Source organism: Calonectris borealis, chromosome 6, assembly GCF_964195595.1.
Source record: "Calonectris borealis chromosome 6, bCalBor7.hap1.2, whole genome shotgun sequence".
In the NCBI taxonomy this organism is placed as follows: domain Eukaryota; kingdom Metazoa; phylum Chordata; class Aves; order Procellariiformes; family Procellariidae; genus Calonectris; species Calonectris borealis.
The window spans coordinates 43903301-44025196 of record NC_134317.1 but is presented as its reverse complement, the minus strand read 5'-3'; the positions used below and the strand labels follow the sequence as shown (position 1 = coordinate 44025196).

General features: G+C 57.1%; 3 protein-coding genes across 9 annotated transcripts; 1 reads left to right on the top strand and 2 right to left on the bottom strand.

Annotated features, from left to right (window-relative positions):
• Window positions 1-815: 815 nt before the first annotated feature.
• PCBP3 (poly(rC) binding protein 3) lies at window positions 816-58909 on the bottom strand. Of its 7 annotated transcripts, none has more exons than XM_075153995.1 (17): window positions 58802-58894; window positions 51711-51801; window positions 44445-44526; window positions 43241-43345; window positions 24136-24207; window positions 23822-23845; window positions 22808-22840; window positions 21964-22080; window positions 21408-21539; window positions 20968-21096; window positions 18120-18194; window positions 14815-14856; window positions 10511-10589; window positions 9675-9734; window positions 6686-6738; window positions 3539-3708; window positions 816-1768 (listed from the first exon to the last, which is right to left on the bottom strand). In XM_075153995.1, exons 4-17 carry the CDS (start codon window positions 43304-43306, stop codon window positions 1732-1734), a joined length of 1089 nt encoding a protein of 362 aa, XP_075010096.1. In that variant the 5' UTR covers window positions 43307-43345; window positions 44445-44526; window positions 51711-51801; window positions 58802-58894; the 3' UTR covers window positions 816-1731. The 7 variants fall into 7 exon arrangements, with proteins under 7 accessions (XP_075010096.1, XP_075010101.1, XP_075010097.1 ...); XM_075153996.1 differs by having other exon boundaries at window positions 821-1768; window positions 18051-18194; window positions 43236-43345; window positions 58802-58909; XM_075153997.1 differs by having other exon boundaries at window positions 821-1768; window positions 10511-10586; window positions 18051-18194; window positions 43236-43345; window positions 58802-58899.
• Window positions 58910-61670: 2761 nt separating this feature from the next.
• Window positions 61671-64937, top strand: SLC19A1 (solute carrier family 19 member 1). Its single transcript, XM_075153830.1, has 5 exons — window positions 61671-61981; window positions 62725-63472; window positions 63737-63929; window positions 64013-64154; window positions 64255-64937. Exons 1-5 carry the CDS (start codon window positions 61805-61807, stop codon window positions 64441-64443), a joined length of 1449 nt encoding a protein of 482 aa, XP_075009931.1. The 5' UTR covers window positions 61671-61804; the 3' UTR covers window positions 64444-64937.
• COL18A1 (collagen type XVIII alpha 1 chain) lies at window positions 64732-84220 on the bottom strand. Its single transcript, XM_075153828.1, is given in 42 exon segments — window positions 64732-66106; window positions 66201-66316; window positions 66507-66704; window positions 66788-67060; window positions 67272-67307; window positions 67494-67622; window positions 67705-67778; window positions 67939-68083; window positions 68178-68300; window positions 68408-68451; window positions 68541-68603; window positions 68750-68792; window positions 69004-69075; window positions 69295-69369; window positions 69594-69647; window positions 69771-69806; window positions 69900-69974; window positions 70127-70189; window positions 70392-70418; window positions 70527-70556; window positions 70700-70789; window positions 70861-70896; window positions 71336-71398; window positions 71544-71588; window positions 71718-71744; window positions 71860-71931; window positions 72015-72155; window positions 73069-73113; window positions 73325-73387; window positions 73537-73686; window positions 73761-73814; window positions 73924-74010; window positions 74117-74179; window positions 74271-74297; window positions 74403-74573; window positions 74669-74695; window positions 74784-74887; window positions 74982-75117; window positions 75300-75359; window positions 75452-75535; window positions 78406-78950; window positions 82777-84220. Coding segments are annotated over 42 exon segments (5424 nt in total). The 3' UTR covers window positions 64732-65892.
• Window positions 84221-121896: the final 37676 nt, after the last annotated feature.

Below are 121896 nucleotides of genomic sequence, written 5' to 3'. Positions count from 1 at the left end.
ACCCCCTGTCCATCCCTGGCTCCACTAATGTGGTGGCATCACTCAGGGTCCCCACCGCAGCCCAGGGGAGCTCCGAGTGCCTGCACAAGCGCCTGGCAGTCAGCGCTTAGAGCCAGGAGGAAAAGTGGTCCAGCATCCCGGCAGGAGAAGGGAGGGGAGTTGCCAGCGGTGCCCGCCGGCATTAGGGGAAGAGGAGAGGGAAAGGCCATAAAGTCTTGGGGCTCACCTGGAAAAACAATATATTTCCCATGTGGTACAGTGCAAAAATATACTGTGTGGCTGCTTTAGCTGCCTGGGGACATGGTGTATCATGACCCGCTCATTTGCAATATGGGAAAAACATGTACCATTAACTGATGGAAAATATATTTGTTTCCCCGCTTGAGAGGTAAGAGAGAGATGTAAAGCCTGGAAGCAGAAGGCAGGGCTGCCCTGGGGAAGCGCCTGGGGCACAGACATGGCAGATCTGTCCAGACAAGAGGGCGGTGAGAGATGTTTGTTGTTGTACTGTAACTTGTAAATTAATCTTAGGGAAAAACAGAGCATTGCGCAAGCCAAGCACCCTCCCCTTCAAAAAAAAGAAAGCCTAGAATCACTCAGGAAGTGCATTGCTTATGGGGACCTTCTCTAAATAAAATAACATATGATGATGATGATGATGATGATGATGATGATGATGATGATGATGATGATGAAGGTTTTGTATACAACCCCCACCTTCCCTCCAAGCAGCTAAAAAGGTACGGAAGGATGCAGAGGGAAGGATGGGGCTGGAGATGGCGGGGTGACCCAGGAGAAGAACAGTCGGAGCCCATCGGTAGCAGAGCTGCACAGACATTTATTGAACACAAACAACGACAAACACAGCCGGCTCACAGAGCTTCCTGAGCTATCGTCCAAAGGTTTTGCTTGTGGGGATTGTCAAAAGAGTGCTTTCAAAGGCCCCTGGGGGTGTGAATCACATACAGCTGAATTCTTCCCACTTCCAGTTGCTCGTTAGTTAAAAAAAAGGACCATTTGTGTGTATGCGTGTGTGTATGATTCCCTTCGTTTAGTATGAAAAATGGCTTGTCTGGACCCTGCCATGTTGCAAAGAGAGAAGTCTGTAGGTGAACCCACGTGCGCGCGTTGGCTTGGCTCCCGCGCATTCTGCTTCCCAAATAACACGGGGTGAAAACTACGCCTTACCCTGAGGGCAGGGATGCGAGGTCGCAAAGGTGAGCCAGGACAAGCAAAGCGAATGAAGAGGGAGCATCAAAGGAAGAAGGGTGAGAAAAGTAAGTACTCTGAAGCACGCACAGCTCTGGGTGGCGTCACACGTCCATAGGCTACAGCAAGTACCGCCAACGTCAACTCAAACGTGTAAGTAGCTACGCTAGACTGACACTAGAGACCCCGTCATCTTCTGAAGTCTCGCCAGCGGAAAAAAACCAATCCCCCTCCCCGCCCCCCGAAAAGCAGATGAAGTAATAACACCATACGCTGAAAACAAGGACCATAACCAAAGAGTTCGGGAGCAGCCTCAGGAGCACAGTAAGGAGCTCTTAAAGAAATGTTCCAGTGTGTGCATATGCATGTGTGTTTTATATATATATATATATTCGTTAGTAAAGAAAAGAGTATCTGTGGAGGCAAAGGGAAGACGGTAAATGTACAGGCAGTACAGGCTGGGTGGAGTGCCGGTGGCTGGAGAGGGTCGGGTGGTGCGGAGTGGAGGATGGTGGGTGGAAATTAGAGTGCGCCCATTCCAGTGACCTCAGACGTCAGCCTAGAATAGACAGGGGCAGAGAGAGGGGAGGAGGGGGGAGACAAAAACAAGCGCTTAATATCCGGAGCAGAAAGGAAAATGAAGACCCTGTGGGGCAGCGCTCCTCCTCTTGCCTACGCCCGACTCAGACGGGGGGCAGAGCATCACTGGGTAGCTTGAGCGCATGGGACTTGGGGGTCCCCGTGGAGGGCACAGGGTGCTGGAGCATAGAGCCAGCTCAGGCTGCCTTCCCCTCTCATCGCTGCTGCCAGATAATGGCTGCCCCTGGCACCGCGTCATGGCAGAGGTACCACCCACCAGGGGTGCTGGCAGGAGACATCCCAGCACACGGCTTACTTCTACCAGCATCCCTCTCCACAGGCAGCTGTCCCAGCTCCCCCGGCTTCTCCGTTTTCATCTGGTTTTTGAAACTATGGGAGAGGCTGAGCTATGCCCCATCCTGTCACCCACCAGGTCATCTCTGCCTCCGCCACAGTACAGGCTGCAGCTCAGCCAGCCCTTCCCAGTAACGAAGAGCCACTTGTTTTTCTTTTCTTTCTCTTGTCTCGAGAGGTGGGGAGGATTTGCAAGGAGCTGCGGGGAAAGCCGCTCGGCCATGCCCGTGGGCGCGGGCTGGCTCTGTCCCTCTCTTGAGCGGCTGGAGAGGTGCCATGGGTGTGGGCAGCGGGACAGCGGGGCAGGACGGGATGGTAGAGGTCTATTGCAGGTCGGGGCTGAGGTGGGTTGGGTGCAAGGAGGAGAAAGCACATACAGACCTCACTGGTGCTCCCAGCCCACACCCCAACGAATGTCAGAATCACCGCCAACAGCCCCCTGTCCTCGGGACCCTGCTGGCAGCCTCCTGCAGCCGCACACATCCTGGGCTGGCGGCAGGCTGGCACAGCACCAACTCTGCCCGCGGTGGAGGACATGGACGGGTGGACGGCCTCAGCTTGCACGGCTGTGCCAGGCAGGCGTGAAGCCAGTGAAAGGCCCTGTCTCCCCTTAAGCTCCCCATCCACGAGTATGTAGACGCAGGCAAACAGGTCTGCACGAGCACCCCAGACGTGGCTCATTGCTGGCACAGATCTGGTCCCCAACCCCTCTCCAGCTACGCCTCCCCTAGGCACTCCCCTTGCAGTCCCTTGCCGGACCCCCGGTCCCCCACGGCACAGCATTGCCCCCCGGCTGGAGGCGGCGTTAGGAGCACTCGGCCCCTGCAAAGTCCTGCTGCCCCAAGCTTTTTAGCATGAAAAGGAAGCAATCAGGCCGTTCCCATGTCTTGCGTTTATTGGACTGATTATTTTCATTGGGTGGAGGAAAGCCTTTGGGAGGCCTGGAAGCACGCGGAAGAGGCTCTGAAGCAGCGGTAAGCGATGCTGGGATCCCAGCGAGCAGGTCCCAAGTGATGCCTCCCCACCACTGGCTCAGCTCCGTCCCCGTCCCTGTCCCCTGCCTCGTCCGCAGGGAAAGACGGCAGCGATTTTGCCCACCCACAAGCAAAATCCGTGAGCGAGGGTGGCGGGTGGACAGGCGACCGGCGCAACCCGCAGCCACTCCACCGGCAGCGAAGCAGCTCCCGGTCCCCAGCCAAAGCACCAGCGGGGTGAGAGGTCCTGCTGGTGACGTCTGGTCCCTGCTCAGAGGTCTCAGCAAGCCACCAGCCGTCCCAGCTGGCCTCAGGAAGCCCCTCCTGGCCCACGGTGCTGGGAGCGAGTGCTGTTCCCACCGCACCAGCAGGACAGGTTTGGCCGTGGTGGGAGGAAGTGGAGTTCGGTGGGGGGGTCTCACCTGGCGTTGATGAGGTACTGCGCAAGGCTGATGTTTGCAGGGGTTCCTGTGATGGTAATTTGGCGCTCCGATGACCCTTCCGTGGCGTTGGCAATTTTGATCTGCGCTCCTGACATCTGCCGAATTTCATTGATTTTGGTCCCTTGGCGTCCGATTATGCAGCCTATTAGCTAGAAAAAAAGCACAGAGGGAACGTCTGAGAAGCGGCAGCTCTGGCAGCCAGTGGCGGGACGCGAGCACAACCACATGGCGCCAGCCAGAAGCCCTCCTCCATCTGCCCTGGGGCGCGAGTGACCTTAATGCTCATGAAAACAGGAGAGGGACAGCCCGGGGGTGAATCCCACCTGCACATGAGCATGGTCCTCCCAAGACACATCCAGCAGCCTGCCCTGCTCTGCTCCTTGGGGGGCAAATTTCAATTATCTGCACACGATGTCTGGCATCTCAGAGGGCTTCAGGAAGGGCAAGGCATTATACTGGGCTCATTTCAGTAATAATAATTTTCATGGTCTAATAATTGGTTCTTGTTTTGCAAGGGTCAAACGATGGGAATAAGTCATGTTTTAGGCTGTGCTCCGCACTTATCCCCTCGCTAATCACAGCGAACCTGAAGATGGTTATACAGGCTGCGTTATAGAACAAAACAAGCCTTTTGCCTTCCCCGGGGACAACCCAACCCCAAGTGTCCCCTCATCAGCCAGTGCAGCCACACACCATTGATAGCTTCACCTTGCTCACCCCATCCCACACTTCTACACTGCTGGGACACCCTCGCTGCCTCTGTTACCCCCTTCAGCTCTTTTGGTGCAATGCAAGGGCTTGCCGGCGTTCACACCGTTGACAAGAGAGCACCACGTGGCTGTGGCACCACCAGAAGAGGAGAATCCTACTTAAAAACATGTCTTTCACACTCTTGTGAAAAAATTAGAGCCAGCTGGAGGCTTGAATTTCCTCAATTGCCTGCCCCTTGAATTTTCTCAATGGTCCTCAATGGTCCTCAACGGCTTGAATTTCCTCAATGGTCTTCATCTTTGCTCTTGCTCATTTGTGCATCAAACTATGGTTCCCGCAAGTACCTCTGCACCTTAGTAACACATACCGAGACGACCAGCTTTACCGACACAGGCATGAGGTGTTTCTGTATGCCTTTCTTGGCCATCAGCATTTGAGTTCCTTTCCAAGGTTGCATCTGGGAATTTTATATGTGGGACATTCATCTTGGCAGCTGCCGGATTTCTGTCACTGTACAAGTGGAGACAACTACTCCTCTAAATGGTCACTGGTCCTGTTGTCAGATCATGGGCTACCTTAGTGGTTTGTCCCATATGGACCTGAATATACACCCCACTGCAGTGCTGGAAGGGTATCAACTATCTCAGGGGCTGCAGCGTGATGTTCAGCCCAACAGCTGCCCATCCTGGTCTTCACAGTACAGAAATAACTCAGAGATACTTCAGCAAACGAAAATCCCTTACAGCTGGAACCTGCTGGAGAGACCCGAGGAGCCAAACCTATTTGGAGAGATGTTCAGCAATATCTGCAGTGTTCAAGTTTCTCCTGGCAGTCAGAGGAGTAACAAGACGAATTTCATAATCAGCTTTCCTTTAACTCTCCTCTCTCTGCAGCACAACCACAAGCTGATCTACACCACTAAAACAAGCCTTTGCTTTAAGAAACCCAAACCTGTCCTCTGCTTCCTGAGAAGGTGGCAATGGGAATTTAAGAGCCTTCAAAACCACAGGAGGCAGAACTAAGGAGGCATTTTTCAGCAGGCAGAAAGATGCAGGTGATGACATTTAACGCTGTGCAGGTCTGATGAAAGCGGAGCTTTTAGTGAGCGAATGCTCTGAGCGGTCCTGGGTCCCGTGGAAGGTCCCTTGGCACGTTAAAGGGGAGGAAAGGCCTGTTTGCAAGGGGTCACTTGATATTCCTGAAGATGCTCTCATTGCTGCCAGGGCCATGGTCCCCCAAGCTTGACAGACGTGGCTGTTGCAACCTCGGGAGCACTTGCAGAGCTCTCCACAATCTGCCAGCTCCTCACTGGATGGACAGAAGCAAATCCTGCCTGGATCAGCCCTGCCGCCATCTCCCACGGGCTCCTCCACAGAGCTCTCCATGGCGGTTGGCCCCAGGGTGAAGCATCTCCAAGGATTTCAGCTGTCAGATGCTCAGAAGCTGTTTCACTGCCATATCTCTCGGGGTAAAGGAGGCCTCGCAAGTGTCCCGAAGGAGCAGAGGTGCCCGGCAGCTGCAGCCAGGCTCACTGCCCTTCCCTTGTGCTGCCATGCGTTGGTGAACACCAGGAAGAAGTGGCAACAGCTGCCAGACCTGATCCAGAAACTCCTGATGAGGATGGGCTGAAGGTGCTTGTAGGTGATGGAGATGGGGACAGAGACTGGAAGTCATCCACCCACTTGCCCTGATCCCGATTTGAGCACCTGCTGGTTATCAAGCCATGGAAACCGGCGGGCCAGTCCAGAAGCAAGTGAGACTCTTGGATCCAGGCACCGGGTGTGTTGGGCTCTCCATCCCACCTCCTCCCACCTGAGCATCTCCAAGCACCCTCCTTGCACCGCTTGGTGCCCAGCATGACTCCAGCCTCCTCCCAGCAAATATCCCAGTCCAACATCCATTTTACCACAATGCCTCCAACTATAAGACCCAAAAGCTGCCTGCCACCAGTACTAAGATGAGACACACCGTCTCATGCTTGTGTGGCACTTTGTGGCATCAGAAACACATATACTTACCTCCTCTTCACCCCTCCGCCCCCGCCAGTAACTACTCTTGAGCTGAAACATCATCTCAGATCTGCCAGTGCTAGATTAAGCAATTATACTCTAAGCAGGGCTGGCTTGGGAGCTCTCTCCCCTTCCCAGTGCTGTCAACTGGGCATGTTTCATGGGCACCGAGTTCACTTGGAAAGGGAAAAGGAGCATTAAGGAGGATTGTACCTAGGAAAGCTACCGACGGGGTAAAGGCCAATGGGTGCTTTATGCCGCAGGCTGATCTCCAACAGACTGCACATGGCATGAGTGAACGTGGCGAAGGGGCATCTCTAAACTTATTTAACAAAGTCATATGCCTGCAGCTTACATATATACATACACACGCACACATGCTGAGGAAGCACTTGGATTTACTTACATCATTGGGAATGGTGAGTTCATGAGTACTGGCCGGGGGACTGGCATCCAAACCTGGGCATATGCAAGGGAAAATGGTTATAGCTTGCAGAGGCAGCGCGGTGGAGCTCCGCTGCTTTCCTGCAACAGTCAACACTGCAAAGGCTGCGTCCTGCTCAGGGGCCGGGAGGGGAAGGGGATCACACACTCTGGTACAAGGAGGAGGAAGACGGTTGCTACCTGACTCTTCTGGAGCTGGGTGCCACCTTCTCCTGCATCCCTTGAGCTGCCCTCACTTCCCACCCTCCATGCTCCCACTGGGAATAACTTCAGAGGAGGGTGCGTTACAACGCAAGGTTGCATCATCGCTGGGGAGGGTCTCACAGAGGTGGGGAAAGCACCTTCCCTCCTCCACACAGCAGCAGACAGCCTGCTGGCTGGGAAACCCAACCCCAGAGGCAGACAGCCTGCCAGCGGGAGAGTTGTCCACGCACCCTCCAGCCCTCTCTGGACACAGCAGTACAGAGCTGCTTGGTTACAACAGCAGCTTGGTGCCTCAAAACCAGTTTCCTTGGGGGACCCGGCAATGCTAGCACGGGGCAGCCTACAAAGCACTTTGCAAGTTAAAGTCCCACAGACTTGCACGTTGAATTTAAGCCAGACTGCTAAGACATGCACGCTAGCTGGACCCGGGACTGACGGTCCCCTTTACGCCCAAGGGAAAGCATGGCAAACAGTACGTAGCCAGCAGGCTATCCTGTGTGTGCAGCTCCAGAGGCAAGAGGACAGCAAGCCATAATGCTCCTAGGCCAGGTTGAAGACTGTCTCTCCCACAGGTTTCCATATTAAATCACCTCAATGCTGAAGCAGGGATGTCCTATCGCAAATCTGCAAGAGAGCAGCTGTCTAGTGGCTAACAGGAATTAGCAGTAACTTCAAAAAAAACCCTTGTCTGTATGATATGAACTACCAAGGAAGGCTTTTAAGAGCAGTGTGTGCAAGAGTCCAAGACACTTGTGCAGAATAAGGGGGTGTAGAGAAAAGAAGCACAAGGAGACTGGAAGTGCTGGGCTGCTACAACACAAGACAGCAGCAGCACCGACTTCCTAGTCACCCAATCCAGCAGGGCTTCATCACGCTGCATGGCACTATGCCGCTGCCTTAACCACGCTGAGCAACTCCTCCAAGCAATGGCCAAATTCTGCTGGTCTGCATTTCCATCGAGGCCCTCTGCACTGTGGAAGAGGAGCTCCCGTCTAGTTTTGCCAGCAACAGCCGCACAGGTTTTAAAACCCAGCAGGTCTGAACTGATGTCTGTCTGGGTAGCGGCACTGTCAAAGCAAGATTTCTAAAATACTAAAATGAAGCCTTAGGTTGCAATCCCATTTGAGCATCACCTCTAGAAAGGAGAGTATCAGGTATCCTCAATTCGCTCTTGTATGATTCCTGTGCTTTCTCACATGCACCTCCCTTACAAAGACGCAACGCCTGGGTGCAACGCCCAGGCACCCGCTTACAGGAGGTCTCTCTACCACGTTTTTCATTCAGGAGCACACAGAAAGGCAGGGAATGGGGATGCAAATCCTCCACTCGGCAGCCCTATGCCCTCTTTCACCCCTGCTGGGTGTATAACGCCAAAGCCTGCACAAAACATCTCCTGCCCATGTTTTACACAGCGGGCCATGCTTAATGCTGACTTTACAGCATGCTGCACTGGAAGAGACATTTCACCAGTCCTGGACCATCTTTCATGCCAAGCCTCCGCGCAGTCTAGGGCAAGATGGACTGCACCTAATGCAAAGACATGTTCCCCAGGGTGCAGATGTCCCCACCTCTTGGCCATGTGTTACAAGGCTCAGCTTGGTAGCAGTATAGTTATGACAGAAAATGTCTTCTGAAGGGAGCAGAGCACTGGGGATGGGCTCAGAGCAACGCTGAGGCACCCAGGGGTCTTTGGAAATGCAGGCTGGGTTCCTCAGATTCATAGATAGGGCCCCCCGCCCCACGCTCAGATGCCACGAGTGCTGCTGAAAGCCCTTGGGGCACACAGTGCCGTGGTACTGCATCACCCCCTGCATCACGACGGCCATGAAGGAATGGCCATGTCCTTCTCCATTACCTGGAGATTGTTTATTTTAGCATACCAGATCCTCCCTCTCTGATACGCACATGCAGTCCCCTTGGCTGTAATGTGGGGGAGTCAGGGCAGGATTAGTGCTATGGGTGATTGCAAAGGGCAAAGCAGGGCACGCAGAAAACAAGGCTGTGGAGGTTGGTATCATGAAATCTATTTTTGCTATGGTCTTGTGGAGTCTACTTACTTGGGCTACATTTGCTTTCATAGGTAGGCGATGTCCCCAGACTCTTTTGAGGCATGCATGTGATGCACCTTGGCTGGCCGCAGAGCACGCGTGTGCCCCAGGTACATCCAGGGGAGGTCTGGCTCACATCGCCTATGAGCCTCCAGGTCTCAGGATAACTCCTCTAAGCAATGGTAGGTTATAAAAGATAAGCATGTTCGGCATATATGGATGAATGTGTGGGACATTTGACATCAAAATTTCTCCAAGATTCTCCAGGAGCCATGCTTTGGCTCCTCAGGGTCCTGTCCCACTAAAAATGCAGCTCACCTTGAATGGCTTAGAGATGGCTAAAATTGTGTCTTGTTTCCGTTCCCACAGGCATTTTTCTACTGTTTCTGAGCAAAGTTTATGCAAAATTAAATGAAAGAATAAGGGCGATGACTCTGATGTCTTTCTGTTACACGGATGGCAGTTATACGCAAATATCAAAAACCCAGGCAATAAACTCCAGGCACTTTTCTTTTGACATGCTGTACAAAGGAGAAGGGCAGGCACAGTGCTGCCCGGTCTCTCCCTGCCAACCAAGAAAACCTGCCGTCTTCTCCACAAATACCACAATTTATCTAGGAGCACAACAATGGCACAGTCCTATTTAAGAAATATATTTCAACAGAAGCCTGCTTATTTCCCTGTAGCTTTGTGTTTTACCTGATGATTGGCCCATCAGATTTTGAGCTTCTTCGGAGGAATGTAAGGGCAGCTTTTCTCCTGAAGAGCAAAGAAGAAACAGGTTTAATGCTTTTGCCTTCGAGGAGATAAGCAATGTCACTTCATCTAGGAAGCTCAAAATATGATGAACATACTGTCAGAAAAGGCATTTCCAACTGGCACTTTGACCACCGAGCAAACAAAGGTACTTTAAGTATCTCCATCCCCTGCGCTCTATCTGCTTCCCAGGTCACCTGAAATGCGTTAACTGCAACGCTAGCCTTGGGGATGAGGCTGCTGAGCCACGCCGGGGCTGGCTGTCCTCCCATCATCGCGGCTCCCTATGGCCGCGGCTCCTTCCCATCATTCTCCCCGGCACCGGGGTGGGCTGTCCTGCCCGGCTCGGCACCGCTCCCCGCAGACACCGGGGCAGCATCCCTGGCTGGCACCGAGCCGTTCCCCCCGGGAAAGCGGGGATGTCCCACTGGGGTCCAGATCAGTGCACGGCAGGGGATGCTACCTCCTCTGGGCAGGGAAGGATGGGAGACTGGCGCTCATCGCTTCTGCTGGGAAAGCCAGCAAAGCTGGGAGCAAGGTAAGCGTGGCTTCGCAGGAGCAGTCCAGGCGTGCACGGTTAACGGCTGAGAGCTCGCCTATGAGGACCATAACTCCCAAACATCCATCCTGTCTCCCTGTTAACCTTTTCCCGTGGACATTGCAACTTTGGTTTTACTTGCCCTGCCTGTTTCCATTAAATAGCACGAGTTTAGAAAGAGAGAGAGAAACTCTACAGGTAAGAAGAGAAGGATATCTAGAAAGGGCGTGTGGGTACGTACCAGGGAAAGCGGGGGTGGTCTGTCCAAGGGGAGTAAAGGGGGTTTGCTGCATAGCCAACTGGTGGAGCTTGGTCAACTGCTGAGGGGTAGGAGGGACATTAGAGCTAAGAAGGTTATTGTCATAGAGTACAACAAGTCACACCGAAAATCAAGAACAAAATTATAACGGAAGAAAAAAAAGAAAAGAAAACAAAAATAAAAAAAACAAACCAGGAAGCCATGGTGAGACATGGCAAAAACATTAGCAGAAGGACTTGGCCTGGGTAAAATGCGATAAAGCCCAAATCTTTTCCAGAAGTGCTTGGTCAGGGTCTGAAGTACAATACCAGCAAGAAGCCCATTCTTAGTTTCTGCCCCTTGTCAAACGGTTCAGCTCCTTCACTGCAAGCGAGTGGCCGCCTCGGCTCACAGCCGGCTGCTGCAGCAGCGGCAGCGCTGCTGCCTATGGCGATTCCAGCCGCTGCCTTCCCCTCCCGGCCTTCGCGACCTGCCACCAGAGGCTGCTGCTCCCTTCAGGGTAGCTTTAGAGCAGAGGAGCCATCTCAAAGGCACTGCCAGGCTGGTGGTCATCACGTGCCAGCAGCCAGAAGACCCTCTTTGTGCTGCTGGAGCTGCATCGTGACCGCTTGTCCCCGCAGCAAATGCTCTCGTGCTGCTCCTCGGATGGGAAACGCTTCTGGGAGATGGACAAACTGTGGCTCTTAATGTCAGCTCGTTATGAGCGCAAGCCCCTTAGCAGTACGGGGAAATATGGGCTTGACCAGTAGGTATTTCAGATCCTTGTATCCCTTGTTGTGCCGGCTGGGTTTTTGTGCCCCATCAGGAAGTGGTTGCATAGAGAGGAGTTTGTTTGGAATACATTTTGTGCTCTGTTTTACTGCTCCAAATTAAAAACAAAAACCCAATAAAACAAAAGAAAACAAAGCAAACTGGGCTGAAGTCTAGCAGTAAACAGGAGGGAGGGTCTTTATCACCTCCTGCTCAGCGATTTTACACGTGCTCAGAGGGTTGCCAGGATCGCATCATCCCCCAAACACAAACCACTCGTTGCACCCATCCCCTCCCTGGTGAGGGAGAGGCAGGAGTTATGATTTCCACATTTTGGGGGAAACAATACTCAAAAACATCCTTGCTCCTGCAGCGTGGCTGGGGAGGGAGCGCGGGGAGGTCTGGCCGGCAGCGGTGAGGGGAAGCGCTGGAGAGAGCAGACCCGGGGGGCTGAGCACACCGGGGGAGAGAGTGGAGGGAGGCAGCGGGGAGGGGAAACGCCTGCAAGTCCCCAGAGAGGTACCCGAGGGAGCCCTGCCCGGCAGAGGCATGAGGACTTTCAGCCTCCACTGGCCCTCGCCCCATGAGAAGAGGCATGTGCACATCTCTCCCTGTGATGATGACCCAGCTCGGAAAATAAGCCGAACACGCCCTGTCAAAACAGTCAGCTCCGGATAAGACCGGGCATGCCACTGCTCCTGCAGGTAGTAGGGACATCAGCATCCACCACTTCTTAATTTAAGAACTTTCCTGTTTTCTACCAAATTAAATCCAGGCGTGCCCTGTTTGTGGAATTCCTGCTACAACCAGTCCCACCAGCAGGACTCCAGATGAAACCTCCTGCCTCTTTGCCGGCACTGCCGAGGAGCACCAGGGAGGCAGAGCCCCTCGGGCTCCAACCGTGCCCTGGGGCAGCGGCCCTGCTTTGCCCGACGGGGGGAACACCAAAATCCTTTCTAATACTGATCCAGTATATTTTTAAGACATAGTTTGGATAGTGGTATTTAGCAAACACCCGGAATAACAGCAATGAAAAAAGCCTGCAAGAGGAGAGGGTGGCTACGCCTAGGCATTAAAGTGAAAGTTGCTATGTGAACGCTTGCAGTGCATGAAACACCTCCTCTCCCGTTTCCTGGAAAAAGCTGAAAGCAAAAACCTGAGATCATTTCTTCAAATTCTGTTTTCCCCCACAGACCAGAGGGGAGTTCCCCCACCGGTGCTGCAGGACAGCAGCGCTGGGACCAATGTACAGCCATGCCCAGCATCACTAGGCACCCACAGCAATACCTGGTTGAGATATCTCATCGTCTACCAGCCTGCTACGTACCCAGGAGCAATGCCCTGGGTTGGGGAGCTTTCCCGCGCTTGACGTTTATTTCACTCCCCGAACGCCCCTGACTCTTGGCTGCCACGGCTGTCCTTTCATCTCCCACCGCAAATTTTGTGAAGTCAGGTAGCTACATATCACATCCCGAACGGCTTACGAGTACCTCGGCAATGCTGAAGCCCTTTGTGAGCCAAAACTCCCGTTGACCTGGGGGTTTTTCCCAAGGGAGAAGATCAAGGCAGGAGCTTGCATTTTAGCTTTGGCATTCGAAATTCTGACCACTCTGCAGCCACGGGTCTGCAAAAGGCATCCGCTAAACACAGACACCTGCTAGAGCGAGGGTAATGCCCTAAAATCACGTTCAAGACTGGTTTCTGCACCAAGCAGTGTTTAAAATGACCGATCCTTGTGAGAGAGCTACGAGAGTAAGGATGGAGCGTGTGGCCCCTGCACAAACAACTTTTTCCAGGTCTCAGCAAATCTGCTGGGAGTAGGGCAGAGTGCAGCCAGCAAATGTATTAAATGTATTTTATTCCTGTCAAACAGAGGAGTATAATAACAAGGAAAACACTCTAAGCTGTCGCCACTGCTTGCAAAGGAAAACTGGGACAAATAATATATTGAACTACACTCTTTAAATACTCAAGTGTATTTATTTATATTCCGCTTAGGGAGCAAAAGTGAAGCGCACACAATTATGAATATTTCTGAGCAACCATCACAGCAGGCTGTTCAAAGTACATGCATACTGGTGTCTCATGGAAAGCCAAAGCCTGGCCTCCACTAAATTGGGTGAAATCACTGCTCCTAAGATCAAAATCCAGCCTACAACTCCTAATCGTTCCCACGGGAAGCGTGCATTCGTGGTATCGAACAGCCTTGCTCCGTTCTCAATCATGCAAAAAGTAATCCCATGATTTAATACCCAACACACCCATTAGAAAGAGGAATACTGAGCCACGTCAAACTCTTCCCATGTGTGGGATGGCTGGAGAGGGCTTTCCACCCAGACCACGCCGCTTACAATTAAGCCGCATCCCCAGAGTGGCACGTTGTGCTCAACCCCACTGCGGACCCCTGACTCACAGGTGTGCCAGCAAGAAGGGACCTCTGCAATGGGACTCGTCGGGTGTTTTATCCCCACTGAAACACATTTAGAAAATCCCAGCTTTTTCCAAGAGCTGGCACGTGCCAGTTGTGACGACCCCAGAAGCAGAGCAGCTGTCTGCTGCCAGCAAGGAGCTGCTGGCATTGCAGTGCTTCACTGCTGCTTTTCATAGAGAAATCCTTTAAAATAGACTTGTTTTCTATTTCTATTGGTACTTTTATGCGCAGACATGCCCGTAGATGTTCCCTACATGTCCCCCGCAAACGTGCTGTGGCTCCCTGACTCAAGCCGGGCACGGGAGCCTGGTGCGAGCAGGATGATCCAAGCATAGCAAAACCCATCCAGGCTGCAAGCCTGAGCGGTGCCTGTGTCCAAACCAAGGAGCGCGAGACAAAGCGGGGCCCGTACCCGCGATGCCCCCCTGGGCGACAGAGAGCCAAACCCATCGAGACAGCTGTCAAACCCAGGGTGACCGCTTTGGTCTGGGGACCAGCTCCCACGGGGAGATGCAGAGCCCTCGGCAAGGTGAGACCCAGCAGCGCGGTGGGCGGCCGTCCTCTCCATCCCTCCGGGGGACGTGGGTGCCGTTTTGCCCAGCCTCAGCGCCTGCTTCAAGTCACCTGGAAGAGGACCCCCAAAAAGGCACATCCCCCTGCCCAGGCTTCAAGCAAGAAACTATGCACCGCTGGAGCTCTGGCTTGTCCCCACCTCACCAAGGCACTCAGCACCTAAATAAGCCCTTGGCTTACCGATATTTTAAGGATAAGCGGGGAAATAGAGGGGAAAGTCTCTTTTTTGTTTTCCCTTTCTTTGCATGTTTTGATCATTTTGAGGCACAAAATGCATAGAGTATGGTTTGTCTTAGAACAAAGGGATAGCACTGAACAATGCAAACAATTTAGCATCAGGCCAAGTCCTCAGAATTAATAAAGTTTAGTGGTAACAGGTTAAAAGGCTATTCAAGGTATTACAGATACTACACACGGCCAGTTACTTTGAAAATATGCTATTAATATTATTGTCTAATATTAATATTATGTGAATTAACAGTAGCATGCAGGTGACATAAAAGGGTATAAGAAAAATTAGGGTAAAACTCACATCCGGGTGTGGAATAGCGTATTGTCCCTGAATTGTATAGGCCTGCAAAAGAAAAAACAGATGTTATTAGGGCTGGCAGGAGACGGCAGCAAAGCCCCGTGCCTCTGCAGGGACTGCTGTCCCCAGGCTTAGCTCCTTTCTGCCTGATGTGGGGTAAATGCTGCGAATGCTAAAGAGGAGCTCTGCCCCCACCCTGCTCTGCCCGGGACCCCCAAATAACCAAGCATGGGGAGCTGAGCGCCGTGGCTCCGTCACACCTCTCCCCTCGCTCTGCTGACAGTGAAAGTGGGGTGCGGGCTCTTCAACTTTGACTTAACTGGCTTAATTTTGAGGCTGGAGGGGATGAGGGAAGCACTTTCCGTGCAGTGAGCAGCCACCCTGCGCACCCCCCTGGCTAGCCCAGGGGTAGAGCCCCCCGGTGCTGCATTAAATTTGCTGGGGCAGTGAGTCCTTGGGGCGGGAGGGAGACGTACCCCTCCGCTCAAAGCTGGAGCACTCTGAGCTACCTAACTTGAAGGCCTTGGGCTCAGTTTGGCTTTTCCAAAAGGAAGGAAATGGCTCTTTAAAGGTGCCAGAATTGCATGGAGCAGGAAGACTGGGCTTCGCTGTATAAAAGATATTAATCAAACCAGAGTTATCTGTGTAGTGGATGCACGGTAACACCATCGCTGCCATTCACACCTAAACATGATCCTAGAAAGCAAGCCAGTGCAGTAAGTCTCTCCATATTTTCAGGTGCACAACTCTCAACATGCTTTACATCTACCCAGTATATTCCAGTGCTCTGCTGGGGGGAAAGGCATTGCAGTGCAGAAAGCCAGCTGGTGCTGATGTCTCGCCAAGCGTGGAGAGGGCTCAGGGACAGGCTGCCTGCACTGCAATATCTTTCACCAGCAATAATTGACAAATCCATGCACATGTCTGCCAGGAAAATTGTTTAGTGTTTTTCTCATCGTTTGTAGCAATCCTTTCTCTTTTGTAAATAACCTGAAATTAAGCACCGCTGTGGGTAAAGAGCCAGACACTAGAGAGCCCAATGTTTCGGACTTAACCAGCTAGCAAAACGTATCTCACGGGTTGACACATTATTCAGATGATTCTGAAAGAAATGGCAAAAGAGATGGATAACACTTTAAAAAGGGAGAGTAAAGATAGCCAAGAAAAAGAAGAAAACCACTCTGAACCTCCTGCAAATTTGCAACATCGTTTGCAAACAGCAAAGTGCTTTGTGTGAGGAAAACCCCCAAAATCCTGGGGGAGAAAGGAGGCAAAGCCCCGTGCACAGAAACAGCAGTCCCAGTGCCTGCCGGCATCCCAGCGCGATGGGGACTGGTGTGCCCGTGGGGACGTGGCAGAGGCTGCTCTGAAAAGTTCACTCTTTCCCGGTGGTTTAATTTGCTTGATGTCTTTTGATTAGAACGATTGATTAGAAAAAGCTAATTAAAGGCAGGAAGGTGTCTTGGACAGATGCAACTCAACTTCTGCCTGTGTGACCCCTGGCTTTCTGCAAAGGCTGACATTGCACACGGACGATGGGGCAGTTGCCATCGGCCACCGCGTCCCTCAGCCTGCTGAGTTCCTGCAGCTTCAACCCACCCCAAAGCACCTCACAGCACCACTGACTGTCACCGGCTGTCCTCTGCCCACCCGCCCTGTGCCACCCCTCAGGGGCAGCAGGGAAGAGCTCTCATTTCAGAGACAGTTGCTTCTTCCCACGATGTCACTTCTGTGCAAGACACCAAGCTTTGCCAGCAGGAGAAACGCTACCTCCATCTTACTCTCCCTTTTGAGAAGATAAGTTCACCAAGCAGCTGGACTCAAAGCTCTTTTCCAGGACGGCTGCTCAGACCAAACGGCACACTCCTCCCGACACTGGCAATGACTAAGAGATGCTAATTCAGCACGCTGCCTGAAATAGCCTGTGCTTTGGGCTTTGCTCCCAGCCTTAGTTTGCCCTTCTGCTACTTATTATGGTTGGGGAGAAACGAAACAACTTGTGTGGTGCTGCTCTGGATGGCATTAGCTGTAGCTTCGTGGTGCTGGCTCTACCTGGCTGTTGGACCTCCTGGGAAAGTACCTCTCCTGCTAGATACCGGTGCACCACAACATGGTGGCATCTACAGGAAGGTCCTCGGTCACCCGGTGAGGTGAATAGATGAGATGGAAAAAGCAGTGGTTCAAGTTCCTTCTTTAAAAGCAGCCGCCTGCTCAACGGCTCTTGTTTCATAAATCACATGCTGCGGGAGCTGATTTTGGTTTGCAGAACAACTGCCAGCTCCCGTGGTACGTGTGTGCGACGGTTATCCTGCAAAGCAAAAATCTGCCATTTCATGCTAGAAATACCACATCGTGACTGCAAGCCTGCAGACCGAGCACTGCGCAATGTCACCGAAGGCAATTCAATGCAGGCTCTCCTGCGGGCAGAGCTGAGACCCAGCTTTGCAGCAGAGGTTACGGCATTTTGGGGGGAAGCACCACCCTGAACCAGCCAAGCACCAGTGAAGGGGATGACCCTTTCACAGAGGCTGCCCCGAACAGAAGCTCAGCACGGTCCTGGAGTGGGTGGGATGAGCCCTTCCTATCTCGCATCAATTACAACTATGCAAATTTATTTTTAATTGGACTAGAGATGCCAGAAAATAAACACTTGCAGCCACTGCAAGAGCATGGTCATGGCCTCTTGTTCAACAAGGCTTTGCTCATTTTCTCCTTCACACAGGTAACTGCTGGCAAATACTAAATTTGGGTATAATAAAGGAAACTCAAGCTGGATTTTGAGCCAGGAGCATTTTAGAAGCAGGACTCGCCGAGGCGTGAGTACCTGCAAAAATCAGTATTTTGAGCACGTGAGCCCATCTGAAACACAGCAGGTTTGGCATGGCACTTAGAGACATGGTTTAGTGGTGGACTTGGCGGTGTTAGGTTAATGGTTGGACTCGATGATCTTAAGGGTCTTTTTCAACCTAAATGATTCTATGATTCCCCAGGCCACATGAACACCTCCGTGCTATCTCCAGCCTTTTCTTGGTGCACGAGTGCCCAGCAGAGCTAGCATCTTGTTTCCCCAGGCTGGCCCTTTCCTTATCCTCCAGCAGCCATCACAGGAGCTAAGCCGTCTGCCTGGGTTTGCAAACTGCCAGCGGTTCTGCAAAGAGCTTTCAGTCCACCTGCCGTGGGATGCAACAGATGGGATGACACCATGCAAGTCAGAAGGCAAGAAACCTGAGTGCACTAACGGGCAGCGGCTGGTGCTGCAGTAAAAGGCTGAGGTTGGCAGTGGAGGCTGCAAGCGGGTCGGCTCTTACCTGACCACCTGCAAAAATGACAGGGGTGGAGGCGGGCTTTGGGCGGTAGGGAATGGTGGCACCTTTTGGTGGGGACTAGGAAAAGGGACAAGGAGAGGGAGAGAGAACATTAGAACAGCTTTCCTGAAACGGCGGCAAAAAGAGCGTTAGAAAGCACCCGACGGAGCACGGCCCCCGGGGCCGCTGCCAGCAACACCCGCACCAGGCAAACCGCGTTTCTGGACAGGAGGACATGGGGGAAATCGGTGTTTAATGGACAACGAGGACAACCTGGGGTACAGGAGATCCCCTGCCAAGGCACGGGACCCTTAATTGCTTCCTGGACCTCTGCTGCCTCCCTCGCCTTCGCTCTGCTCTCCACAAACTGCGTCACCTGGTCTAGACTCAAGCCTGATGCTGGAACGCAGCACGGTCCTCAAACACCTCAAGGAGACCCTCAAGGTGCAGCAAGACGGCGAGGTACACCCACAGACCAGGCTTTTCATCCCTGGCTGCCACGAGCCTCCTCGTGCAGTGGCTTTTGTTGCAGCCTGAGAGATCTTGCACGTCGACAGCCCGCTCCAGATTCATACCAGCCCTGCTGAGCACCAGGAGCTGTGGCATGGCATTGTGAGCATGGGCATCAGAAGGAGTGAGCAGCTCGTCTGAGTGACCTGGCACGATGCTTAAGCTCTTTGATCCCTCTCACCTTCCTCAGCGCGGAACAGGGTCACCTTTGGGACTTGGTTTGGTCTATCACCATCCAAGCTGGGATGTGGATGACTGTGCAGCAGATGCTGCAAGGCACCATCGTTGTGGTCAAGACCTCCCATGCCCTGGTGGGACAAGTGGCAGTGATCACTTTGGCCAGAGTGCTGAGCTCTGGAGGAGCCAGAGGCTGGAAATCCCTCTCAGATGGCAACACCAGTGTTTCCAGAGATCTTATCCTAGAGCTGCATGGTGGTAGCAGTCCGTGTGAGCAGCCAGACAGAAGCCAGCAGCAGAGGCACCAACCCATATGCTCTCTCAGCCCTCCTCCTGCGGCAGTGTGACCCGGGGCAGCCCCGCTCCAGGTGGCCAGGACATCTCGCTCCTCCCTGCTGTGGCCTGACTGGTACTCGGGTAAGTCCAAGCAGAAGCTGCAGTGATGCATATCAAGCTGTAGCGATCCATCCCACAGTGCGGTGCATGGGATCTTCTCACCCAAGTTATCTCTGTTGGTTTTCTCTTGAACATAACTAACAGGCCATAGAAGAGATTTTGGAGGTTTCTAGGGATCAGGAGAGATTTCAGATAAAAGCTTCCTGGTTCTACCCGAAGTGAAATGACCCAGTTCCTGCTATGTAAAGGTAGGCAATATAAATTACACTATCTCATGGAAAATTCTTCATTTTTTCTGTACATTCTTCTAGATGTCCACTTGTAGCCAAGTGGCATCTCCAAATCCTCCTGCTAAGCACAGGTCTGCAGGAAAGCTGTATGATCAAAGCACAGCCTCTATAATCACAAGGCTGCTTTTTCTTTTATTGTGTTACAAATCTTGGAGGGGATGAGCGAGGATTTCTGCAGTAAGATAATTTAAGACTGAAAGGTTATAAGGAGCATCTCTGTGAACTGTTAAAGTCAGGGGACTTCCCAGATTTCAGACTACAAGAAAACTCACGGGTTTTTCTCCTTCCCATTGCTGAGCCATACAGAGGAGCAGCAACCCTTGCTTTGGTCAGTGAGAACAGCAGCCACCAAAGACTTTGTGACACGCCTGCAAGCATCACCTGGGGCCCACCTCTGCCGCAGTCCAGAGCATACCCTGCAGTCACCGTGCGGCTAAAATTGCACTCCTCTGGCAGCAGAGTGTACCCGCCTGAGCATCACTACCAGCAGCAGTGGGAACGTGGCTTACGGCAATTCCTCCTTAGCTGTGCTGCTGCCAAACTGAAGTTGCTTATGTTTGGTTTTGCTTCACCACCACTAAGCCTTAGCATCCTCATCTGAAGCTCTTGCAGCGGCAAATGCGCTCCTCCCTGCCGTGAAAGGGCAGTGGTGTGCGGGCTGTGCAGCAAGGAAGAGGGGCCTGACATGGGTCTGTGCCCGTCCACCTCTGGGAGGCACCAGGAGTGGAGGGTCTCACTGTCCCGTGTCCTAAGGGGTTTCCTCCTGGAGCTTCTTCCATCTGAGGTGGCAGGTGTGGACGTGGGGCATGTGGCTGTGGTCATCCCTGGCAATAAGCCATTGGTACAGCAGCATCTCTTCATGGCAGAGATTTTCAAGCTCTGCTCATCAGCGTTTCTCCCAGAAAACGGCACTCTGGACACACGTCCATGCACCCTACGGGCCCTGCTCTCCACCAGCCTTCCTCACTACCTTTCCTGCTGTGCCTTGCTGGAGCCTGGGTTTGCACTCCCAGCCCCAGGCTCCCCCAGCGTAGGGGACGCACTGGCCTCCTCCTCCCAGCTGTGGTCCTTGTGGGGCACCGCGAGCCCCGTGCAGAGGAGGCCAGGTGGAGTGGCTACAGCCCCTGTCCCCTTCCCGCGGCACCCTTGGTGCTGCTGGGACACCAGGCTACGGCTGTCCCAGCCCGCCTGGCCTCCTCTGGCACCCCTCTCTCCTGAAGGCGCCCTGTGCTATGACACGAACCATCTCCTTTGGGGCACCTGACCAGGCAGGTTTCCAGTGTGGGACTTTAGAAACAATGTACGAAGATGGTGGGGAGAACACACTGGGTGGGTTTCAAACGGAGGTACCAGGAAATGAGTGGTCCGACAATGCGTGGTGAAGGGTATGAGAGACACGCTCCACAGCTCCCAGCGCTGTTGTGGTGACAGCTGGGTTTTTTTCCTATGTACTTTACCCCCTTTGTTACAGACTGTACCTCCAGCATCACCACACAGATCTGTTTGACACACTGGATAATTGCGTCGGGTGTCCCCGAGATTGTCACCGCCCGCTCCGTGGAGTTGGGCAGCATGTCCCCCGCCACTTGAACTTGAGCACCTGTTGACTGGAGACAGAAAGAGAGAGGAGGAGAAATCCCACAGCTGAATGCCTGTCCCTGCAGCCAGCTCCAGCTCTCCCGAGAGCTGCACTGCCCCGCGCGAGCTCAGATGCGGCGCCCTGCCTGCATCCGCAGGAGCACGCCGGCAAGGTCCCACGGGATGCTGCTCCTACATCAGCAGGACCATCCTGGGAAGCAACGTGATGCATGACGCTTACAGCATAACGATCCCCCTTTCCAAGGCAGCTCCCCCTTCATGGCGGATCAGCTCCAAGGAGCTGCAATTACATAAAATAACTAAATCAATTCTGCCTTACCTCCCTGATTTCCTTGATCTTAGAGCCTCCTTTGCCGATCAGCGAGCCGCACTGACTAGCCGGCACAACCAGTCTCAGCGTTACCGGAGGTTTGCTGGTAGCAGTGCTGTTGCTCATTGAGTTGGTTATGTCCTTGGGAAGGAAGAGTGCAACGCATCAGTCTTTGGTACCCGACTGGACGCCTGCCGTCCAGGACAACCCAAATGCCCTGGGCCAGAGAAGAGGGGTCATGTCCCCCGGACTGTGGCTGGTTTCTGTGCTCAGCGGTGTCACTGCACATCCCTCCAGTTAATTAACTGCAAGACCTCTGGGAGACTTCACTGAAGCTCAGTTCTTGCCTATTTAGAGATGTCTGGACCAGCTGGAAGGTTTTGTGCTGAGTTAAATTAAGTGAGTCCAGCCAGGCATGCGTGGGTTGGAGGTATCCAGGCCCATCTGCACTGCCGGCCCCAGCAGTGGGCACACCGGAGCTCTGCTTGGCCAGTGGGCCATCCAAGGGGCTGGATGCAGACCCTTTTACTTTGCCCTCCTGGGGCAAAGGGCTCACGTTTCTCACCTCCTCAAATTTGTAGGCGATCATGGCGAAAGCCTTGAAGATGGCATCGGTGGGGCCGGTGATGGTCACAATTCGCTCGGGGCAGTTCCCTTCCGAGATGTTGATCCTTGCCCCACTCTGGAAAGAGAAAAGCAGCCCTGGAATAGCCACAGCCAAGCAACCGGCAGGGATGCGCAGGAGGTGCAGCCCTTCCTCCAGGTCAGATCCTGCCCCAGCCTGGGAAGGTTCAGCACCCAACAGCAGAAGCTCAGAGAGCCCCAGGAAGCCAGGGAGCACATAGCTCGCTTGGTCCCTTGTCATCACCTGTGCCAGCCTCTCGACATCCCATCTAACCTTAAAAACTCCCCCTGCAGTGCTTCCAGCTCTGCCTTATCCCGACCCTCAGAAAGGGTTTCCAAGCATTCACCTTGGGTCTTTTACTGCAGTGCAAACCCATGCGATCAAGGCAAGACCAGCTCGTGGGGTCATTGCTTGTAAAAAGAAGAGTGTTGCTTACTGATCTGATAATTCCTTGGTAGCTGCAGACACAAAGACCTTGGACAAACTCAAGCATCTTATGAGTGACTTAATTTCACTCTTTCATTACGAGCAAATTCTTGGCTCTGGAAAATTCCCATTAAATGTGATAGGAGTTTGTTTGAGTACGGAGTGAGAAAACTGGACCAGAGAGTTGTGGGCACAGCCGGCTTGCGTGTCCTGACCCTGGGAGTTACTGCACATACCGCACAGGGCAATGTGCAGCTCTGGCCGCTGCGCTGCACGCTGCCGGGCAGGAGAGCCCGACAGCCCTTTCCACTCCTCTCCCCACCTCCTACAAATCCTTCTACAGAGCAGCGTTGCTCACCTCCTCACGCATCTTCTTCACGGTCTCTCCTTTCTGAAATAGGAAGCAGAAACACAGGCTATTACTAAAACCTCAAGACTTCCACCTTCAAAACAACCCTTCTGAACATGCATCTCTAATACTTGGCAACACATAGCCAAACCTTTGGGCAGCTCTGTGATGCCTGGCCCTCCATCCCCATGCGATGGGCAGGCTGAAGAGCTGAGGGTGTAAGCCATCGTAGCCCTGCTCCCCTCCCTAGACAAACCAGCTACACAACTGCAGCTTCCTCCTCCATTTCTACCTTTCCCATGAGGAGGAAAACTGCATGGAAAAAGCTCAGAAACTGATCAGATGTTGAGAAAAGGTGGCACTTCAGAGCGATTTCGAAGGGCAGTTATCTAGTACCTATAGAGAGATCTAATATCTTTATATTCAGATATAAAGCAGGTACAACTGTGAATCTTTCCAGGGTTGGACAGGCTGATGGAAAAAATAAGGTGAAAGCATATATGAGAAGGTGTTCATGCTGCAAATCTTCGCTACCACAAACCGCCTTTTAAAAACACTAACAACCCAATCCTGTATAGCCAGGACTTTCCCAACCACCACGGCAAGCACCAGGGAGCAGAGCACCTCATGAAGCTTTTCTGCACAAGCTAAATGGTGTCCTGTGGTCTCAGAGGCAAGTGCCGCAGAATTTAAATGGGCCTGCATAACATTTCTTAATATCTCTTAATGAATCTATTTGATTAAAATGTCAGGGCAACGTGATCATAAACATCTATTCATCACCCCAGTGAAGCAGCTGGAAAGAGCACTAGATAAGTTTGGTGGTTGCTTCTTTTTTAGGGGAATGGTCTTTGATCCTTCTCTGGGTCTCTCATAATTTCTGTCTCACAAATGCAGCAACAAGCTCATGCACACCAAACATTTAAGGACATTACGGGGAAGAGGTGACTGGCATCTACCACACCACAGGCAGCAAATGGTGCTGGCAATAGCATTAAATACACATTTAAAAGACGTCCTTACCTTTCCAATGATGCTTCCAACTTCCTACAAAAAAAAAGCCAAACACAAAGGAATTGACATAACAAAATGTGAAGACAATCCAGCCCAACCCCATAATGAAGCAAAGACCTGGTGCACACTGTCCCCAGCAGAAGGACAGGGCGGGGGCAGACATGAGAGGGGCCAGGAGCACCGTGCCACCATGCCACCCTCCCCATCAGCAGGAGGACACCTGCTCCTGGCAGTGGTGTGTGGGGCTGGCTGGACCCGGGCACAGTCGGAGCGGAGGTGGGACAGGGAGCTGCGAGGAAACGCCCTTGCCGGGAGCCCCTTACCTTGCCATGCATCAGCAGCCGGATGGTGAGGGTGACGTTCAGGCCGCCTTCGGAGACTTTTGACTCCATTTCCTACCGGGGACGGGAGACGTGCGTTAGCTTGAATGGCAGCCCTGGTGCAGAAGGAGACAGCACCACGGCCGTATCACCTGGGGACAAAGAGGGGGAAAGGTTTTCTCTCAAAACAGGCAGGTTCCTCAACATGGGATGGACCCTGCAGAGCAGCAGGGCATGGGAAAGTCACAGCTGGAGGAGCTGCGGGGAGATGTTGTGGGCTGAGCACCTCAATGGGTGCAGATGGGGCTGCATGGACCGTGCTGGCCATGAGCCGAGGAACAGCCCATAGCTCTGCTGCAGCTTTGCCACCAGCTTTATGCAAAAGCCAACACAGGAGCAAAGACTCAAGTGTCCAAGGTGGCACAGCCAGATGGCTAGCCCACATCTGCACGAGCCAAAAAGCAGCTGTGCCCAGCTGAACGTGTGGACGCAGGAGCAGGGAGTCAGCAGAGCAGCCTGGCCTAAGACCGATGGCTGAACTGGGACTTTAAAAGATCCAGGGCACCTGTCTAGCAAACCAAAATTCACCATTTCGAGTGTGAATGGGCACTCAGAAAATCAAAAGCCAGGTTTTCAGTAACCAGGAAATATCTATCTGACCCCAGGAGCACGGAGCGGGAGATGGAGCTGGTGTCCCAATTGCTACACATCTGCATTTTCATCCCAACCTGTGAGCACCCTAGCTGGGCACTGCGTCTCAGGACCATGCCATTCACGCTTTGCATGTATCGAAAGAAACCTCTGTGAGTTTTCCCGGTGTTGTCATGTTCCTTTCCCTTCCCATTCTCTCTCTTTCCTCCTCTGCCCTCTAGAGGGAAAAACGCCACTGGTATTTTGAAGGCAGGGGGAAAAAAAATCACAGAATGACAACAAATCCTTCCTTTTTTTTCCTGATGCCTCCTTAGTAGCATCTCTGCACGAGGACCAGGCATGTAAAATGTCTCTGCAGCCATTGCATGGGGAGACCGGTCCTGTCTCAGAGGGAGATGCCATCACCCTTCTACATGCAATGCCGAGAGATTTGTAGCAATTCTTCCCCATGTTATTTCGTCCCTCAGTATATATCAGATGGGAAGTTCTTCATCCTGGTAATCGGCATCTGGCATTTTCCCTTGCTCAGATGGGGACTTATGTGACCAAAAAATGGGAGGTAAAGCCGTTCTCAAGTATTACTTTAATGCAAAAAGGCAGTTGGGATGAATAAACAGACAGCAATGCAAAAATCATGGCTGGGAGATGGGTTTGATGTAAAACCTTCTCTTCCAAGAGTTCTTATGAAATCCAAAATGGATAAAAACTACATGGTTAGCAGGGAGATGGTGTTCCCACCGAGCTAACAGGAGACCGGCTCACTGGGAATGAGTTTGCTTATAACCTACTTGCAAACGCTGATCTTGAGACTGCTGGATGTTGCAAATGAAAAATAGTAAAATCCTCACAAGAAGGATAAGAAATGGAATGTGTTGAAGATGTCAAGCCAAAAGGCAGTGTAGGGGTGGGGAGGAGGACGTTGGGGACCAGAGTAATGGGAATGGGCTGACACACAATAGCACAACGTGCGAGATCAGGAACTTTCTCTTTCAAAACCGAGCCCACTACAGGCAAAAAATAAAGGAAAATGCATAACTGGTTGTGTTGGTTAACCCCAGGCTGACTCTCGTGCATGGGAGGCACCTCTGAAAAGGATGAACGGGCTGATTTGTGGAGGTCAGTGTTGCTGGTGCTCCTGATGTGCCAGGAGACAAACTGCCTGCGCTGAAGAGGTGCCCCCATCGCACAGGGGGACAGCCATCCCCAGGGATGTCCTGCCCCAGGAGCAATCTAGCCCTGCCGCAGAGAAAGAAACAAAGCTGCAACACCACTGCAGCCACCCACGAGGCTGGTGCATGCCAACACAGAAGTGCAGCTCCCCTTCCCGGCTGGTGAGCATCCTCTGACAGCGGAGCCAGAGGAAGGTAGAGGCTGTTCACAGCTGATGGTCAAGGTGTATCCACAGGCAGTGGCTTTTGTGACTTGCAGAGGCAGTATTCACAAAGCCATCCTGCTCCGCACACCACCCCAAGGGCTTTCTTTTGGAAGCTGCCCAACTGCGGTGGCCCGGGCAGCTCCAGGGTGCCAGCCCCATGGCTGGGAGCTGGCAGGCGAGAGTGGGACCCTGGAGCAGTCTGGGCTTTGCCACTGGGGTGATGGACCCCAAAGCCCAGCTGGGTGGCTGAAGTGCTCTAAATCCAAGCACGTCCTTGTGGCAGCAGGAAAGCTGGCAGTCCCAAAGAGGTGGGTCACAACTTGCCCGCTAAGGGCCAGCCAAAATCACCGTTTTGCTTTCACCAAACGTCCTACAGTGGCAGCGCTTATGGCGGGGGTGTCTGCCATCCCCTGCTCCACATCCCTCACAGGAGGAACCCTGCATCAGGCCGTTATGTAAATGTTTCCAATTGATTGAAAAAGTGGGTCATGTGTTAGCCAAATGCTCCTGGCTTTAAGATTTATCAGCGTTATTAAATTAAACACGCTTCATGCTCCAGTGAGCGGGAAAGCTACATTGGCCTTTTCTTAATCATACTAGTGAAAGGTAAGTCTTTTATATGGGGGTTCATAAGCTCAATGGAAATGATGGGAACAATAGAGCCGAGGCATTTACCCTGGCCGCGTGTCTCCCTCCACAGCCCTCATTCTTCACGGACAAAGGGCTGGGAAAAATTATCCCTCAAACGCCATTTTGAGCATTTCGAAGCATTCCCTGCCTGAAGAGAGACCCATCTCGGACCCTTCCTCTTCACTGTCATATTCTGCCTAGTTCACAGTAGCTTTGAAATGGCTTCTTTGTCCATCTACATGAAAGCCCTGAGGACGCCATTACATCCAGTCCAATGGATAGAGTAGATCCAGAGCCCAACTCCAACCCAGGGCAAAGCAGGTGCAGCCCCGCAGAGGTCAAAGACACAGCATTAGGAGACAGAAGTATCCAGTTTGGCCCTGAAATGGAAGTTGCACAGCGAGCCAAGCGAGGCTCTGCTGAGCATCATGCCCGGGCAACCACAGGCAGAGGACCGGAGCGGCATCCTCCCACACACGGCCATCGCAGGGACCAGCCAAATGTCTTTGCACCGCAGCAAGGGGAGCTCTGCAGGGTGGGGAGTGCAGTGCTTGGTGCTAATCTGCCCCAAAACAGCCGGATAACGTCTTTCCAAAGGATAATCCCATTGCAGAATAAATAGGCCTTTTAAATGCAGCTGCCTTTTGGGAGAGTGCTCGGAGGAGGCACCATCAGTACTCAGAGCAATCCGGTTCTTCCTTCTCCCTTGGTTTTGAGATTAAATATATTAAATTCCGGGAAATTTCCTTAATCTATCAGGAATTCCATATGTCTGAAAAAGCAGATCATGTACCAGTGACCAAGGAGAAGGAAAATAGAAATCCAGAACAGCAGAAAGACTCCTCTTCCCCACATGCAAACATACATACTCCGATTTTTCTCCTTTCCAGTTTTTTAGAGGTTGGAGCGATTGCCTAAGCTGGCGCTCTTGCATTTATGCTTGCTGATACCTCACAAATACTGACACTGTCCTAAAATTCCAGCAAAACCTTCTAATTAGGGGAATTCTGAACACCGTGTATTAAATTAATTTAATACCATGATCATCTCCCAGACGTGAAGCACGTGAAGCAGAATAGGGGGAGGGAGACCGAGCTCTGGGCTAGACTTTGTTCTCCAGCCTGGTTTCCAAACGGGAGCTGGAAAAGAGGATGCTGGGATCCCCACAGCCCCCTCTGGACGGGCAATAGCAGGGGGCTCGGCTGAGTTCGGTCAGAGCCGGTGTCCCTGCAGGGGCTGGGAGACATTGCTGGCTCCGTGCTTGCTGAAGCCAGCCCTCCTCCTCCTTCTCTTCCTCCTCCCATGCATCCACTTGGGCTCCCTGGGCACGTTAGCCACGCGCGAGCGAGTCCTGCGGCGCAGCTCCAGCAAACACTGCCTACGCCTCCTCTGCAAATGCTCAGCAGAGAGCCAAGGCATCTGCTGCCGGTACTGGGGGGCAGCTCCCCTGAGACAGCCCCTGCCGCCCCGGGACACGGCAGCAGCAGCCTGCGTTTCGGAGAAGGTGGTTGAGGCTCTCATAAACGAGCTCCATCACAAAACTGTTCCTCTTGCTTTGGCGCTAGCATTGCTACTGCCTGCAGACCCCAACTCCAGAGGGAGCATCTCTCTTATCTGCACTAAATTCACCCTGGTGCCTCTGGGATGGATGGTCCTGCCAGAAGACAGACACACAAAGTAGAGTTTATTTGGTAGATCTTGTTATGGAATATTCTCATCAGCGTTACAAAGATCAAATTTCATTGCTTGCTGTCCAAAAACAGAGAGGACAACTCGGTGCAAAAACGTCCCACAGGCATAACCCACCTCCTCCCTGAAAGATTTGAATGGAAAGTTCACAGGCACTGCCAAGCAAAATCAAAGAAGAAAGTCTCCGTCACCCACCTCGCCCATCACATGGCCTCCAGAAAATGACGTTCTTGATAGGTTTGGTCAGTTCAGGCTGGTAAACTCCAACACTTTGGAGCCCTGTTGACCAAGAGCCCTTGCCAACCCGTGCAGGTAAAGCACAGGGTGGCCGGGGCACCGGTCTGTGTGGGGATGCTGTGCCACCTGCCCAGAGAGGACCGCCCCCCAGACCCTACCCTGGTGCATCTGGGCAGTGGCTCAATGGCAATGCCACCCTGAAAAATATTCAACACGCTTCCTGGGTTTTTTGGTGTTTCAGGAGCCCCACCAGCAGAAAGCCAGGTGTTAAAGACGACCACAAAGCTTCAGTGTCTTCCAGCACACCGTGATACACTACGGCACAGCCCAAATTTCCAATGTGGTTGGCAGACTTTCACGTTGGGGATTAATATCTTGGCCAGAAAGTTCATCACTCAAGACAACATTTTCCACTGCGAGGGAGGAAATGTTGAAACATCTCTGACCTCTCAATACCCCCTTCACAAAACTCAGGCCAGCATTTTCTGATCCTTGGGAAATGAAAGATGAGCTAAATGTAGAGAAAAGCAGGGGAAGCCAAGAAAGAAGCTGCTTTTCCGACATTTTATGCTTTCTAGGTTGCTTTCCCGAGGAGCACTGCCTGTCCACCTGCGTAAGCGGGAGCTTTCTTCCCACTCATCTCCCAGCAGCTTGATCCTGCCATTAAGACCTAATCCGGCGATTTTCAGCATTGCGTTTTAGCAGCTGAGAAGCAACGCGATGCAGCCAGCTCAGGATTATGACGACAACGCAGTCTGGCCAGGTCAGGACCGGGGTGGAAGGAGCAAGCAGAAAAAAACAAAGTCAAGTATTTGCTTAAACTCAGGCTCCAAATGGAACTGCATCAGCCACTGGGCAGGCTTCGGCTGTCAAAAGATGAAGCTGTGAGAGGACAGTAGCAACGTCTACATGAGTGACACCAAATGCCATTTTGCAATAAAGCTGCATTTCCAGCTGCTGCCATTTTCCAAAAACCATAGTTATTTTGGTTGACATTTCCTTCGCTCCTCTCCAGCTTCAGTGGAAATATTTTAGACATCTCTAACCAAAAAAGAAAAAAAAGATGCCCCATGCTACCTTGGTACATCAGCCAGCAGTATATCTCTGCTTCTCACCTGCCCTTGATCTTTCCAAGCATCACAGGAGACAAATGTCCCTGCTCTTGCCCTCACAGCAGGCATCTCTGGAGGCTTTGTTCTTGGTCACCTGCTCCCATTTCCCTGCTCTCCTTTGGGTGAGATGTGTCCGCTCATGGCCCAGGATGTCACTCGTTGTCTGCTAATGAGCAATTATAACGCACCTTCCCCTCCCTGCTCGTGTGCACCATGGGGCTCTTCCAGTCACACTCACCTCTATACCAATTACTCCAATTACTATTGTGGGGATGCAAACGCGCCTTCCTCTGGACCCTCTGCTTCCTCCGTTCCCCTCTCTGCTCTGCTGGCTCCTCTGCCCACAAATTCAGTCCTAGGACCATCACAGCAACCTCTCCTGCTGCCTCATTTGCTACCTCCGTGCTTCAGGTGGTCTTCTAACTCCTGCTTCTCCTACCAACCTCTTTGCCGGCTGCAACTCTTGGGAGCTCTTCTCTATTTCTAAGCAATCATTTCCTACCATCCTTCAAGTCAGCATGGCTTTCTCCCCAGATCCTTTGCCCTCTAGAGAGCGGGGTTGGTTTTTTATACTGGGTGGCCCTCCAGGGAGAGATATTGGCTCTAGATATTGGTATCAGCTAGAGTTCAGGAGCAACTGGTATGATGACCCATAGCTCCACCCCTGTCACACCATGGTGGGCTCAGCCACATCCCAACCAAACGGACACCTCTACTCCAAGACCAGCCCAAAGCTGTGCTAAGCCTGCTCTCCCCTCCAGGAAATTCCTTGCTGCGCTCCTGGGTTTCTACTTCACCTGGTGCACCCACAAGCCGATATCAGGCTGTGCAACCTGCTTTGGGTGTCGACTGTACCAGCCTCATTTGCCTCTGCTGAACCCACCTTACATTTGTAGGTTTTCAGCGGGGTTTCATGCATTTCAGAGCGATTTCTGACCTGATGGATACAGCAAGAGGAATAGAAATGCAGCATCACATACCTCCAGCACAGACCTGTCCCAGAGGGCGAGGAAAGCTAGTAAGCCTCTACAATGAAGAGTAGAACAAACCCCTGACTCCAACCTGTGGACACTGGAAACCCAGGGAGGGATGTCCAGTAAGAGTCCCATCCGCTGAGCACCGTGTGGTTCATCACAGCCTACGGCACCTCAACAGTTAACCAAGACCAGCAGCAGCCGCCCACAGAAGTGCAACCCTGGCACGGCTGGTGCACGGATGTGCAATCACGCGTGAAATCAGAATTGGGCCCCACATGTCAGATGGTGTTAGTCTCCACCGTCTCTACGGCAAGCCCGGTCCGAGGAGAACGACTGGTTTGGTCGCAATGGCGGTGCCATTATTGCAATCTTTTGTGTGAAGGCTAGCAAATGAAGCTGTAGCTTTTCCCTACCGATCACCCCAGGATGAAGGTCTTGCATGCAGTAAGTTCATCCCACGCCACAAGCCAGCAGGATGATAGCACCTACCTCTTGTCCTGATACATCTGCAGAAGACGTAAAACCTGGAGGCTTACGTTAGTTACCAGGTTTAGGGAAAATTTAGGTAGCTGTACCTGAGATATATATCTATAGGATGCAGAATTTCCATTCATTCACACGAGCTGCTGCTGTGTTGCAAGCAGAGGTTGGACACACCACAGTGAGGGAAATCCAATTTAGCAGGAGCAGGCTATTAGATGCCCTTGTGCAACCCAGAAAACCCTGTCTGGGCTGGTTTCAGGACTCATTGATTCTGGGAACCTGAACAAAATCAGTGACCTGAACCTGTTAAACCACCATCTCAACAAGCTGAGATAACCCTGCTTGGTATAATGATAGGTCTTCATTGAATTTGTTTGATTTTGTAGAGAATTAAACCTGCTTTCGGAGGCTGGGGTGAGTGGGTGGGTGGGTGGAAACAACGCATTTTAATTCATCCACTTCCAATTCACCCTGTTAGTTACTTATTTGCCAATAAAAACAGTATTTTCAGTGAATGTCAAACTGCTTAAGTACATCGGAGATTTCAACCCATTAGGTGATGAGAGCCAATGGTCTTTGCACTACTCAGTTGGGTCCATTACAACTCAGTGACCAAGAGCATCCTCAGATGTCTGTGAGCCTTTAGCAAGTGCTGGGTGGACTCAAGACCCCGTGAGCTGAGAAAATAACATTTCCTGGGATAAGGAAGGTCACTCTGTCTCCTCCATTACAGCTTTTTGGTCTGCCAGCAGATTAAAGAACAGATAAAACCGATCCATTACAGCTTTTCCTGAAACACTGGCTGTTCCTCCATGCCCGAGCCAACTTTTTGGAGAGGCTGGGAGCGAGGGCCCCAAAGGAGCTTGGACCAGTGAGGACCAAGCATTGGCTCGGTCTCCGCTCAGCGCAGGTGCCCTGGTTGTCTCAGGAAGGCAGAGCCAGCAGCACCCCCAGCCTGGACCCTGCCGCGGGGCTCAGCACTGCAGAATGGGGAGAATTCTGCAGCAGCAATCGAGAGACAGAAAAAAATCCTTTCCCGAATTAGCTGAAACGGCACCGCCTTGCACTGCAGAGGCCGGGAAGATGACTACTTCAGTGCCACGCTCCACATCTGCACCCCTGAACGTGCGGTGGGACATGGGGAAACACCACTAGCAGTGCCGCAGAGGGCGGCTGGACTGAGCCGCTGGAGAATGGAGAAACTCGTGTGATGTGAAGGGAGCCAGGGCAGCTCATCCAGCATTTCTGCAAGCACCAGCAATAAATACCCCCTAAGATGAGTCTTCATAGAGGGGGGATATGCCCTAACTGGTAGTACAGGGGTGGCAGTAACAAGGCTGTTCATACTGTCCTACGTGGCATTGTCCTGAAAGAGCCAGGGAAGCCTGGGGCAGATGAAACCATTTGAAGATGGCTGGGAAATGCTCTAAACGCTCCGCCCCCCCCAAACATTTATCAGTGGCACTCCTGTTGAACTGCCAGGTGACTACCCAAGTCGGGGAAGCCAATATACTGGAGAGCAGGGCAAGAAGCCAAAGTGAGCTTGGCAAAAGGGAGAAAATAAGACAGAGTTCAGCAAGGCAAAGCACTGAGCTTGGCTGTGTGCAATTAAGTGCACAGAAACAGAGGAAGAGCTCCCCATCCACTGAAAAGGGCTGGGAGCAACAACTCAACTTGCAAGCTCAGGATCTGCAGAAGGAAACCAAGAATGACGAAGTGGGTCTTCATGGGAGATCCAGCCAGCAGAGAGCAACCCCAGATCCCTGGGGCCAGCAAACACGGCCCATGGGGAAGGGCTTGAGGAACCAAGGCTCTGCAGGACAGGGTGGTGGGGGGAGACAGGACAACAGTCTTGAGTGAGGGGCTTAAACTGCAGTGAAGAAGATCCAGGTCAGGTACTGCAAAAGAGGTTCCCCATAGCCACGTGCTGCCGGTGACAATGTCATTCTGCCAGTCATCGTTGCTTAAATCTTATAAACATTTGCGTTTTTGCAAATAATGCTCATCTCTGTTGGACAACTGCACTTATAACCTTGACACTTAGCTATGCCCAGGGCCAGTCATGCTTCAGGGATGCACTCAATTTAGCCTTTTTTCCCCCTAACCAGAGGCTAAGGAACAGGAGCCAGGAGACACCACCTTGCACTGACAGATGCCTCGACAAAAGTCCCAGGGATGTTCTGTTGGGGCCATGGACCAGCTCTGAAGGACCCACGTCTTGCCCAAAGGATGCCAGCACAGCCAGCGTTGGAAAGGCACCTCTCCGGAGATCGAGGGGTGCGACAATCAGATAGCAGTCCCCTATGTGCCAGTTTTTACATGCCATTTTTCAGGGGGAGGCCAAAGGACACTCAAAAAAGGATGCTCATGACCATAGGTCCATGCTGGCTGCTTTATAAAGGAGGAAAGACCACGGGGAGCTGTATGGACCTCAGAGGACAAGTGACTTGTCCTCCAGCAGCCTGGAAATGAGAGAGCACAGCTCTGCGAAGAGCTCCAGGCACACTCCTGGCATTCTTTTAACTGGGGGTGCAGCTGAGAGGAGAGCACCTCCAGGGCCTCGGGAAAGCAGAATGCAATGGGCACGTTTATCCCCCTGCTTTGCCAGAGACTGCACAGCCTTAACCATAACCTTGAGGAGGTAGCTCAGTCCTCACCTAAAAGGGCTGAATGGACTTAACCAGCACAAGGCTTTTGCCCATCCTGTTTCTACACTGCTGCTGCATGGCTGCATGCGTGGCCGCAACACCTGCAGAGCAGGCACCAACCCCCGCCCCCCCCCGGACTATTTTTCTTGATCCAGCCACCAGGGACGCGGCCTCCTGTCCCCTTATCCCTCTCTCCACCTTGGTCCATCACACTGTGTGCCCTTTCAGGCATCCTGGAGAGCTGGGGCCAGGGGGCATCAGCTTCCAGTGCGTCCTCCAAAACAGATGAGGATGCAACCAGGAGCATCTCTCCGCAGCTCAGAGCAGCAGGCATCCTGCGGCCCCCCCATCCATGACCCCCCTCACTCCCCTCCTCCAGAGCCTGATGGCTGCCCTGGCTTTAATCCCGTACGCAGCATCATCCCAATAATTTCCCTCCGTTTTCAATCTACTGATCTGGGGGCAGTGCACAAATCCCTTCATCCCGAGAGCAAAGCAATCTACTGCCTCATCTCGTCCCATCCCCATTTCTCTCCCTCTAATCCCTGGAAACAGGGACGAGGCTCACAGTGCATGGGCTGCCCTGGAGAGGTCTGTCCAGGCACCTGTGGACAGACAGACCAACCCAGAGCACACGGGGGCAAACAGGAGGTGCCAGGTCAAGACGGGCAAGGAGCATGTTATTTTGACCATGCTCAATCTCTACAAAAACAACTGATTTAGCTGCTGATTTTTTTTTTTTTTTAAAGTAGACGGCAGCCCAATGCCAGGCTGTGCAGAATGAAAGACGGGGGGTTGGGGGCTACTCTCATGAATGCCACCAAATTTCTCAAAGCACGTGGGGTAGGTCCTAGCCCTTCCTGATCCAGGGATGGGGGATCAGGCAGGTCTTCCCTTTCTGCCCCCCCCAGGCTGAGGACATAAGGGACAGACTGGGTACAGCATCATTCTGCTGGTCCCCTCCATATTTAGGAAAATGCACGTGGACCAAGTGAGACCAATGGGGGAGCCACGACCGGCCTGGCCTCATAAATCCCAGCTCCTCCGGGTTCGGGGCTGGATCCAGTGCTCTGCCTGTGCCATGTCTCCACAAGCCTAAACCCGTGACTTTCACCCTGTCCATAGATGCTCTTTGGGAATGGGAGACTGATGGGAAGGGAGACCCTTGGGGTCTCTCCCTGCCCTAGAGAAGCAACTCAGCATTGCTCAATCAGGACCGAGCGGATCGGTCAGGATGCAGCACTAACTCCATCCTTCCATTTTCAAGCATCCATTTGCACGGGGGAAGGCGGGGGTGAGTACAAGCTCAGTGGCCACCACAAGGCCATGTCCTGCCTGACGCTGCCCCCAGCCGAAAGCACCGCGAGGAAGGAGGATGCAGGGGCAGCATGTGACAAAGCCAGCCAGCAGTCGTGCCAGTGGTAGAGCCAGGCTGCACGGCCCCCGTCCCGCGCTCGGTGGTGGCGGCTCTCCCTGGGTTCGGCCGGCGAGGAGGAGGACGGGGGCCCTCGGCGGCCGGGGGTGGATCGCTGCTGCGCCACGGTCAGACCCTGACAGCAGGCTCCAAAACTGTCACTCCCAATCTGTTTTCACTTCAGCTAAACCTCAACCCCGATTAAAATCAAGGAGAGCCATGTTCTCCTCTCTCCTTCTCCCCATGGTAGGTCTTCTGTAACCTCAGGTCTAAACGCTGAGCAAAACACACCGGCGAGGGAATCGGTGAATTTGCTCGGCTGGGAATCGGGGCTGCTGGGGAAGGGGCCATTACCACCCCTGTCCCCAAACCTGGCCCTGGCTGCAAGGGCACGGCTGCTGCAGTGGTCCCATCCCTGCGGGGCTACGGGTCTCTGCCAAAATCCAGGGCGGGATGCACCACCGACACCACGACCTGCCTCTGCCGCGAGTGGTACCGCGGCATTCCGGCGGACGGTGCATCCGTGAGGTGGAGCAGGTCTGGTGTCAGCGAGGTGCCCTATGCTGGCACCCACTGCCCTCTACCAGCTCATTTAGCAAAGCCTGAATAAAATAAAGCAAATTAAACCAGATATGTGTGTGTGTGTGTGTATGCTAATCGCAGCACCAGGACCAGTGAGAAGCTGAAAGAAGCTCGCTGCAGGGATGGGGACAGCCCTCGCCCATCGGGGTAGCGTTTAAAATCACTTTCCATTTCAGCTGGCCAAAAAGCAGCTGCAGAGGTCTGGCAAACTCAAGCCACGCAGGCTGCTGCCCACCCTCATGCTGCAGGAACAGGGGCTCCATGCCAGAGGTGCCACCCTGCGCAGCACGTCCTGGGGCCAGGAAAGCATCCTCTGCTTCGCCAAAAGCAGAGATGTCGCTTCATTACAGGTCGGAGCCATGGCTGCAAGTGCTCTGCCGCTGGCAGGATCTGGCTCATCCCCATGCACCGGGCATGAGCCCCCCTGCTGCAGGAAGCCACGCTGGCCAGCAGCATGCCACCGGCAAGGTGCCTGCTCCCCTTTCCGCACAGCAAACGCCTGTTTCCCAAGTGGGTGTGTGACTTGGAGGAAAAAAAAATAGTCATCGCCTGAGAAAAGCGGTCCTGGGACCACCAGACCACGGAGGGTAAAAGCACCGTTGGTAGCTACCCAGAGGAGCATCCTGCAAGGTGGCGAGCATCTCCCTGTGCAGGCGCCCAGGGCCCCTCCGATGCCATCTCAGATCGGTGCTGGCCATTACGGAATCAGTTTGCTCAATCTGCTCTGCACAACCCGTGCCACCAATTCTGACAGCACTCGTATTTTCTGATCCTATGCACTAAAATCCCACAGCTTCTCTAATGCATTTTGAAGGCAGAATTTGCACCTATTGCAGTATGAACATTAAAAAAATGTTGAAACGACTTAAAGAGGTTTTTTTTCCCTTGGTTTTGATCAGTAGCCTTTTTTTCCCCACCCCAAAATGATCGGTTTTCTTCAGAAAAAAATGTCCTCTTAATTCAGCAAGATTAAAAGAACATTTTTTACAGCTATTTCTCAGGAAGAAAGAATTTCAAATTTGCTTTTGTATCTGAGAATACTAAATATGTTTATATAAATTAATCCATAAAAGAGGGGGGAAGTCTGAGATTAAGAGCTTCAGAAATATTACTGAATTATTTTGGAATTCTGTATTAAAAGCAAAACCCCAGATATGAGGAAAAACTGCCGTTTTTCAGGGTTTGGTTTCTGTATCAAAATGCAGGCTAGCATCTGTCTTTGCATCTGTCAAAACAAAAGTCAATCATTTTATGGAAACTTAAACACAACGCCCTTGATCCACTGTTTCTGGTTTATTTTTTAAGCCCGATGTGACTTCCGACTAATAAAATAAGATTTTCTAATATGGTTCACATTAAAATTACATTATCCCAGAAAACTTAGGTTACAAGAAAAATACATCTGAGAACATTTTCCCTTTATAATACGGAGATAATATTTCGGGATTGATTTCAACAGCATTTAAGTCCTCTATAAGCTTTGCAACTAATATTTCACTTTTCTACTCATAAAGCAATGGTGTAACCAAAGAAAATGCAACAGAAACGCGACGGTATCAGAAAGAATTTAGCCACCCTGAGTAAAATGGATATATGAAGGCAAACTGAAAAGAAAGCAAAGCGAGCCTCATAATAAAAGCTATTCCTCTCTTCAAATCAAATTTCCTCAGCACAAGGAAAAAAATTAATGGAAATAGAACCAAAAGGTAAAAATTACATCTAATAGGGTTGGCGGTTTTATTATGTTGCCAGACTAAGACGTGATTAACATCTATGTTATTTTAGTATCAGTTTCTTTAAGGCAATTTTATTTGTGCTATTCCCACTCCGAGTGCATACACAAACGACACTGTCCAAAGCCTGCACTGTAAATCACACAAATTAGGAATGGCTGAATATTCTGGTTAACGCAGAGATGGACGCTTCCCTACCCAGGGATACGATCTTTGGCATTAGCCGCAAGACACAGGTAAAACTAAATTTTAACTAAAATTCATCAAAATTTTATCAAAATAAAGCAGACGCTGTAACAGAGAACGACAATTTTGCAAAACAATTTTGCAAAAATATTTTGCAAAACAATTTGCAAAAATATTTTTGCAAATATTTTACAGGAGAGCCTTGAGGAGCAGCCGTTAACTGAAGCTAACCCCCTTGCTCGCGCACCTATTTCTTCCATAATCCCACCTCCCTCCGACACAGACTTAAATTTCCTCTACAAGAGGCTCACTTAAGACAGCTCTTAAGCGTCCAAAGCTCTTTTAGCCCATAGTGAAGCCCCAGACCCGACTCATTTAATGATTCTTCCTTGATTTTCATCGGTAGGAAAAGTTGCGGCAGGTGGTCTTCCACCAACACAACCTTTTAAATCTTCTTACCTTCCCCAAAGAGCCGCTTTAGTGCCGATTTGGCGTGAGGGGGGTCCGGACAGATGGCCAGTCTTTTCACGTTTGGAAAGGATGAAAAATGCTATGGGGGAAAAAAATCCCAGTGATTTTTTTCGCCGTACGGCACAGAAGGATCCGAACCTCATTGGCCCTGGGAGAGCCACCACGTGGCACAGGATGAAGAGCACGTGACCCATTTTCTCCCAAATCCCTTGGTTTGCTGGAAAGGGGGATGCAACCACTGCTGATGTTCTTGTCATTTCAGTGGGCTTTGATTTTTTTTAATTTTTTTTAAAGGCCACTGAGCAAATCAGGTTGCCTCGAGGCAATGAGGGCGAACCAGCCAACGCTTTCAACACGAAGGAGAAAGGAGCTCGTGTATGAGACGAGCACCGGGGCGCTGCCCGTGTGCACAGGGAAATTTGGAGATGCTTTACCAGGGTACCGGCAGAACGGTGCCTGCCCACCCGCTCCGGGGACAGAGCCTCCGGGAGGGAGAGGAGGGCGTACAGCAAAACACATTTGGCTGCTGGTGATGGGCTGTGCTAAACCATCCATCTCAGAGGCAGGCAGCAGCAGAGGGAAGGACCAGGCTGAAGCCCTGACTGCAGACCCCAGAGCTCAGCTGGCTCCCTGAGCCTCAGAGGACAGGGATGTGTTACAACTGCTCCATCACTAAGAAAAATTATGTCATGCCCCCGCATTGCTCCTGACTCCACTTCGGCTGATCCCGTTCTCCGCTGCCCTCCCAGCTAATGCACGGCGGTTGCACCAACCAACGGCCCCAAGAGACAACAAGTCTCCGGCTTTGAAGGCAGAGAGTCCGCTGAAACAGCTTTCTTGGAGGAAGGACCAAGTGCAGTGGAGGGAGCGTGGCACGCTCCGGGTGGGCATTGCCTGCTCCTACCACCGCATCGCCACGCCAAGCTCAAAGGGCATTTCAAAGTGTCCCCCCCCAAATACTCGCCAAACCTAAAACGCAGCACAATTCTGGGGATGTTCTGCCCCAGAAGGGTCCCCGAGGCCCTGTGGAGCAAGGCAAGACAATCTGACTTTGATGCTGGGGATCGCTCCTTGCCCCAGCTCTGTAATTCCCAGGGGACAGCAGCTCTGAGCCACCACATCCCAGCCAGCCATGGTCCACAGGCCAAGCAGCCTTCCCTCAGTAACCACAGGTGTCAGGACATCAGTGTCAGGACACTCAGTTTGGGGAAGGGAAAAGGAATTTTTGGAGCCCAAGATATCCTCTTGTTTTTCCCATCAAAGCTCAAGCCCATAGGTCACGCCAGTCAGAGCTGCATTTTTCTGGCAACCTGAGTCTGCACCTGACAAATCCCTTGGCTGTGCCATCTTGTCGTGCCAGCGATACGCCTCTTCATCACCCCTGCCAATGGAAAGCCCCAGGTGAATCTACCTCTGGCATCTGCCCTTGAATTTCAGTGATGTTACTTCTGCAGAGCAGCTGTCCCCAGCCATCCCATCATCCAAAGGCTCGAGCCCTTCTTATCTAAAGGTAACACCTAAGGCTCCTGGAAGAACCAGCTGAGCCTGGGCTTCGGTGAGAAAGCATAGCTCTGGCCACCTCCATGCCTTTTTGGCATGACCACCACGTCCTGACCTGGCACTCAGCCTGGCTGCTGGTTCTGCGTCACGGCTGTTCCCCCGCACATGCCTCTGCACGGGGACGGGGGGCATCAGGAGGAGCACAGTCCCTATTTCCAGGTCCTTCCCGGGGCCGGACTGTCTCGCCATGCTGTTATCAAAGACAGAAGTACAGCCATAAAACAGTCCAAATGGTGTAGAGAAGTGCAGGGTTTCACCTGAAATCCTCTCTTGCTCGGAGGGTCACACTTGTCCAGCCACCAGCCAGATGATGGGGCATTTTATTCCAACAAATACAAGCCGAGGAGAAACTTGCCATACTCAAATGCAAACCACGGACACAGCCAAAAGCGCTCGGCTCGCTGCTTTCCCCTTTTGCGTTTTGCGATGGCCAACGTGCAAAGGGAGAGAAGAAACCCCCCCACCTTCCAGCCCCGCAGCTCCCCGTTCACAGCCCCCTCATCCTTCCCCAGCCGTGCCCAGCTAAATCTGGTTCCCGGGTAATCTTCTGAATAATTACATAATAGAGAGGCAGGCGGAGAAATAATTTTAGGCCACTCTGCCGATAGAAAGCAAGCTGGATTAAAAGATCAGAACAAGCAATACTTAGATTAAAATGGTTTGTTATTTTCAGCTGCGGGAAATCTGTGGCTAAAGCACGGAAGATGCTGAGGGAAGGCGCATCATCTATTTTTCCCCAAAAAAGAGCTTTCTATGTATTTAGATTTCTATTAATTTCTATATATTAGCCAAGGCAATTTCTAGGTTTCCAACCTACGCTCAGGTTTTGTTTCCCAACGGGTCAAAGAAATACAATTTGCCAGTTTGTATGGCATTTTATCTAAAGACTTAACAGCAGCACGGAGATGCTTCAAGTTACATTTTGCTCTGCAAGTTGAGTCCTAATTAAACCCCATCAACGCACCGCTGCTTGTTAAGACATCAGACCCCTCGAGTCAGGAGAATCGGCGTGTGGCTCGCCAGACAACTTCGTTACCTACGAGGAACGTGCCTCCTGGCACACAGCATGGGTTTTATCGGTACCAACGCATTTAGCATGTACCTCCCCACACCCCCAAGCTAATGGCAGGCAGATGCCAGGCTTACCGGTGGCGGAGAGGCAGCCGCAGCTGGGAGAAGCCCATCAGACAGTGGGGCAGCTCTCTGCAGGCGCCTATATGGCATCCCCCTGGCCCCCAGCAAGGTCGGCGGCACGGGGTGCCATGCCGGACCCTGCTCTGACAGATCGCTTTGGAAAGGCGTGAAGGGGAGGCAGGAAAAAAGTGGTGAGAAAGGGACCCGACGCTGGGGGCTGAGCTCTCCGCAGGGCATGGCGCTCATCAGCCGCATCCCGGATCGATGCCGCTAGCTTTGCTCAGTCACCTTCAAGTTCAGATTAAGCAGAAGGGTCAAATGGGGAAATCATTTGCTGCTGGCGGGCATGTCCCCCTCACCACCCCGCAGCCTCACGTCGCACCGTGGCCAGCTTTTCCCCTTGCCAGCATGGACACTTCCCACCCGAGCACCCTGCTTGCCCCGCAGCATCTCCAGCCCCCAGCATCAGCAGTGACCCTTGTCGCATTGCCTGGATGCGAGATGGAGCAGCAGCAGTTTCCCAGTACCAGGTGGTCTCCAAAACCAGAGTCCTCTTCCAGGTGTTCCTCGGACCTGTAGTTTTTCTATAAAATAGTCATGGTACTACACGTGCAGGATCAGCTCTGAGTTCAAAGGATGAAATCCCATGGGGCAAGAGGTCCAAGACACAGCCTTGAAGGGGGCTTAGCATTTAAAATGAAAACCACACCTTGCTTTGCATTTTGAGCCAGAAGCTGCTGGCTTGCACAGAGCTGGGCGCGAGGCTCCTCTCCTGCCTGCGGATGTGGGAGAGGAGCCAGGGCGCAGGCCTGGGAGAAGAGATGGGACATTGGACAGGGAGCGTGGGAAGGCAGAAAAATGAGGTCGGAGACCTTCCTGGAGGGAGGTGGGAGCATGTTGTGATGTTCATCCAAATGATGCTTTAATAACCACTTATTGCATAAAAGTGTCTTTACTAAAGCCAGAGAATAAAACGCACTTGCTGGACAGATTGGGGTTATGAGTGCTTGTGGGAGGACAGTTTGGGGACTTGGTCCCAGGCTGAACACTCAGTCCCCCCAGCAAGGCCATGCTCCGGTTTTCCTGGAGTTGGCTGTGGGGAGCCCTTCCCCAAGACCTGCCATGCTCAGGGATGCCAGCAAGTGGGGAAGAGGCAGAGCCCTCCTGGGATGCACTCTCAAGTGCATCCTTCCTTCAGCTCGTGGCATCCAAGCTACCAGCAGGAAAGCCAAAGCCGCCCTCCGTCCCTGCAAAAACCCCTCTATAGATGGATGTGTTTGTAAGAGGTAGCCCATAGCACACAGGAGCTGCAGACGGTGACAGCAGAGACCTCAGATGATGCAAGCTCAAGACTAGGCACAACTGATACCCACCACATCGCCAGTGACCTTGGACGAGCCTCCTCACAGGTTTTTGGGCAAGTTCTACCCTTGCTGCCCCTTACTGGGTCACCTGCGGCTCCTCTGAGAAACCCTCCATCCCCTTATCCAAAATGCACCATCTCGTCGCAGGTATAGTGTTGCTCTGGCCAGCCTCTCCCAGGGTTTTAGGTGCAGAAAACAAGGATTAGCAACACTTTTAAAAGGAAAGGGAGAGAAGACAGGTGGGTTTGTCTGTCGCTACAACGTTTCTGCTTTATGGAACTGTCTTCTCACTCGGAGACGCGTGTCCTCCTCTTTGCTAATGGAAAATGTTGCCCCGCCGTCCATTTGCGACAGTCAATGCCTGGGACAACACGATGGCCCCAGGCCAAAGCAGATCTATTTTAGTAACAAAAGCAGAGTGGCTGATGAAAATGACCCCGTCTATGCACTTCCCAGCTTAGCTCTTTAGCTGGTTTTAATGGACCCCTGCGACGGACGTGGCAGAAAGCGGGTGGCCGAGTGCAAGGAGGGCAGAGGCGGCAGGACAGGAGACCTGCACGGATGCAGGACCGCGCCGGCCCCTTCGCAGAGAGAAGGGGCAAAACCAGCAGCAAAACACACCTCTCATAGAAGCCCTGTTAGTAGGATTGCACTGTGCAGGGACCAAAAACCCCTTCCCTTTTTTGCCCACGCTGCAGCATTGCCCCTTATGTGGAGCCAGATGCCTGCGGTGCAGCAGTACCTCTGTCTGCAGAGCCCAACCACGTCCTCCCTGCAGGCGTTTTATACCCTAAGGGAGACCGAGGTGCAGCTGCAAAGACCCCCCAGGATTTGGAAAGGGACTGAGCTCGCCTTACCTTACCCTGCAGGCTGGCCTTGAGCTCCAGAGCGATTCCTCGGAGGGTCCGGTTGCACCAGAAAAGGGCATACTGAGCACAGGGTGGAAACTGGGGTCCGTGGCACGAGCCTGCAGACCAGGACAGGGCAGAGGTTAGGCACAGCGTGGAGGAAGGACACCCGATGGCTGCTTACCATCCAGGAAAAGTGAATTTCAGAAATAAAACAAGGATTGGGTTGAGGGGGACAAAACGATGAGGAGAATCACCTCCAGGTTGTTTAAGGGGCAGGCAGCAAAGCCCTGTCTATACTTCTCTCTACATTCAGAGCAGGTTTGGGCAGGTCCCACCCCAGTATCTACTGATCAAGGGAAGTCATCCAAAGAGCCAGGCTGTGGAGGAGAGGGTCCCTGGGACATGACCCCAGCAAGACTCCCCAGGTGACCACAGCCCAGAGGTCCGGCTGCAGGAACTGCCCCCACAGGGGGAGAACGAGCCTGGGGTCTCCTTCATCCAGAAATCACACCACCACAGCAATGGAAATAACCCTGCACGTTTCTGTGACATGGGCGCGGGGTTATTTTTATTGCTTTATTTTTGCTGCTGCTCCCAATAAGTTAACTGGGGCATGCATTACCCGTCAATAAAATCAATCGAGCAGCCTGGGCGGTTAATGAGCTGAGTGCCAGAGGGCAGAAAAACCTCTCCATCACCCAAAGTATTCTTCGGGCAATGGGATGGGCAAGCTGCAGGCCCCACTCGTTGCTCCGACTTAGCGGTGCTCTTAATGTGCCGGGGCAGCTTGTGTGTTATAAGGGGAAACCTTCCTCTTCCCGGTGACTCAACAGCCACTGCGTTCGTCCCCAGCATGAGGGGCTGATGCCGCTGCCGTGGGAAGGAGCCCATGGGACCCCTGAGGTCAGTCTTCAGTCCCACCTGCTGCTCACAGCAGTGTCAGCACTAAGATCAGACCAGGTTGCCCAGGGCTTTATCCCTTTGGGGCTTGAAAACCTCCCAGGATGGAGACTACACAGCCTCTCTCAGCGACCAAGTATCCTCAGAATTAATGTTTTCCCCCCCCCCCCATATCTTATATGTCTCTCTGAACAGCAGCCATGTTCTCCAAGGCAGCGACTGCATCCCCAGCTGGTGTCGCCAGCAAGCAGGACAGGTCCCAAACAAATTGCCAAAAAAAATTGGAAAGTATGTAAAACCCAAACTGCGACTCACCGTTGGAGGAGCAGCGGGGGCAGGTCGGGAAGGCTGTGGGGCAGAGGGCTGGGGGTCAGCAGTGGAGGCGGCAGGGGAGGACCTGGAAGGCAGCACGACATCTCAGCACCCTGGGGTGCCCGGCCAGCCCCCCCACCCGAGAACGCACAAGAGCATCCTCCCAGCACCACCACCGTGACCAAGGGCAACCCGGGGGATGGGGAAGCATATGGGTAAAACAGCCCCGAGCAGAGGAATCCTTGGTAATTTTTTTATGGTGATTAGCACAAACTTCTGGTCACGGATTCCAGTATTGAGAAACAGAAGGAAAATCCCCAACCGCAGCACCAGCTTCACCAAAATACGTGTGAACGAGGGGGCTCAGACAAGGATTCAGGATGCTGGAAGGACAAGGGGTTGCAAGGATACTCCCTGTCCTGCTCCCCAGCGCCGGTGCAGGTGCAAGGCCCTCCGTCCCAGCCCTGCGGGCGCATCCTGCCTCCCCGCTGCCCACGCAGACGCAGAGCAGCGACCCACAGCAACGCAGCCCGCGAATTCATGGGGAAAGAAACTTTTATTTGTCTTTCAGGTCATCAGTTTGAGTTTATCCCAAGACAAGGCTTAGCATTCAGGAAATGCGTCATTAAAGAATTTGTCAGCAGTTTTCTTAATCAAATATTGGTCCATCTCCCAGCAGCCCTGCTTCTTGTTATGTTACAACCCTTCCACCCTCACACTAACATGCTGCACGGTAAGATCCCAACCACGACCCCGTGGTCTTGCACCATGTGCACACCCATGCACCGAAACTCCTGCTTCCAGCACAGCTTTTTCCTCTAAAGGTTTGGTGCAGATAGAATTGTAAGCCAGTCTCAGAAACTGCTATTTCTTTGTCTTGCAGTCCCCTGAGATGCACAAGAGCAGGTGAGTCAAACCGCACACTTGTCTAGCCACCTAACTCCTGTTTTCTGCAATTAAGGTGCAGGTCACCTCCAGGTACGGACACGCCTGCCTTTCCCAGAGGACTGGTGCCATGCTGGGGGCAAACCTCAGTTCCAGCATGGGAACAAGTGCACCTTCTGCCTCCAAGCAGAAACCTCAGCACTGCAAAGCACGTCTTGACCATGGCTGCTTTAAGCACCCCCCAACACCTCCTGCAGGGCTGTTTCCAGAAGACCTCTGCCAGGCGCAGCCGTCCAGCGGCACCACACCAGTCGAACAGGCACTGGCTGTGGCAGCTGCCTGTGTCCCCACATCACACAACAGTGGCATCTTGCTCATCAGTGACCAATGCAGGCAGTCAGGAGTGGTCTTAAAACGCAGCACCACAAGCTTGTGGACAAGCAACTTTTTGGTCTGCTGGTAGACTATCATCCTTACCATCATCTCCCAGATCCTCTCTCCAGCATGGCTAAAGCCCCTACACCTTGCGTTTGCTCTGGCAGTACAAACAGAGGAGTCAATTGTTTTTTTTGCTGGTTATTTCTCTCTGGTGAAAAACGCATTGGTGCCGTGAGAAAGATGCCAGCAAGCTTATCATGCCAAAAGCTTTCTATCCCCTGATCCATGGTAGTGTAGAGCATGGCTCCATCCCTGCCTGGCCAGCTTGCCCACTAGCTCTCATGGACTAGGTCCCATTAGCAAATTTAGTCAGCAATGTTCACGAGGGGTCACCCAGGATGCTGAAGGAGTCATTTGTGAAAAGCAGAGCAGCAGAGGTGTCCACATCCCAGCAAAATCACACCTACTGCTCCCAGATAAAAGCACCTGAGGATGTAATGAATTCCAATGCACTGACGTGGCCAATCCCCCCAAAAGTCAGTCTTTGTAGACTATGACATTTCAACATCCTTAACTCATCCCAGAGAGGCACCAAGCACCCTGAGCAGCGCGGACCCCACGCAGGACAGCACTCCCCAGGAGCTCGGCAGCACCCTCAGCTTGACGCCACCCGTGCATGCTGGAGGACTCGGCCACTTTGTTCCAGCGGGCTCAAATTTTCACAACATTTCTTCTTGAGTGGGTAAGGGGGAATCCCGGATATGTGGCCAACGTTCTCTGAAGAGGGTTTGACCACGTGGCATGAATAGGATGCAAAGGTGAACGAACTGTGTGCAGCTCCGGGTTCCTGCCCAGCCTCGGCGGTGAGCTGACGGGTACTTCCATGTGTGAGCAAGTCTGTGCCCGGTCCCGAGAGGCTGTGACAACTCCTCTGCTTTCACTCAGGCTGAGCAAGCTGGTAAGTACTGTTATTGAGGACATCTGCAGGCATCCAAAGCGGCACCTAGGCATGGCGGCTGCCCCTGGCACTGCCTTGGTGGGTGTCTGGAGCACCACAGCTCACGTTGCCCTGCTGCCCAGTCCAACTCAGCAGATCACACCGGGAATCATTTTTAAGGGTCCCTCAAAGCAAAGCTTCCTCAGGCAAAACCAAATTTTCATCAGGCCTGCCCAGAGACTCCCCATCTCTGCACCTACTCTGGGCTGGAGATGCAAAAGCAGCCCCCTCAGGACCCTGGCACGCTGCCCTATCCCGCCATTCCAAATACCAGCAGGTCCTCCTGTATCCCCTACTACATACCGCTCCCCCCCCCCCCAAAAAAAAAAGCCTGCTCCAAAACCCAGCCTGCCTCTCCTGCAAACTCAGCCAGCCAAGCTGGACTTCAGCTTCCCCTCACCTGCACGTACTTGGCTGTTTGTGCCCATAGGGCATCTTGCTTGGCCCTGTGTTTGGGACCATGGGGCACCTGTGTGGGGTCCAAGGTTTGCAGAGAGCATGAAGAGCTTGCAGATGTCCTCTTGCTTTGCTGCAATCCCCCAGGGAAAACTCAAGCTCTGGGAAAACATTCTGTGCGGCTGTTGAGAGATGCACTGGATGGGATGGGATGGGATAGGATGGGATGGGGATGTTCTCCCACCGTATCACCAAATCCCTGAGCTACAGTACACTTTATAGACGGGAACCTCAGCAAGATGGCTCTGTCTTCATTTCCCCCCCAGGCTGCTGGCCCTCTTCGTGTCGGAGGGGACCCCGCTCACATCCAGTCCCTGCGCTGCTGGGATCCACTTTGTTCTGCTGCTTGGGGTTTTCGGTGCTGCTGTTCATCGCGTAGGGGAGAGAACGATCCTCCCCTGACCTGTGTTCTCATCATCCGCCTTACTGGGTGTTTTACGCAGACAGAGGCAATGATTTTAATGTCCCAGTGAACAAGCTGTCGGGACACATCAGCCTCAAAGGGCAGGCTTCAGCGATGGCTTCTCCTCCCAGGCGCTGCCCGGACAAGGAAAACCAATTCCAGCTCTGCGCACACACGCACACACGCCATGCGTGTGCCACCGGTGCCCGTTATTTTCCAGCCTTTTAACAAAACATCCGTCAATACCTCACTCCTCAAGAGGGGGAGGCGGTGAGCCCAAGGTAGGGGGGCCGTTGGCGAGCCGCCGCCGGGACGGCACGGCCGCCAGCCAGGCAGAGCGGGCAGTCCCGCAGGCAGGAGCCGGCATGACGTGATGGGACCTGAGCGCTCTGAAGCCGTCAAGAGTCTCGGCAGAGATGAGCTGAGAAAAGCCATGAGCGGAGCTGACATCTGCCCCCTGGGCGGGTACCTAATGAGCGGAGACATTGTCCATTTGGGGAGACAAGGTAAAGTTAAAAGATTTCCGAGCTGACACCTGGCAGCCTCCATCAGTATTCCTGGCGAAACAGCAAGGGAAGGAGAACGGAGACGGGGGGCCAAAACCGGTCCCCCCCCAGGCTCTGCAGCTGTGGATGGGCGGGATGGGGATGGTGCTGGCACCTCAGCATCTCGTCTCTGCTGCCCGGAGCTCCCCTCTATGTGATTTTCTGCCACGTTAGAAGAGAAACCAGTGCTTTCTGAGAGCTGCCCCACCGGGAACATCCCTGGGGGGGGGCCTGGCGGGGTCCCATGCGGCCCCATGTCTGCCAAAAAGGCAGTGGCATGGAGAGAGCACATTCCTGGGTCCAGCAGCATGCCAGACCTGCTCTTGGCTGAAATCTGGGCATGGCTCCCATGTCCCGTGGTCCCCACAGCCTGGGAGCTGGACAGCACTCGGCAAAGCCCTGGCCGTTAGCATCACCCGGCAGCCCCCCCTGTTGCTTCCACAAACCTAGTTCAGTCAGTCCCTATAAATCCAGTGTCTGTAAGCCCACTTGTCATCAGCTCTTCCCTAACTTACCTCCAGCCACTTTGCTACCCACCACCTTCAAACGGCGCCTGGTCAGGAGATGGGAGTGACAGAGCAGGAAAGAGGAGAGCCCCATATTGCCCGTATCACCTCCGGGTTTTCCCCTCCAGAAAACCTGGCTCTAAACACCCTTGTGAGCCAGCAAACCTCCTCCCATTTACCCACAAAGCTCCGGCAGGCACATTGTGGGTTCACCTGGGAAAGCCCCCACCGAGATGCTTTCCTCCCCACCCACCCAGCTGCTTTCCCAAAGGCCAAGGAGGTTTTACAGGGCAATCATCTCCTTGGGATCATCCTGAGTGGAAGGGGAGGTCCTCGAGCATCCTCAAAGCTTTCTACCAGCCAACAACAGCTTAAAAAACTTGCCATTGCTCTGCACAGTTTTCATCAGCTCCACCGACAAACGCCCTCGGGTCTAGACCACATCACAAGCAGGATTTTCACCCACGTAGCTCCAGGGGTTTTTGCTCCTTTCCGACAGATAAAGCCAGAAATACCCAACCCGGGGTGCAAACCCAAGGGTGGCTTTGCCTGGGATGCCCAGGAGCAGGGACAGCAGTTGGGCTCCGGCCGCTGCTCCCTGGCACCCGTTGACCTGCTGGGCTCGAGCAGATGGAGCGGCCGCAAATCCCCTCGTAAGCCAGGGAAGGGGACTAATCTCCTAGAGGACAAATCGGTTGGCGAGGGGGGAAAGCTCGGTGTTTTGCCTTTTCCTCCCTCTTCCGGCAAATGCCAGCAGCATCCGGCATGCCTGGAGGGACCCCAGCATCCCCGAGGGCGGAGGAGGCAGCGCCCGGGGCTTGGGTACCCGGTGGAGACCTGGTTTTGGGACAAGCAGACATTTCATTTAGGTCACACCAAGCTAAGCTACAAGTGCCCTACCCAGGGAGACATGGCAGCTGGTGTCTCCTTGCGGAAAACCACATCTGGTGAGTTTTTAAAACTTCCAGAGAGCTCCCCGGCCATGAAGGGCTGAGGCTTTGCTGCACACGAGAAGTCTTTGGTGGGCTTAGGAAGCCTTAGGAGCAGCCACCGGGATCAGACAGACCACCAGCAGTGGAATCCCTGGTCCTTCCTCACCTTTGGGGAAGGATGGGGATTAGGTCCGTTGGAGTGGGCTAGTTTAGGTCCTCAGGATGGGATGTGGAGAGCCAAACATGCTCTCTCCAAAACCTAGACATCACTAAAATGATTAGGAATGATGCAACGTACTGATGTCAAAGCACATGAGCCGGAGCCAAGCCCCAGCAGCAGATGCCACCAGCAGCTCCCCGGGACATCCCCCATGACCAAGCCCACCCTGTGCCTTTCAGAAGGGTGTTTCTGCCCAAAAGACCCCAGAGCAGAGGTCAGACCAAGGTCCTGCTGCCGGGGCCATTTGCAAGCAGCCAACCCCTCCAATTCATTTTCCTTCCGCTCCAGAGGCAACCGAGACCGAGGAGGTCAGCAAATTTGGTGCCATCCTCTGTTCTTCTGGGTTGTTTTTTTTCCCTTCCATCCTTTCTTTATCATTGCCCCTCTTCCCTTAAGGCTGACAAAACTACTCCTGCGTGCTTGCAAGGGAGAAACGTCTCACCAGATATTGTCAGCTCTACTCGCAAAACTCTGGGGTGTTTTCCAGCCGCGGCAGGGAGAGCTGTCGAAGACAGGCACGTTAGCTCTCATAAAGGAGGAGGCTGCAACCCAAGGCAAGGACGGAGACTGTACAGGCTGGGATGCGTGGCATCTGGGCATGGTTTGCACCCTGGTCCTCTAATGGAGGAGCATGGATGGCTGGCAGAGCCCGGTGAAGCCCTGGTTGAGGTGCCATACATCAGCATGGCACAGCATCGCTTCTGCCACTCGCCTGGGGATCCAGATCCCCGGCGCAGAGCCCACATGCAAGGAAATGTCCTGGGAGAAAAAGGGTGAGCTATCGGTGTGTGTCCTTGGGGACCACAGCCACCCAAGCTGTGCAGTAAAAACAGGCAATTTCAGGTCCCTCACTTGTCCATCCCCTGCCATGTGCTGGTGTCCAAAATCCCCTGGAGGCGTAACACATATTCCAGGTGGGGAAACCGAATCACAGAGATGTCCAGACCAACGAGGTGTCTGAAAAGGTCCCCCTAGGTGGATTTTTTAGCAGACCCTAAAACCCTGATGATGCTACAGGGCTGCTTCTCTGCACCTCGCCATGCAGTCACCATCCTCCCCATCACAGCCTCATGCGTCCTGCAAAATCCCTCGCCCTGCACAAGCTCAGGGAGCCCTCCCTGGGTGTCCCCGAGGCATCTTCCTCCCCTGACACAAAGCATCCAACATAGCCAGATCAGGAGAACCTCCCCCAAAGCTATGAGATGTCAGAAATGTATGGATTTTGCCTGCTGGCTTTGGGCTTTGCAGCTTCCCAAGATTCCCGAGGTGCATTTCATGGCGTGGCCAAGGGCAACCACAGCGGAGAGGCTCGCCTGTCCCATGGAGCTGCACTGTCACAGGGAAGGGCTTCGTTTCACAGATACCCTGGGGTGTCCTCTCTACAGCTCCCCAAAACATTGTCTTCATGTTATAAAAGCCTTTAAATAGTGAAATCGTTCCCATATTTGAAGGAAGGCCAGAGGCACAGAGTGAGTCAGGCTGTGAGCATCTCTGGAGGTCTCTAGTCCAGCTTCTGCCCCAAGCAGGGTCACTCCAGAGATGGCATGAAATAATTTCACCCTGAAACCTCAAAACTTTTTCTGAGCCCTCCGTTTTTTGCCTGCACACCAGGAGGGCCTCTCGTGTGGGCTTTCCCAAAACACACAAAAGGGAGGAGGCACTAAAACCTGGATGCCCTCATTCACTGCCATCACTGAAAGTCCTCATTTTTATCATTTCAGGAGCACAACAGGCAGTGGGAACCTCATCATAGGTTATCCAGCTTCCTAACATCACCTGGGTAAGAGGGCATAGAACGGCCAGACACCACCCCTCGACACGGAGCCAGTCTGGCCTGGCCTTGCCACCAGCCGATGTGACCTGTACCAGGGAGGGACATGCCACCGTCATGCCTGGAGTCCCCTGGGCAGCCCCGGACCTGCAGCGGGGCCATTCCTGCCTCCTTACCCCTGGGGCCGGTCCCCTGAGCAGTGCGACTCGGAGGCACATCTGGTGGCGTTGGGAAGGTGACGGTGCAGCCGGCCGGGCGGCTCTTGCCCTGCGGACAAAAGGGATGAGAGTCAGGCTGCGCCGGGGCAAAAGCACCCTCCAAACAATGCGCCCTGATGCAATGCAAGGCACTTTGGCTGCCCAGCAGCAAACTGCGCAAAATCCTCACAAAGGTGATGGAGCAAAGATGTTGCAACCAGACACGTGCAACCATGTCATGGGGGGACCCGGGGGGCAGAGCCCACGTCATGGTGTGTTTGCACAAGGGGGAAGATTTCAAGGTTTCAAGGTTTCAAGGCAGAGACCCCCAGCAGCACCCCCAGCCCCATGCCAGCTGTGGTTCAGTGTTTCCATGAGTCCTGTGTTCATGCAATGTTCGCTACGAACATGTTAGGGGGAGCTCCAAACCATGCTCATAGCAAAGCTGCACGTCACGGGTGAAAAAGCCCTTCACGAGCAGCAGCTCAGCCACTAACGTCGGGAATCAGTAGAGCATTTGCTACCTCCACTTGCAGCAGCACGTCACTTACATTTCCAAACGCGTTGCTTAAGTTATTATCATTTACTGGCTTTTAAGAAAAGACCCTGCTCCCTTCCCACCCCCAGCCAAGCGCGGGCAGGCTGTGCTGGTGCTGTTTGCTCACCCCGCGCCTGCCACAGCAGGTCCCCATCCAGGGGACACCTGTACAGGCGCTTCAGCATCACCCAGTACCCATGCCAGAGATGCCGCTGCCCCCCCAATTCCCTAAGGACAAGGGAGTCCTAGCATTGCTAGGAAGCAGCTTTTCCCAAACCCCAGGCCAGCAGACCTGGGCCCTCCAGGGCACTTGGATTTTCAGGAAACCATCATCTTGCCCTGGGAAAGTCTGGACAAGAGGGTTTTCAGGAAACCGTCACCTTGCCCTGGGAAAGTCTGGACAAGAGGGTTTACTCCTCGGTGGCAGGGATGCATGAGTCATCCTCCAGCCGCTGCCCTTGAAACAGAGCCAAAAAAGCTTTTACCCAAAGCAGCCAGCAATAGGATACCAGATCTGGAGCTCCAGGATTAACCCCTTCCTGGGAGATGCCGGCTGTTTGCCCTCGCATGTGGACCCTCTTTCTCCTCCTCCAGTTGACCCTGGGTTTCCCCACCATGTGCACCCACCAGGCTGGTGGACACGATGCCAATTCTCCCCTGGCAAGGCCGGGGGGGGACACATGCCGCAAGACCCTGGTGATGGGTTGCTGCTGGACCAAAGGGGGCTGGAAACACATTCCCCCCAGCTGGGGAATGGCATTTCTTTTCTGCCTGTCTCGTCGCAAAGCCTGCCCAAACAGGCCAGAGGTTCAGCAAAGGAGAGAAGCAACTGAGAAAATAAGGTGGAAAATTCAAAGCGCTCTGTTTTGCCATTTTTGGAGGAAAGCATTTGGTTTTTGCACTCCTGAGTGCCTGCTTCATTTAGGAAGTCACCAACTGTCCGTAGCTCCTGTAAAGGACTCCCCATCAATCAGTGTGCCGAGTCTCGATAGGCTTTCCCCAAAATGGGGGGGAACCTGCCTGCTGGAAAATCCCATATTCCCTCCTCAAAAGAAAACAGCCCTTGGGGACACTCAAAGGAGGGACTTTCTGTGTTAAAAAGAGTTTTTCTTCTTTGTGTTTTCCCCGCAGGCAGTCAGAGAGATGCTAGCACCCAGCTTGGCTGCCAAGTGGACCTATTTCTGCATTGCTGTGCCACAGGACAGGAAGATGAAGGATGTCCCCATCCCTGCCCCAAGTATCACTGCCCCAGGGCTGGGAGCCAAGGGTCCATCCTGGGAACACGAACGCTATCCCCCAGCCTGGCACGCATCTCCGGCATCCCCTCAGCCTCCATGCAGGGAAGGACAGCTGGTGGGTGCCACATAGGATGCCGGCCGCATCTTAGCGCTGTTAATTCACCTCCCCAATTAGCAGGGTGAAGAAGCAGAGCTTCCAGCAGAGCACCGAGGCCAAGAGCCATTAGAGCTGCTGGCAGCTGCCTGAACTGTTCCCCCTTCCCCCAGGGCTGGAGCAGGGCACCACAGGCAGCCCTGCGGCAGCTGGGGGGGGGGGCTGGGGATATTTGTTCCCCCTCCCCAGGCTCTGCCCCATGGGAGGGACACCACGCATGCAGGGGTGGCTGCAGCACCCCAGCCTCGCCGTGCAGGCATGCCAACCAGGTGGGTGGGAGCCAGCTCCAGCCCTGAAACAAGCCCACACTATCCTGGGGCCATTGAAAAGACAAGGGAAAGGAGACGGGGGTTATATCTGTACCCACTAACCTGGGCTGGAGCCTCCTGCCGCAGCCCCATGGACCCAGGGCTCAGGCAGCACAGGGGCTGAGCATCACTCGACCCACCCCAGCAGCGTCTGGCAGCGGTTTTGGCACCTGCATGGGCCTGCCCTGAACTTCATAGCAGAGCTACACCTCCTTGGCCATCATTTAAAGCCAGCTCAGACAGGGGTTTCTCTCTCGGATCCTCCCAGAGGCCGCTAGGGAAATGCTCCTAGAAAGCATGGAATAGGTCACAGAGATTTTGGGTGCCGCCTTTACCTCCCACAGAGCTCTCCATCCCCAGGCTGCTTGCTTACAGCCAGAGCTGGTCTGCACTAGGTGCTGCTATCCATCCCCTGCACCCTCGGGGACCACTGTGCACCCCCAGCCCCCCCTCAGACCCTGGCACACAGCAATGTCCAGTGCATCTCCCACCATGACCAGCCAGTCCCTTGCTACAGCATCCCTTGGGATGCGCAGACACTCTCTCCTCTTGCAAGGATGTAGAGAGAGCATGCACCATCCACGGGTGCAGGCTGGGAAAGCCTGGATCGCCTGCATTGCGCTGCATGGCCGCAGCACCCGGCTTCACCCACGCCCCAGCACTGTGGGAGCCCCTGGGACATCACGGCCCCAAGCTGCCCCACCTGACCAGAGCTCGCCATGCTGCAAGCTGGGGGAAGATGCCCTGCGGCGCAGGGCTCTGCACCATTCCTGGGGGGCCATGCAGCATCTGCACCAGGGTGGGGATGCTCTGCAGCGCAGCGGCTGCCAGAGGAACGTGCGCAGGGCTGGGCTGCTGCAGGGAGGGCGGCATGGGTCTCCCGCTCCCAGGACGGGTCAGCAAGGCCTCACCCAGACCCTGGGGGGACTTGCCGGGAGGAGCTGGGCAATAAATTCTGCCCACTGCCCTGGGCGCGATAGCCAAATAAACCTACCCCTCTCGACCCAGCTCCATGTGATGGGGGGGGTGATGGCTCCAGTGGGGAGGGTGGAGCAACCCCACTGCAGGGCACCCAGTGCTTCCTCGGGGCATGTGCTGATGAACTAGCCTAATTTTGGAGGACAGACAGAAAGGTCTTAGCTGGGGAAATGGGCTCCCAAGAGATAATTTGCCCACCTGCGAGGGAAGCTTGGAGGCGTGTGCTCCAGAAACAAGGCCTGGGCCCCCTTCCTCCCCCCGGCACTGATGCTGGGGCTGCATCTGCCCCGGCTGGGTGCAGTGATGAGCTGCTCGGTGGGTACTCGGTGACTGGCCCCCAGCCGGGGCTCAGAAATGACCACCAGCCCAAGAGCAGCAGGACCCTGCAGGATGCTCGCACCTGGAAGCCACCACCTGAAAGCCAGCGCAGCATCCCTACCATCACCCGTCCCCATGTGCGCTTCTCCCTGCAGCGGCGGGTGGGGGGCTTGGCAAGCCGCCTCCCTTGGGGACCCCCACTTGTGGGCCAGGGCCACGGGGACAGTGCTCTGGGACTTGTTTCGGCAGAGGCCAGCCCTTGCCGAGCCAAGCAGCATCCTGGGCTGGGAGTCAGGAAAACTCTCAGCAGCCTCGCAGAGACGCACACCCAGGGAGGTGGAAGGGCATGGGGGGGAGCCCCTCGGGATGGGGACACGGGAAACCCACCGCTCTGCGGAGTCACCCTGGGTTTGGAGGGAGCTCGCCTCCTGCTCCCGGGCTGGTTCCCGGAGTGATGCCGCACCGGGAGCCGCCTCCTCGTCGCAGCGGCTGTGTCCCCCTCCACGCCACCACCCCCCACCCGGGTCCCCGCGTGAGGGACCCGCCTGCCCCGCCCCAACGATGGACCCGGCCGGAGCAGAGCGAGGGCAGCCTGCGGCCGTCCGGTGCGGGGCAGCCCCTCCGGCACCGGCGGCTTCGTTCCGGGGCCCCCGAGCCCGCCCCCGCCCAACAAACAACGCCCCAGGGAAGGCAAACCCCTACCTGCCCCCGAACAGACGGACGAACGGAGCGACGGGCTGTGCAGAGCGGGGAGGGATCGGGCAGGTGCAGGCAGGGCTGGGCAGGAGGAGAGGAGCTGCGGAGTTGGGGGCCGGGAGGGCGCGGCGGGGCTCGCTCTGAGGGAGGCGGCAGCCGGAGCCGAGCGGGTGCGCCCTGCCCGGCCCCGCAGCCCTGCCCGGCCCCCGCGGCTCTGCCCGGCCCCGCAGCCCTGCCCGGCCCCCCCGGCTCTGCCCGGCCCCCGCAGCCCTGCCCGGCCCCCCCGGCTCTGCCCGGCCCCCGCAGCCCTGCCCGCCCCCCCGCAGCCCTGCCCGGCCCCCGCGGCTCTGCCCCAGTGCCTTCCCCTACCCCTGCCTGGCCCCGGCCGCTACCCCAGCTCCAGCCCCTGGTCCTGCCCCTGCCCCTGCCCCAACCCCTTACCTTACCCTACCCCAGCCCTTGCCTGCCTGCCCCAACCCTGGCCCTGCCCCAGCCCCTGCCCCAGTTCCTACCAGGTCGCAACTCCTGCCCCAGCCCAGCGCCAGCTCCTGCCCAAGCCCCAGTTCTTGCCCCAGCCTCTGCCCCAGCTCCTAACCAAGTCCCTGCCCCTGCCTCTGCCCAGTCCCAGCTCCTGCCCCTGCCCCTTCCCTGCCCCTGCCCCGTCCCAGCTCCTGCCCCAGCTCCAGCCCCAGCCCATACCCCTGCCCTAGGCCTAGCTCCTGCCCCTGCCTCAGCCCAGTCCCAGTCCCAGCTCCTGCCTCTGCCCCAACCCCTGCCCTGCTCCTACCCCTGCCCGTGCTCCTCCCCTAGCTCGTGTTCCTGCCCTGCCCCTCACCCTGCCCCTACCCAAACCCCTGCACCAGCCCCTGACCTTCCCCTTTCCCTGCCGTTGCCCACTTCACAGCCCCAGTCCCTGCCTTGCCCCAGCCTGTGCCCCTGCCCCTGCTCAAGCCCTTGTCCCTTCCCCAGCGCCAGCACCAGACCTTGGCACTGGCCCTCCCCCTGCCCCTGCTCCTGCCCCTAAACCTGCTCTGCCCCTGCCCAGCCCCTGCCCCTGCCCCTGCTCCTGCCCTGCCCTGCTCCAGCCCCTGCCCCTGCCCTGCCTTGCTCCAGCCCCTGCCCCTGCCCCTGCTCCTGCCCTGCCCTGCTCAAGCCCCTGCCCCAGCCCCTGTCCCTGCCCCAGCCCCATCCTTTGTGCTGAAGCCAAGTCCCAGCCCCAGCCCCGAGCCCCAGCAGCCAGGCACCAGGGGATGCCAGCCTCCGGGCCTGGGGGGTTGCCCCCCATGAGTCATCCAATGGGAGGCTGGGGTGCCCTGTGCTGCCAGCACCCTGCCCTCTGCACAAATGCAGCCAGCCCAGCTCTTGCACCCCTGGGTGCTACCCCAGGCTGGAGGGAGTCTGGCCAGTGACTCGGGCTGGTAGCAGCAGCATGACTTTGCCAAGGGACGCACACTGGGGTAGGTGGGTGGGTGGGGGTCCCAGGTGACACTGCTCAGGGTGACACAGCTCAGGGTCATTAAGGCCCACCAGTGCCCCCAGGGTGCTGGCATTGCCTGGGTGCACAGCATCGCCCCTGACCTACACCCCGGGGTGGTCCTGCTGCACATAAGGAAGGGACCCAACCCTGCCACCGTCCTGGCAATCAGGGGATGGAGAGACAGGTCCCACCAAGAGCTGTGCCCCTGCCTGGGCGAGGTACATGATGGGCACGGGGAGCCTGCGGACATGCCTGCTGTGGCCTTGCCATCTTCCCCAGGACCTGGGGGAGGACACAAGCCGGCTCCTTCTGCAGCACCAAAGCTGGTGTCAGGGAGTAAACTGCTTCAGGAAGCAAACGTGCCGTCATTAAAGAAAGGACCTGGGATGTCCCCTACCTAAATAACACACCCTGGCTCTATTCGTTTGGCTGAGAAAAGGAGGAGAAAAACCCAAGTGAAACAAATGCTGGTCCAGCCCCCACCATGGTGGTTTGGTGGTGATCTTCGCACGGGTGTTGGGGGGCTCAATGGAAGGGGTGCGAAGACCCCAGGCTGAGGTGCGGCTGCCTGGACCCCTCACAGTCCTGGGCAGGGGGGTGTGACGATCCCCGGACATCTGGGATCCTGCTGCTGCACTTCCAGGCGGGAACATATAAATATTTCAGCGGAGTAGCCGAGCCCTGTCAGGTTGCATTTGCTTCTGGCAGGGTAAGTGCTGGGAGAGGGGGAGGAAAGGATAGAGAGAAGATGCTCTCAGAGGATGTGTCATCACACGGGAGATGGGGGCACCAGCTCCGGGGCCCGATCCTCGCGGGTCTCCACCTCTGCTTAGTTTCCCTCTACGGATGCTTTTGCCTCCGGGACCGGTGCAGGGCCGTGGTTCAGCCCGCGTTGTCCTGATGGCCGGGTCTCACCCCATAAGCACATCTCGGGGGACTGCTGCCAGGCTGTGCCGGGGAAAGGAGGGGATTCGGCAATTTTGCTCTGAGCCCAAAGGGCAGCGGCACGTCCAGGACCGTCTGAGACGTGGCACAGCCCAGACTGTAACAAATTCCGCCCCCGCCCGTAAAAAATGGGGGGCAGAAATAAATCCAAGCAGCTATGGGCAACGGGGCGTTAAATCACCGGGGGGGAGCCAAGGCGGTGGGCAGCGCCTCCCCGGGGATGCTGCCGAGCCAGCCTGGCGGGATGCAGGGCGAGGGGCCCTGCAGCGCAGAGGCGACGGTAGATGGGCTGGGAGCTGAGCCCGGCGGAGAGGAGCCGGAGAAGGGTGTCATGCCCTCTCCCCCGCCGGGGGCTGCGCGGGTAAGATGCGGAGGCGAGACTTTCGGGGGGACGGGGGGGAAGGGAATTTTCCCCCACCTCGGACACACGCTGCTGGCGTGGCTCTGCCCCCGGGAGTGGCCGGGCTGCTGCTGCTGCTGCTGCTGCTGCTCCTGCCCCTGCTCCTGCTCCTCCTCCTCTTCCTCTGCCTCGTCCTCCCCTTCCTCTTGCCCGCTGCACTGTGGGGCTTGTAGTCCCCCCGCCGACCTGCACGTGGGGCACGACTACAATTCCCGAGGGCCCCCGATAGCCTCCTCCTCCTCCTCCTAGGCTTGCTCCGGCTCCGGCTCCGGCTCCGGCGGCAGCGGGGCCGCGGGGAGCCCCGGGAAACCCACTGCGCGGGTACGGCCCGCCGCCCCCATGCCCGCCGCCCCCCCAGGTACGGCCCGGGCTGCGGTGATACGGGGTGCCCCCGGTGCTGGGGTGCCCGGAGTACCGGGGATGTGGGGTGCCCCGGGGTACCTGGGGTGACGGGGATGTCGGTGTTCCCCGAGTGCCCTCCGGGTGCCCGGGATGCTGGGCATGTGGGGTGCCCCCAGGGTACGCAGGGTGCCCTGTCTTAGGGGGCGCTGGTGCTGCGCACCCCCCCTCCCCCAACACCCTCCTTTACCACGTGCACCCCAAACCACCCCCCAGCACCTGAAGGAGCCACCCATCCCTTGGGTGCTGGGGGGGGGAGGCAGATAGGTGCCCGCACGATGGGTGAGGGTGTATTTTGGGTCGCTTCCCCCTCCCTGTTTTGGGGAAGGTGCCCCAGGCACTCGTGCACCACCATCCCCTGCCCGCTCGGCGGCCCCCCCCAAAATGCATCGTGCTTCGATGGCGTCACTTCTATACCACCAACATGCGGCTGCGGGGAGAGCATCCCTTCCAGTCCCCCCCACCCGGGGCTGTCCTCTCTGGACCGTGGTGACCTTGGTTCCCCGGGGAGCTGTGCCTCAGCTCAGCCACCCACATCGCCCGTGGCTGCACATTGACAACCGCATAGCGTGACAGCGATCCCTTGTCAAGGTCATGTCACAATAACCCAGCAATAACCAGGTTCACACGGTGATAACCGCCCACGCTCTGCTCCCTCACCTCTGCCTGGCTTGCACCATGGCAGAGGGGTGGCAGCACCAAGCTGGGAGCATTCCTTGGAACTTGCGCCCGCTCACCTTGAGTGGTCGCAGCTCCATGCATGGTCTGGAGAGGTGGAGCTGGGTCTGGCCAGATGTGTTCGGGGCTGGGGTCCCTGCGTGTGTGGGGACACACATGCCAGGAGTTAGGAGCCGGTGCTCCCAGGGACGGTGGCACTGGAACAGCGGCACGGAATTGTATCCCAGGTTTAATGTGGATGGTTTCCTTTGAGCCAGGAATGAGCAGTTGTAGCCATCCTGGATGGACACAAAAGGAAATGGGGAGCATCTGCTTCCCAAATGGGTTGGGAGCGGAGGAAAACAGCGCGTCGGGGTGCTGGAGCACATGGCAGGGGGCTCCCCCACAGGGAGCGGCTGCTGGAGGTGACGATCGCTCACATCTGCAGCCCAGCTCGGGGATGAGTGGGAGATGGGGCATAGTCCAGGCAGTCACGGCTGACAGGTGTCCTGGGCAGGCATGGCACGGCACGGTACTGGGGTGGGTGTTCAGGGGGGGTTTAGCCCCCGCTCCTTGCCCCTTGCCCTTCCCAGCACAGCAGGGGGCTGCAGTGCTCCATCGGCACCCAAGCTGGCACCGTCTCTGGCAGTAAGCGAGCACCGAATCCCTGCCCTGCTCCCCAGGGACCTATTTAAGAGGTAGGGGCGGTTTGCCCGGCTGTGATCTCCGGGATGCGTGTGTTTTGGTGATGCTCAGGCACTGGCGCTGAAATCCCATGGGAATGCCAGTGAGTCCTTGCTGGGGCGAATGGGCACCCCGCTTCCTGCTGCTGCTTTTGATTTCAATCATGACCGGCTTTCCCCTGCCGGCACCGGCGCCGGCTCATTTCCCCACTAGCCGCGTGCATTATCCTGGGAGGGCTCTTCAGAGGCGAGCCCCCCAGACTCGCCGTGCAGAATGGCAGCGGGGAGGGGCACGGACTGGGACCATAGACTTACTTTTTAATGAGTGTGATTAGTTGTTCTGCAATTAGCAGGGTAATCAGGTTTCTAGACCTTGCTCCCGTGGCGTGGATTGGCACACGTGGATTTTTATGGCTCGAAAAGCACCGTCGGTTTCTTGTCGTGGGAGTGGGGAGCACTGGGAGGACGCCTGGGCCAGGCCTTCTCCCTTCCCTGCCTTCATCCTGTGACCGCTAACCGGGCCTCCCTGGTGCTGCCAGCTTTCCTGCGGCCAAACCTCAGGATTTGAGCATTTAATCCCTCTCCGGACCGTGAACCCTGTGGCATTTTGCATTCTCCCCAGGCTGGGCAATGCCGCCCAAGCATCGTGTTTTGCTGGGGGAGAGCCGAGGGGCAGCTGCTTGCCTGTGCCTTGGCTAAAGTCCCGCTGACCGCCCAGCTAATGTATAACACGGACGGCCCCACACCCAGTGTGCACATTAACTCGCTTTCACAACCGGCGCGGTCCCCGCGGCCACTGCCTTCTCCCTTTGGAGCATCCCTGGCGCAGGGCATCTGCATCCCTCTGCCTCCTGGGGAAGCGTCGCTTCGGGGAGGGGGTAAAACCCCACTGACTCTTAAAAGGGAGAAAAAGGAGGCGATGGGAGCTGAGGATGCCCCACTGCAGAGTCGGGTGCTTCGTGCATCCAGGCTCTTTTATACAGAATTTACAAATGCTGCCTGAAATGGGCCCCCCCGCTTATGCACAGCGAGACGCGCGGCTGCTTTTCTTCTTGCAAGAACATCTCCTGGGGAGAAGGTAGTTCTATTTATTTGCCTTGCGATTATGGAGGAATTTGAGCCCGTGCCAAATGCTGCTTTCTCCCCAGAAACTGCAACGACGTGGCTTTCGATGCGTTGGAGAGCGCCTGCGGCCAGCGAGGGGCTGCCTGGCCCAGCAAAGCCCATCTAGCTGACGGTCCCTGTGATAACGCTGCTGTCCCACTGCCGAGCCGGCGGAACCATGCCCAGGAAGGATGATGACGCTAAAAAGCCGGCATCGGAGACGGTGCCGGACCAGCGCTGGAAACTACAAGTCTTCTACCTCTGCTTCTACGGCTTCATGACGCAGATCCGACCCGGGGAGAGCTTCATCACCCCGTATCTCCTGGGAACCGACAAGAACTTCACAAAGGCAGAGGTGAGCCGTGGGCAGCCTGTCCCCCTTGGTGTCCCCCTTTCCGGACACGATCACTGCCCTGGGGCTGGCCAGAGCATCCTCCTGTGGTCCTGGGGTGTGGAGGGGTGCAGGCGTGCCAAGTCCCGGGCGAGGTGGCATGCGGTGACGCATGGTGGTGCTTTTTTGGGGGGAGAAGGTGGTGTGGTATGGATCCAGCTGGCAGCATGTCCCTGTCTCACTGGGCTGCGAGGTCACCCTGTCCCCTGAGTCCAAGGCTCAACTTACCCTGGCATAAGACCTCATGCCCAGGCTGGCAACTGATTTTGCCTGACCCCTGCCCACTTGGGCAGCCAGTGGGATGGCAGGGGGGTGCTGGACTGGGAGAAGCCCCGTCCCATCCCACCAGGAAGACCCTTCCATGCTGGCACGGTGCACAGTGGGGGGCACAGGGCTGGGCACCACCGGGCTGCTGGCAACGATGGGGTTAGATGAGGAGGGGCCACATGTCATCGTCCCCCAACCAAGGGACGCTGGCCCCGGTCCCAGCAGGCTGCTGTGTCCGTGGGAACGCCGCGTTCCCAGCACGGGAGGGGGCTGGGGCTCAGCCAAGCCCCCGGCTGAGCGCGCCGTGGGCCACATTCTTCCCCGAGGAGGTGCTGCGATGGGGGTCAGCAGCTGGTGCCCACCCAAACTGCGCTCCTCCAGGCCGGGGGCATCCCCCAGGGACGTGTCCTGTGCTCAGCCCCTCCTTGCACGCATGGCAGGTGACCAACGCGATCATGCCGGTGCTGACCTACTCCTACATGGCCATGCTGGTGCCCATCTTCCTGCTGACGGACTACCTGCGCTACAAGCCAGTGCTGGTGCTGCAGAGCGTGAGCCACGTCTCCATCTGGCTGCTGCTGGTGTTGGGCACCTCCGTCCTGGCCATGCAGCTGATGGAGTTCTTCTACAGCGTCACCATGGCTGCCCGCATCGCGTACTCCTCCTACATCTTCTCCCTTGTCACCCCGTCCCGCTACCAGCGTATGGCCAGCTACTCCCGCTCTGCTGTCCTCCTGGGCGTCTTCACCAGCTCCGTGCTGGGCCAGCTCTGTGTCACCTTGGGCGGCGTCTCCTTCCTCACCCTCAGCTATGTCTCGTTGGGCTTCGTCAGCTTCGGCCTCGTCCTCACCCTCTTCCTTGAGCGGCCCCGGCGCAGCCTCTTCTTCAACAGGCCCGAGGGGGCTGACGACGGGGCTGTGCCCACTGAGCTGAACAAGATGGCCGGGGGGGATGGTGGGGGGGGGACACGGGGCTGGCGGGAGGCGACGCTGTGCCGTATGCTGCGGGAGGTGGGAGCGTTGGCTGTGCAGCCCCAGCTCCGGCTCTGGTCCTTGTGGTGGGTCTTCAACTCGGCTGGTTACTACCTGATGCTGTACTACGTGCAGATCCTCTGGAATGAGATCTACCCCGCCACGGACAACAGCCGGGTGTACAACGGGGGGGTGGATGCCGCCTCCACGCTGCTGGGTACGCTTGCCTGGGCTGGGGACACCAGGAATGTGGGGGGACATCCCCATCCCACTGCATCCCCTGGCAATGGCTGGGGACACTGGGGATGTGGGGGGACCCCCCATCCCGCTGCGTCCCCTGGGAATGGTGATCCTTAGGGTGTTTTTGGGAATGCAGAGGGTGGTTTGGCAGTGGTGATGAGATCACCATCACTAGGCTGGGGGACACAAGGTAGGTCCCATGCTGGTGAGGTGTTCACAACATCCTTCATCCCCTCCCCAGGGGCCGGCGCCTCCTTTGCTGCCGGCTACGTGAAGATCCGCTGGACGCTGTGGTCGGAGCTGGTGATCGGGCTGGTGACAGCTTTCCAGGCGGGGCTGCTCCTGCTCACGAATACTACCAGCAACATCTGGCTGTGCTACATCGCCTATGTCCTCTTCCGTGGCTCCCACCAGTTCCTGGTGCCCATCGCCATGTGCGTGGTACCCCTGGGGACCTGCTCCCATGCCGGCAGCTGGGCTGGCACCAGGGGCTCACCGGTTCACCCTTCTATCCCAGTTTCCAGATCGCTACCTCCCTCTCCAAAGAGCTCTGTGCGCTGATCTTCGGGATCAACACCTTTTTTGCCACCGTGCTGAAGACCATCATCACCATCATCGTGGCCGACAAGAGGGGCTTGGGCTTGTCTGTGCATCCCCAGGTAGGGATGGAGGGCACCGAGGATGGGGCGGGGGGGGGCTGCAATTGTGTGGGATGAAGCGGGGGCCGCAAGCATCGCTCTCTCCCCACCTCTCTTGCAGTTTTATGTGTATTTTGGTTACTTCACACTACTGGCGGTGGTCTACCTGCTAGCGGCCGTCGGCGTGGGCATCCGGCACAGCCGCCGCAAGCAGCCGGTGGAGCTGGCCTTGGCCAAGGAACCGTGCCAGCTCCCTGATGAGGCGTCGGCACAAGAGAAGAGCCCAGAGGCATGCGCCGTGCGAGCCTGAGTGCCGGCACCGCGACCACTGCGGCCAGGTCTCGTTTCCATAAGCGAGCGTCATCGTCACCCTGTGCTTTGTCTCCCATCCCGTCGGCGGTCCAGCCCATTGAGGACATATCCCTTGGGACCTGTTTTCTGCTCCGTGGGGGCAGGGCTGTGCCCCCCCCAGCCACAAACACAACCAGAGCGGGGACAGGATGCCCACGGCTGCCACTGCCGGGTACCACGCAGGGATACGGATGGGGTCTGGGGGGTCTCCCGGCCACCGGCTCCCCATCATTGTGCAGAGCCAGGCTACAAGAGGATAACGTTTCTTTATTCAGTGCCTTTAGAAAATGGTTTATAGGACACAACTGACGAAAAAAAAATAAAGATCCACAGGCTTTAAATTGCATTAATTACACAAAATACAGTAGACTGTAAGAAATAGAGACGGTGTGACTCGCACAGCTTTTGTGGTAATAATTTCCATACAATAATAAAAAGCTAGGTACAGATTTATCTTTTTTTCTTTCTGTTTTGTTTTTTAGCACCTTGGATTTGCCCACACCAATTGAAACCAGCTTTGCTGCGCCTTGGCCCTTAGAGCGCTGCAAAGGTGGCACGGGGAGGGGGTTGATGCCCGTGCCTGCCCTCGGTACCATGCATGTTCAACATGCACAAGCTCGTAAACACACGCCAAGGGCACGCCTGGCCCCACGTCGGGGCCACCCCATCGCCCTGCTCCCCGTGCTGGCCTGGGTGTGGCTGTACCCGGGGTGGGGGGCACAGCAGGGATGGGGGGGACCAGACCCCCCCAGGACTCGTGAGCTGCTGGCCAAGGAGTGGAGGTGAGGATGATGATGCGGGGCCTGGGTAGGATGGTCCTTACCTGGGGAGGACGGAGACCATCTGGGGGAGCCCCGGCACCACCACAGGACGGTCCCTTGCTTGGGTGGGATGCCGGGGTTTTGCCTGGAGAAGACCCTGTGGTCCCAGCAGCGGGGATTTGGGTCTGGCCTCGAGCTCCTGGCGAGGACAGTGCGGGGCTGGGGGGCGATGGGTCAGAGAAACCCCACCAAGGCTTTCCAGGAGGGCACACCACATGGCAGCGCCGAAATCTACCTGCTGAGCATCCTCCTGCCCAGCCACCCCAAAAAGAGCATCCAAGAGGGTGGTGGATGCAAGCTGAAGTGGTTAAATATTAGGGGTTAGAAGAGAAGTGGAGTGAGAGGAGGAGGAGGAAGAAGGCAGCCAGCCCACAGCTGCCCTGCCCCGGGTGGGACGCGAGCCCCTGCCGACCCAGGGCAGGGGCGATGGCGATACTCTTTGGCTTCAGGTCTGCGGGAGGAGAAGAAAACCCTGCGAGGCGAGGGCAGGAGATGGAGGGGCTGAGGACCACGGGCGTGCCAGGGTGCAGGCTGGCCTGACCCTCCCTGGAGAGATGTGGGGTACCCATGGGAGGGGGGGGAGGGTGTCACTTTTTGGCAGCAGTCATGAAGCTGTTCTCGATGCAGAGGACGACGAAGGTGTGCTGGCAGCTGCTGGCTGCCTGCTCCAGCAGCTTGCCGGTGCCCAGCGAGGAAGCCTGGCCGGTGGCGGCGCGATCCTCTGTCCGCCACGTCTCACAGTAGCTCTCGGGCAAGCGCCGGCCCTTGGCATCCGAGCCGTGCCAGATGCTCTTCTGCGGCCTGGAAAGGAGAAAGGTGGGGGGCTGCTGCTGCCCCAACTGCGGGTCCAGACCCCCATCTCCCCTCCTTCCCCATCACTCGATCCTGCGCTCACCATCCCGCATCCCGCAGGACATCCCGGCCGTCGAAGGAGAGGATGCGGGCGCCGGCTCGCAGCGGGGCCCCGCTGCCCGTGAAAAGGGCTTCCCAGTTACTAAAGAGCACTTCGTCCTGGGGCGGGGGTGGAAAAAGGGGAGGGTGTCAGCTCTGCCTGCACCCCGAGAGCATCACAGGAGCTCCCAGCCCCAGCAGCCCCTGGGGAGGGGATGCTCTGCGGTCACTGCCGTGCAGATGGATGGGGACTTTGGGATGCTCTGCATCCCTCGGAGTTTGCGGGGTGTCGGGAAGGGCACACACATACCCGGAGGTTGACGATGGGCACGGCGGCGCGGTCGGCCCTGCGCACGATACTGTAGAGGTCCTGCAGGCGGGAGGAGAGGAAGGCACGGAAGGTGCCGGCCAGCCCGACCTGCCGGGCTTGCTGGAAGCACTGGAAGTCAGCGCCCCGGATGCCGCGCATGCCGCCGCTCAGCGGGGTGTTCAGGGCCACCAGGTGAAGCTGCCAAGAGGGGACAACAGGGCATGAGGGACACGGCTTTGGCCACCATCATCACCTCCCCTCGGCCAGCACGCGGCACTCACAGCGGGCTGGAAGTCCTGGTGCACATGGGCGGCCACAGGGGCCGGATCCGGCCGGCGGTGGATGTAGTAGCTGTTGAGGAGCTCGTGCTGGTGGTGGAGCAGGGGTTGCTCGGGCAGGCGGTGCTGGTTGGCCACTACCTCGTCCCCGCGCCAGGGTCGGGCGGTGGGTGGGGGGCCGTGGTTGCGGAGGGGGTGCAGAGGTCCACGGGGCTGGAGCGGGGCCTGGGGGCCGGCGTAGTGGATGCTGGGGGGCTTGTCGTACACCTCATTGTCCTGGGGAGGGGGGAGAGACAGGCTGAGGGTTGGTGCTGCCCTGGGCAGGGATAGGGATGATTAGGGATGGGGATGGATGGATAGATGGATGGGGTTGGAGGTCGGGATGAATGGATGGAGATGGGGGTGGGTGGATGGAGATGGGGATGGATGGATGGAGATGGGGGTAGATGGATGGAGATGGGGGTGGGATGGGGAACAGGGGACTCACCAGAGCTGAACCAGGGATCAGGGTGTGCTCCTCCAGCTGCAAGTACATGGCACATCAGATCCCAGCCAACCCCCTCACCTCTTCCTTGTGCAAAAGTGGGGAGGCCACCCGAGCATCCCCAAAAGATGCCACTGAAACCCCAAGGTGATGCTGCCTGCACCCCTTCAGAGCCAGGCAGTGCAACCCAAGATGGGGTGCCCCCTTCGCCCCCCCTGCACTCACCAGCACCCGGCGGAAGCCCCCACGCAGGCGGACGTAGAGCTCTTGCCGGTCGGTCAGGAAGACGAGGCTGCCCTCCGGCAGCTCGTGCGCGGCGCTCAGCATCGCCTGGTACGTCTGCAGGGCGCGCAGCTGCGGGCACAGCCCGGCGGGTGGCTCAGGGCTCGGCTGGCCAGCCCGTGGGCAACCCCTGCCCCGCAGAGCCCCAACTCACCCCCAAGGACGTCGAGCTGGTGCCTGGTGGTCCGGGGGGTCCTGGTGGTCCGGGGGGGCCAGGGATGCTGATAGCTGGGAGGAAGAAGGGTGAGATGGAGAGGGCTGCAGCACGGGGCACGGGGAGGGATGCGGGGGGTGCAGGGAGGGATGCGGGGGGTGCAGGGAGGGATGCGGGGAGTGCAGGGAGGGATGCAGGGGAGGCAGGGAGGGATGCAGGGGCACAGGTACTCACCTTGTCTGTGGGGGCCTGGGAAGGAGGGTGGACCGGGGGGGCCGGGAGGGCCAGGGGGACCCTGCCGCCCCTCGTATCCGATACCGGGGGGGCCCTGAGGTCCAGGAGGTCCTGGCGGCCCGATGACACTATCCCCCTTGGGACCCTAGGCAGTGTGAGAGAGCATCCCTGGAGCAAAGCACCAGGGGATGCTGCCCTCCCCATGCCCCCCGCCATCGCGCACGCCGTGGGGTACTCACCGGCAGCCCGGGGTAGCCCTGGGGCCCCGGAGGCCCCGGCAGCCCGGAGACGCTGGGACCGTAGAGTGGGGTGCTGCCCGGCTCGCCCTTCTCGCCCTTGGGACCTGCCTCCCCCTTGTCACCCTGCAGGATGGCATGGTCTTAAGGTGAGCGGTCAGGGCGCACCCCAGTACCCCAAACTGTGCCAGGTGCCAGTCCCGCGAGCCACCGCCGGCGGGCAGAGGGCTTACCCGCAGATTGGCACTGAAGTGACTCAGGTCGTAGGGGAAGTGGCCTGTGGAGAGGGAGAGGAGGGGAGAGGAGAGCCGGGGTGGGCACGAGCCGCCCCCTGCCCACCTCTGCCTGTAGGGATGGGTCACCCACCTGGGGGTCCCGGGGCTCCGGCATCGCCTTTCTCCCCCTTTTGTCCTGGAAACTGGTGGAAACCTGTGGGGAGCACCAGACAGATGCCATCTCAGAACTGCAGCATCCCAGCCCCAGCTCTAATGGAGGGGGTCCCACCCCCCTCACCCTGGCCTTGTCAGGGGTCCCTGAACTGCCCTGAGGAGGCTGGGAGAGGGGCACCCCCTTACCGGGGAAGGCTGGCAGCGCGGGATGGCCGGAGTCGCTGAAGGCCTGTGGGGATGCAAAGCAAGCAGCTGCAGAGAGGGCAGCATCCTCGGGGACCCCCACCTCGACGTGATGCTGATGGCAGCCCCACGTGCCAGCCCTGGCCGGGATGCCACCGGAGTGTCCCCCGTGCCCTCTAGCCAAGCAGGTGGCATTGGGGGGACTCGGTCACCAGCCCTCAGCTTTCCCCCATCATGGTGACCGTGTTGTTACTCACATTGCTGCTGTCATAGACTATGCTGCCAGGCAGCCCGGGGGGGCCTGGGGGACCCGGGGGTCCCGGGGGACCCTGTGGGGGGAGAGAAGATGCGTCAGGGTCCTGCAAAGTGGACAATCCCTGTGGTGGGGGACACCGGGACCATGCCCTGCCCCAGAGGGGCAACCAGTCTCTGAGAGAGGGAGGCATGTGCCCTTTGCCAAAGGGATTCGGGTCCCCAGGGAGACCCTCGGGGTGTGTGTGTCCCCATCTGCTGGGCCAGCAGCCCGGGGAGACTGTGGCAGCGCTCACCCGCAAGCCCAGCACACTACTGACATCCGCGGGGTCACCCTTCTCGCCCTTCAGCCCGTTCATGCCGGGACGTCCCTGTGGATGAGCAGCACAGATGAGCCTTGTCCCTGTCCCCCCACCAGCTCTGGGGTGACACCCCAGCATCACCGCTGGCACCCCGGCATCACCCCATCCCTTGGCACCGCAAGGACACGATGGGGTTTGGGGTTCAGTGGGTGCAAGACGTGCAAACAGGGTGGGGGTGTTGCGGTGGAGGAGGCGATGGCTGAGGGGACAAACAAACCGGGAGTGGGTCTTACGGGTCTGCCCGGAAAGCCGATCTCTCCCTTCATCCCTGCTCGTCCCTGGGGACCCTGGAGGGGAGAAAAGTTGAGGATGGGGGTGCTCAGAGCAGGGGCACCCCCCCATCCCCCTCTGCCCTGGATCAGCCCCATCTCTCCTTGTGGGATATGAGGAGGATGGCGATGGTGACTTACCGAGGGTCCCATCGGTCCCCGCAGCCCCGGCTCCCCCTGCGGACGGCAGAGAGGGAAAGAGCATCACCACTGGGACCACCTGGCACCTATCGCACGGGGACATGCCCCCCGTTCCCGTGGCACACCCACCTTTTCTCCTTTCACCTTTGCAGTGACCACAGTCCCATCAGGGCTGATGATGACGCCGGGCTCCCCCTTCTCCCCCTGCAAGAGAGGAGGAGGCACAAGGGGAGACGGAGGGACCAGGCTCCCTCCCGTGGTGGGGCTGGCATCACCACGGGGACCCGGTGGCCAGGCAGGCTGGGGCACCAAGAGCGTGACCACCCCATGGAGTGGAGCTGGCCTGGAGCAGTTACCTTCAACCCCGGGGAGCCCTGGGGACCAGACGACCCCCGGTCTCCTTTCGGTCCCACTGGGCCCTGCAGGGAGGAGCACAGAGCCCATGTCAGCCCTGACCCACCAAAGGCAGACCCTGATGAGCACCCCGGCATCACTGCAGCAGGACCAGCAACCAGAGGTTTCACCAAAAGCATGCCCAGAGCTTTCATTCTCATTCCCCGCCCCGGTCCCCAGGCACTGCCCCATGCTCTACTGTGGGCACCAGCCCCACCACCAACTCACCGGGAAGCCAGCGTGACCTGGTCTGCCCTGCAGAGAGAAGCAGAGATGCTTGTGTGAGCAAACCCCCTCTTTCGAAGAAACCGGGTGCCCTCCTGGCAGTGCCAGGGAGGTTGTGGGTCGCAGGTGAGCACCTACCTCTGGACCGGGCAAAGCCGCCAAAGACTTCTGGAAAAAGAGACAAAACAGGTGTTTCACCCTGATCTTTGCTCTGAAGAGGTCAGAGCTCCTGGAGAAGTTGGGCAGACCCCTTCCCCCCCGCCCAATTTTAGCTCCCCTGAGCTGCAGTAAAACCACGACCCATCACTTACATCTTCGCTTGAGACAGTGATGACCTGTCCAGGGGGACCAGGTGGACCAGGTGGGCCAGGCAGCCCCACACCATCTTGGCCTCGCTCACCCTGGAAGACACAAGCCATCAGCTCCAGGGCCACAGCCGGCCAGTCCCCATCCCCAGCCCGGTGGCACCTACCTTCTCGCCGGCGCTGCCTCTGTCACCTTTGGGTCCCTGGAAGGAGGAGCAGGCAGGGGTGAGCTTCCCACTTGGCACCACTCGCAGCTGGACCCTGGCTCACAAGCGGAGACCCCCTCCTGCCTGCGGCTCAGCAAAACCTTTCAGGCCACTCCCCCCAGCCTGCAAGGTCCAGGCAGCGAGCCAGGGTGGGATGCTTTTGGGTGGAGGTGATGGCGAGCAGGGTGGCAAGCTGATGAGTATGGGGTCCCAAGCAGCGTGGGCACCCCTGGCACGCGGTGAGCCTGGTCCCAGAGCAGGGGAACAGCCGAAGGCATGGGGGGGTGGATTTTGGCTGCTGGGGGCAGAGTTTGGTTGCTGGGGGTGGATTTTGGCTGCTGGGGATTGAGCTGCTGCAAGTGGTCCTGCAGCATGCAAGGGTGCCCTGCCTGGAGCGAGGGGAGGCTTCTGGAAAGTGGGGGGCTGATGCTCCTACCTGCGGTCCTGGGAAGCCCTCCAGTCCAGGGCGGCCATCCACACCGGGCACGCCAGCATCTCCCTGCAACGAGGCGTGGGAAAGGGCGAGATGCAGTACAGAGCATCCTCCCAAGAGCCCCAGGTTGGGGAGCACAGGGGTCCTCCCCAGCACACCACCAACCCCAGAGGCTCACACACAGCCCGTCCCAACCTCCTGGCACTCCTACCTTTGGTCCCGGCAAACCGGGCTGCCCAGGGCTGCCAACCTCCCCCTGCAAGGAAAGAGGTATGAAAGCAGGAGCATCCCCACGGGCTGCCCGTGGGCATCCTGCATGGATGGAGCCAGGCTCCCACAGCCGGCTCTGGCAAAGGGTGAGGAAGGTGTTTGAAGGGCTCCTCACCTTCACCCCTGGCAGTCCTGGCACCCCCTGCAAGCAACAAGAAGAGGGCCATGAGCGTGGGGTGATGGCAGGGGACACGATGTGGGGGAATGCCCCAGGAAGCTGAGTTTGGAGGGGAGGGAAGGAGCAAGAGGGGAGCTACCTGTGGTCCTTCGGGTCCAGGTGGTCCAGGGGAGCCGGCAGTGAACGGCAGCCCCGAGCCCTCCATGTCACCCTAGGCAGGGGGAGAAGGGGCTGAGCCGTGTCTGCCCCCAGCTCCAGCTGATCCCACACCCCGTCACAGGAGGGATCACTTACAAATCCAGCCTCGTAGCCCGGCCCCGGTGGTCCCGGGGGACCGGGTGGTCCTGGCTGCCCTCGGGGTCCAATGGGCCCGGGAAGGCCAGCTAACCCCATTTCTCCTGGGGCTCCTGTCGGTCCCGTTTCTCCCTTGCTGCCCTGCAAAGGGGACAAGAAAAAAAAAAGGGGACAGATGGGACGAAGCGGCAATGGTCCCTGCCTGGAGCCTGCAAGCGGGAGGCAGCGCATCCCCTCCTGCATCCCCAAACCACCCCTTGGGACAGGGCACGGATGCTCCCCTGTCTTTGGCGCACAGGGGCATTGCGGGAGGAGGCATCGCCCAGCTCCCGGGTCCCCCATCCCGGCTGTCCTCGCACGGCCCCGGCTCACCGTGCAATGTGCACGGTGGCCACCAGAGGCTCGTCTAAAATCATAAATGTGATTTTTTTGCACCTTCGCCTTTTGCTACGGGTCTCCGAGCGGCAGGATCAGTCCTTACACCCGCTGCCGCCCCGTCCACCCTCTCGATGTCGGCAGTGTTAAGAAACCTTAACTCTTGAGGGTCTTGCCCCCAGCTCAGGCTGTGATGGATGGGTCATCCCAAGGCGCATATCCTAGCCCCCGAGGGAGGGGAGGGTGATCCTGCACGTCCCAGCAAGCCTTTACCTCCACCCTTGGGGATGCGGGGCGGAAAGAAGCTCGAGCAGGCAGGCAGGAGAGTGATGTGCAGAAGATGAGGTGTTTCCCAGAGAGGGGCAGGCACCCAAAACACTCCAAGTAAACCTTCTTCTGTGCCTTGAAACACCCTGTTCAGCTTGCCTGCCCACTTCTCAAGGCAGCAGTGCCTGGACCAAAGCCAAGCAAGGGTGGCAGGAGTCCCGCGAGCATCCTGGAGGTGGTCAGCGGCTCCACACACCCCCAAGCCATGGCACTGCTCTACTCCGGGAGGACCCCAAATGCCAGCATCCCGCTCCCTGCTGCGGCATGAGCTGGCCCCCCAAGCAGCATCCCTGCCTCCAGTCTGCAATGCACGTGGGACCCCCTGCCAAGAAACCTGCTCCAAGCACAGTACCTTGGGTCCCGGTGCACCAGGGAGGCCAAGGTCGCCCACATCGCCCTGGGGAGGAGGAGGAAGGAGAAGAGGGTGTGAAGAAGCTGCCTTGCTCCAGGAGCAGGTTGATGCTCTCCAGTCCAGCGACGGAAGGGGCTGGGACCTCCTGGAGATGTGCCAGAGGACCGAGCGGCAGCTGCTGCGATCCCCCTGGGGTGCCAGCTGCCCCGTGGGAGTCTGACGTGCTCCCAGGGGACATGGGACAGGGGACACTCACCCGCTCTCCTTTGGGCCCCGGCTGCCCAGCTGCCCCGTCTCTTCCAGGAGGACCCTGAGGACCCTGCAAGATGCCCAGGAGCTGTTTCCAGTGCAGGGAAACCCCGTGGGGCTGGTGTGCAGGGAGCCCCCCACTGCCACAGGGGGCAGTTATGGCCCCACCACCGCAGGGTAGCCCTAGGATGGGTCCCCTTGGCCACCCCATATACCTACCGCTGGCCCTGGGGGCCCAGGGGTCCCATCCCTGCCTGGCAGACCTGGTGGTCCCGGAAGGTCCGTGCGGTTCATCCCAAACCGTCCCGGTTCCCCCGGCAAACCGGGCACACCAGGTGGCCCTGGGGGACCAGGTGGCCCTCGTGGACCCTACAAGAGAAGGAGGGGATGATGGCTGAGCATGTCCCCCCACTCCCTGCCAGCAGGAAAGGACCCTCACTCACCCGCAGGCTCTCCAGGTCGCCGCCAAAGCCAGAGCCCTCCATGTCGATGAAGGTCTGGGGGGAGAAGCGCGAGGGTGATGTCAGGCACTGACAGCCAGGGTTGGGGTGCAGCACCCCACTTCTCCACGCCCCCCCTCAAACCCATGTCCCAGGGAGCACTCACCAGCTTGTCATGCTTGGAGGAGGGTCCTGGAGGTCCTGGGGGACCAGGTGGTCCAGGGGGTCCCCTCGGTCCCACGCCTGGGTCACCCTGGCACAGAGGAAAGAGCGTGGTTTGCGAGTGTAGCCCAGCTGCCAGCGAGAGGAAGGGGGGGCAGCGGTGTGTGCCGTACCCCGACACCGGCACCGGCACTCACCTTCTCCCCCTTCAGACCAGGCTCCCCCGGGGTCCCGGGGAACCCCTGCGGTCCCATATTGCCCTGTGAAGGGGAGCAGTGGGGGGTCAGCAGGCCTTGAGGCAAGGGGGGTGGCCAGCACCCATTGCCCTGCCACCCCCCCCACCCCACTTACGGGTTTGCCGTCCTCGCCTGGATCGCCCTAGGGATGGCAGAGAGGGGAGAGGTCAGTGTGCGGCAGGCAGACAGGCAAGCAGGCAGGGGTGCGGGGAGAGGGGATACCCGAGGGGTGGGGGGCTTGACTCACAGGCTCGCCGTCCCTGCCAGGGGCTCCGTCCTTCCCTGGAGGCCCCGGGGGACCGGTGACCTGCTCCACGATCAAGCCGTCGGTGTGCCGCGAGAGGGTCCCGGGGGAGCCAGGTGACCCCGGCTCCCCTTTCTGGCCCTTGGAGCCGGGGTAGCCAAATCCAGCGTTGCCCTGGGGACCGGAGGGAAACGGGGATGGGTGGCACGTCCCCAGGGGTGGCAGCCAGGCAGGCATGGCTTTGCCCCGGATCCCCCTGCGATGCTCACCTTAACGCCCAGTTCTCCTTTCTCCCCCTGTGGGATAGAAACAAAGAGGAGCGCATGTCAAACGCGGATATGTCGGTGGCATCCTCGAGCCCCTGGGATCCCCTCTCTCACCCACCTTTTCGCCCTTGACACTGCCCGTCCCCACGATGCTGCTGGTCCCCGAGTCCCCTTTTAGGCCACGCTCGCCCTTCTCCCCCTTTTCGCCTTTGGGGCCAGTACCTGCGGGAAGGGAAAAGGGACCCGGTCGTGCTTGGGGACGGCCACCCCGAGCCAGCTGGCATGGCGGGGAAGGGGATGCTGCTGTCGGCATTACCTCCCGCGGAGACCCGCAGTGTCTCCTCTGCTCTGGTCCTCTCGGCTTGCTGCGGGGACCCCCCGCCACTCCTCGGCCCGCTGCCCGCTGCCACGGGGGGAGAGGTGACGGGGACGGCATCCACCAGCCCCGGGACCTGTTCCAACAATAAGGGGACACCGTGGTGCCGTTCACCTCCCCGTGCTCTCTCAAAAGGGACAGGCGCCAGGACACCATCGGGCATCCTGGGACCTCAACCACGGAGGGCACCCAGCCCTCCTCGTCCCTAAAATCTTGGGGTCCTGCCACTGAGTGCAACACCCGCGGGCACCAACTCACCCTGTCTTTCCCCGAGGGTTGGTGTCCACCTTCTGCCCCGCTGCCGAAATCGCCAGAGACCTGCGTTTGCCCGGGAAGAAGGGGTGAGGGGTCAGCTGGGAGCATGGGGCAGCAGCCCCCCAGCCTGCCCTGGCCGGGCTGCCAGCGCTCACCTCGTCGGCGTCATCCTCCTCTTCCTCGCACTGGCGCTCAGCCGCCCGCGGGTCCCCTTGCAGCTTCAAATCGGCAATCACCCCCTGGAAGGAAACCACGCCGAGGGCTGCCACGGACAGACGTGTGCCACAAGCCACCCTGTGGCATGATGTGACCTGCCATGCCACTCAGCCACCATGTCCTTGGGTGCCCCACGTACATCAGGCTCTTTCGCCTGGTGCAGAAAGTGCTCTCCACCTGAGCACCCATCCATAACCCAGCACAGAGAAGGTTTCAACCTTGCAGCCCGGGTGCCCGGCACCACCGACATGGCTCGACAAGCCATGGGGAAAAGCCATGTGCCAGCTCTGGCACCAGGCGGGCTGAATGGAGGTGGCGGCCAGGATCCGGCCAGCCAGATAGTAATGCTTTTCCAGGGACCTTTTTGGCCATGCTCCTTGTTTCCCCTCTCCAGAGGGCTCCCCAGCTGCAGACGGCCTCTCTGCCCCAAGCAAGGGCTGCTGCCAGGTCCCAGTCCACTGCAGCCCCGGTTTTGTATTCCTTAGGCTAATCTGCACTTCCTTACCATTTATTTGGGTTTTGCAAGCACTGCGCACATCCAAGCCGCTTGTTTATACAAGAAACTGCCACAAATTCCTTCCTAAGGATGCTGCCTCCAGACAAAGCCCCGTAGTCGAGCTAACTGCCCCGGGAGGGCAGCATCCCCGTATCGACCGGGGAGGGTGTGTGGATACCAGCCTGAACCCCACGGCTCCCACGGTGAGCTGGGTCACCCAGCGCATCTCAGAGCCCAGCCCAGGTCCTCACTGCTGGGACGGGACACGGGGATGCTGCCGGGACGGGATGCTGCTGGAATGGGATACTGCCCGTCCTTCTGATCCCAGTGGGGAGGTGCTAGAGACCATGCTGGGAAGTAAGCTCGGAGAGAGCAGATACCTCCTGCCCGGTGTCTCTTCTCTGGGTGAGACACCTAAAATAATATTTGGGCTTACTTGAAAGCACAGCACAACACATCCGGGAAAGAGCCGCACTCAGGAAACACAATGCGTTTAAGAAAACAAGAATCAGGGGCAGTTGCAGTTCAGCCAGGCTGGCTATGATATTATAATAAGAATATATTATAAATATATTATATTATAGATGTATAATAAATATAATATATTATAAATATACTATATTTTTAATATACATATTAAAAAAATATATATAAATCCCTCCCACAAGCAAACGCCCCCCAGGTGGGTTGTGGCCTCCTCCAGCTGCTCGCCCTGGCGACAGTCGGCTCTAATCCATTCCTCTCCTCCCCGCCGAGCACTAGCATCAAGCCCAAGCTTTGATAAATGCAACACTCCAGCCTGGCCTTCCTGGTCCTGGGGCTTGCTGGAGGCATTGGAAATAATCCGATTCCAGCCCTGAACCAAGGCGTGCCCACAAAGGATGGTTATAAGGGCCCTTGCAGCCCGTTTGCCCCAATAAAGAGGGCAGCAGCACCGTAGGACTTACCGTGCATCCACCTGCGATCAAACCCTTCTGCCAGACCCCGGTTGAGACCCCATTTACAATAACCCCCTTGATACCTACTGTCCCAGGGGCTTCTGCATTACCTGCAGGTTTCACCCCTTCAGGTTTCATCCCATTGAGACCTCACCAGCCGCCCTCCAGCTGCCCATGAGCAGCTCGTCTTGTAGCTTGACCAAGGGCCAGGTTTTAATCAGCTTGACGCCCAGTTAGTTCCAGATAACGCGAGTCAGGGCTGGTCAGCAATGGAAATACCACGAGGCAGACAGATGCCAAGGAGATGTCCAAGCCCGCCCTCCCCTCCTGGCCAGCCGAGGCAGTCAGCCTTCATCCCTTGATGGCCGGCTATTCCCTGCAGGAAAACTGGGGGCGGGCGGTGCGATTGGGTGTTTGGCAAGCTCGGGAACATCATCTGATAGAAAGGCAGGAGTGCTTTGCTCCACTTCGGGTTGTTGCTTTGCCTTCCAGCTGGTGCCAAGCCCTCTCCAGCTGGAGAGAGGAGTTCCTCCACGGCCATAACCTGGCCCTCCCAGCAGGTTCAAGAGCAAAAAATTGCTCTTCAAGAGCAAAAAGTTGCTCTTGAGACCTCAAGGGACCAACCCAAATCCCAGCACAAACTGGTCCCCGGCCCATCAATCATTAACGCTTCTCAGAGGAGCTTTCCCTGCCTGAAGCGGTTTAACTGGGACTGCGGCAGCGCTGCTTGTTAGTCAAGATGATGTTTAAGCTCAGAAATGTGTTTTGCAAAGCTCCCCGGGAAAAGCATCGCTCCACTCAGCAGAGCCTCTGTTGCTGGGCAAACCGCGCTCAACCCAGGAGAAAACCGGCAGTGCAATCCTGAACTTTCCTCTCCTCAAGCACTGTGGGGGATTTCCACGTCAGCTGGGCATTTTCCCCACACTTTCCACAAACCTTATCTAGAACATAAGTCATGCTCAAATCACAGGCTGAGCTATCACCTTCTTTCCTTGCTCTCCAAAATCTTCCTGCAGATACCGCCCAATGTCAGCCAACAAAGATATGCTCCGGCCCAAGCATTTTTTCCACCTAAGAGAGACATTTTACCAGCCAAACCAGCTCCTCCACCAAAGGAGTTGGGTATTTTTAGCAAAGGGGAGACTTGAAGAGGCTCAGCATTTGCTGGAAAAGGTACGGGCAACGGTGGCTGCTGTAGCACAACCCCATCTCCTCCTGCCAGCCCACCTTGAGAGCTTTGCCTTGGTGAAACCCAAGACAATAAAGTTGGTGGCATCTCAAGCCACCTTTCCCCCCCATCTCAAGCGTCTCCTTCCCCAGGGATGCACGCGGAGCATGGCTGCTGGTTTGTCTTCTGGGCAAAGAGGTTGGTTCAACAGGCACAAGCTGGTATCACGTCCCTCCAGCCTCACCCAGGCTTCTTCTTGGAGATGCTCCTTGGAGTGACCCAAGGTCTTACCTGGTATTTATCTGGGTCAGCTCCTCCAGCCTGAGCAACAAAGAGCCCAGAGCCATCCTCCAGCTCCATCTCATCCGGGGAGCGCTCGAAGCGGACCCGCTCGTGCTCCTCACAGTCCAGGTAGAGAACAACTTCGTCCTCCTCCACGCTGATGGCGAAGCGCGTCCACTGATTGAGCAAGGTGGGCACGGTGAAGGTGGCTGCTGCATATGAGCTTGGCGAGCCTGGCTCTGTGTAGTAGAAGATAATCTGCTGCTTGCCCGCCCGCAGCTCTGAGAGCTTGACGCCCACATAGATGATGCTCTGCGAGGAGTCCGTGATGGCAAAAAGCACGCCGGCCCTGGGGGTGGTGGGCTGGATGTGGAACAGGAGGGAAAAGTCCCGGTAGAAAGGGCTTGGCAGGTGGTATCGGGCCACCTGGCCTGTATTGGCATTGGGGCCGAAGACGTAGCCGGGGTTGTTGTCAGGGCCATAAATCTTGAGGATCTCCTCTGGCGGGGGGTCTCCAATCAGCTCCAGGAGGCTCACCTCGGTGCTGAGGTTCTCTGCAAGAGGAAGGGAAAGGGGACAGTCACAACCGGCCCGGCGAAGATGGTCACCCTCAGCAAGGCGCCTTGGGGGGACACCACTGGCCATGCCTCCCCCAAACACCACTCTTCAGTGACTCCCTCTGCTCGCCCTCCCTAGGGCTCAGGATTTTCCTTCAGGCTGCAGGTTGGTCAAGGCAACAACGCTCCTTGAGCTGCTTCCACCGCACAGTTGGGATGCGGCTCCCAAAATGCCACCAATTCCCTGCTGCTGGCCCTCCGACCATGGCCAGGACATCCTTGAGAGAGGATAAAACCAAAAGGATCTTGACCATGGTAGCAACATGCCCGTGCAGGCAGCGGGGGATGTTGCTGGAGCACCGGGATGCTGAACAACCACAGAGCCGCGAGGAAGTGTGTTACATCTGTACCCGTTCCGGGGTCACGGTGACCCCCCACGTCATCCCGGGACAAGCTCACGGGGTCACCCTGGCTGGGAATAAATCAGAGCCATCCCCTTGCAACACCCTGGGAATGGAGCTCGAGTCGGCGCGCCCCATCGGCTTCCCAGATGATCTCAATTTGGAGCTTGCCTCCTTTCCTAACTCCTTTTTCTCAAGGCGCTTGGGGAAGTTCTGCTCGGGACGGTCTCTCCTACCCGACGCAGCTGAACATCTGGCCGGGGCGAGTCGGTCCTCTGTACGCCAGCTCCCGTTGTTTTGGCAGCAGGCACATCCTCATCGCCCACACACCGGGCGCTGGATTCCTCCTCTCCTATGTCAACTGCTCGGGCGGGTGCCAACTCGATGGGATCGAGCGCGCCGGGTGCTTTTTAACTCTGCGTTTCCCGGGAACGAGGAAACCCAACCACCCCGGCTTCGAAACAGCCAAGGGCTCTGCGCCAGGAACGGATGCTTGGTGCCGATTTCGGCCCCATCCTGAGTCAGGAGCAGGAGCTGAGACAATTCAATGTCCCCAACTCCATCCCTGGTGTTTCACATGAGCAACGGGGGGTTATCAGAGGTGTGTTGAGCCTGGGAGGACCAGCCAGGAACTTCCACCCTGCTCTGGAGCCAGGCATTGTCCTCCAGAGCTCTTAAAAAAAATAAAAAGAAGAGGGGAAAAAAAAAAAAAAAAGAAAGAAGAAGAAATCAGCCCAGCCTTGCCCAGCCTGGAAGGAAAACACGTCTCTTGAGATGGTGGGAGGAGATTAAAAACTGGGTGCCTCTTCCAAAGCCTGGGGGGACCTGCACACATGGAGCGTCCCCAGACTCCCCCTGCTGCCGAGCCCCAATGCCAGCGCCAGCCCCATGACAGGGACGCAGGCAGCGGGTACGTTAGAAATGCCACCGATTAGAGGTGGGGGCAAGTTTTCTCTCTGCCAGACCCCAGACCCACTGATCCTCTCCTGAGCTTGCTGCTCTGAAACTACTCTGTGCCCACCCTGCTCCCACAAGCCCCCATTCCCTCCCAAGCTTGGCACCCCAAAACTGAGCACCTGGCTGGAAGGAAACCTCCCTCGCGGTCTTGCACCAGCCCTAACCCCCTCATCTGCCCTGCACCGGGATCGGGCTTCCCCATGGGGCATCCCCAGCCTGCTCGGAGGGGAAGGGCTCAGCGCAGCCCCTCTGCCTTGCCACCCGCAGGGACCTCTGGACCCCAGCATCCTCTCGAGCCCAGGATCCTTTCATGCCCAGATGTGTGCAGCCCTACATCAGAAATGATGGGGTGAGCCAGCGGGCCTCCCCCGGGCCCGCAGCAAGCCCCAGACTGGTACCCACCCTTGAGACACCCCATGCTCAGGCACCCACAAGCTCGCTCCCACTGTCCCCTCCCCAGCCGAGCCGTCCCCAGCCACGCCAGCCACCTTACAGCAGGTGGCTGCGGCCAAGCTGACCGCAAACACCAGGATGCAGGGATGGAGCTTATCTCAGGCTGGAGGAAGCCAAATTCACAGCAGCTTTAAGGGAAGAGGAAACCAGAGCTTCCTCCTGGGGGTCTGCACGGGTGTAAGAGCCGGCGCTGCGATTTCTGCAACCAGACAAGCCATCGTCTGCCCCCGGGGCTTGGTATGACGGGGGACAGGCTGAAAAGAGGCTTTTGTTAGCAATGCAATTTTCAACCACGCTCCCCTTGGCATTTCAGCTGGCGCTGGGATCCTCCCTCCTCTCCAAACATGCCACTCGCCCCCGAGCCTGGGGTGGCAGCTGGGTGTCGATGCTTCCCAAAGCAAATGGGGACACATCGTGCCCCTGCGCAACGTGCAAAGCAGGCAGAGGCCAGGGGCTGTGAGGCCGGATGGGGCCTGGGGAGCGGGGGTGGGTAAGGGGGGACCCCTTCAAACGGCTGCTCCCCTACAAAAGCCAAGTGCCTCTTCTCAACCCCAAACCTTTCAGGCCATGCCTGCTTTTTCCAAAGGGCACCCAGAGCCCAAATATCGCACCCCCTCCTCCCTGAGGCAAACTGGCAGCACCCACTGCGGAGCACAGAGAGCCAGAGACAGCTGACTCCGCAGCAGTTTCGGGATGGGTGCTGGCATGGGATGGCTGCAGGGATGCCTCTGGCTGCAGCAACCCAGCCTTTTGCTCCTGTTGCCACTGGAAAAGCCCCAGGGATGCTCCAAGCCACCTTCCCGCTCTGCCATGACCTTCCTGGCTGGCCTGAGCCAGGGCTGCCAGCATGGCCCCACGCATCCCATGCCGGCTGGGATGCAGGGGACTCCCGGCACACAGGAGCATCTCAAGTCACTCCATGGGGTGCACCACAGTCCCCATGACCCCCACACATTCCCGACGCTGCCCATCTGGGAGCGCGCGCCGACCCCAAGCATCCCTATGATCCCGCCGCAACTCCCCGGGGTCGGCTGGCGAACAGAGCCACTTTGATGCTGAGGGGACCATGTGTGCGACCCTTGTCCGCTGGCCCCCAGCTAAATTGACGCTCTGATGGCAGCGGGTGTCTCGCCGCTCCTGGTCGGCAGCCCCAGCCCGTCACCCGAGGGCGCGGGGGGCCGGCGTGGGAACACAGCCTCATTCAGAGGGCTCGGCGGGGGGAGCGGCGAGCTCCCGCTCCTGCTTTCATCCCAAACTGTGTTCTTGCTCTTACACTCTGATGTGCATTTCTCCGAGTGTCAGTCCCCCCCGCCCGCTCCCTTCCTTTCACCCCCCTGCCAAAAAGGCATGTCTCAGTCCCCGGCTGACATACAGCAGGGTCACAACCACCTAACGACGAAGCTGGAGGCGAAATAACCTCTCCTGCCTGCCAAGCAGGGGGGGATCAAACATTAGCCGTTGGGTAAATCATTAACCCCAAGGCAAAGGGCCACCCTGGGAGAGAGGAGCGTGCGGGCACAGCCACGGGTCACCTTGAAGCCTCCTCACCACCACGGTCCCAGACGCTGCTGGGGGTGGGTGGTCGCAGGGTCCTGGTCCTTCCCCTGTCCCCGCAGGGAGCTGTCAGCTCTGCAAGCGCCCCGCTCCCGGGATGGAGACCCCAAAGCCCTTTTCTGTGCACTGCGGCACCTGCAAACCGGCCCCAAATGCCAGCACGATGTGCTCGGGGAGCATCTCTTGTCCTGGCCACGGGGACATTGTCTTTTAACCTGGCCACTGTGTTTCACCAGGGGTGAAACCGCCCAAGGAGGGGATGGTGATGCTCAGCCTTGCGGAGAGAGCCAAAATCCGCTGGTGGTCCCTGTTTGAAAAAGCCGAGGCTGGAAGGAAAGCGATTTTGGACTCAGCAGCATCCCATGGGGACAAGGCAGAAGCATCCCTCGGTGCCTAAAAACCAGGGGGAGTTTGGGCTGGGGAGACACACACACAAACACATCACCCAGCCACATTACCTGCAGAAGCATTAATAAAGACACAAGAATACCCCTCGTCCTCCTCGGGGAGAGCATCACAAGGCAGAGGCAGGCGCCCACCAGCCAAGTGCATCCAACACAGGTCTCTGACGGCCTCGCAGAAGCCCTGGCACGGCGGGGGGGTTACAGGGACCAAGGCGCTACACCCAGGGAGCAGGAGCAAGCAGAGAAACCACTCCACGTAGCGATGGCACCGCGATTCAAGCAACCCCTCCCACTCATGCAAAGCTGCCCGAATTTCCGCCTCGCTGCTGTGGCGGAGGTAATTCGGTAATCTGAAATGGTCGGTGCCCAGCACGCTGCAGAAGGGCAGGCGGGTCGGGATGGGCAGGCAACGGCCGGCTGGCAGCATCAGTCTGGGTAAGAAGGATGCGAGCCCCGTGCCGCTACTACCGTAGAGTCGCGTAGCGGCGGTTAGTAAATCAAACTCAAGAGGACTGGAGTTATTGGCAAGAGGAGGATCCACACTGTTAGCCACCCTCCTGTTAGGCAAAGGAGGGCTCTGGCTCCCGTTCATGCTGGCCAGCACCAGCCCCCGGCGGCCGGTGCCGAGCCACAGGTTCGGTGGGGTGGGCGATGCTCCGTGGCGGTGTAGGGGCAGTTGCGCCGTGGGGTCCCGGGGCAGCACTGCCTGCTTATGGGTACCATCACTTGGTGAGAAAGGGAAAGGGGCACTACCTGGCCGGGGACCTGCTGGTCTCTGCAAGGACACCCGTGTCCCCGTCGCTGTGGGGGGCCCCGTCCCCCGGAACTGCGGGTTCTCGGTGTTCCCTGTCCCCAGGAGCTGCGGTTCCTCGGTGTTCCCTGTCCCCAGGAGATGTGGGTCCTCGGTGTTCCCCGTTGCCAGGAGCTGCGGATCCTCAGTGGTCCCTGTCCCCAGGAGCTGCAGGTCCTCGGTGGAGCTGCTGGCTGCATCCTGGCCAGGGGCAGGTGACGTGCTGCGGGGAGGAGCAATGCTTGGCCATGCTGTGCTCTCCACCAGCCCCGTGGCATTCCTGTCCCACTGCTCGGTGTTTTCGGCCGTGGTCTCCTCGCCCACAGGTGCTGTTGTGCCGGGATCCGATTTCTGGCGCTGTGGGGTGGTGACGTCCCCCACCACCTGGCCATCCCACGTCCCTGGGGACGTGCTGGGGGTGGGAGCTGCTGCAGAGGCGAGCGGCTCCAGTGCCATAGTTCCCTCGCTGGGTGCTGCTGGGCTTCCCGTAGTCTTCGTGCTGCCCCAAATCCAGTCCAGGAGCTGCGTTTCGGAGGAGGAGAAGGAGCAAGCCAGGAGGAGCAGAAATCCCAAGTGAGGTGGGGCTGGGGCCATTAGGAAGGGAAAACGAGTCCCGTTGCTTCGGAGGACAAAACGGAGAGGCCGGAGGAGGGAAAGGAGGGAAGAGGCAGGAGTTTTGCCCCAGCCAGACTCCCGGAGCGCTCACATCGCTCTCTCCTCCCCGGCTCCAGCGCACGACCCTTCAAACCGGAGCAGAGCGGGAGGAGTGGCCGCGCCGCCGGCCCTGCCAAACCCTCCTCTCCTGAGCGCCAGCCTCTCCGCACCCGGCACGGCCCCCCGGGGACCCCGCCGCCTGGCTGGGGACCCACCTGAGCCCCAAAAAACCTCTGGGAGCAGAGCCAGCCCTCAGACGCACCCTGTTCCCTGTCCCAGCTGCTGCTGCCAGCTTTTTAACTCCTTCCTGCCCAGAAAATCCTAAATCCTCTCTCCCTGCTCAGTGGCTCTGGTTAAATAACTGGCATCGAGAGCCGTACATGGGGGGGTCACACACGGACACGGTCCCCACGGATGCCCAGCTTCAGTGGGACACACAAGTCCCCCCCTCCAGGTCTCAGGGAAAGGTTATAACCTCAGCGCAAAACCAAACGAGGAGGGAAAAAAATCCCAGAAAACATTTCCAAGATTTCCACTGGCCGGAAACACAAGTCCCAAAAGTCAAGTGCTTTTGAGCCGCTTTCCCAGCTTGGTTACAGGGCCAGGACCCCCCAGGTGCTGTCTCAGAACGGTGAGGGGAGCGCTTGTGATGTCCCCCTGCGCCATGAGCATCACGCGCCAGCGACGTCTGGAAGCCAGGAGGTCTGAGCAATCGTAACCTTGAGTACTTGAGTTTTACTGAAGCCCGGGATGAAAATCTCCCCTAGGCAGCACTGGCGCTCTCCCACGTGCCAAAAAAATTAAGTTGCTCTTTGCCCCAGCTTAAAAAAAATCACCCCAAATCCACTTATCTGGCCCATTTCCCCACCTCAAAGGTGCCCAGCTCTGGAGATGACAAGCCCTCATCCCTGGGGACCACCGAGTCCCCGGTCCCCTGCCGGGATGTCCACAGCACACCTGTGGACCACACCACCATGCTGCTCTTGCCATGACGCGGGGCAAGTCACCTTCGTGACTCAAAAAGTGGAGGTGACAATTTCGGCTCCCCCTGGCTGGGATGTTGCATGGCTGGGAAAGCCGCAGTCTGCGGTAATGTGGTCCCGCAACGCGGAGCGGGAAGGGATGCAACTCTCCTGACGCTCCAGTTTAAAAATATTCAGGAAAAGCACTGAAACGAATGCTCAGATGCCTATTTTGCTTCATGCAACGTTTCCCACGCTACTTTTTAAGCGAAACGGGTGAGTTTTCCCCTTAAAATGGCAGCTGGCACAGCAAGGATGCTGTTGCTAATAGGCTTGCCCCATGACTGATGCTTTTAGGGGCGCGTGTTGTGGAACAGCCCACAACTAATCGAATGCGGGACGCAGGTTTCTCTGTATGTCAGAGTTTCCATATGGCCCCCCCGAAGCTCATATGCTCCCATCAACCTGATGAAAGGAGCCAGCCTGCCAACCCGCCCCGGCGTGTTTGGACGGGACGCCGCTGCGCCCAGCTCTGCTCCCCTAGGGTGAGGGTGCGGCATCCCGGCAGGGTGCGGGACCCCCCCCCGCCGCGTGCTCGATGTGTCCATGAGGGATCCTGGTGACTGTTGCTCCTCTCCCACCAGTGGGGAGGACAGATGGAAAAGCTCGGTGTTCCCACAGCCTCTCCCCCAAACTGGGGGGAGATAAGTGGGGTGGCGATCCAACCCCCCAAGAGCCACGCAGCATCCCCAAGGCAGCTCCCAGAGCCAGGGGGGAGCATCACGAGCCCTGATGAGCCGCCTCATCTCAGCCAGGAGGGTTTCAGCGGTGGCACCATGCTGGGGTGCCCCAAGCGTGTACAGACACAATGCCCAGCCAGAAAAAAATCACATTTCTCCCTTCTGCTGGGATTAAGCAGCTCATGATAGCAGATCAGAGCAAAGCAGCAATCCCCCAGGACGTCCTCGCGTGCAGGGCCGTCGCCGCCAGCCCTCGTTAAGTCAATGATCTTCGTTTCACTGCACACCTCCACGCTAGCAGCTCCCCGGGAAGGAGCCAGGGCTGGGGCATCTCAAAATAAGGGACCTGGGATTTCCAAAATAAGGGCTCGGAGGGTGGTCTGGTGGCACATGTGGCACTAGGGCATCCCAACCGCACGTCCAGCTCTGCCACTGACCAAGCGGCCAGGCAGGGACAGGGAACGTACCAGCTAGTGAAATATTTTGGAGAAGTATTTCCCCAAAGAGAAGCCAAGGCAGTTGGCTTGCTGGCAGAGCAGGGGAAACCCCTTGTTTTAGCCTCCTCTAGGCTAAAGGCTCCCAAAAAGCACTTTGCACGCTCCAGGGGATGCTGCCGGAAGCTCATCATGACCTTGCACTTCTTTAAAAGCAAAACTGGACCCTCAATCTGGTCCCAGTTCCCTCCTGAACAGGCTGGCTGCATCTTTCCACTGCCGTCCGGCATCCGCTGGTGCAGCCTGGTCCCTCCGGAAAAGGGAGGACAAGGCTGCCCTGCTCACTGCGGGCTCAGTCCTGCCCCAGAAGAAAAGAAAAAGAGGGGAAAAAAGAGGCGGGGGGAGGAGAAGAGAGAGAGAAAAAAAGAAAGGGGGGGGGGAGAGAAAGAGTGAGAGGGAAAGGAGAGAGATAAAAGGAGAGGGAAAAGAGAGAGGGAAAAGAGAGAGGGAAAAGAGAGAGGGAAAAGAGAGAGGGAAAAGAGAGAGGGAAAAGAGAGAGGGAAAAGAGAGAGGGAAAAGAGAGAGGGAAAAGAGAGAGGAAAAAAGAGTGGGAAAGAAGAGCGGGAAAGAAGAGCGGGAAAGAAGAGCGGGAAAGAAGATAGGGGAAAAAAGGAGAAAAAAGTGAAAAAAAGAGGAAAAAAAGAGAAAAAAGAAAAAAAGAGAAACGCCGGGGAAAAAAGAGGAAAAAAAAAAAGAGGATAAAAAAAGCCTTTCACACAGATTTCAGACCTGCAGCATCCCTGCAGTGGTTGAAGAATAATGACGTTATTCTTCAGGGGCTGAAGCGGGGCCGAGCAAGCGGGTTTCAAGTGACCCGGCCACGCGTGTCCCCGTGTCGGGGAGAGCAGCCGGCAAACTTGGCCATGAACACAGGAGGCTTTGCAGCGTGCGCTGCGTCCCCAACCCACGTCCTGAGCTCTCGCTGGGGGCAGCTCCGGGTTGTTCTCCCCACAGCATTTTAGGAGGGGATGGGGACCCTGTCCCAGCCCAGCTCAGCAACCCCCTCTCCACAGTCCAAGGCTGGACCTCCCAGTAAGAGCCGGGCAGGCAGAGATGGACGGACAGGTGGACAGGCAGAGGGATGAGCAGACGGACAGCAGAGGGAGCCTCAGGCCGAGCAAAGCATGGAAGCATCCTCAGGAGACCCATTTTGCTGCACCCCATTCAGGGGTGACGACACATCCCGGTGGCCTATCCAGGCCACAAGCCCAGAGGTCATCGAGGTCTGGGCAGGGACCGGCAGCAGTTTTTGCAGGGTGCAGCTGGACAGAGTGCAGGCAGGGAGCTGTGACCTGCGCCTTCCTTCCTCCCCCTGCTCACATCTCGAGGGAAGGTCTTCACAAACCAATGGGGGACCCCAGGTCCGAGATGTCCCAAGTGAGAAGCCTTGAACCCAAAAAGATTAAGCGCAACTGCAGAAAGGGCTTTAATGCCAACAGCGGATCCCGAGTCACGAAGGGAAAGACCCCCCCAACGGCACCGCCGCTCAGCCATGCGCCCCTGGAGCCGGGGAGGGATGGAGCTCACAGCGTCTCCGTGGCACAGCTCCCAAGGAGCCTCTCATAGCAATCGGGGGCTTTAATTAACAAATTCGCCCATTACCAGGCTATTTTTATCCATTTTCTGTTTGCCGGGTCCAGTCCCAACTTCCCCTAGCCCGCAGGCATGATGACTGCAAATTGCCTCTTGCTTTTGGCCACCACTAAAAATGTCCTCGGTCCCTGTGGAGCAGCCACGCCAACCCGCATTGCGTTGTGGGGTACTCCACGAAATGGCTCCCTGGGACCTGCAGGAAGGACGTCTGGGGTCAGGCCCGGGATGCAAACGCACTGCAGCCCCACGACCTTTTCAGAGCCCACCGGCACTTCAGCAGCTTGCCAAAAGCTTGCTGGGTTACCATCAGCGATGGCAACATTGCTGTAGGGCGCTCAAGAAAGCATCCACCTCCAAAGGGCACAAAACCACAGCAAAACAAGAGCTTGGGACTGTTGCTGATGCCCCATCCGTACATCTCCCTTTCCATGGATGCTGCTGGGGAAGGAAGGAAGGAAGGAAACCTTGACATCGGCACAGCCGAAATGCTGGAGGCGGGAGCACTCATGCACTGAGCAGAAAAATTCAGCGGCTGTCAGCGGCATATGGTATCTATAAATCCTATCGATGTTTGGGATTTTAATCCGTTCTTCATCTAACAGCCCAAACAACAGTTAAAAGGCCCCCATCGAGACGCACGCCGAGGATATTGCCACATCCCGAGCCATTGACCTCCCATGCGGAGACAGCCCTCGGGGAGAGACGGTGGGACCCGGCGCATGAATGGGCGCTCAGCCAGGGAGACGGGAAGGCAGGGGCTGGGGACGAGGATGCCCGGGGGCTGAGTTGGCGTGAGTGACAGCACCCATCACGGCCCCAAAAATGACGCAGGTGCCAGTTTGCTGGGACCTGCCTCCGGGCCAGCGTTTCCCCCTGCCTCTGGCTGCGCAACACCGCTGAGCCCCCGGGACAGCAGCATTCCTAAACATTTACTCATGGAGAGCCAGAAACATCTTCCCAGCAAATTCCTCGATAAGATAAACCGTGAAAATGTCACGACTGCTTCGGGAAGCCATCAAATAACCCTGGGGGGGAAAAAGGGTGGCCGTGCCCAGACCCCTGCTATTACCTGCATCCTCCTCCCGTTCCCGAACTGAGCAGAGATGAAGGCACCCGCTGCGCCGGGGCATCCATCCTACTCCTCTAAGGAGTATTTTTATCAGCTGTCATGGGAAATTATGCGGGCAACGGCAGTGGGCAGGGCGAGCAAAACTCAAAGCAAACAGCCTTCCTTCCAAGTGTGGCTAAAAATACCCACGGGGGTCAAGCCCCTGGGGAACAGCGTGCCAAGGGGCAGGTCTCACTGAAGGCATCTTGTGTTTGCCTGTTACCCTCTGGCGAAGACCGGGAGCCCTGAGCTGGAGAAGGCCCAGCCAAGAGATGCTGGTGTGCCCCTTTTCCCTATCTGCATGGGCAGGAGGACAAGGCAGCAGGGGCAGAGAATTGGGGCTGGGGTGACTTTGGCCACCCCACGAGGTGCCCTGGCCACCCCAGGGGATGGATGGCGGAGAGGGGCCATCAACCTCCAGGCACAGCCAAACCCAAGGGAGGTCTTTCAAAGTGCAATGAGGTCTTTAAAATGCAAGGTGAGCTTGGTGTGACCTGTACCCCCCAGTCCCACAACCGGTCTCCCCCTCCCCGCCTCCGCAGGGGCCACCGGCTCTGCTTCCCATCCCTCGCTTCTCTCCGGGGCCGACCGACAGCCCGGAGATAAGGCGAGGCGAGGTGAGGGAAGGAATGCGACCCCCACACTCACTCTCCGCCGCATTAATATATCACCTTGCAGACTAATTGCTCCTTGGAAGGGGAAGACTCACCCCCCCTCTAACCCCCCACTAAGGTCCTGGTTTAGCCTGGGAGCCACACTCCCAGGAAGCCCTGAATTTCAATCGCGTTCCTGGCATTCCTGCCCCTGCACGCAGCCGAGGGGGCTCCGGCAGCGCTCGCGACCAATGTCCGGGCAGGCACGGGGGGGATATGCTGGTGATTGGAGAGGGGGGTTGGTTCCCATCTCGGTGAGGGACTGAGCAGGTCCATGGCTGGGGAGCGCATCCCTATTCCCAGGCACCTATTTACCTAGAAATACAGGGAGACCAATGCACCCGGCATCCTGGCTCGCGGATGGATGCTGGGCTGCAGGACGGATGCTGTACAGGATGAGGGGAGATCAGGGCTGGGATGGAGGGTTTACAGGCTGACTCGATGCCATTGCAATCTGCTCATTTTGCACAAAGCAAAACAAAGAAGAGGAGGACAAGCTACCCAGGCTCCAGCTTCCCTGGAGCTCAAATGAAATCTTCCAGTATCACGCAGCAGAGAAGCCAACAAAGCCCAAAACATCAGGACATGCCTCCCATGAGCATATTCCCAGCCATGGAGAGGGCTGGGCACCAAGAAGGACTGGGAAAGGGCCCGCAGGACACGCTGCCCACCCCTTGACCGTGCTTGCATGCTGCACTGTGCCAGGATGTTAAGCCGCTGATGTCTGCTGGAGGGTAACCCTGCACCAGCTTTGAAGGCTGCACGACAAAAGCTGGGAGTTGCCCATTCCCAGCTGTTTTTCAGGACTTTAGCACAGAGGAAAGTACCAGCACAGCTAAAAAAAAACCCAATTCACCATACAAAACACAGAAGAGCTGCCGAACAAAGCAGTACCTGAAGTTATGATAAAGCCGTACAGCATCCATCCCGCGGTACAGCATCCATCCTGCATCTGCTGCGAGCCAGGGATGCCGGGTGCTGGTCTGTGCTGCTGCAAGAGGCAACTGCCACAGCTTGTGGGTGCTTTATAGAGCCTCTCCGCAGCTTTACGGCGAGGGAAACCCACACGGCAGTTCATTAACCTCATCCTCAGTGCGGCTCGCAGCAAACAAAATCCAAGCTCACCAGGTTGCTGCCGGGCCAAGTGGCGAGAAACACTATTTTGCTAGGGAATGGAAAGGAAAAGAGGGATCCAGGAAGGGTTTTTGTTTTTGGACTTCAGCTGCAATCTCCCGGTCGCCCAACCAGCCTCGGTCTTGTCAGCGCTCCCCCCTGCAGCGCAGGGGACTTTGTTTAGCTTGGAGCCTCTGGAAGCCCCCGGCTGTGCTTGTAATAAGACTCCTTGTCCGCTCTGTGGTCCTTCCACCTCTCTGCACTCCTCAGACAATAGTTCGCCTGTGCTGCTGACTTTGGCATCATTTCCCTGCTCTTTCCAAAGTTTCCTCTGCACCAGGCAGCTGAGCTTGGCCATCCTGCTTTGGCATCCCATCCCATCCCAGGGCTGTCTGCTGGGCACCACCAGAATTCATGCCAGACCTTGCCACAGCTTTCAGTCCCCCAGGGTGGGGGGATACAAGGGGATGAAATGCCCAGCAGACCCTTTGGGGGTGGATGCTGGGGTCAAAGCTATTTAATGCCTTTGTTAGCAGCCTGGATGAGGGGCCACTTAAAGAGGGAAAGCGTCATCCAGCCCTTGAACCTACCCGTCTGCACATGTCCCAACGCTGAAGAAAAAACAAATCACTTGAACGCCTTGAAATTAAGTTGAGCGATGAGAACTTGATGTCAGCCAAGGCCGAAATCCCCCACTCCCTACCAGGATGGCAGTCTGTGTCTCCAGTGGCACAGAAAGTATTTAAGCAGCAAAATTTAGATCTTTTGAGAAAGTCCAAGCACCACTGGAGACGGACATTAAAGGGGTCAAACAGGTCGATGTTGTCAGTGGCTACTTTGCTGCTCCATGCAAGTGGGGAGAAGGTATCTTAGCTTCCTTCAGCGCTGGGGAAAGCCAACAGGACTTGAATGAGGCCAGAAAACACATCATCCCTTTCCAGCCAACAACCAAACACGCCAGGTGAGAGATCTACTAGTCCTCAGTACAAGCAGAAGATGGGGACGAAAAGCCATCGGCTGACCAATTATTCCCTTCTTCAGCAAATCACTTGGTTTAAAAGATAAAAGATGACATCAATAAATATCTTTAATGCACTGGAGTTGCATATATGCACTGATCGCATATAATGTGACAGATGTCAAGAACAAGGATGGGGATAAATTGGGTTCCTGCTTATATGCAGATGGGGATTCAGGAGCAGGTTTGCCCCCTCCTGAGCACAGAGACGGGGGGGTACTGTCCCTGGCATCAGCATCCCGAAGCAAAGCCAGCCAGCCCGCAGGCATGCCACTACCAGCCGAGGATGGCCATGTGGCACAGCGCCACGGAGATGGGTCGCCGCAAGCTGTTTTCCAGGATGGTAAGGGTTAAAAAAAAACCTAAAACCCAAACCACACAAAAAAACCAGCAGGCATGCCTGAAGAGGAGGATTAGAGAGAATAGGGCCATTTCTCAGCAAAGACTATGGCAACGTAAATAGAAAAGTAACATTACGCTCAAGATGGGGCCCTTTCCATTCGCTCCTGCCCTTCAATGCCACTATTGTTTTGCTGACAACGGGTAATTATCCCAAGCTGCACACACTGGTATTCCCAGCCTTTCACCGGGAGGGATTTTGCTGCCGCCGACCCTCTGACACCAGCAAAAATTCACATACCACAGGGTTCAAAGGGGGGGCGGGCTGGAAAGGCTGGGCGAGCCGCACTGGGTACGTCATTCGGGGACCTCCTTTTAGTCATCCCTAAAAACCAACGCTGTTAAGGATGGTTTTGATCCTGACGGCCATGCTTGGGGTTCAAGACGCCCTGAATAGCAGGGAGTCTTTTCTCTCATCCCGAGTGAGGAGCACCCATCACCACCTTGGATGAAAAAATATTCACCTCCCAAATATCCAAGTCGACGTAGCGCGTCCTTTTTCAGCCTGGCAGCAAAGAGGAAACCGCAAAATAATAAATAATCCCACGGAGGCACGGTTTTCCTTCCCTCCTAAAAAGCTCAGGCATCCCTGGGGACCCTGGACCCCTAGGATGAGCCCCTGCAGGCAGCCGCTGTCCTGCTGCCCCCACAAGGGGGGCTGTAACGGGGATGAGTCAGACCCATCACTTCTTATTTATGGGATGGGGGAGTCATGGTCCCAACCTCCCCAGCCCACCAGGAGCCCAGCCCAGTGCCGGCACCAGCTCAGATAAGGTGATAAAAAATGCTGGAAACTGCCTTAAGATAAACTGAAACACTTCCATGGTCAAAATGTGCATTTTTTTCTACTTTTGGTGGTGCATGAGGCAGAAAGTTCAGAAAAAGAGCAAAAAAATGCATTTTTTTTCTGCCACAGGCTACAGGCAGCGCAGCCAAGGACGGGGAAAGGCAGAGGACACACACAGCTGCCAAAGGACCCGGCTACGAGCACCACAACCAGCTGTGCTGGGATTTATTGTTTTTTTTCTTCTGTGTTTTAATTACATGATCACAGAAGTTTCTTCCTAACGGGAAAGCTGGAAACCAGTTTTTCCTGCAGCAAGGCCAATTCTACAAATGCTAGCAGTGACCTGTAAAGATAAAAAAGGCCCCATAAATCAGCAGAGCAACATCTTTCCTTCCTTGCAGCGTCACCAGCCTGTTTTGCTGGGGTGGGTTTTTATTTGTTGTTGTTTTAAGCACCCAAGAGAAAAGAAACTGCTCCTAAAACCCCACTTAACCCATCCCAGCTGCAGAAAAAAAACCCCACGTAAGCAGGAGGAGCTACACTACAGGACTCCGGGCAAGCTTCAGCCTGTCCCCGCAGCACCCGGCCGGGCTTTGCGGGGAACGAAACCCCCCTTCTCCTAACCCTGGAGCCCCGCCAGCCCCTTGCCTAATTAAAGCGTGTGGCCGCTTGCAGGGCGGAAAGCCGGCAGCCGGAGCAGAGAGGCTCCAGCGCCTCCGGGGGTGAGCCCCGCCACTGGACCAGCACCCTGCTTTTAAGGATGCTGAAGCCTGGAGGAGCTCCCAGGGTTGCACTGGGAAGCGGCTGGCCCCGGCTCTTCTCCACCGCTCGCACGGCCGGAGTGGCGACACGACTGCAGGGCAAAGATTAAACCCAGATTTTGCTCTTTAAAGCGCTTTTGGCCAGAGGAGGTTGCTTTGCACCCTTTTTGGGGATATTGGAGCACAATGGGGTAGGGGGGATAGCAAGAAAGGGATGAAGGCTTGCACAGCTTGCGGGTGAAATGCTCGCTGGCCCCTCTGCAAGGAAGGGAGGGTAGGAGAAAGCCCGGAAGGGGCCACAGGCAAATCAGAGGAATGGCTTAAAAGATTAAAATGGGACAATGTTATCAGTAGGCAGCTGCCCCATGCCCCCGCGCCGCGTACGCTCTGACTGCTGGCTCTGGCTGCGTGGCGCCCACCACTGGGGTACCACCCATCGGACGTTTGGGTGCCAAATGCTGGCACCAGCTGCACCCCTGAACCCAGGCACGGGCGGTGAAGCATTGCCAGCAACACTCGGAAGCAAACCGGGGTTGTCAAGATATTGAACAGCAACAGTGCGATAAAAAGATTAAACAGCAAAACAAAAGAAATGGGAAACATTTTTACTCCCTACCCAAGCAAATTGGTTTTTACTGGTGTTCGCACAACTGCAGTTCCTCAGTCCAAACCACATCAGCAACACCCCAAGGCCAGAGCGATGCTGGTAGCTTAACAGCAACCCCTGCACAGTGACTGTTTGCACAGCTGGAGCATTGGGGATGTACTGGGAGATCCGAGTATTGGGATGCAGGGGACGTACTGGGAGACCCTTTTCCACCGTGAGAGTCAGCAACACCGACTAGCCCAAAGTCCCAGTGCGGTCGTGGTGGAACTGGTGCAACCAGATGGGCTGTACCTGACCATGGAGCATCCCACCCCAGTGTGCTCCCCAAACCAGGCTTGATGTCAGTCTGGGGGCAGAGATGATTCACCACCGACCCACTCATCCCTGGATGGATGCGGGACAGCCAAAACATCCGTAAGCCTGTTTTGTCACCCATCTCCCAAATTTCCCCGCCTCTGGACCGAAGCCAACCACCAGGAGCTGCCGGCAGAGCCTGGGGCAGGTGCAGGGAGCGGGGCCGGGGCTGCTCCCGGAGCCCGGCCCACCTCTCCCCCCTGCCCGGCCATGCGGAGCGGCACGCATCCGGACCACCGGCCTGGGATGGAGCAGGACCTAGCCAACGTCCGCCTTACACCGCTGCATTAATCCTGTTGCTAGGACACCCGCGGGCGAAGAAATACAACACTTGACGGATTAGCGTCTAGACTGGCTGACCTTTCCCTCCACTCGCGAGGTGGAACCGGGGCGAAAATCGGGCACCGTTGACTAAAAGGAGGGTTTTTTGTAGTTGTTTTTTTTTTTTTAGATGGGAGCCAGGAAGGGAGGGACATCGCTGTCGCTGAAAGAGCCACTACCTGCCGCCAGAGAGGGATGTGCAGGAGACAGACCCGGGTCTTGCAGCCTGCTGCCAAGCCCGGGCTTTGCCCAGCAACCCAGCCGACAAAAGAGCCTTTCATGAGAGGGGACGATGTCAACTCCGCAATTAGCAGGGGAAAAGAAAAAAAGAGCCGAAAGAAGATTATTACCTCCAGCAGTTGCCTCTGGGGGCCCCTCTCAAATGGTTTCATTAACTCTTTCGGATGAGCCCAAGGAGAAGGTGGGGAAGGAGCCACCAACGTCAGCAGCAGCCAGCAGCTGGCTGGACCCTGGGTGGCATCCCAGCCACCACGAGGAGACCCGTCCCCTTAGGCGCTGTTGGGGCAGGCTGGCAGCGAGCGATGTCTCTGCCCCTGAGCTCCAATTCTGGATCGGACCCAGCGGGAACCAGGACCGCCACCCTCCTGCATCCCGGCTGGGAGGGAACCACACTATCTCCAGCCCAGCAGACCCTGTGAGAGTGCCTGCGAGATCAGACGCTGACCTCGGCGAGCGGCATCCTCGCTCAAGCCATCGAGCGGCCGCAGGGTATGCCATGCACTGAACCTCTTCCACCTCCTGCCTTGCTAAGTCATGCGATGGAGAGCCCAGCCCAGCCCCCTGGGTACCTCGCACGGGGGGGGATGCCGGGACACCCCCACATTCTCCACCTTCATGGTCTAACGTCTCCATCTCCCCACCAAAAAGATGCAATAGCTTGCTAAAATAAAAAAAAAAACATGTTTTTTATTAGATGGTGCCCTGGTTACCTGGTGGGAAGAGGTTAGAAACCTCCCTCCGGGCATCTTCTCTCTTCCTGATGCCAACCCCCCCCCAGCTTTCCCTTTTGCCACCCACCCCGAGGAAATCCGGGACAGGTCACCCCGAGGAGAGCAGCTGGCCCTGATGGTGCCACTGTCCCCTACCCCAGGGACATTGCCCGATGCAAGTTGTCCCTGCAAAAAGCCACCCGGAGAGCAAATCCCCAACCTGGCCTCCAGTGGCTTTGGCAGGCAAGATGCCAGCCTGAGTGCAGTCACAGGATGGGGACGTGCAGGGACAGCTCGCCCTTCTGCCAGGAGTGGTCCTGTGACCGCTGCTTTCTAGGCTCACCACGGCGCTGTGGCACTCGCTCCTGAGGAGCCAGCCCCGGCTTCCCCGTGCCCCAAGGATGCCCTTTGGGGCTGGAGTGCTGCCCTTATCCCCACGCAGAGTTTTAACAGCAGCCTCAGGCACAGAGGTCCCCGAAGCAGCTGCAGAAATGACAAACGGTTAATCAAGTCCTACATTAAAAGCCAAAACCCCACACATGCTGCTGCCACATATCTTCCTTCATCCACAAAGTCAGGGACTTTCTCTCACTCCCTGATATTCAAGGCGATTTAGTACCAGCCAAAATCATTGCAGATCTCTTCTATGCCATCTCCCACCCATCAGTGCCTCCTCCGAGCACCGGCTCTCCGCAAGACGAGGCACTGCTGCCCCACGCACGTTGGTACCCAGGGGATGGGGAGCGTGGCTGGAGGGGAGGAGAGCCAGTGAGAGCACCCCACAGAGGGCAGAGAACAGATGGAGCGATGGGGTGAAGCAGAGCCCAGCACCGGCCCCCCATTCATCACAGAAGATGCTGCCTCCAGGCTGTCTCTGGAGAGATGCGCAGGGCGGTCTTGGAAAGGGTCCATCTCCCTCAGTGAGGCTGTGGGGAGCTGAGCCATCGGGTCCGTGCCCGCGCTGGATCAGGCCTCTCTAGCAGGCTCGCTGGTGCTGGCATCTCCCGGGAGGGCGATGGCCATACCGTGTGCTCCACACCGGGGCTCTGGGGAGGGAAACCCTGCTCATGACGCAGCGGGAGGTAATAACCTTACCAAACACGAGGCCTCCTGGCTCAGAGAGCGCCCGTCCCCTCCCCACCACGAGCACGCGCTAGCGAATGCTGGATTGAAGGCTTACAGTCCTGGCACATGGGAGAATAGCGACTACAAGCCCTTCACCTGTTTCAGGACCTGGCTGGGAAGATGCTGGCATCAGGGAGAGGGTAACACGAGGTGTCCTGGGGCTCTGTGTCACCTGTGGGTTCCAAGTGTGGGCAAGCCCACTCCCCTTGCTGCAGCACAGCCCCCTGCTTGAAGGGAGGGAGGAGGAACAGCAGCTACAGGTACCCCACCCTTGGAGATGATGCTGAGAGCGGGCTGGTGTCCTAGGGGGTTCCCCAGAGGGAGTGGGGAGATGACCCCGTGCTGGGGTTTGGCAAGGAACCTCAGGAGTGGCTGCCATCCCCAGACCAGGCTGGCCGTGTGAGCACTCACCACTGAGGCTGAGCCCAGGATCTCTATCCACACCCAGCCCCCTGCCGAGGTTTCCCCAAGATAAGGGTCCCGGACCCTCTGGAGAGCAGTTCAGGGCCAGAGGGGAAGGACCGAGCCAAAAAGATGACCTTCCACCCTGGGGAGCTGGTTTAGAGCAAGACAAGACATCATTTCACCTTCACCCTAACACACTGGTGGGTTCCTTGCTACCCTGATTTGCATGCATCACCCCCTCCACATGGACTATAAGTGCTTAGGAACGGGGTCCACGTCACCCCTTCCCTGGGGACCCTGCTAATCACGCTGATGGCAGGCACAGCAGAACATGCAACACCCCAGCACCACCCATCTCACCAGAGGCACGGGTCCCACGTTGGCACCACGGGGGAAGCCTCTGGCTTTCAGCAACCCCTTGCCTTCCCCCATCCTGCATCGCTGCCCATTTAATAAATTACAGACTATTGTAAACCAGAACAAACATGGAGCCCCTGATCCGGCAGCGGCAGCCTGGGACCCGCCAGCAGGAGCAATGCCTGAAGCCTCATGGACCCATCAAACATGGACCTCCTTGACCTGCCTCCCCGTGGCACTGCCTCGGCTGGGAACGCCACCGGGCTGGATGGAAAAGTGGATGGGACCCAGGCCACCATCCACGGCACGGGTGCAGCCAGCGAGCTCCACCAGCTTATCTGGGGTTATCAAAAAGGTGTCGTTTATCCAAAAGTCAACAATCTCCAACTCAATTAAGTTACAGACTAACAATGAGACTGGAAGAAAAACAATTTGTTTGATTACACCATTTACTGGAGGGGAGGCAGGTGGCTTACTTATGAATCATAAAATCAGAGATAGCTTCAAGGGCCGTCGAGCTGATGGAGTTCCCGCCAGTGGTGATGGTGGGAAGAGCATGGGAATGGTGATGCTGGGTGGCGAGCTGCAGAATCCAGGTGCCCTGGCTGCTATTCCCACCCCAGGCTGTTCAAACAGCCTCCCATAAACTGGGGACAGGGTCAGAGGAACAGCCAGATCTTCCAGTCCCCCGGGAGGAAGAAACCAGCAGATCGAGCTTGGGAATAAAATAAAAATACAATAAAATCCACTAATGACCAATTTCCATCTTAGAAAAGGATTAAGAGGAGATGCCAAAAAAAGCAATAAAAATTCCACAAAAGCAACCTTTTCAACTGAAAACCAGCAGACACGGGATGTTCCGGACCAGATGTTGCTCGCTGAGAAAGCCCCCAGCGTCGGGGATGCTCCTGCCAAACGGCGCTGCCGGTCAGAGCCGGGAGCACAGCAAGTCTCTGGAGCCTTGTTCGCGGAGCAGCCCCATCCCGCAGCCCTGGGGGGGGGGGGGCGGTTCCTGCTCCCCCCCCAGCCCCCAGCACTTGCTGGGAGGCAAAAGCCACCCCACCTTTGGCTTGCAGGAACCATCTCTTCACCCGCAAAGGGTTTATTAACTGTGCTCATGCCTCAAGGCCATTAAGGTTTTTTGGGCTGCAGACCGCTCTCGCACACACCAGCAGGGAAGGAAATCGAGCAAAGAAACAGAAAACACACCGAACGACGCCGAGACGTGCAATTATGTGGGCAGAGCTGGCAAACGCGCCCGGCACCACCGAGGCAACGCACCGGCTGCACCACCGAGCTGCCACCCACCCCGCAGGCAACCCTGCTCCTGGTGACCGGGAGGGATGTAGGACATCAGGCTGCAACATTGCAACAAGATACCCAATGGCTTTCTCTTTAACGAAGGCTTCTCACTCGTTAATAGTGGAGCCAAGCTTTCCAAGCACAGGAGATGGCCTCATAATGCTCAGATGCCTGAGCAACTCTGCATTACCCCAAATCTGGACGGATGGCACCCGGAGTGTATCAGCCACGAGTTTCCCAGTTCCTGCTGGTTCCCCCCCACCACATCCTTTCCTCTCCGCTCTTTGCTCACTCCCACCCAACACTACCCATTTTTGCCCTCGAGCCCACTCCAGCTCTCCCCACGCCCACAGCCTTCGCTCTCACATTTCTCCCAGTGGCTCCAAATCCACATTAAGGCAACGGCGGAAGCCCCCGTTAGCTGTACAAATGTCCAAACCATTTTCTAATCCCGTTCAGCTCCTTGCTTCAATTATAGCTTTGGCAACAAGCTCTCTAGGCTAATCAAGTCCTACATTAAAAGCCAAAAACCACACGCGCTGCTGCCACATACCTTCCTCCATCCACAAAGTCAGGGATTTCTCCCTCTCCCCAATATTCAAGGGGATTTAGTACCAGCCAACACCATTGCAGGTTTCTTCTCCACCACCTCCCACCCATCCGTGCCTCCTCTGTGCATCAGCTATCAGCAGGACAAGGCACATCTTCCCGGAGGGCAGCAGCACCGCTGCTCCACACACATTGGTACCCAAGGGATGAGGAATGTGGCTGGAGGACAAGAGAGCCAGTGAGAGCATCCCACCAACGGCAGAGAAGAGATGGAGCGATGGGGCGAGGTGGAACCCAGCACCAGTCCCCCATCCATCGCAGAAGATGCTGCCTCCAGGCTGCGTATGCAGCCAGAGATGCACAGGACGCTCTTGGAAAGGGTTCATCTCCAGCACTTTCTCAAATGTCATCAGATACACTACAAGATCGTTAAAATGCTTTATTAATCCCATACCTCTGGGCTGCTGATATACATCCGATACTTAATCCCAGATGTCTCCTTCAGTGCTTTGAACTCTCTACTGAAATGCCAGAATTAATTCTTTTCTTGGTAAACTATCAGAGTTTGGAAGAGGCACAGCGCACTGGTTGGGATTGTTATTTCAGGGCTTAGAGCATCATCCCTAACAGTCGCCGCAGACCAGACCAGTGCGGGAGAGAAGCTGGCACTACACACATCCGACAACAGCAGGAGCAGCGAGGTGTAGGCAAGCCCTCGCTGGCAAAGCTGCGTGGCAGCCCCTGCCAGCCTCATGCAAGCAGCTTACATGGCATGGCTCCCTCCCTCCTCCGTCTCCTCCAGCTCCCTCTCTCCATGCATCCTCCCAGAGATGTTGCCCTCTGCAAAGCAGCCCCATGCTCAGAGCATCTCTTGAGGCAGGGAAGCGTTAGCTGGAATGACATGGGAAGGTTGCCTGCGGATGGAGGATCTTGTCCCTCTGCTCTCCAGACACGGGGCAAATACCCCTCCTTGAACCTACCTCCCTGGAACATCTCTCCTGGCTGAACAGGGCTCTGCACGGACCTTACTGAACTGGAGAGTTGCTTGAGCCCTACTGAGCTGGTTATGGTGGATGCCTGTCCGTCACGGCCATGGGAGATCAGGGAGCCCCTAGACAGCGGGAGGGAGCCCAAGTGAGAAACATGAGGACTCCAGCACAGGATGGATGCACTGTTGAGTCGCACACCAGCATGGACCATGGGGCTTCCCACACGGCTGGGCAACAGGAACCCCAGATCCCCATCCTCTAGGCAGTGCTCGGAAGGAAGGGGGTATGTCCATGGTGGGGTAACCTAAACCAAGACCACAAACCAGAGCGGGAGCAGGTAGAAAGCGTGACCAGCAGGTCAAGGGAGGTGATTTTCCCCCTCTCCGCTATCCTGAGACCCCACCTGGAGCACTGCGTCCAGCTCCATGGTCCTCAGCACAAGAAAGACACGGACCTGTTGAAGCGGGTCCAGAGGAGGCCACGAAAATGATCCATGGGCTGGAACATCTCTCCTGTGAAGAAAGGCTGAGAGAGTTGGGGTTTTTTAGCCTGGAGAAGAGAAGGCTCCAGGGACAACTTATTGCAGCCTTTCAATATATAAAGGGAGCTCATAAGAAAGATGGAGAGAGACTTTTTAGCAAGGCCTGTAGTGACAGGACATGGGGCAACGGTTTTAAACAAAGATGGTAGGTTTAAATTGGACATAAGGAAGAAATTTTTTTATGGTCAGGGTGGTGAGATGCAGGACAGGTTGCCCAGAGAAGCTGTGGATGCCCCATCACTGAAAGTGTTCAAGGTCAGGTTGGACAGGGCTTTGAGCAACCTGATCTAGCGCAAGATGTCCCTGCCCATGGCAGGGGGGTTGGACTAAGTGATCTTCAAAGGTCCCTTCCAATCCAAACCATTCTTTTATTGTATGATAAAGCAAGAGCAGGTAAATTAGTAAGACTGCAGATGCACTAGGGTGAGATGCCCTGGGCTTGTGTAGAAAAGCAGGTTGCCCCGTATGCCTGGGAGCTTCCTTCCAGAGCTGCTGTGACAAGCCCCAGATGTGTTGCAGGACACAACAGTAGCATCCCATGGCACAAGCTGGGATGAGAACAGTCCTCCCTCACTATCCTGAAGGACCAAGGACAGACCTCAGCTCCACCAGACACTCCCTGGGCTGCCCAGGAGGCTGGTTTGCAAACAGGGGTGGCCGTGTGGCCCGTGCCCCCCGGGTCCTCAGCATCCTCTGCAGGCTCCGCGCTCACGGGAGGATGCAGCTTCGGATCAGGCCTCACCCCCCGTGCTTGCTCCCTGCTCCACACCGCTCCTGCCTCCTTAAAAAGAAGCAGTGACATCCCCCCACTAGAGAAAAGACCCTTTCCCAGCAGCACGGTTATCTGCTTGGGTTTTTTTTAAGCCTTGCGATAACGCTTGAAACAGGATTGCAAGACGTGTTCCTCTGTCTTCTCCAAGTGCTCAAGGTTTGCTATTTAACAGCACCCAAATTGTATCGACATAAACACTGCAAGAAGAGGTTATTCCAGCTGCGGGCCGAAAAAAAAAGAAGCAATGTCACAAAGAGGCTGCTACTCAGAGCAGAAACCCCACTTCTCCGGCATCTGGCAGTGTGTGTGCAGGATCTTCCAGCAACCACAGGGAAAAGCAGCTCAGCTCTCCGTCCTCCAGGGACATGGTGCCAGCAGGGAGGGAGTTCGCAGGCACCCATGGCCACGCAGGGCCAGGAGAGACCTGGGCTGCTCCCTTTCCCCACATGGAAACCTAAAATCAAGTCAGAGCTCTGGGAGAAGGATGCTGTGGATGGACCGAGTCCAGGTACAGAGCTGCAAAACCACTGAGAAAATTAGGAGCGGGGCTTGAAAAGGTTGCTTGCATCAAGGGAAGCGAAGAAAACTCCTGCCTGGGAGCGCAGCCGCTCTCCAGGACTACTCAGTCTCTTTTTAAACCAAGTTTCCAGCCCCAAAGTGCCATCCAAGCGGGGCCACTTCATCTCCGCTGCCTCCTCCTCGGGACGGGCAGGAGGGATGGGATCCATCTGCCAGGGGTTGGACCAGGAGCCCCGGGAGCATCCAGCGGTGCTGCAGGGAGACATCCGTAGGCTTGGCTCCTTCCAGCCGGCAGCCCGGGGCGGCTCTCCCTCCCCACCAGCTCCCACAGCAGGGAGTGGTGGCCCTGATAAGATTTTGCAAAGAGAAGTCCTGCCAGCTGATAAGGAGATGAAGAGCCTGCAGAGCCTCTGGAGCACAGCATCCTCCCAGTTGCTCCAGCCCATCCCAGGGGCCTCAGCAGCCAAACAATGTTGTCGGGGCTGAGAGGTGCCAACTCTCCCCAAACTGAACCCATGCCGGTGGGTGCTGCCTGTGGCTGATTCCCCACAGCCCTTCTCCTAGTCTTTAGAAGAAATTCTTAAAATAATGTTTGTGAAAGCTCCGATCCACCTGTCAAAAATCCCCAGGCGCCGATGCCAAAGCAGTTATGTCACAGGCTGTAAATCGCTTTGCACGGCACCTGTTTCATCTTTGAAGGCACGTGCTTGCAAGGAATCCCAGCCATTGAGACCGATGAGCCATTGAAGATGGAAATAAAATCAGGCACGAGCTTCTATGCCAGCAGCAAGCGGCTCCGGCACCTGCTATATTTAACAGCGGGAGGAGGCAGCTTGGCTTCCCAGGTGCTGCCTGCATCCTCCTCATCATCACCAGCTAAGACCTGGACATCCCGGCCCAGCCCAGCCCCAAATCGATGCAGCGTGAGAGAAGATGAATGAAGTCAGGCCATCTCCACCACCAGATTGGGGCGGCGCTGGCCAGCTTTGTAAACCCGACTGGTGGGGATCCCCCATCTCCAGGGACCTGTCCCAGGGTTGTCTCCCCTCCTGGGAATAGGGATTTCCCCAGCTTCTGACCCAGCCTGGGCTGCTGCCCTGTGTTTGTAAGACACCCACAGCCCTATGCGTGCCCCGATTCCCCCATGCTCTCAGGACTGGACCCACAGCAGCACCCCTGCAGCATCCTCATCCCTGTGTGGCTACGTGCCCTTGCTGAGGAATCCCAGAGATCCGGTGATAAGAGGTAAGACCAGCTCCGGGCAGCTAAGCCCCCAAATTTGCAAGGCAGGCAGATAAATAGAAAGGTTATCTCCATGCCAGGTCGGCCTTCAGAGCAAACATTCCCCAGAAGCCATCACAAAGGAGAGCTGGCAGAACAGGCCCTGCAGTCCTTGGACATTGAACCAAGGGAAGGGAAAAAAAAAAAGAAAGAAAGAAAAAAAAGCCACACTAACCCTCTTGAAAGTTCTTTTAAAACCAGCTTCGCAGCCTGCCTTTGGGAGACGGCCAAGTCAGCTGGGTGAAACGGGCACCTCCCTGCCAGCGGTGACCGGCGCCGGCAGTGCTCCCCCGACGTTTAACCCCACTGCACACTACGTGAAACCTCCTTGGGGTCCCCCGGCGTGGCTGCTCAAAGGTGGGGGGGACACAGCTTCAGCTCGGCAAGGGGTCCCGGCCAGCCCTGCATGTCCAACGCCGTGCTGGCAGCCGGGATGCCGGCAGAGAAGGAGATGGAAAGGGCACAAATAGCTCTGAGTAGCTGCTGTTAAACCAGTTGCCGGCCCTCCAGCTCAGCTCAGCCGTGCTGGACAGTCACCAGGGACCTAAAATAATCAATTCAGGATTTCACATGGGAATGATGTTCCCATCTCTGAAGATCTCCAAGGGGAGCTTTGTTCCCGCGGTCCCCGGGGAGGCACCCACGCCATGGAAAGCAGCATCACAAACCCAGCCTGAGGCACTTTGAGAGCTTCTCCAAGAGTTCCCAGACATGCTCTGGGCGTGCTGGGCATCCCTGCGGCCCAGGCCGCTCTCTTCCCCTCTGCGACGTGACCCAGACACCAGCAGAGCCAGCCTCCGCACAGCCGTGTCCGAGCTGTTCCTAGATGACACGAAGCCTTGCTCCAGTAAATAATCCACCGATTTCACGGCCCAGCGCCTGTCCGCCTTCCAGCTCGCCTGTACCTGGGGCAAGCCACTTACCAACACGTCTCACCCAGTCTACGATGACAGAGGGGCACGAGCCATGCCTCGTAACGTGCTGGCAAGCTAACAACGCTCAGCGCAAGCAGAAGACAACCAGAACATCACCCCGGAGAAAAGCCACGTTCGCCTGGTTTTTGGATCATCACTTGCAGCTGCTCAGCTGCTTTTGCAAACGAGGTTCCTGGGCCGTAAGCGGGGTCGGGGGCTCCCTGTGTCAGCCATGGCTCTCTCTGTCGCCTTGCTCTGGGCACGCATCCAGAGACCGGCTTGCAAGGGGAGGAGGGCTTTCAACCGGCCTGGCAGCCAGGAGGAAGCTTCCCCGGTGGGGAGGTAAAGTTCACCAGGAAAATAGGCAGCTCATGCACTCAGGCAGTGGGAGAACCGGCTCGCGCGCCCCATGGGGAAAGAAGGGCTGGAAAGCTGAGTCAGCGCCGAATTCCCCTCTCCCGGGGCACGAGCAGCTTGAGAGTGAGATGAGCGGGTTATTTTGTAGAGCCCTGAAGGCAGGGGAAAGCCGGCGAGCGGCGTGGGAGGTGTTGCATCCCCAGGGCACACGCTCGAGGCTTCCTACCGCTCGCAACGCTTCCAAGGACACGCAGTCACGGGGAGGACTTCTGCAGGCGTGGCAGAAACCGCTAACACATGGAGCACGGCCACTTTGGGGCAATGCCATCCCGTCTGTCCCACAACCAGAATAGACCAGACAAACCACTCTCACCCCAATAAAGCCTCAGAGCGCGCTGCAGCCAGGCATCTCTCGGTTGCCTGGCACAGCATTTCCCCAGCATCCTTCCCTGGTGCCCTGCTGATGAGATGGGGAGCACAGGACCCCAACCCTGCCACCCCCAGCAGCCATGAGAGACATGGGCGTTGAAGGGGGGAAACTCCCCCCGTCACCCTTCTCTTTGGGGACCACGGACCACAGACTGGGCGCAGCATTTGGCCCAGGGGGAGATGCAACCCCATGCCCGCTGGGGAGCAGGGCTGCGTTCGCAGTGCATCCCAGGGGACAGGGGGTTTCAGGACAGAGAGAGGGTCCGGGACGCCGGGCGCAGCAGCAGGGACCCCCCTCCCCAGCATCCCGCGCACGTTACCCGGCTCCTGGGAAGCAGCGGGGACCAGCAGGACAAAGAGCCCGAGCAGCAGCCGCCACGGGGGGCACCTGCGGGAAGGGAAGGAGAGAGCAAGAGGTTACCCACCCTCCCGCCGGCTCCGGGGTGTCCCCCGTCCGGCAGCCCTCGGCCGGACGGGTGCGTCCCCCACTCCCGCAGTCCCGGTGCACCCCGACAGCTCGGGGGTCCCCACGGTATACCGGTGCCCCTCCAGCCTTGGCGGCACCGTTGCACCGGAGTCTCAGTGAACCCCAGCCACGGTGACCCCGGGGTCCCCGCGGTACCGGTGCCGGTGCCCCCGGGGTCCCTACGGCATACCGGTGCCCCTCAGCCCCGCCAGCTCCGGTGTCCCCACGGTTCCGGTGTCCCCAGGGTCCCCCCACAGTATACCGGTGCCCCCCAGCCCAGGTGGCTCCGGGGTCCCGGTGCCCCCCAGCTCCGGCTGCTCCGGGGTCCCCGCGCTACCGGTGCCCCCCAGCCCCGGTGGCTCCGGGGTTCCGGTGCGCCCCAGTCCCGGCGCCCGGCAGCCCCCCGGCCCCGGCGCTCACCCTGGGCGCATGGTGCCCGCTCGGTGCCGGCAGCGCGGCGCGGCTCGGCTCGCCTCAGCGCGGCTCGGCGCGGCACGGCCCGGGGGGCGGGGAGGGGAGGAGAAGGACGGGGAGGGGAGGGGCGGCCCGGGCTGGCGGCGGAGCGGGCGCGGCGGGGCCGGGGCTCAGCCCGCCCCCAGCCCCCGGTCCAGGGGCTTGCACGGCCGCAGGGCTCCTGCAGCCGGGAGGGGGTCGGGGACACCCCCCCACGTGGCGTCCAGGCTCTGCGCCAGCCCCAGCGCAGCCGCTGTGCGGGGGGTACGGCCCGGCTCCCCGAGGAGCATCCCCTCCCCGAGGAGCATCCTCTTCCCAGGGCGCCGGGGAGCGCCCTCGCCCCCAAAGGGCACCAGCAGCCCAGACCTGCCCCGGCATCGCCTGCTCCACCAAGCCCATGGATTTCGGCTCGCAGGCCAGGCCTGGTCTTGAAGGAGGGAGTGAATCAGCGAGCTGAGCTCATTCCCTCTCCTCTCCCCTATCAAGCCCTGGGGGCACCAAGCAGAGAAGGGTGCTCCCATCCAGGCACCCCATGCCCTCCTCTCCTGGCCCTTCCCTACCCCAGCAGCTTCTCCCTCCTCCCCACTGCGTGTGGGGGGCTTGGGAACCCCACAAGCCTCCCTCGCCGCTCTGGCTGTTCATGCGATGAACCTGGCCCAGCCCGACAGAACGAGGGGCCTAGGTGTCCCTGGGCACCCTCCTGGGACAGCCCTTGCCAGGGGGCTGGAGTGCCAGAGCCCGGGCAGCAGTGCACCTCACCTCACCTTTCCCGTGCAGGGAAAGGAGTTAAAGCTGGCGCTGCCGCCCACTTCCACCTCCTCCCCTTACCCCAGCTTTCATCTCCCTCCAGCCCCAGCCCCGTGGAGGGCAGGATAATCCCCACAAAACCTGCCACACCTTGCTTTGTCTTCCGCAGCATTTTAGTGCCCCGCGGCAGCAAGCTTCTGAAATCCAAGCCCTGGAAACTTCCAGGGGATCTAGAAGTGATTCACTGATGGCAGAGGCGGTGTTTAGTCTAAACCACGGTTTGGATCTAGCAGAATAAACCATGACATCCAGCTGCTCGGCTCCGTGCTCGCAGAGGTGCACGCTATCGCTATTCGTCTTTTAGCTATAAATCTTTTAACCGTGCCTTGCACCACAGAGCCAAAGGCAGGCAGCCCCTCGGCACGACCCCAGTCTGGGGGCGATGAATAGACACTGAAGCTGCCTTTTGTTTGGGTGCAGAATGATTTCACGCGGTCAGGATTGTTAAATTTATGCTTTCCCGGCTGGATGCTGAGTGATTTACTGCCCCTTTCTTCTCCCACAGCTGGATTCCTTTCCTCCAGGTAGACGCTGATGTGCGTTGCCCGAGTACCTGAGCTGCACAAAAGGCAACACGTGGCAGCCCTGAGTCACCGGGCTGCCATTTTGCAGGGGTTTTCAGAGGGGTGGATGAGCTGCAGGAGGAGTCAGGATGGCGCTGGGCCTGGAGAGTGTGGAGCAAGTGGGAGGAGAGTCCTGGGGCAAGGATGGTGCTTGGAAAAATCTCCTTGAAAACAGAAAATGATCCTCCCCGATAGCGGCAGTCTCTTCAAAGCAAGCCGGCTTTTAATGATATTGATGGGAGCGGGTGGGTAAATGCTCCCACAGGGTGGGAGAGGCCCCGGGCAGCTTCGGGGCGGCTGCTCTGGGCATTGCTCTAGCTCAGCGGGGAAACGCGGCGCTAGCCTTTCCTATCGTTATCAGTGCCGCATGGCCAGGAGGGGCAGACCTGGTTGGGGCTACCCTGACCGCCTGCCTGGACCTTCCCACGCAATGACGCAGTCGGCGCTTCGCTGAGAGCAGAGATGTTATCGCTGGGTGCTGCGAGTGCCGAGGTGCAGGTGAATGTGGAGCTGCTTTACAGCCCCGACTTCCTCCTCGCTGCCCCTTCAGGCTCTGCCTGGCCTGGCCGTGCTGCCCCAGCTCCTGCTGTGCCTGTTCTCCAGGGAGATACAAGGGGCAGGTTCAAGTGCATCACCTTTTGCCCACCCTCCCGCCTTGCCTGTGCCGGCCAGCAGGTCTCTGCCCCAGTGCCAGCCCCACTGCCGTGGGGCCGTCTCCCTCCAGCAGACCTCCATGCAAAGCGCCTGGCTGACACCAGGGCAGTTTCCCATCGTAAAATTTCCTCCTGCTGCGCTTTAAAGTTTGAAAGCCACGAAGGACAGATAATGAGGCTCATCTTTTCCCAAGCAAACAAACACTGCCCGCCACGGGGGGGGACATGCTGCCAGGGAGGCAGCTCTTTCGAAAGCCGACCAAATGGAAACCAGCGGTGCTCTGATGGTGGCTCGGCCGCTCGCAGCCACGACTTCCCAAACCCCAGCCAAAAACGCCCTCCTGCCCTGCAGGCTTCAAGCTCCAGCAAAGCTTTGGCATTTTTCATCTCTGCACGGCTCCTCCAGGGTCCCCCTGCCCCCCCACCCCGCTGCCTAGCTCTCACCCGCTCCCTCCCGGCTGCATCCCGTGGCTGGTTGTCCCATGCTGCTGGGTGGCCCCGGCCAGGGGCACCGCGGTGCTGGGACGGAGGGGCTGCCCCAGCTCCCAGCACACAGCCCCTGCCAGCTCAGCGGCTGGGACAGCGCGGCGGCCAAAAAAATGTCACCCTGGCAACCCTGCGGGATGACTGGCCTGTTTTTCCCTCCTTTGGGCAGAGGGGAGGGGTTGGAAATGCTAGCCGTGCGGCTCAGGCCCATCCCTGGCAGTGGCTCCGGGGCTGGCACTCATGGCCTGCGTCCACGTCCCCCTCCTGAAGTGGCTTCAGCGCGACGGCTGCCCCCGCGCTGTGAAGGGCAGCGTGTCCCCAGGCTGCCGGGTGGCATGAGGAGCTGTGACCCATGTGCCGTGGGAGTGGTGGGGCTGCCAGCGGACACCGTGAACTGTCGCCACCACTGAAAAACAGTGCTTGTGCATGGTTGCCTTGAGATGCTCCTGTGACTTGTGGCTGGGATGCGGGCAGGGGGCTTAGTCCCACTGCCACCGTGCTTTTCCGTGGGGGGTTTAGCGAGGAGGCTGGAGAGCAGCGGAAGCCATAGGACTGGGGCCAAGGGGGCAATAAAGGACAAGAAGGCAAAGAACAATATTTGGCAAGTGTTTGTGCATAAACACAAAGGCTGCAGCAAGCAGAGGGAGCAGAAAACCACCGAGGGGCAGGGCTGTCCCAATCCCCAAGTGGTAGCCGTGGCCAGTCCTGCCACTTTGATGTGCCATTTGTCCATGTTAAAGCCACTTTCTTCCAGCTGCAGCCCCTGGGTGTGAGCGCTCAGGACCACTGGCACCAGCCAGTTTTGCATCTCTCTGCCCCATCCATTGTTCTGGCTCAGAAGCCCATGTCTGCTGATGGCCCAGGACAGCGGTGGAGGAACTGGTCCAGGACAGATGTCGCTGCAAAAGACAACACCATGCCCTCCCTTCAGCTGACACCTTCAGCGAGGATCCGGCAAAAGATGACGTGACAGCATCTTGGTCTGCGAAAGGCATTCCCGCTTTCCGGAGGTGAAGCATGCAGAGCCACAAAGGTGGGCGTTTGGGAAGGACCCAAGAAGCTCAGGCAGAGAGTGGGAATAATTGGAAATCCAGATATTCCCCCAAAGAGGAAAGCTGGAAAGCACAAGAGCTTGGCCGAGTGGGGAGCAAGTGACCCACCCATGTAGGCGTGGGATGAGCTAAGCCAGGTTGGGGTGCCGGGAGGCTGGGAGTGTAGCAGCACTGTGCCTGGCCCCAGCAGCCAGATCTGGGGGACACATTAGCAAGGGGCTGCAGAGGGCAGAAGTAGGTGTTACGGGGGCGGCCAGAGGCCTGGCCGGCAGCAGAAATGCTCCGGGATCTGCAGCCCACCTGCAACCCTCCCACGGATGCGAGGAGGATGGGACAGTGTGGATTGCTGCGGCTCAGCAGGGAAGTGAGCTGGGGCCAGGGGACAACCACACCATCACCTCCTATCTCAACAGGGACAGGACAGACTCCTGTCTGCAGCCCCCCACATCGCATGGCACAGTCCCACCACCATCACAGAGCCCAGAGCCCTGCACATAGAGCTGGGCGGGCAGGGGACCCCAGCCCTGGCCATGTCCCGAAGCCGCTGTCTCTCTCCCTGGGCCACGTGCTGTGGAGAGCTCTCATCTGGTGGAGTCGCGACACTATGGAGATGGCCTGGCCTGTTCCCAAGCTGGATATCAGCAATAAAAGAGCCGAGCGATGCACGAGAGAGAAGGGCAAGTGAGAGCATTTGCTCTGGAGCCAGCAGATACGCAGCCGCTAATTCAGCAGAGGCACAGCTGAGAGCTCACCCCACTACGCACAGTAACCTCCTCCCCAGGGAAGGAGGAGGGGGAAGAGGAGGGATCCCCCTTCCTATCCCAGGGCTGGGGAGCCCCGTGCAGTGTCAGCAGGGAGAGAGCCAGCCTCAGACCCCCGGACCACGTACATCCTTCCTCTCTCTGCCTGCACCCCTGGGCAGTGCCTGCTCCCTCCCACGCAGCCTCCCCACTGGACACGGGTACCTGGGGTGTCCCAGCAGCCCCCGCTCCCTCCCGGCTTCTCCGTGACTCATCCACTCCAGGGGAAAATCAATACTTCAGCACACATCAGACAAAGGACCGCGAGAAGCATTTCATGGGAAAGGGGATGAGGCGGATGCTTCTTGCATGCCTCATCCCGGCAGCTCGCTCTTGGCTGGCTGTGGGAAATGGCACTTGTTTCCCTTCCCGCTGCGCAGTCATGCTCGTGCACTGCCAGTGGAAGATAAGAAGGGTAGAGCTCTGGAGCTGCATGAAACCTTGGTGCATCTGCGTCCCAGGTACAAGGTGCAGGTCTGGTCCCCCATAACTTCAGAGAGACCTGTTGGAGCTGGGGTGAGGAACATCTGCAATGATGGAGGGGATGGAGCAGCTGCCTGAGGGGTGAGACCAGGGAGTGGAGGAAGGAGTGGAAGGGGTGGATGATGGGGGGCTACATGCTCACAGAGCTGGGTGAGGTGGATGCGGAGCTGTTACTCACCGCAGCTTGCAACACCAGCATTGGGGGCACTTGCTGAGGCTCAGCAGAGAGAGGCTGAGAGCAGATCCTAGCAGGCGTTTCTGTCCCCAGCCACAGAGCTTGCTGCCAGGGTAGGATGGGGAGGTGGATAGGACCAGCTAGAAAGGGAGGAGAGAAATTCACGGTTGTGAACAGGTCCTAAAGAGCCTGGACAGGCACGTCCCCACCAATATCCCTGATGCGATGACTACAGACACTATGGGAATACGAGGGGACCAGCCCACAGAGAGTGGCCAGGCTCACAGCATCCCCCAGCAGCATCTCTTGTCACTGCCCATGGAGATATGTGCCAGCCTGTGCCCCAATCATTCACCCAGGGGAGGACACCGGGTCCTCCTCTTCCCACTGCGAGCCCTGCCCGAAGCCCCCATCCCTCTGCAGGGCTGGGGCTCCCCGGGAGCGCCGTCCGTCCCTGGCTCTGCCAAACCCAGCAAGGCTGGGAGAGCTCCCGAAGCCTTCCCCCAGACGCCACGGTCGGCTGCGATGCCTGAATTGCTCATGCAAGGGAGGAGTCCTCCCACACTAGGACACCCTGGCTGCCAGCTCCAGCCCCTCCATGTCCCTCCTACAGCTGGTGGGGGCCACCCGCAGCCTCCAGCTCCCGGCTGGGATGGGTGCCCCGGGCTCTCCCTCCCCTCACATGGCCTGCCCGAGGGCGCTGTGCCCCAGCAAACTCTGCTTACACACCCACCTCCCTGTTTTCCCCCAGAAAGTGCGGTTCAATTCAAATCAATGTCCGCCTGCCCTGCTTGGTGTGAGCCGGAGCCAGCAGCCACAGAGCAAGCAAACTCATCCGGATTCCTGCTTCCCTTCCAGCCTTTTCAGAGAGACCTCTTGAAAAGCAGTTTATTTTTAACATGAGAAACAGAGCGTGTTCCTGCTCCTTCCTGCATTGACAGACAGGTGCTTGCTCAAGGGATAGCCTTGAAATTGGGCCGGGCAGGAGGCAGCTGAGTCTGGCGTGGTAACGGGGCTGAGCCCAGGCTGCCATTTGGGAGAGAGCCCCGTAAGCATCACCGTCGGCTTGCCAGGCACGACGCTGATAGACTATAACTCATGGCTGTCTCTGGCTCAGGCACGGGGAGCGGGATGCAGGCAAGAGGACATGGGTCACAGTGCAGTGCAGGGTGGTGGCTGGAGGAGCGACCAGTGGGGCCCTGGGGATGCTGTGTCGGTGGTGAAGCATGCCTGCGTTTTCCCTGTGTGGAGGTAACGCCAAGAGCAAACAGCCCCAAAACTGAAGGTCCTGGCATGTGGCAGTGCAACTTCCTTGGGGAGTCTCCCAGCAGCCCTGAGGTTGTCACCTCCTCTCTCCCAGACTGCACTCGGCATCTCCCCTGGAGAGGAATGGTCAACTTTGACTCAGCTGGAAAAAAAAAAAAAAAAAAAAAAGAAATCAAAGTCCTTTGCTCCAGCAAGACTCAAAATAGGAGCTGTTTCCTCCCTGGGAAGAGGAAATTCCCAGCTCCCCACAGAGGAGCTTGTGCTGGCTGGCTCTGCAGGACTGGACTGCCCCAGGTTGCTCAGTGTCTGTAAGCCCTGAGGTTCTGCCCTGGTTCCCCATGCCAGGATGCACCGAGCCGCTGGGCTTCCCGCAGCCTGGGAGGGGGTCTGGCCACTGGGAAGGATTGCTCCTGTGAGGATCCCCACGCTCGAGGATCCTTATACCCGTCCTGCATAGGGTAGCACTAGAACCCGACCACACGCCTGCTGACAGTTAATGTGCCCCATCCCTTTCTGGCCCAGCTAGTGCTGGCCACCTCTGAGCTGTCCAGGACTGACTGACATTTAGCTTGTCTCTCCCGGATAATGCCGCCAGGAATTCTATTCCAATTTACGAGCCCTTCCCAACCTGTCTGGGAAAAAAAACAACGAGCTGGGATGGGTGGGGGTGGGAATGCCTCCAGGACAAACACCTGTCCGCTGTGGCCATCCCATCCCCGTGCACCCTGCTCACCTCCTGGTCTCTGCAGTAGATTTGCTGAGTTCTTCACCACTGGTTTGAGCACATTTGGCAGGACACTCCTCAAGCCTGCTCCTAGCCCTCTTCCTTCCCTTTTTATATCTGACTTGCTGCGTTTTTTCAGCTTTCCTGTTCTTCTTTTGGCAGACTTTCTGCTCTTCAGCATCAACCTTTTTCCTGTGCTCCCCGTTCTTTCCCATCAGCTATGCGGGGGCTTTACGGGATTGCCCTATTTGCTCTTTGCTCCATGTTTTACCGAGGCTCTTAACACAGTGTTTTCCTGCAGCCTCCAGGCAGCTTGGAGGCCTCTAGCTTTCTGGACCACATCGCTCAGAGGTTTGGGATTGGCCTGTTTTTTTTTTTTGACTCATTTCCTCATTTTTACATGGTCTCTTGTCTTGAAATCGAATAACCACGTGCCGGATTTATTCAGCCTGCTCTTTCTTACCATAAAGTTAAAACCAAGTGGTATCACAGCTGGTCTAGACCCTCCCAAGCTAAGTCCCATGTGCTATGCAAGAGCAGATCCAGAAAAGCATCTTCTCCTGGTGGTTCTCAGACTGCTTCCAGGGGGATGGCACCATGTACCGCATTCAAAAGTTTTATCCTTACGTCTTGTCGCCTGACACTTTGATCCAGTCCACAAGTGGGTAGTTGAAGTGTCCCCTTATTACAGCCTCCCCTAAAATCCCTAAGTATCTGGCTTTAGCTGTCTGGCCTTGGTGTGGGAGCACTTGTAGGTTTGCTCTTGCTCTGTTGCTCAGACATGCGCTGGCTGCTCTCTTGGCACTGCAGGGGATCTGATTTGCCTTCCTTATTTGTTGCAGTTACACTGTTTATTTTCCTGCTGGACATTTTCAGAAGTGTACTGAACATTAGCTGCGTTCCCCACGTCAGTCCCATTAGGCCAGACAGGTGCTCTCCCCCAGCCGCCTGCTTCTGGTTTAAATAAATACTCTCTGGCGGTGCAGTTATCAGTGCCAACAGCCCACTTCTGTTACGATGAAGGAACAGCATCTCTGTCCTGTGCGTGTCCCTAGCATCCCAAGAGGTGCCCCAAGTCCTACTATAGCTAAATACCCCTTCTCTGACCCACCGTCTCATCCCCACCCTGAAACTCCAGCTCTCTGCATATTTCCTGGGTCTCACCCCTGGGACCAGCAGGGTTTCAGACAGCACCGCAGGCAGCTCCTGGGTGCCAGTGTCTGGCCAAGCAGCCTGGACATATCTGCCAGCTCACCCTCCGATACTCACCTACCACACGGTGTGGCACCATCAGCTTCTCTGCGGTAGTCGGAGCATCTCCCTGACAGCGTGTGAAGGTAGAGAGCATCAGGGCATCCTGGTGGAGTTGTTTACAGCATACAAAGTAACTGCCACCAGGCACCGCTTTCCCCAAAGAGCCAGCCCTAACCCCGATGATGAGAAAATGAGCCATTTTCTCCCACCACTTACGAGCTGCCTTTGGCTCGTCTCCACTTGCTCAGCAAACGCCCCCGAACAGGTCAGCACTTTCTTCACAGCAAAGCTATGTGAAGAATTTCTCCTAAGGCAGCTGGACCCTTTCCAAAGAGGGCAAGCTGCCAAGTTCCCACCCCCCCAACCCCCGGCAGAGAAACAAGGTGCAAACTTGGACCCTGAAGGCTTGCTGTGCACTTCCACTTCTGCCCTTGTGTCCACTGGAGCTGGGGAAGAAGGGGCCCTCTCCGCTCCCCTCCCATGCCTGGGTTGACTGCATCAGGGAAAGGACGGGTCCTGCCCCTTCTCTCCCAGAGAGACCTTTAGGTGTCACAGCTCTCCCCAAATGCAGCAGCTTGAAGACACAAGTGTGGGTTTGCAGGTCTCCATGCTCCCCTCTCTGCTCTCAGGCAGTGCCTGGCACTGCTGGGCAGTCGGTAGCGGGCAAGAGGAAGCTTCTGATGTGCAGGCTGCATGGGGCTGGGGGATCCTTGGGCACTTGCTGGTATTGTTGCCTCCTGTGATTTCTTTTTTTTTTTAAATCTCAAATTGCTTCTCAAAGCTCCAGCTGTTGGGCTCACATGCTCAGGCGAGACACTAGGCTTTCCCACAAAAGCCCATCCCCAGCCCTCCCAGCATGGAGAGACACTTGCAGATGTGTCCCCACAAGCATGCTTTCCACCTGCTCCCACTCGGTGGGTCCTGCAGAGTTTTTTCTGGCAAGGCACAGAGCCCCGCGGAGGAGCATGGTGAGCGCCCTGGCCTGGCGGAGGACAGACAGGCTTGGCAAGCTGGAGAAGAAGCACACCCTGGATACCAAACCATGGATACCAAACCACCCCCTGCATGTGGCAAAACCAACTGCAGTTGAAATTGCTTATCTGGGTATCTGAAACTGTCTCCTATTTATGAGCATGGCTGCCGTCTGCAGAAATAAGGCTGCTTATCTGTGTTGTGCTGTGGGTTCACGCCTTCCACCCCCCCCAGCCTCCCCAAGGCCCCTCTGGAGAAGCCTGGCCCCCAGCCCCTGAAGTTGGTTTTTTGGCATATTGCCCCGGCAGCACAGCTGGACACTCATCTGCTTCATTTCTCTGGCTACCATTCATCGGTAGGAAAGTTGGCTTTTTCCTCCTGCCCGTCTGCTGGGAAGGCAAAAGAGCATCTCCAGGGAATGCAACCTGTGCATTCACTAGGAGAGTGCCAAAGGCCCTTGAAAGCCAAGCGCCTAGGAAAGCAAATGAGCAAGTCAGCCTTGGCCACCCAATGACGTTTTCCAAAGCTTGGTGACCCTAATGCACCTGGGATTTCACAGAAGCAAAGATACCAAGTGTTGGAGCTACTCTGGGCTCTGATGGAGCATCTCTACAAACATGGTACCCGCCTCTTTCTCCTTCCCTGAACCAGCAGATCACCCCCAGAAAACATCCACAAACTCCACTTTTGGAAGAGAGGTGTGGGAAAACAGGTTACAGGTAGTTGGCACGACTACACATGGGGATGGGCATCATCACCATGCAGCTCCCCTCAACCCCCACCTTGAGGAGTAGCACCAACCAGAGCTGAACCCTTGAGGCACTGCCCATGCCTCATGCTCAAACCTTGGGTTGCTCTAAGTGTTGGGCCCCTGAGGGCACTAATGGGTCTTGACGACCCTGAACAGCCTCACCAGGGACCCCCACCCACACATCCTCCAGCCGTGGGCCCTGCGCTCACTTCAGCTCAGCCCTGAGCACCTAGACCTGGCCTGAGCTCTGTGAGGATGTGTTTATTGATGCCTCTGTCTCCAGATGGACCTTGGACCTCTGTAACAGGTAGCTTATCTCAGGTGCTGTGTCCTGTGTGGACCTCATACCTGTGTGGTAGACAGCTTGTGTTCAGCCCATCTGCTGGATGGCCCTTGGACAGAAGTTGCAAGTAGCTCGTCTTTGTCTCTGGCCCCATCTCCTGGATGAAGCCCTCCACGCTGCAGCCTTGCTCTCGGTGTTGCCTCCAGCACCCTCTCCTGCTGCTCCTGTCTGGACCTCGGCCCTGGTCCATTCTCTTGCTGTGGCTGCTGCAGACCCTGTTACCCACACATAGCATAGTTGGGAGTGAGCTCCTGGAAAGCAGGTCAAGGCTGGAGCACAAGAGGCACTGGCTCTCCTGCACTTGCTCTGGGGACCCTCTGCACGGACCAGGCCAGCTGCCAGAGCAGGGGCTTGTTCCCTGTCCCCCAAAGGATGCAGGTTTTAAGCCGAGAGTAGGATCCCTGGCATCTCCGAGAGCAATTTCGTTGGCATCCTGCCTTTTTCTGGCAGGGACCCTGCCCGGCTGGCTGCACCCTCCTCAGGGACAAGGTCGTCTGGGCACCTTGACCTCCTCTTCGTCGGCAGCTGCTATCTATGGTGCTGCGGTGGGATGCCCTGGCTCCTGGGAATTGTCCTCGGTCACCCTTTGGTGGGATTGCCCTGCCCTCTGCTGATCTTTGCAGCAGCAAGCCTGGAGCTGAGAAATGGGCTGGCAGCCAGCAGCCTAGCTGGGCTCCCAGGCAATGAATGTAGCAGGGGAGAAAACCTCTGCAGATGCCTGGGGGGTAAATATTCTGGAAGAAAACAAGCGAGATGCATTCCCAGCCGCTTGCCTGTCTTGCACACGCTTTGCAAGGCGGTCGTGTGTAAAAGCAGGCCTCCGCAACCAGGGACCCTTTTCCCTGGGTGCTTGCTGCTTTGCTGGAAAATCAGATAGGTTTGATCTTGGGGAGGCAAACAGCAACAGACCCTGACCAGCAACAGAGGTGCTTATCCTGCTACTCCAATGAGAGGGGTTGCTGCTGTCGTAGCTGGGCTGGAAATGACTGCCCGGGGGTGCACCCTGCCTCACAGGAGGTGCAGGAGGCTGTGGGGGTGGCCTGGAGGGAGCCATTACCTCTCCCAGCAGCACCACGCAGACTGCAGGGCAGCAAGGCCGGGTCCTGCCAGCTTCTGAGTATGGCAAGGCATTTTCTCAAGACCTCCTGGGACAAAATGGCTCCATAGGGCAATTACCTGGTGGGTGAGCAGTGAGGCTGTGGGCTCCTGCAGTGCTTTGGGAGTCACTCAGGCCAGCTCTCCAGGAGAAGAGAGGCCAGCTGGGAGAGCCGTGGTCCGAGAGCCAACGTCCCCACATGGGGACTGTGCCACACCAACATGAGCACCTGAGGCTGTGTGTAATGACTCTGACGTGGCGCCTGCCTGATATGGGCTGAGCTTCTCCATCTGCCCTGGTACAGGAGTCCAGGAAGGATGGACAAGGAGCCCTGCTCCCCTGCCCGGCATCACCTTCCCCTTCCAGCACCGCTTGTTCCAGCCCTGCTGCTGGGGATGCTTCACTATCCCAGCTTGCCATCTGTGTGTGGGAGAGGCACACACTGTCCCTTCTTTGGGGAAAGCAGTCCCACGAGGAGTGCATCAGCCATGGATGGACAGGGCAAGCGATAGCCTGAGGAGCTCAGAGAAGCTTTGATCCTGCAGGGTGCTGGGGCTCATGGGGCTGGCACGTGACTCCTTGCAGCCGCCACCCAGGCACTGGGAGATGTGCGCAGGAGTCAGGCAGGCGTTGTGATGGAGCGGCATGGAGAGACCGTGAGCATGCAGGGAGGGAAGTGGGGGGGTTAAATGTTCCCATGGCAGGGACCAGAGCTGCTCCCATCCTGCAAAGTGGGAAAAGTGTTGCACAGGGTGCTCAGAGGAGAACAAAGCTGATCTGAGGGTCATTCTCCTAAAATTTGCTGCCAGCTTTTCCTCTGTACTGTTGAGACCCAGGCCAGATGGAAAAAGATCCTCTTGGGTCGCCAAAGGTGATGAAACCTTCAGAACAGGGACCAACCCCACTGGAGGATCTTTTGCTGTGACCTGCCCTTGTTCACTTCAACGCTTGTGTCTAAAGACCCTTGCAGCTCCAGTGCCTGTGCGCCAGAGGCTGTGGGGACAGAAATGGCCTGGACCTGCGGGCTGTAACCCATCCACCCCTTGCTACATGAGACGTGAGGACTGCAGAGTGGGTGCCCAGGAGGCAAAAGCTTTTTCTCTCCTTTCCTCTTGCTCTCGCAGGCCAGCAGAGCAGCTGGCGCCTGTGGCCAGGCCATGGGGTGTGGATATGTCTGGCGCTGCAGCCGGCTGCTGGAAAGCAGGCATGGCTGGTCACGTTCTCCTGAGGGTCCTGGTTGCTTCAGAGCCTGGGTTTTCCACTGTTCTGTTTCCACAAAGGAAAGACATGCAGAAGGCAGCACCTTCTCCGCAGTCCTGTGCTCAGAAACCATCACCCGCCACATGGTCACAGGAGCTCTGCGGGCCCAAAGCTCTGGGTCTTGGCCACAGCGCCGTGGCCTAGGCAACCCCGGGGACCCGGGCTGGCCGCCAGCCTTGCCTCTGCTCACTGCCTCTCTCCCAGCAGGCCTGGCCCTGTGGGGCTCCCTTCTCCCCCAGTCAGGCCAGGCTAAGCACATTGCAGGGTATCCCCACCATCTTGCTAAGGTCTGGCCTTGAGTGCTTCTGCCGCAGGGATGGGAGACACCTCGGCGAAGCACCATAGAAGCAGGGTGGCAAGGAACGAGGTGCCCTGACGCACCTGAAGACATCCCACTGCCCCATCCCTGCAGGGTCTTTCACCAACCCATCCTCTCAGGGCCTCCCACCGCCCCGGCCCCTCAGGGTCTCCCCCCGCAGCGGCACAGCACGGAAGGAGCTCCGTAGGTGCCGGCTAAAGAGGCACCTCGGCCCCCTCAACAATCCAGCCAGCAACACACGGGCAGGAAACAAATGGCGGTTCCTGGCTGGGAGAGGACTTGGGGACATCTCCAAGGACAAGTTTTTCAGGGATCCCCACAGCTCGGGGCTCTGCCCACGAGCTTTGTCGGAAGTGTTAAGGCTTCAGCAGAAGAACCAAAGGGTGAAGGGGTTTCTGGCCACTTTTCCTACCATGCTGCACGCCTGGGCAACTGTTGAGCACAAGGACCCTTTTTCTCTTCCAAGTTAGCAGGGACAGCCAAGTTCTTACCTGGCATATCACAAACTAGTGCCACCTTTCCTACAAAATACACATGTAAAAATTCACATGCAGAGCGCCTGAACATACTATGTCACTTGTTGATTGTTTGCGGGTGAAAAACGGAGCAACAAAGTCCAACAAGTAGTGATGAAGTTCTTACCTTCCCCGATAGAGAAATATAGTCTGAGAAGACAAGGGACCAAAGCAAGAGGCACTGGTTGGAGATGGGCAGAAGAGAAGTAGCTCAAGATTTGCAGGTACAGCCATTCATGTGCTGCTCGCCACCCCCAGAGGATGGTCAAGTCCTGCACTGGGAAAGCATGTAATATGTGGGACAAGCTACCGAAATAAAGCCTACAGAACAGCCGAGAAATCTGATCACTTCCTTGCTGGTTTTTTTCTTTTCTTTTTATTTTTTCCTCCAGAGGTTCATTTCCGCATCTGTACACAGCGTTGGCAGCTACAGCTGAGGTTACGCAGGGCTAAGAGCCATTACTTGTTCTCTCCCTTTCATGCTCCTGGGCCTCCGTGTATAATAACATGGATTTCATATTCCCACGTTGGCGTGAAAGAAAGCGCTCTTAGGGAAGAGCTGTCCCGTGGGCAGGGAGAGGCCAGGAGCCACCCAGCCTTCCCCACAGGCTGAGGTGGCCCCAGCACACGGAGCTCCCGGGATCACGTCTGCACAGAGCTCCAGCAGCACAGCCAGCCATTGCCCTGGAGAGAAGGCCGCCTCCTCCACGCCCTGCGGAGTCGGACTTGCAGCACCCGCAGCCTGGAGGGAGGGATCTTCTCTGCAGCTCTTATTACGTACACGGTTTGAAATGCCAGGCTTCTGACGGGGAGGCTGATGTCATTTTGCATGCCTTGAAGGGCTGGAAGAGAGAGGAACAGAGCCAAGGTCAGAACCTGGATCTGCAGGGACCCCAGGAATCCCTTCTGCCAGGGCCACCCCTCCCAGCTCTTCCCATGGCGAGGAGGGAGCAGGGCCCAACGGGATCGCCCACGAATCGGCCCCTGAAATCTCTCTCGGCTCTGCCCATGCCACCCCTCGTCCACGCAGGGGGCAGAGCCCTCCCCAGCCGGGGCAGGGACTGCAGCTCCCTGCCCAGGGTCTTTCGTCCTCCCCGCCAGTCCCCGCTGACACCCCGCTGCCCTCACGCACCCTCGTAGATGACCTGGAGCTTCTCCTGCTGACCCCACATGTGCTGCCCAGCGCACCCTAAGAACACAGAGCCCATCACAGATCCCGCTAGCCTCAGCAGCACAGCTCCCCCACACCAGCCCAGCCACACGCCCTCCTCCCCTTGGCAGGGCTGAGCCCGGGGCCTCCCCTGAGCGTGACGCCCAAGGGTCGGGGTGGGAGAGGGCAGCAGGGAGCCCCGTGGGTAGTCGGGGCTCCATAGCCATGGGGCCGATTCCTGCTGCCGGTGCAGCAGCCAGGGCTGGGGCCAAGCTGCAGTGGGGCAGGGAGGGACCCCGGGGGGTTGTGGCTCACCAAGGATCCTGATGGACGCCACTCGCATGGACTCCTGTGGGCTCTGCAGGTACCGCAGGCACTGGTGCAGGTACTCGTCTGCTCTGCTGCTGTGCTCTGCCAGCTGGAGAGAGCGCAAGGGGACGGAGGGAAGGGTTGGTGCCGACTCTCCCCCTGCCCCCAGGACTGGCCTCCCCTGCCAGGGACACCCACGACGCCCAGCCAGCAGCTGGCTGGTGCCGGGGTTTGGAGGGAGCAGAGGGCTGGGTGCTCCCCGGGGAGCTGCGGTGCCAGCCTGCTGCCAAAGCCCAGCTGGGCCGGGGCTGCAGCGGCACCCCCGGGCTCGGGGAGGGAGGGGAGCCTGGAGAAGAGCCCGCGGGGCCGCACGCTGAAGGGAAGGGAGCACGTGGGGTGCAGGCTGGCAGCGATGGGCTGCAGCAGTGGGCAG

Bases quoted from the DNA above. Each gene is read 5' to 3' on its own strand.
- PCBP3 (XM_075153996.1), bottom strand. From the start codon at position 24,204: ATGGAGTCAAAAGTCTCCGAAGGCGGCCTGAACGTCACCCTCACCATC. The intron at 9,735-10,510 runs GTACGTACCCAC...TTTGCTCTTCAG, and splicing joins GACCACCCCCGCTTTCCCTG to GAGAAAAGCTGCCCTTACAT. The intron at 3,709-6,685 runs GTAAGTAAATCC...CTTTTTTTCTAG, and splicing joins AACTCACCATTCCCAATGAT to CTAATAGGCTGCATAATCGG.
- SLC19A1 (XM_075153830.1), top strand. From the start codon at position 61,805: ATGCCCAGGAAGGATGATGACGCTAAAAAGCCGGCATCGGAGACGGTG. The intron at 61,982-62,724 runs GTGAGCCGTGGG...CACGCATGGCAG, and splicing joins AGAACTTCACAAAGGCAGAG to GTGACCAACGCGATCATGCC. The intron at 63,930-64,012 runs GTGCGTGGTACC...CTTCTATCCCAG, and splicing joins TTCCTGGTGCCCATCGCCAT to TTTCCAGATCGCTACCTCCC.